The sequence below is a fragment of the Thalia democratica genome, chromosome 7 (genome assembly GCF_965202585.1).
Source record: "Thalia democratica chromosome 7, ktThaDemo2.hap1.1, whole genome shotgun sequence".
Lineage (NCBI taxonomy): Eukaryota > Metazoa > Chordata > Thaliacea > Salpida > Salpidae > Thalia > Thalia democratica.
In genome coordinates this window covers 57175247-57319425 of record NC_139171.1, presented here as the reverse complement: position 1 = coordinate 57319425, position 144179 = coordinate 57175247, and the positions used below count along the sequence as shown (strand labels likewise).

At 26.4% G+C, this 144179-nt stretch overlaps 7 protein-coding genes across 7 annotated transcripts; 5 read left to right on the top strand and 2 right to left on the bottom strand.

Annotated features, from left to right (window-relative positions):
• The first annotated feature begins 23208 nt into the window (after window positions 1-23208).
• On the top strand, window positions 23209-45580 carry LOC145840439 (uncharacterized). The gene is made up of 22 exons (XM_082947702.1): window positions 23209-23348; window positions 26533-26756; window positions 27079-27156; window positions 27922-28035; window positions 28329-28430; window positions 28678-28719; window positions 28784-28841; window positions 29220-29389; window positions 29742-29845; window positions 31123-31174; window positions 31614-31734; window positions 35116-35214; window positions 35735-35849; window positions 36266-36457; window positions 37602-37767; window positions 38254-38422; window positions 40380-40576; window positions 42445-42561; window positions 43086-43253; window positions 43886-44065; window positions 44555-44614; window positions 45043-45580. The coding sequence occupies exons 1-22, from the start codon at window positions 23234-23236 to the stop codon at window positions 45070-45072; spliced, it is 2673 nt and encodes an 890-aa protein (XP_082803828.1). The 5' UTR covers window positions 23209-23233; the 3' UTR covers window positions 45073-45580.
• An 8315-nt stretch (window positions 45581-53895) lies between these two features.
• Window positions 53896-55036, top strand: LOC145840443 (cytoplasmic tRNA 2-thiolation protein 1-like). The gene has a single exon (XM_082947705.1). It carries the CDS (start codon window positions 53900-53902, stop codon window positions 55019-55021), a length of 1122 nt encoding a protein of 373 aa, XP_082803831.1. The 5' UTR covers window positions 53896-53899; the 3' UTR covers window positions 55022-55036.
• Window positions 55037-55717: 681 nt separating this feature from the next.
• On the top strand, window positions 55718-56467 carry LOC145840445 (bifunctional glutamate/proline--tRNA ligase-like). The gene has a single exon (XM_082947708.1). It carries the CDS (start codon window positions 55724-55726, stop codon window positions 56129-56131), a length of 408 nt encoding a protein of 135 aa, XP_082803834.1. The 5' UTR covers window positions 55718-55723; the 3' UTR covers window positions 56132-56467.
• Window positions 56468-56531: 64 nt separating this feature from the next.
• Window positions 56532-61902, top strand: LOC145840444 (selenoprotein F-like). The gene is made up of 5 exons (XM_082947706.1): window positions 56532-56645; window positions 57602-57769; window positions 59910-59973; window positions 60232-60281; window positions 61004-61902. The coding sequence occupies exons 1-5, from the start codon at window positions 56565-56567 to the stop codon at window positions 61127-61129; spliced, it is 489 nt and encodes a 162-aa protein (XP_082803832.1). The 5' UTR covers window positions 56532-56564; the 3' UTR covers window positions 61130-61902.
• Window positions 61903-82558: 20656 nt separating this feature from the next.
• On the top strand, window positions 82559-90225 carry LOC145840215 (protein Wnt-4-like). Its single transcript, XM_082947384.1, has 6 exons — window positions 82559-82721; window positions 86286-86376; window positions 87866-88104; window positions 88521-88809; window positions 89159-89299; window positions 89547-90225. Exons 1-6 carry the CDS (start codon window positions 82684-82686, stop codon window positions 89862-89864), a joined length of 1116 nt encoding a protein of 371 aa, XP_082803510.1. The 5' UTR covers window positions 82559-82683; the 3' UTR covers window positions 89865-90225.
• Window positions 90226-91269: 1044 nt separating this feature from the next.
• LOC145841654 (major facilitator superfamily domain-containing protein 6-like) lies at window positions 91270-99560 on the bottom strand. The gene is made up of 8 exons (XM_082949006.1): window positions 99473-99560; window positions 98051-98311; window positions 97183-97596; window positions 95185-95339; window positions 92723-92971; window positions 92261-92444; window positions 91815-91981; window positions 91270-91474 (listed from the first exon to the last, which is right to left on the bottom strand). The coding sequence occupies exons 1-8, from the start codon at window positions 99558-99560 to the stop codon at window positions 91442-91444; spliced, it is 1551 nt and encodes a 516-aa protein (XP_082805132.1). The 3' UTR covers window positions 91270-91441.
• Window positions 99561-120609: 21049 nt separating this feature from the next.
• On the bottom strand, window positions 120610-121486 carry LOC145841738 (uncharacterized). Its single transcript, XM_082949092.1, has 2 exons — window positions 121349-121486; window positions 120610-121022 (listed from the first exon to the last, which is right to left on the bottom strand). The coding sequence occupies exons 1-2, from the start codon at window positions 121425-121427 to the stop codon at window positions 120619-120621; spliced, it is 483 nt and encodes a 160-aa protein (XP_082805218.1). The 5' UTR covers window positions 121428-121486; the 3' UTR covers window positions 120610-120618.
• Window positions 121487-144179: the final 22693 nt, after the last annotated feature.

Below are 144179 nucleotides of genomic sequence, written 5' to 3'. Positions count from 1 at the left end.
ACAGTGTTTTTAAGTTTAAAAGTTTAGTTTTAAAGATTATTTTTTTTTTAATCCAGGTTTTTCCAGGATTCCAGGTTAAATGGCAACCTATTATTATCTGGTATATTTAAAAGGTTGAAAAAAAGATATCATATACATAATTGTAAAGAAATTTTGTTGCATAATTATAAAATGTTATGCAGGGTGGCTACTGATTGAAAAATAATATCTAGGTTTTGAGATTTTGTACAACAGTTTTTAAATTACAGTTTTCTCTTACTCTTTTAGTAGTAAATCAAGTTGAGGTAACTTTTTTTTAATAATATTTAATTAGTGAAAAGTCACTATAATACCCACTATTAATGAGTTTTGTAATAAAACAAACTCTGAATAATAAAAATATATTCGTATATACATTATTTATTTCTTGTCTGATCAACTTTTATAACTTTAAATATTGAAAACTGATCAAATTCTAGGTTTAAAATGAAAAACCTAGGATTTTCAGACTAACTTTTCTAGCTCATTTTTTTCTGGGTAAAATGTTCCTCATGTTGATTTTACTGCATTTGCTATGAATTGATAAGATGAAGTTGTCTGGATGAGTTGATAAAAAATTTTTGTATGTGTAGGTTATGCACATACTGCTGCTGCAGATTTTTTACTAGATGCAGAAAAAAGCATACATTTTATTTTGTTTTAAGTTATACATACTTAACTTAATATTTGGTGTTTTTTTTGTATTTGTAGAAAATTATTTTATTATTTTTTTATTATTTTAGTATGTTTTTTAACAATAATAGTTATATAAAATTGATTGTATACATTGACAGCAACTTGTTATGGGTTTATTTTGGTGACAGTGATTAGATGGTTGAATAGTTGGTGTGTTCTGTAGCAATGTTGAACTTTAGCTGGAAATTTGAGCCTTAAAATTTTTCCTTTATCTTGTTCTCTATACTAAGGTTTAAACTTTATAAATTTTCTTTAAATGTCTTGAAAAAAAAAGTTTTTTGTTTAAAGATAAGATATTTTAAAGTTTTGGCTAAATGTTAAAGGAACAGGTAAAATTGCACAAGATGTAATTTCTTATATTTCAGCAAATATTTAGTTGACTTATTGATGTAACAGCATGTGTTATAGATTTTTTTTTGCAATTTTGCTGTTGTGGGTTCTATTATGTAAGAAGTGTTTTCTAACACTTTGTGGTCTTAAATATTAAGATTTTATGTTACTTGATGTTTTTCACATGACATGTCACCAAGGGTTTTTACTTAAAAACGGTTTTGGATAGTTAAGTGTATGTTTTATGTAAAGAAGGAATTGTTACCAACATGAAATAAAATCAATTTAACTATTTTTATAAAAATATTGCCTGGCTTACATAGTTACCCAATCATTTGAAATGTCTTGTGTGAAGTTTATCTTTTAGTACTTTCCCAGATAAGAAACTTGGCTTTGTAGTTTATTCTAAAAAGGATAACTTGAATATTTAACCTAAAACAACCAACTATAGTAATAACTTTTTAAATAAAAATAATAAGACGTTAAATAACTTTAGTAGCTTTATAAAGCTAACTAAGAAACTAAAAAATTGTTTATACATACTAATTTCATAAAAATTAAATAAGGTTTTTCTTTAATTTACATTAAGCTTTAAGCATTCTAGTTTTTCTATAATTTTAAGTATTTTGGTAGTTTTTCAACAATTTCGTTAAAAATGTTTGTTCTTTTTCAATTTAAATTATTTTGTAATACAAAACCAATAGTTTTTTTTGTTAAAGACTGTAATTGTTATGTCACTTAGTTTATCGAACGATGGGATAAAATCAAGTAAACCTTTCGTTTTTTGCTTAATTAAAACTGATTTAATTTATAAGGGTTTTTTTATTAAAGCAAATTAAAAACTCAATATAAAATGTTCTGACTCTTGTTTTTGTTTTAGTAGCAAAAATCGATTGTCAAACAGATTTAAGAATAGCATATGTAAACCTATTAAATTAACATATTAAAGACGATAAAATATCATAAAAAAAAAAAAAATTTATTGTTTTTCCAGTAGATAAAATTACAAAAAAGAAAAACCTTAGTTAAACATTGTAATAAACAATTTAGTTTTCTTACTACATTCACTAAATACTCTATATGCTTTTGATCAGCAGTATAAGGAAAATATAGTATAGTTTATTATATTAAAAGCAAAACAAATAAATTTAAAAATTAAGAATTCGTTTTTTTTTTGAATCAAACATTTAAAAGTAATAATTTTAGCTAAAATTTTTAAATGGTTTCTCTTATAGATTTCAAAATAACATTTGAAGACAGAAGTCAAAAGAAAAATATTCCTTTAAGTTTTTTATATTAAAAAAAATAACTTCGTTAATTCTCGACAGAATGTGCTTAAAAGCGTTATAAAATCAAAAAAAGGCAACTAAAGTGTTTAAACATGTTAAACAGCTAACGATAAACTTTTCAACTGCTTAACAACAAATACTTTATAGACTAAAATATTAAATATTTTTTTTATTTAAACTTTATAGAAGTTAGTTAATTTTCTGTAAATTGTTATTTTACCATCATTCGACTAAAACTTTATATCCAAATAAAATGTTGTTTTTAAACAAAAAACTGTCTTGTAGTTTTATTTTTTATATGAAACTTATAAAAGAGATCATTCAATTTAAAACTAAAGAAATATAACATTCAAAAAAACTTTATTATTGTTTGCCTTAGCTCGTAGCAATCTCGTCATTTAAAAATAAAATTTTATTTAATGTATTAACGAACATAAACACAAAGTTTTATTGCATTGAGCACTTCGTAAACTAAAAGTGAAAAATCACTAAGTTTAAGACTCTTTATTAAAAAAAGTACAGCTAACTATTAACTAAATCTAAACAATTCGTTGCTCAACTAGTCGTAATAACTACCGCTTGTGCTGGCAGCTCTGAACAATAAAAAAGTTGTAAAATTGTACACAGATTATTGTTTTTATATTTAAAAATATGTGAAGCTTTGTGTTGCGTTGTGACATCACAAAAAAACCTTTTAAATAACAATTCAGTTGACTAATTGGTAAAAAATAAATTGCTCTTAGAAAGATTTTTTTTTTTGCTTTTTAATTACTTAAACAGCTAATAAAAAACAAATAATTTTAAACTTTTACTTTAAAACTTCATATCAAATCGTAGTATTCATTATTAAATTAATTTAGGCCCTTTTAATGTTTTTCAGAATGACTTTTTTGCTTTAATATGACACTCTTCAAAACATAAAACAGTTCATTAATGTAATTAGGCAAAGGTTAATTCAGATAATCAGCTTTCTCAATATAAATAAAATCCAACTTTTATTTGATGGCACTAATACTGAAGTTTACGAGTTAATAAAATTTTAAACGCAACAATTTTTTTTTTCTATCCTAATAAAAATAACTTCTTTAAATTGCTGAGAGCATTTATTTAAACTGTTTGACTTAACTCTGACATTTTACTCTCTTGCACTATAACAATACGTTTACCAAACAGGCTTTCAGATTATTTGGTTTTCTATAATCACGAATATTTTATTTGGTTTTATCACAAACAGTTTCTAGAACTACTAACGCTTTGAATTAACGCCTTAGCACAAATATCATTAGTGGAGCTTTTGTAAACCTAACTGTTGCAAGTTTTATGGGTTTCAAATAAAAGTACGTCTTGTCATGATAATATATGTCTTCAGAGGAAAGTTTTAGAACCGCTATACTTAAGTAACGTTCATTTGTAGTAGTTTGATTAAATAAACTAAAAAAATTTTCCACAAAATGAAAGATGGCTTTGCTTGACCGCTGCTATTAATGGTGCACTTTTTCGTAGTGGTTGTAACTAATTCCATTAAAGAAAAACTCACTAATTAAGAATAATTAACCGCATAAAACGATAGTTTTACTGGTACCTAGTTTTAGATATACTCCTTATATAACAAGTAAAATTTTAAAAAGATTGAGTGAAAATAAGATGGTACTCAGTTTGATATTTTCTGCTAAAAATTGTTTGTTTCATAGTCATTTTGTTACTTTTTATACTACTTATTATAAGAAGTTATAGATATTTGACAGGACTATCTAAAAAAACAAATCGATAAGAAATAAAATATTTAAGAATAAGAAACGTGTAATTTTTTTCATGTATACGTCACCACAATATATACCACTAAAAGTCTTTGGGAATATAAATATATATATATATATATAATACTTTTAACAATCGAAAAGTAAAATATATTTTAACATTACTAGAACGATCGTAAAACATATGTAATAATAATCAAGTAAGTTTTATATTTTTTTCATCGAAAAACTATTCTTACAACTGTTTAATTTTTTGTTTTGATGTTTGTATAAAATGTTGTGACGCAGAATAACAATAACAATAAACTTTAGGTGAATCAAAATTTGCTTATATATCAAACTTTAGTAAGGAAATTTTTCTACATCTAAGTTTTCAGTGACATATCAATATTTATTTATCAAAATATTTATCCACCCGTTGTTATGTTCTGTTACATTTTTTTTAAATAAAAGTGTTGTACTTTGTGCAAAAGACTAAATGAATGATGTCTGATTCAGAGTTTTCCAAACTCATTTTTTTAATCGCCGCATGTAAAAAAATAGTAGCCCCTTTTTACTACAAACCCCAGAATATCTAGTGTTAGTTTCAAATTTCACATGAATTAAACCTTTTTGTTACTTATCATTACGAAATCTATAAAATTCAGCTACTGTGAGTCAGTTGCATCAGTCCTTACTCTTATAAATATTTTTCTGCGTTACTGTGTTTGTAAAAGTTTTTCGGATTAGTATCATGAGTTTGTTTGTAGCTGTCTTCTTTTTTCAGGTAAGTAGTTTAATTACTTAAACAAGTCTAAAATTAAGTTACCGTTTAAAAATCTTTTATCATAAATAATTTTAAATAAGTAAGTTTTATATTTTTTTCCATTAAACACTTACTGAAGTAGCAGCACAAATAAAAATTAACAAACAACCTTTAAAAACTTTTTTCAAACAGTTTAGCCAGTTTCAAACTTTTAGTATGATTTATTATTACCGCTTATGTTTGCGGCTTGAAAAATTTGCTTAAAATATTTAATTTTTACACTTGTTTACTTACTGAAGTTTCTGGATATTGTTAAATCTGTGAAGTGTTGTTTTGTGGTGTGACGTCAGCAAAAAAGATATTACTAAAACATGCTCGAGTGACTTGAGAGATAGTTTAACATTTTCAACATTTTTTATGTTACTTCTTAAATGACTTTATTTTTAGGCCTGTTTTAAAAAGACAAGCACATGAAACTTGTTAACGTAAAAAATATTTTATGAATTTTAAGTTTTTTTTTTGTAATATTTTATTTTCAGAAATGACTACTATATCAGCTACTACTATTTATTACTTCTCATTTTAATCATTAAGTTATAATACACAATAAAACCGAATTAAAAACATTTCTTAACTCAAAGGTTGTTTTAAAGTTATACAGTTTTTAAAATATACTAAATATCTTTTTATTTAGCACATAGCTAAATTAATAAAACTCAAAAACCTCTTTCAAATTAAACAGTTTATGCTACATATTTATGTATTTACTAACTGATATCAAGTCACATGCTTTTACTTTATGAAAAGGTTTAAAATTAGTTTATGAAAAAATAATACTACAAAAATGTAATTTTTTCATTACCAAAATACAAAATAATATAAAGTAACCACTTTGTATAACGTCATCAGTTATATTTAGTTAAATTAGATATTTAAAACTGTAAAAACAAAAACGAGCTCAGAATGTTTTGTCCGAGGATTTGGTGTACGAAAAAATCTTTCAGTTATCGAGTCATACACCAGTCACCACTATGGATACAATTTGTTGCCTCGTTCAGGACCAGTTACGTTTTTTAATGTGCTTATAATTAGTAGATCAAAATAAAAACCAGTTGAAAATATTTCAGTTTTAGTGTATCATAAAATTAAATAATATGTAGTTGTACTTTTCATGATAAAACCTTTTTTAAGTAGATTGACCAAATTAACAAGTTGTATTTGGGTTTTCAGAAACAAAAGCTTTTTTTATCCTAGACTTCTAAACCGATTTTTATAAGTAGTTTTAATGTAGAAATATAATACTTCTTATCAAAAATCTTGTTTATAAAACTATTTTTGGTCAAGTAATAAAAGCAATTGAAATATGTTATATATGTTTTCATCTTTATGCATTTACAAGCTAATAAGTTTTTTAACAGCGGTATGTTCTAATAATTTGCATTTGTAGGTGAAACTTTTTACTACATATTTTCAAAAATGTTAAAAAGCAAGTAGAAAATGTAACATTTAAACCTGTTTAAATAAATTAATAAAAGAAATCGTATTAAAACATGCTTTAGAATATTGTGCTCAAGTTATTTTCTTTAATATAGTTTCAATGAGTTTTACATTTAAATAAGTCAAAAAGAAATATCAAATTTTTTACCAATAGTACTGCATTAAATATATAGTCATATTTACTTATAGTAAGTATAATCAAAGTATTTATCAAAGCAAAACAATTAGCATAAATACACAAAACGGATTACGTAGTGAGTAAAAACCTCCGTAAACGTTAAACTGAAAAAATTTTCTAATTACCGATCACTGGAAATGTTCAAAAATTTGAGTTACTATACATAAAATCTATCATTTCAATTTTGTAGCTTGTTAGCATAGATGTCGTTTACTTCACAGCCGACTATAATTTTTACTGTATTACGGAGGCATTAAAAAAAAATTCTTGAGTATATATTGAGTTTTTTACACTTTGTAGGGATGAACAAATATTGCTGCAAATAATTAATACTAAAAAATTTACAAGGGCTAGATTTATTAAACTGAAAGTGTAAAAATTTTTTTTGCATAAGATTGTAAAAGCTTGTGTTTTTGAAAATAGTTTTGGTAAAACACATTTAACCTTTTTTTTGCATTGAAGTTTTGTAATTTAGCAGGTACAAATAAAAAATAAGCTTTGCAAGTATTAATCAGTCAAGTATCAAACTCAGACTGTGTTATGTTAACTTGCAACTAACAGTTGGTTCTTACTTGGAAATATGCAACGTTTTTACCGCATATGCTTGCGGCTTCAAATTGGAATCAACGAAAGTTTCGAACCATTTTTGTGACTTATGTAATCATCTTTTTACATATAATAATACGTGAAGCGTGTAGTTGTGATGTGACGTCATCAAAAACGATAGAACTTAAAGTGAAGATTCGGTTGGTTAGTTAGCGAGATAGACTAAGAGCGTAACTAGATTTATATGTGATTCAGTTTTTTGTTCAATTAATAGTCCAACTAAAATAAAATTCTAAATAATAATAATAAATTCTTTTCTGTAAAATTTCTTTAGTTATGTTTTTTTAATATGTTTTCGAGTTTTATGTATAAAACTAAGGTTTTAACTCAATAGATAAAAATTCAATTACAAACTGAAAGATCGTTAGTGAATTATTATAAAATACCAACATGTTTAACTGTCAATAAACAAAATGATTGCACAACTTTTTATATAATTTTAGTTTACTTTATTCTAAAAATGTCTTTTTCTAAATTGAATAAAACCTTCATAAGTTATATATGATTTAAAGTTTTATATTTAAATTTTTAATAAAACAAAAATTTGTTTTGTGAATAAAAACGTTTCGTTTATTTTGTTTCATCAAGGTCTAGTTTCATTTTTTCAGTTGCTGCGATTTTTTAGACTTTAAAAGTTTTTTTTCCATCAAAATATTATTACGTTTATTATAAACGAATTGATACCACAACAGATTTTAAATTGATATTGGATAGCTTTACATTACACATAATACTGAATAATATAATGCAGAGTTTGAAAAACAATACTCACTAAAGCACGCTTTAAACACCTAGAAATAATGTTCACAATTAAATATACACACAAACTATAAGAAACTCTGCTTATAAAAGTATATAGTTTAATACCTAAAAGCTTTATAATATAAAAAATTTTGATTAAACAGTACTTATAACAAAAAAAATCAAACAGACACACTTTTAAACAATAATGTAGCTTAAAAGGTTGTATTTGTTATACAGAACATCATATAAAATTAGGTACAATACGAAGCCATTTTACTGAAACACATGTCTGCAAACTGGACAAGTGTTATTTTCAGCAAACCAACTTGTAATACATTGCTTACAAAATTCATGCTGACCTTCGCAGTCGAGACTAAGCATATTCATTCCTACTTTAATATTTTCCAAGCAAATCGCACACCGCTTATTAACATGCGACTCATCAGCTGTGAATTTATCAAACTTTTCAATTCTTTCAGGCTGAAGTCCGTTGAAAAGCTCTAGACTTTTATCTTCTATCTGAAGTTGCAACATCTCAAACTCCTGGTGCAAATCTTGTTGGAGTTTCAAAACTTCCTTTTGTTTTTTATTACACAATAGTTTTTGTTTTTGTACGTCAGTGAGGATATCTTCGTTCTTTTTAATGTTGTCGCTCAACAAACGTATGTTTTGTTTGGCAAATATTTTCACCACACTGTTGTTTAAACGATTCTTTTTATTTTCAACTAATTTCATTGTCTTTTGAATTTCTTCTTTAATCATTTTTTCTAAACTTTCAATTTGAACGAGAAGAGTATTATTATTAACTTTTGTTGTTTCAAGCAAGTTGTACAAATTTTCCAATCTCTCTTGTGAGTGAATCTTGAATAGTTGCAATTCGTCGGTTTGTGTTATTCTCTGCAATTGGCTTTGCCAACCTTGAAAAACTCTTTGCATATATTGCTTTGTACTCAATGTAAATTCCTGTTTTTTTTTTATTAACACCAAAGAATAATTAATTTTTATAAAAATTTATTTTATAAGTAGTTAATTGTTGTTTTAACGATACAAAAACGCCAAAAAAAACATGGTCTAAGTGCATAAAATAGTGTTTAAAAAAACTTTTGGTAAACGAGTTATATATTACTGATACGGGTAGGTGTCAAACATGCACGAAGGTACACATTTGCACGAAGATTCACTTTTAAACTAAAATAAATTATTGCACGAAGAAGTTTTAACAGCGTCAATCTTGCACAAGTGGTCACTTTTGCCCGACGACAACTTTGCACGGTTTGATATTTTATTTTATATATCAATTTTTTTATTCTGTTTTTTTTTTTATTATCACTGTTACCCCTAACCTTTACCCTCGGTCAGTAACTTTTTTTTCTTCTTTTTGTTTTTTTATAATATTAGTTATTTTTGTTTATTTTTGTTTTGTTTTATATATGTTCTATTCTCGTGCAAAAAAAAAAGACCCTTCATGCAAAAGTGACCCTTTGTACATATTTGACCCTTCCCTACTGATACAATTTAATGTCTTGTCCAGAGCTTGAATAAATTAAAGAATATAAAGTTTAAGAAAGATCTAAGATAACTTTAAAACATGTTAGTTTAGTTTAAAAAACTTTTCTCGTTTATTAAAGTTTGTATAGTTTGTAATACTAGTGTATTAGTATGTTATTTATCTCAATTTACTTTGACCTAGTTATATTTCAAAATTATCAATGTAATTAAGTCAATTTATTATTACTAGAAATTTTTTTTTTCTTAAAATATACATATATGTAATAAAATTTAAAATAAACATACTCATATACAGTTAAATATATTTTTGTTTTAAAGTTAGTAAGACAAGTAGCTAAATGTAATAAAATTTTTAATGAAAAAAAAGTTCTGCATTATTGTTTATGTAAAAAGTCATAAAAAACTAAAACACTCAAAAAGTATTGATATTAAATTAACATATTTTAAATGTTAGTTTATTTTTGTTTTAGTTTTAAAATTCAAATATTAATTAAACTTCACGTGATTAACAATTTAACAATAGTTTTTTTCATCTAACGTTAGAATAATATGGCACAGTCAGAAAAAAGTTTCTGACAAAAAACGAAAAACACAAACAGTTTTCTAAACTTAGCTATAAAGAATCTCAGTAATTAAAACTCACATACCAAGTTAAAATGGCTTGATCTCATGGTCGACGTGTGTGAGTTTCCCATGTTTTCCTGTTGCTTAGAAACTAGATAAAGTACTTACAAGCAAATACAGCAAAGACCTTCTTGAGCACACTTCTTATATTCTCACTTTCTATTATTGCGTACACACTTTTTTGATCAAAAACAATATGTTAAAAACTTAAAACAAATACGTATCTTACGTTTGGTAGGTAAAATCTGTATTTGTAATTTTATACAAACACAATAGACTCTATAAAATAATTAACATAAATCTCTAATTAATATAAAAACAAACTGTAGTCTTTTTATTTAACTTTATGTTTTCATTATTGTTTTATTAATTTTCAGAATGATTTTAAAATAAAAGTTTAAGTTTCAAATTGAAAACATATTTTTTTTAAATAAAAGATCTTAGAAATATTTTTTGAATCCAGTATTTTTTAAAATTAATTTCTTAAACTATTAAATTAGTAAAAAGATAATTTTAGCTCTAGTAACTAAAACAAATAATAACGTTTGTAATAGTAATAAAAGTAAAACTAATTAAAAATTTAACTAATAAATTGATTATTAAGTTTTATAACATTATATTTTTGTTACTAAAAATACTTTAAATACTTATTTGTTGTTTAAATTTGCAAGTACTTTTCTTTTGCTTACTTTATTATTTTGTGTAAAGTACATGCAAATTTTACTGCGTTAATAGCTAAAGTTGATTTTTTTTAATAGTAGTATGAAAACTTATTTTAAAAAGATTAGCTTTTTAAAAACTATTGTTTAAGTTAATTTGTTGTGTTTTAAGCAAATCAAACATACTTGTAATGTATTTTTTTTTCATTAATGTTATTTAAAAATCTTACTTAAATTAAACTGTTAAATAAAGTTTTTGAAAATTAAAATAAAGAAAGTCTTCTTCCAAAAAAAGTATAATTAAAAATAAGTTAAAGATAGACTAAAAAATTTTAGGAAATAATTTTTTTTGTTACTTACATGTAACTTTTTATAGTTTTTATATCAGTCTTTGTGAAAGAAAGAAAACTAATATACTGAAGTAAATAAAATAATGACTATTTATATAGTAAATTAAACAAGTTAGTAATATGGATCTTATGACTTTTTTCTTTAAAGCAAATGGTACAGTTTTAACCACAACTACATACTAACTAAAAAGAAAGGTATTCTGTTTTACAACGATGCAATAGTATAATAAATAAAAACCAAAAATGATTATTTAGTCTTATTAACGAGTGTTTTATTTTTTTGTGCAGATGAGTTGTGAAGTTTTGACGGTGCTTCCAGAACACTCGCTGTTGTAAAAGTTTTGACAAGTTTCCAAAAATACATAAGCAATTGCTATTGGTGGAACAGTTAAACTTTTCACTTACCTTGGTAAAAACTATCAAACGTTGAGCCTTGCTTCAAAAGCTCCTCAAACTTAAAGAACAAACAGTGTGAACGTTTTTTGTTTCTAAAATTTCTTTTCTATTTTTTGTTGTACAGTATGTAAGTTATGTTGAAACGTTGATTTTTGTTTAAAATAAATTAAATTTTTATCAAAAAAAAACTGAAATAGATTTATTGATGATAAATTTTTATAAAGCAAGGTATGAAAAAAGGGGCTTAGTTACAAATCATTGCAGATATCTCATTATTTAGATTTTTACTTAACTCTTCTAGAAACTAAGTGTGTCTAAACTCTAAAGTATAATAAAAAGTATTGATATAATTATACCGAAACCTTAAGAGTTTATTTCAATTTTTAAACCCTGTTGTTTATGATAAATTTTACTAACCTACTAATAAGTCGATCATACATTACTGTTACTATTTTATTAAGTCGGAACTTTTTTGTATAGCTTTTTTATTGATCGCCACTTTAACTTTACTAAAACTTTTTCCTAATTTTTATCAAAAAACATTGCTATGTATAATAATTTTGAAATTTTGTTTTGTTGAAGGTTATAAAAAGTAATTTGCGTTTATAAACTAAAATAACAACACTGTCAGAAGTTTTTATTAAATGAGGTAAAACAGACAACAACGCTGTGAAATAAAATATTTTTTTAAAGTCTTTTTTTTCAAGACTAAATTCATAACTAGTATAATAGTAACGAAGTAAATTTTTTGAGGTTGTATTTGTAATTATATGGTTTTTTTTTACAATAACTCATGTCAATTATTTTACAAATAAAACTTAGAAACACGTTAATCAGTATTTTTAATCTTTAAGGTGTCGTTGTCTGCTTTTTATTTTCAACCTTGTTAAATTTTATTCCAAATTATATCGTAGCAAATTAAAATACTAGTCTACTATATGTACTAATTATTTAAGCCTTTTACTTTTGTGATTTAAACTTTTGTTTATTTGTAGAAATCAACAAAAATTAAATATGTAGCTGCTTTAAATTTTTTGTTTACGAAATATCTTTGATGAACAGCAAAATATACAAATCTTAATCGCAAAAGATTAACAAAGTTCGTATTTTTAAACAGTAAAAAAAAAATTTTTTATTCAAATTGTATATAAGATATGTGATTTTTAATCAACTAATACGGGTTTTACTAATTCATTTCTACTTTGTAATTATTATTATGTATAGTTACCTACATTCAAATAATTCAAAAATCGGTAAAATATTTTTTTAGAGGATTACAAGTTAAAAAACGTGACTGAAAACCTTATTGTACTTTGAATTTCTGTTAAAAACCTACCTTAGCTACTTCAGGCCTGAGTTAACAAGTACTTACTTATAGTCAATTAAACACAAATACAATCTGCTCGAAAAGTTCTTAAAAAAATCTTAACAATAGTTATTATAAATTGTACAGTTATTTAAGAAGAATTTATTCAATGTTGTCACACATACTTGTTATAAGTGTAAAATTATCTATAATTGTAATTATAAGAAAAAAAAAAACAAAAAAAAAATGACCAGAGTAAAGATTGAAAAAAACATTTAATACAGTTGTTATACGTTTTTCTTATAGAATAACGCTTAAAGTTTGCCATTACTTTTCATAATTTTAGTTAAAAAAAGTGAGTTAAAAATAGTTTTTTTTTCATCAAGTTGTTAATTGTTTTATTTGCTAGAATTGATAATGGATCTAGATACCAAAGCTAGCAATTTGATTGAGTTACTTATTTTAAAGCATTTTTATCGCTGAAAAATACAATTAAATATTTTAAAACAATTTGAAATATTCTGAAAAGGATATAATTACGCTACAAAATGTTTGTTCTATTATTTTGTATAACTACTTTGTTTGCTTAACCTCGCTAAAAGATAAAACATTATTGTAACAAAAATCTTTTTTCAGAAGAAATTTTATCGGAATTTTATCAGAAGAAAAGGTTTTTATCTTAAAAAAAATAATTTATTTTATTTCAAAAAAATACTTAAAAATTTTTATTTATATTTTGCTCTTGTTCAAAAATCAAACCTTATGTAAAAGAGAACGTCTGAAAACTATAAACTGTAGTTAAAGTAGTTGGTCACTTATCAGAAGCATATTTAAAATATGATTGTATTTTATGTTGTGTTATATATTAGCACAGTTTTGTATGTGTATCAGGAACAACTAGGTAATCGATATTCAATATTTTTTCAATCATAAAACATACATTAAAAACATAAGTTAACAATAAGATTTACTAGTTAACCATTATAACCTAAAAGGTACTAAATATTTTAGAATTTTGTTTCTGAAAGCTAAAATTAACAAACGTTTTTTAGAAGTGTACAAGTTTTAAAACACTTAGTTTTTAATTTATTCATCGTTTATTAGTGTTTTTAACCAGTTTGGGCTTATTTAAGGAAGATTAGAAGTTTAAAATTTGTTCTAGAAAGAGTACTACAAACACGAAGCAATTTTAGTTTTGTAAGAGTGACTATGCCTAATTTTAGCTAATGTTTAATTTCTTTACGTATTGGATTTTAAAAAACATTGAGTAAATGTATTTAAAAATACATTTACATTATACTTGTACAAAAATTACTTTGATTTTGTTGAAAAATTTTATCAAGAACTATTAGAAAATAGGTTACACTAACATAAAAATTATCTAAAAGTTATATATTTTGTTTATCACAACTGAGAGTGCTAAACAAAGCTGATATTCTTCACTGACTTCCATTCTACAGTCACCTCTCGCAGATCTACGCAAACTGTGTCTACTAAACTAAATTAGATGTTAGATATATTATACCTAATATAGTGACTGTTTTCTTATAATGCATTTAACTAATTTGGACTTTAGGGACATATGAAGATTTTCCTACTTATTTTGTTTACAAAAGTAGTTTTCATTCAAGTTGTACATGCATGTGAATTTTTTTTTTATAATATTTGCTTATTTGTATACCAAGCTGCTTGCCAAATGATTACTTTAGTAATAACTTATTAAACTATTGAAACAATTAGTTTAGATGATACCCTTTTAAATATAAAAAACTATAAATGAAGAAGGCTTGGCTATTTAAATGCAAAATCAAATATTTAACTATGATTGCCTGAAAATAAACCAATACAACTGTTGTTTTTCCAAAGCTCAAAATCCAACTCATTTAAGTTTTTTTTTTGTTATAAGGTTTTCATAGATTAATAAGAAATAGTATAGTTATATTCATCAAAAAATATACAAAACATTTAAACTTTATAAAATACTTTAAAGAAATGGCGTTATGTAGTTTAAATCTAATTTAAAGTGATGCTTTCATTTTAGAAAGTGAAATAAATTCAAAACTTGTTTTGCTGTTTTGTCTATTAATTGTCTGTTTTATTTACCAAGTTAACGTATTTAGAATTTCAATAGTTTGTATTCTTAAATTGAATAATAGTTTTATACTGTTTAAAAGCTTTTTTCGTGACTTAAATTTAATGACAACATTTATTTAATCTTGTTTAAAAAAAACAACTGTTTTGTAAAATAAACAAGTTTAAGCATCTTTTTAGTTTTTTCTTACATAATGATAATAAAATTTTATTTAAAGTTGGTCAATTGTTAACAATTGCGTTTAGTAGAACAAAAGGATTTATAAGCAGGTAATTTTTAGATAAAATTGAATTAGTTATTTTTTAATTTAACCAAGCATCTTTTAATTGGAAATGATAAGTTACCATAAAAACAAAATTATTTTTCTATTTCATAGATATAATTTGTTTACAATGCTTCAAATATTATCAAAAAACATTTTTATTATTAAAAATATTTAAATGTAATTCTAATAAAACTAATGACATATAGAAATAGAGAAATTTTTAGTACACGAAAAGTTATTCAAACGTTTTACACCGATAAAAAAAAAGGAAAAATATAGTTGAGAAATGCATAAAACTGCATTGCTAACTTCTTCTTAAGTTTGTTCTCTCACTTTTCAAACTTTTTTTTTGTTTTCTATAGCACATGCTTAAGAACTCTCTCGTTTTTACAGCTTTAACTAAGACAAGAATAAATTCTGGCAAGTGTGGTGTATACAAAGCAAATTCTCTATTTTGTTCCTTTCTCAACTAATATTAAACTTGTCCTTTAAAGTGTTAAAGGATTAGTCTCTAATACTTTGTAAGACAAATTTAATCTTAGATGGGCAAAGAACAAATTAACTGAAAGTAAGGGATTTATGAACTTGAAATGAAACTTTATGCCATAAGTATTATGAAAAATTAAACATTGCACATTGTTTAATTTAAATGTATAAAGGGTAATTAAAAACCTAAAATATAAAGAGAAAAGCCATAAAGTTAAATAGGTTCCTTATGGAAGGCACAAACTTTAAATGCAAAAAAAAATTTAACATTCTACCACCTATTATTTTCATCAAAATAATTATAGTAAACATACTTTAAATTTTCTTGAAATGTTCCTTTCGTTATTGTTGCTAAAAACCTGGAATCCTGTTCAAACCTAGAAACTTTTTGGACTTTTAGGAACTCTAAAATGCGTAACAAAACGAGAGTGCGTAATCAAACGAGTGCTTAGATTAGTGAGAGGTGACTGTATTTATATGCAACTCATCTAACTTAGATTTAGTTTTGTTATAAAATATCAAAGGATCAAATACAATACAGCTTTGTAAACAATAGTTCTATCTTAGATTAACTATATAAAACTAAACAAAGTTAATCTTTTTCGTAAGTATCTTTAACGATATTAGAAATTATAAATGATATAAATTAAAAAGCAAATAAAAAAACTAACTTTTACTTTGTGAGAGATTTTCGTTGACACGGCTTATAAGTTTTCAGTTAAAGTATTTATTACTTTTTATCAATTCTTTTAAAAACAACTATGAAATAGATTTAGACAGCTATTTTAAGAAAAGTTTTTGTATATTATTACATGTTTTATATGTTCTGATTTTTTGAAAATTAACACAAAGATCTCAACATCTATGAGAAATAATATAGAAGGAGAAACATAGAGGATATATATTATTACATGTATTATAAACTAGATAACTTTTGCTTCTAGTTAGTTTGCAGTTGTAACTAAAACAGTATAGATTTCATTTAAAATGTTATCATAAGAACAGTATTATAAATTGATTGGTTTGCATTATAAATAGTAATTGTTTTGTTTTTTTGAGTAAGTTAGTCTACTTTGTTTAAAAGTCTTCACGAAAAAACTAATGTTAAAGGTTTTAACAATTTAAATATAGTCTTAAATATATAAATGTTCTTTTAACATAAACTAACTAGAATTTTTAAGCTTACAAATTAATTTTATTTTATGAAAAAAAAATTATCGTTATAATTGTAAAGCTTAGTTAAAACAAAAACTTTAAGTAAATTAAGAAGAAAAAAAGTTACAAATATATTCGGTTTTTTTCAAACAAAACAAAATCTTTTTGTCAAACTTATAAAAAGCTAATCTTTTTATAGCCAGTTTTATACTTCTGTTTAAAACAACCAACTTTAGTCACTTTAATGCAGTAAAGTTTCCAAACAGTTTACATAAAGTAAAATGGTAAACATTTCAATATAGTAAATTGTGTATTTAAATAGTAAATAAGTACTGAAAGTACTTTTACAAACAAAAAAAAATCAAAACTAAATAATTAGTTGGTTAGTAAATGTTTATAACTTGTTGTGTTTTTAGTACTAGTTAAAACGTTATTACTACTTTTAGTTTTAGATCGGTAATTAACTTTTTCCTAATTTACAATTTCAACAAGTAAATAAAAAAATTATGATTTAAAAAGATTTTCCATAATCTTTAAAAAAATATCCTTATATTAGTTTTAGTTTTTAATTAATATTTCAAACATTTGTTTATAATATCGTTGCTAAAGTATAAACTAATGTTTTTTTAATGTTACAGCGAACAATTAAACTAAACAATTAACTATAAGAAAGAGTATAATTCTTCTTGATTAAACTTGTGCTTGTATCTAATTAAAAACATCAGTTTTATTGGCCAAACGTAGAGTATTTCCTTGTTTTAAATTTATAAATACATAGTGTTTAACAAATAGTTTCTGGCTAAAAAAGTGCGTACTCAGTAGGAAGTGAGAATAAAAAAAGTGTGTACTCAAGAAGTTCATCGCTGTTTTTGCTTGTTATAAGCTAAATAGTAAATAATTTATCTAGCTTCTAAAAAAGCAACAAAAAATTATGGGAAATTCACATTTTTCCACCATAAAAGCAAGTCAATCGACACTGGTTAGTGTGTTTTAATTACGATTTTATAATTACAAATTTTTTTATATGTTTATACCTTTCTTTTTTGTAAGAAATTGTTTTTCTAACTGTTTGGCTTATGAATTTCAAAATTTATATGATACAAATTTTTGCTAGTTTATTTATTTATAAAGAAATAAAAAAACCAAATGAGTAGTTATATAGTAAAAGTTTCGAGAAAAAATTTATTTGAAACACGCTTATTTTCTATTAAGACGTTTAGGTTGTTTGAATTCTTTATAGTTTTTACATAAACACTATTACAGTATTGTGTACTTTAATTTCGTTAAAGAAACTATTAAGAATATTTGTTAAACTAAGCTTATTGTCTAAATAAAAAAAATAGGACTGATTTATACCATTTGAAAATGTACATAAAAATAGTTCTTTTTAGTTTATTTTATGTTTGTATAAATTTAAAAAAAATTTAACATAAAATTTTTTTGTTTAAATAAAAACAAGTTTATATAATATTTAAATACCATACCACACATTAGTTTAACTGCTTCGTTAAATGATCAACATTTATTAAACTAAGCTAAACATAAAAGTTTTAAAGTTAATTAGGACTTGTATTTAGGTTTATATTATTAAAACTATTGACTATAATATAAATTATTTATCAGCCTGTCCTAGACATGACGTTAAACAGTTTTGGTTTAGGACCCGACGATAGAAAGATTCTTTCGTACACCATGTTTTTTGACCAATTACAAATTTTTTGAGCGTTTTTTTTTTATTGTCGTTCGATAAACGGTGTATTATGTCTTAATAAAATAAAAATTAGGAATTTGCACCGGAGGCAAGGCAAATGATGCAAGGTGTTTTTGGAGTTTGGCAAAACAGGTTACAGAGAATATCACACACCTATCAACTACAAATATTTAAGGTTCACTCTCAAGAAGGTTTGGAAAAATTATACAATTTGCTTGAGGCAATGAAAGTTAGAAACATTGTTGTTCTCGCAAATATTGAAAATTCAGAATTATTAACCAGAATAAGTCTTCGAAAAACTATGGATTCAGTTGAAAATAAGAAGGAACATTTGAATGATGCTGTAGTGAAAATAATCACAAAACAAAAAATACGTCTGTTGAACAACGACGTCCAAAAGCACCAGAAAAAACTCAACAAACTACAAGCAGAAAAACACCTGTGCCAAGAAGTGCAAAAGGAACTTTTGAAACTCCAACAAGACTTGTACCAGGAATTCCAGATGTTGCAACTTCAGATCGAAGAAAAAAGTCTAGAGCTGTTCAAAGGACTTAAGCCTGAAAGAATTGAAAAGTTTGATAAATTCACAGCTGATGAGTCGTATGTAAACAACCAATGTGCAATTTGCTTAGAAAACATTGAATTAGGAATGAATATGATTCGTCTCGACTGCGAAGGTCGACATGATTTTTGTAAGCAATGTATTACAAGCTGGTTTGCTGAAAATAACACTTGTCCAGTGTGCAGACATGTATTTCAGTAAAACAGTTTTGGCTCGTTTTTACTTTCATAAAAAGTCCTGTATCATAAATACTAACTTTTAAGTTACATTATTGTATAACAGTGTGTTTGATTGTAATAGTATTACTGCTATATTAGTATTGTTTAGTTAAATTAAAGTATATTTATATATATTGTAAACCGAAAGTATTTTACAAACAGAGTTTTTATTTTGTTGTGTAATTTAAATAGTGGACTATTTTTCGAGTTGTTAAAATATTTTTTTTTTTTAATGAATGTTTGTTAGCAAATTATGCATTAAGTTCAAAGTATACTTTGTAATGTAATGCTCTATGAATATCAGTAAAAAAGTTGTTATGAAATTTAACAAGTTGTTTCTAACTAATGTATTATTATAAAATTGGAAAATCTTTACAACTATATATTAAAATTTAGCACATAATTAAAAAACTAAGCTTTGATAAAACAAAAATTTAAACAGATTTAAGTTCTTTTTAAGAAACTAAATGTTTTTATTTTAGTTTTAGGATTTTATTATTTAAAACTTTTAAAGATTTTATCTCATAACGGAAATGCAATTTATTTGTAAGAAATGTTATTAAATGAAATTAAAGATCAAAATAAACAAAGTTGTACTTGAAAATGTGTACTTACTTTATTTATAGACAGTTAAAATATACAAGTATTTGACAATATTACAAAATCGACTTTCTAATTGTAAACAAATTAAGTGTTAATAGAATTTTTAGTTAGTTAAGAGTTTAGTTTTTAACTTTTAACTTGAAATCAATATTTATAAAAAAACGGAAATGAAGAAAGATTACAGATGTATTGACAAAAATTTATACACATTTGAAATTACCATTATTTTTAGTTAGGCAAAAAGCTGTTTATAAAGCTAAATAAAATGTAACACCTACTTTTGTTTTTAAACTGTCGCAAATTATTTAACTTACTCGTTTTAGTTAAAACTTTATTTCTCTAGCTGACGTCACGCCACAATACTATGCTTCATATTAATTTATTTATTCAAAAAACAAAGTTGCTTCATAGGCAATCACACCGCAGTTTCCTGAACTATTTAAAACTGCCAACATAAGCAGTAAATATAAACAATTTTCTTATTAAAAGCGTTATATTAGTATAAGTTTGAGTAAATTTATATGATAGTTTGGCTACATCTGTGTAATAATCTTGTGCCAGCTACTTCAAATAGTTTGAATGCAAATTTTGAACATTAAATATACTTAATAATTTTTTTTTTCATGTGCATACTTTTTCAAGCACTTCTATTAATCTATATCAAAAAAATTATTTTTTAGTTAAACACTACGGGTAGTAGAAGTAACTTATAGTGTATAAGCTTTTACTTTTTATTTAATTAAGCATTTTTATACAAACTTTTTTCAACAGGTATACAGTTTTCAAACTGACTTAGTGCATTTAATCATTAAATTATTGCTTTTGTACTATAATATTGTTTAGTTTAAATTTTGAGCATGTCTACAGACAGGCCCATTCTATAAACATAGTATTGAGTAAAACAGTTGTTGTAGATTAATTCCATAAACGCTTGGTTTTGTTGCTAATAAACTTTGATAAAAGTTAAAATATGCGTTTTTGTTAAAAAAGTTTAAATATCTTTTTTGTTTAAATCTTTTAATTACAACTCTTTATATTTTTTTAGTCTGTTAAATTATGAAAAAAGTTTTATATTTAAATATTTCTTTAGAAGTATTTGATTTTTTTTCGGATAAATAGTAAGAACATTTCTTAATTTATTCATACAATGCTAAAAATTTATTCTTTAACTAAAAAGTTTGTGATTTGTAAATTGACGTTCACAAATCGAATGGTCTTTTTGGAATGTTTTTTTTGAATATTTATGTGTTAAATGAATTGTGAAAACTTTAAATAAGTATTCTTATTTTTATATATTTTTTTTATTACAAATTTTAATAATATTTAATAATAATCTTGACTTTAAAACAAAACTAGTACATTATTTAATAACTCACTTTTTTTTTGAAAACATAAAACATTTTAAAATGCTCTTATAAACTGCATAAAAAGTACTACGACTACTAAACTGATTTGAGTAGTCCACCAATAAAATGAAAACTACGTGTTCTTAAGAATTTTGTATTCTTTAGTAACTTTTTGTATTTCTGTTTATATACAATCAAAAACTTTAACACCTCTCCAGTAACTTTAATTAATAAAGCTGAAACCTACTACTTGCATTTTAATGTGAATAACTTAAAAATTGCCAATGAAGGAGGGATTAGTTTTTACTCCTATATAAGATTCTGTTATGTTTAGTATGTATGGAGTATTATGAAATAATTATACTTTCAAAAAACATTATAGAACAAAATATTTTTATGAAAATTTTCAAACCTTAGCTTTATATCAAACTTAAAAACAAATGTGCAGTTTCATAGCTGGTGTTTGAAAAAAGTAAAATAATTTATTTTATAACTGAAAATTATTTCAATACAAAAAGTAAATATCAGGTTTCAAGCTAAAAAATAAAATTGAAGACATCAAAATAAGAAATTTGTTACAAAAATAATAAACTAGTAATACCATTATTATAAAAAAAAAGCTTTTGAAAAATAATTAACATTGAATAGTTTCGAAAATGCTGATCATGCCAACTAGGAGTAAAAGTTGACAAATTACAAAAACCAACAAAGTAAATGCAGCAACCCTGAGCTTGATAATTGTTTCTAAACTTAAAATAAAATGCAAGTCAATAAGTTTAATTCGTTCGTTTATCCACGGTATCCTGTCTTCAGCATGATATGAAGTATGAATAGCAGGATATCGTGTATCAACTTAAACGTTAGTCTTTCGACTTATTAATGTCACTTTTTAAGCTACTTAAACTGCGCCTGCAGTATTTTTTTCTAAAAATGTCTTGGTCGACTGTTGTTACACCTCCTAACAACTAACTAGTTAGCTTCAATGCGCTAGTCCATAATCTTCCAAGCTAATAAAAACTACTATAGGCGAGAGATTTACTGGTTACCACCTTGTTTTTGAAATACTACAAAATGAACCGTTAGTAGAAGGTTTTTCCTCTCGTACATATAGTAAAGCCCAGGTGTCGCTTCTGTACTAAATATTTTGCAAACGGAAGCACAAAAAGCATTTAATTTTGTTAACTTATGATTGACTTTATTTAATCCAAACCTGGGCTTAACTAACCAGGCAAAGCATTAACTAACTAGGGCTTTAGGGCTTTCTGTTTTTATTAAATATGAGACAAAAAAAGAGCTGGCTAAAACTGACTCCGTGTTGCTGGCAAATTTGTTACAATGTACAACTTTGGCGTCATCATCAAATAACAGTTTTAATTTTTACAAACTAGAAAGGCTCATTGATTGTCGATAAATTTTTCTTTGAATAGTTTTTAAACTGTAAACAAAAAAATATGTTTTGCTTTCATCTTGTTTTTTTTATTTAACTGAAAATATTAGTATTCCATTATTTAAACTTGATTGTTTAAAAATATATACTACAATTGTGCACATTTAGACTCATAGATGTCTAATTTGACACCAAATGTTCAATTTACACAAGTTAAAGCTGAGATGCTACGTATGAAATTATTTAATAAGCATTAGAGAGACTGCATTTGATGATGACATGGAAAGTTGTTGATGGTCGAGCATTGTAGTATTAGTGCTTATTTAATTCAAATAAATTAATTTCTTGATCAAAATTTTGTAATAGATGACTTTATTACTTTTAGTATTTTTCAGGCTATTTTAAAGCATTTTTACTAAAAAAAACACTTGTACTTTTTATTTTAAGCAATTTAAATCAATAATAATTTTTAGTTTGTTTCTAAAAAAAATTACAATGATATAAAAAAATAAAACCTTTGGTATTTGTATTTGTAAAATCAAAGATCACTACAAAAATTAGCTTAAGCAAGTTTTTTACAGCTGCTCTTCAGTTGAGTGTATGACTGCAATAGGGGAATTTAAAGTTTTCTCAATAAGTAAATTGTAAAACTTATTTACTTGCAAACAAAATCAAGTTAGTATTATTTTGAAATAGTGATTTAAATGGAAGAAAAAAACAGAAGTCACTCATTCAAGGAGAAAACAAGAAATGCTAGTGAAATTTTGGAAGATGCATTGCAAAATTTTGACAATATCTTAGAAAATGCACACAATCATGGTAAATATTTATTTCTATAATTGTGTTAAGTTTTTAAATTATAAAAAACAATTAAGTTTTTAATTTAATAGTTTTAGAGTTTGAAATTTTTTAGACAAACTTATTCTTACTTTTATTGTATTGAAACATGCCATAGGCATGTGATTGAAATTAATTAACAATTATTGTTTATCTTTTGTATATGTGTTATGTCAACCACTGGGTTTTAACTTTACACCGTTTAACTCAGAGAATTTTCAAACCCGTCACCCTTAAGCCATTTTACACATTCTAAAAAGTATTAGAAAAATCAATACCAAAAAATATAACAAAAAGTAAGTCATTTTTGGTGCTCCAATTAAAAACAAATTGTAAAAGTTTGAAGCAAAAGAATGGTTTTTAAATGCTATTAAAGTAACTTTTAGTAGAGTTTAAGTGTACTCTGATAAAACATGAGATATGATAAGTGGATTATTATAATTTCAAATCATTTCTTTATGGTCTAGTTCTTTAAGGCTAGCTGATTTTTCAATTGTTAATTAAAATATTATATTTTAACTTATTGCATTTTTACTATTTTTAGTATTAAGCTTAGTCAGGTTTCAGAGATGTATTGATCTATCAATTTTGTTATTAGATCTATTATTTTGTATGGGTTAACTTAAAATCTAACTATCAAACTAAAAAATATTAAAATAAAACTAAGAATGAGCAAGCTAAAAATTGACTTGTTTAAAGATAAGCTATAAAAAAACAGCTTGAAATTTTTATTAGAGTTAGGGGCTGGAAAAGTAAAATGATTGCCCACCAATGTTTAATAAAAGGGTAAATTTTCAGCCCGAAAGAATAAAAATAAACTTGGAAACTTACACTATATATAATGTGATTTTAAATGAAAGGAAAATAAATGTACAATTTACCATTTTACAAAAGATTTAAACCTTACACTAGATAAGTAAAAAAATAGTGACATATGATAACTATTCTGTCAAAATATTAATTGTGAATAACATAATATATAATAATATAGATTCCGGTCCTCCATGAACTAAATTTCTCCACATCTAACTAAAAACATTGCCCACCTCTACTTAAGGTCATTTTTTACAAGATTAATTTATTTTGGAGAGTTTTATCTTAGCTTTCAGACTTTTTTAACGCATTTCAAAGTTTTCAAAGTAATTTTAAAGGTATAAGGGATCTAAGAAAATGAGTTCAATAGAGTTCTTATGCAAGGTTCAAACTAATAAGATTTGAGAGCAGTGAAACGCCGTTAGTTGAAATAAAGTTTTAGCACAAGAACATCTGTGGTGATATATTTTTTCCTTCAATTTTTAACTAATAATCCTTTTTTTTTTTTGTTTTACTGCAAGTTCATTACTTATATTTAAGTTATTCTTTTTTCTTTGAAAATAGTTTTTATTATTTTTTATAACTTTCTTTAAATTTTTTCAATACTTTGAAATTCCGATTCTATAATTTTCAAACTGTAGTTGGGAAATAAATAAGGTACTTACATTGAACCCAGGGTAAAGTGCGTACAGTTTTGAGAAAAATTTTACTCAAAGTAATATTTAACATCCACTTATTTTTAGTGAAACTAAGACTATTTTAGAGGTAATAGTTGTTTAAAATTATTTGTATTATGTTTGCAAAATATTATAATGCATACATTCACATAATTTAATGTTTTGATAAAGTGTCATAAATTTTTATTGCAAGTTTTTATTGATTGCATTGATTTAAACATTGGTTGTGTAGCTTGTCCCTACTGTATATGAAAATAATTTTCTTAAAGTTTGTGATCTCTAGCTCCAAAAAGTAGAACATAGATTTTTAAAGAGTTTTAAGTTTTAGAGAAAAATTGAGGTCCACAAGTTTGTATCTTAAAATTATTTTGTCTAGTGTTTTTATTTTCTTCAAAAACTGACTAATATTTTTCAGATTTGTGTTTTAAGGCAATAAAAATTGTTTTTGGTAATAGTTATTCTATATTTAGTAAAAATTAGTTATAAAAAATATTGCCAGTTTCATATATAAGTTTTAATATCGAGTACTTAAAGAAACATTACTACATTCTTACTGTAATTCAATTCACAAAAATTTCATTCAAGTTATTGTTTTTTAAACTTTAGTTTTTTTGTAGGGAAGTTTTAAAATTTAATCAAAGTTTTATGATAAATTTTATTATGTATAAAATAAAATTTAAAGTAAAACGTTTTATAAGTTACCACGCAAAACGTTTTTAGGTATTAGTATAAAAACCCCTAAACAAAAATAAAACTTTCTATTAAAATGTTTTTTTTTATAAAGTCAATTTTATTTTCTGTCAAATTTAAAACTATTTCCTTAAAATTAAGGTAGTAAAAGAAATATAGTAAGTATAATGTATTTACACATTATGTATATACCTTAGTTACTTCTATTCTGAAGATTTTGAATAACTGTTAAATATTTTGGTCAATAGTAAATATGTAATTGTCTACAAGTTTAAATTTTGTATTTAGTGAACTTTTATTTCAATATTTTCTAAACTATAATACTCTTCTATTTGAACCTTACAATTTTAAAGAGGCATATGGAAACTACAGAACTTACATTCAATACTTGAATATTGTGAAAAGTAGCAACAAAAATATCTTATATACTGTTATCTCTCATATTTAAATGTTTCATTTTTATTTGGTTTTATGTTTCACCTAAACTGAATATTTTATTTACAATGCATTAACATTTAATTGTTTTTTAATCTTTCTGCACCCTCCCCCATAACAATTTATCATGTGTTGCCGTTGGTATTCACATACTTTTTACAATCTTATACTAGTTAATATATTTTCAATATTTTTCATAAGTTTCATATTAAATGTAAGCATTAAATATTGTTATGAGAGTTCTACAAGAAAATTAACATAATTTTGAAACTACAAATAACAGCTAGCTTTATAGTAAATTAGGTAATCACCTAAAAAATTGATAATAGTTTAATATTGGTAGGCAGCCTTGAAAATATCAATTAGTTTAGAAAATTTTGTAAATCACTAATAAAGGCTTTGTAATAATTTATTAAATGTAGTTTGAACATTTAAAATAGATTAACAGATACTCAAGATAATAATCAGCTTTAAAGACATCACCAAGTTTTAAATTATCTAGATATAGCCACTTATTAAGTGTTTATAATAATTTATCAAATATTTTCCAGATGAAATCATGTACAACGCGGCAATCAACCAGCAGAACAATGAGAAGGCAGATCACGCGGAGGAAGACCCGATGAAGGAGGTGGCCACCTTCCTGGACGACATCAAACCAGCTATCGAGGAGATCATGTACGAGAACAACATGAACAGCAAGCAGTTCGTGTACAGTTTGTCAGATCACGTTGAGATGAGCACTGTGGAGTTTTACCGCAATCTGTTTGAAAGTGTTGGTTTATTATTTATTGGTTAAACTGTTATTTTAAGCAATATCTGTTTGTGTATTTGGTTTAAACTAAAAAGTTTTAAACTTAAATTTCTTAACTTTAATTAAGTTTGTTGTTTTATCCATAATACAAAAGTAAAATATAAGTTTTGATGAAAAATTGTAAAACTTTTGTCATGCATTTTTGCAATATTTAAGCCACATACCGATCTACTTTGAATTTGTTAGTTTAGTTAATAATTTTATTCAAGTGTATGTTAAGTATCTGTTTTCAAAAAATTATGTGTGTTGTTTGATTTCATAATTCTATATAATACATTTTTAGGAACAAAACATTGATGAAAATGAGTACACATGGAAAATTAAAAAGCTGAATAAAGAAGTAACCAATCTACAAACAGATGTATGTTTTTAGATATTTTCAAAATAATTTGGTAGCATATTTACTTGCTTGTAGGTTAACTTTATCAGAAGCTATTTAATTTTACTTTTTAGTGTGTGTGAAAAATAAATGTTTTATTAAAGATGATAAGATTGTAATCCAAAGCCAAATTTATAAATATTATGTAACTAAAACGGTCTCTAATGTTATTTTCAGAAAAATATTATTTCTTTTCAAAAACTACATCTTGTATATTAATTGATGTTCTAACATAAGATATTCTGCTGAATATTTTTTAACATTACTTGCCGTGTTTTTAAAACAATGATAATTGAATATAAAAATTTTGAGATATTTGTTTCATGAATAATTTATTATTCAGTGTTGTAATATAGTTGATTTGATGATTTATTATTTTAGGATGCCACAAATTTTTTTATTAAAACTGTTAAGTAAATATACAAATGTAGGTAATATATATAAATGTGAACTTGAAGTATTTTGAAATATTTAACTTATTTGTGTTCTCAAAGACAATAATATAAATTGATATCTTGAGTTTAAAACAGAAAATCAACTTTTTGAAACTTCTATAAAGCATTTTTCTGAAATTATTAAGACATTTTGTTATTTGTATTTTTAAAAGAAGTTTATACTTTTTAAAATTAAGCTAGCTGTTTTCATTAAAAAAATTTACTAAAGTAAGATATTTTTTATTACTACTTGTTCTAAAGAACCCTGTAACACAATATACTTTTTTTGTAACTAGTTCAATTATAATTACAGAACAGTTTACTGAATGATCGAATTTATCTGCAAAATGGTAAAATAGAAGATCAGAATATTGAATTGAAGCAAATAAAGTTGAGAATGCTAGAAGCTGACAACAGACTGCAAATGGTAAGTTTTTTATTGAATAATTAATTAACAATTTGATAATTACAGTGTTAGAAAATAATGCAGATGGTAAATGTAATGATAGAACTTGCTTTCAAAAAGTTATATTTATTTAATTTTTTTTGTTTTCCAAAAAAGGTCCCTTTAAGTATTTAATTGTATATTTGTACAATACAAAAAGTATTCTGTTTTAATTATATAATAAAACATAAAACCTATTAGAAAAATACTTAAAAAACTAATTGATTGTTTGTTTATTGTGGCATTCGTTTTTTATGTTAATACAATTATTAAAGGAAGTAAAGGACAAAACGAATTTTGAAAATATCAATTTGAAGTTGAGAGAAGAAATGGTTGAATTGCGAAAACACATGTTCAAAACTCAACAGAATAGTCGGGTAAGTTGATAACTTAGATATTAATACATTTTTTTTGGTAATTAAACTTTTTTTTTTATTTGTACATTTTAAGTTGAGTTGAAGTTTTAGATATATTTCAGCCCTATCTTATCAAAGTTTTGAGAGTATACACTTGTTTTCAAGCTTAAATGCTTAAAAAAGTTTTAACATAGATTAATATTTCTTTTTGTAACATAATTTAGTAATATTTTTGTTTATTTATTAATTAATTTTAAATTGTTTAAAGGAGAAAGAAGTGGAACAGGAAAGCATCAATCAATTATTGAAGGTAAACTTTTTTATAAATTAAAACCTAATTAATTAATACTTATAAACTGAAATATATTTTTTAGGATGAACTTGATCAATTGAAATTAGAAAAGGAAAAACTTCAAAATCAATTAGATTCAGGTTCAAAACAGTTTCTATACTTTTTTGTTCAAAACTTATTTAAACGATAGCCTTGAAGATATATAATATTATTTTTGAAATTCAGCAAGTTTTATAAAATGTGTATTTTGTGTTTATCTAAAAAAATAGTCATTTTTATACAATTTTTATTTATAAAGTTGAACAAAAAAATTTACACAATGTTATACAGAATCTTTTATTAAAATACAAACTAGTCAAATAAAATTTTGACAGTTTTAGTTTTTCTTATGTATTTTTTTTTTCACGCAAGTATATTTTTCTACACATTCGTTCACCAATTTCTAAAAATTAATACTTCAGGTTTTAAACCAAGATCGCATGATAAATATTTTTAAACTTTTTACAAAACGCCTACAGCTGTGGAGTCTGCAAAACTGCAGATGGAGGGAAGAACAGTTTCTAGCAAGGGAAACCCCCAAATTGTTGTAAATAGTGATTCCCCAACATTGAAACTGAACAAATCGCCTTCTTTCAAAACTTCACCGTCGGACGAGGGCATCGACGTTTCGAATGAGAACAAAATGCAGGTTTCTGTTTGCAAGCTTATATTTTTTGTAAAACGAAATGAAACAAAGCTTGTTTTAATTTTTTTGAAGTTTTTGGTAGATGATATGCTTGGCAAAATTTTATATGTTAACTCAAAACCTGTTGGTTTTAATACTGAATTGTCTAGTTTAAAATAAACAAAGATAAAAGCGTTTAATAAAATAATTGTTATTAACTGTTTTCATATAAAAAGTTGCAAGTAGTTCTCAAAAAAAATTAAAAAATAATCAATAATTTATTTTACTATATAAATTTTAGCAGGTAAGTTTTTAATTTAAGAACTTGTATCTGACTATCTCTAAAAAGTTATTAATATATTTATGTTTCAAACAGTCGGAAGAAGTGAACAGGATTGTTGTCAGCAAACTGAAGATGCCTGCACCTTCAGCTACCAGTACTCCAACTCAACCCATACAAAATAAATCACCAACTCATCTGTTAGTTTGTTAATAAATATCCAGTATTCCAACACAACCCACACAAAATAAATCACCAACTCATTTGTTAGTTTGTTAATAAATATCCAGTATTCCAACACAACCCATGCAAAATAAATCACCAACTCATTTGTTAGTTTGTTAGTAAATATCCAGTATTCCAACACAACCCATGCAAAATAAATCACCAACTCATTTGTTAGTTTGTTAAGGCCATAGGGGGGTCCAACATTTTTTTTTTTTACAAAAATTAACTTTAGCTTTTATATGAAAACTCCATGCCAGTTTTTATAGAATTAAAAATTTTATTTAACTTTTGAGATATTTAATTTTTATTTTAATTTTCCTATATAAACGTATGGACCGCAAATTTTTTGGGGTCAATTTTCTCGGAAATTTAAAAATTCACTAAAAATCTATCTCCTCCTTCATTTTTCAAGCAATTTTCTTCAAATTTTCAGGAAACGTTCCTTATAGTAAAAGAAAAAAACGTTACTTTAGAATTTTAGTATTGAAAAGAAAATAAAAATTTTATCACAAAAATAAAATAAAAGTGTTTTTTTTGCAAAATAAAAAAAAATCATTTTTTTTTTAATTCCAAAACAACGTTTTTTTGTTATTGTATAAAGATTAGACTGTGAAAGTTTGAAGAAGATAGCTTGAAAAATGTAGGAGATAGATTTTAAATAAAATGGTCTTTTTTCGCTGTTTTAGTTTTACCTTCCCATAGGGAACATATTATGCGGCCCGACTTTGACCGGTCATATCTCAAAAAATAATTTGAACTTTTTAAAACAATAAAAAGCATCTTGAAGCTAAGAAAAAACTCTATAAAATAAGATCAACTTGTAAAAAACATGGTTTACCCCCCTATGGCCTTAATAAATTCTACTGCTCATTTGTTAGTGTCTTTGGATATATGACCCAATAGTTTGTAGTTTATTAACTAGACTTATTTCTAGTTTATTTCTTAGAGCATTTTTGAGACTCCGTAGATCTGTCCTTAGATTTTTTGAGAGCAGTGAAACGCCGTTAGTCGGAACAAAATTTTAACACAAAAACATCTTTAAATTGTTAACTACAAAACTTATTTTATGTAAAATAAATATTGCCGGCTTATTTTTAGGTTTCTAAAGATAGCCAAATATCTACCACTTATTCGTTTTGTTTTAACAAATAACAAATGGTAGATCAAATTTGAAATAAATCTATGCGTTTCACTAAGATGCATTTGTTTTTTTTTGCTTGGTTTAAATTAAACACCTTAATTTTAACAGAAAACTAACTGAAAAAGACTCGGCAAGTTTAAAAAGTTCAACATCTGAAGTTGTTAGTTTGAAAATTATAATATTATATATTGTTCAAAGTATGTACAATATATTTTTTTTATTATTTAAGTTAACATAGCAGTTTACAGTTATCTCAAGAGTATACGTTGTTTTTATGATTTTAAATTACTATGATGAAACAAACTTGAATTTTTTTAAATCCTTAGGGAGATATACAATTTGTTTTTTAGAAACTCTTCAGTTTTAAAACCGCCACAAATTGATAGTAAATATTTTAACAAGCTTTTTGAAATGCCTAACATTTAAACTGAACTATATTAATTATTTTTTTAAACTCACAAGTATAAAATACCACTGGTATTTCAATACTACTTGTCTTTCAGAAAACAATTGTAACATATTTTTAAAATCTATTCAAACAAGCTAATTAAAATAAACTTTTTGTTTATCTTACTTACAAAAATCTGTAATAATATTAGAGAGAGAAAGTAGTTCACAATAATGACAAAGCGGTATCTTCTAGTATGGACGAATTACTCGATAAAAAAGTTGATTTGTTGCCTACTTTCAAGCCAGTAACTACTACCAGTTCCTCACAAGGTTATTTGTTTGTTTTAATTTAACAACTCACAAGGTTTTTTGTTTTATTTCTACGTTTGTTGTACAATGAAGTTTTTTAGCTATGTTTAAAATAGTTTTTAACTTTTTTTTTGATAATGTATTTTCTCGTTAATTTATTTAGAAACTGCATAGTATCTTGTTAGTTATCAAACTAAAAACAATTGTATTAAAAATTTATTTCTACAAAAAGTATTTATATAATTGCTATAGAAAAATATCGCTTTATCGCGAGTTTGTACATTTCTTAATAACTTTATGTGTTTGAAAAGGTAAAAACTTGAAAATTTTCTTGAATTAAATAAAACCAGTATTAATACAAATAGTTACATTGTAAATCGTAATTTGTCAAAATTGTGGTTTCAATACAAAACAATACCACATTGTTTTCCACTTTGTTTGGTGAATAGATAGATTCATAGTATAGATTAAAGTATGGAAAGTTGTACTATTTATTACTAATTAGCTTACATAAATATTGGATGTAATTCCAGTTGTAAGCTAAATATTTATGTTAAGTTTGTTTGTTGAAACTTGTTTAATTCCATAAAATTACTTCTTTTTTTGATATTTTAGTAGAGATGTATAAAAAAATTCAGTTATAAGGTTTTCGAAAAACTGAATAAAAAAAAAACTGCTTTAATCATCTAAAGTGTTTTTACATCAGATATAATTTTTGATTAGTAGTAATTAGTTGTATTATGTAGGTAGTATGATGTGGTTTTAAAACATATCAAAAATTATAAGTGCAAACATTTTGATAATAAGATAAGCTTACCGCGCTCAATATATTAAAACAGAAGCTTTTTTTTTCAGTTTTAAATTAAGTTTAGGATACAAGCTTTCTAATAAATTTATTTTTATTTTTTCGCTACCAAATTTTATATCTGATTGATGTATAGATTATTAACTAGTTAATTCAATTTTTTTATTCCCATTTTCTTCCATCACTTAATATTTTACTCTTAACAAGTATACTTGAAATAAATATTTTGATTAACTTATCAAATGACTGCAAATTATAAAAATATTTAAATTAAATTTTTTTTGTCTCTTTAAAAACTTCACTTTAAAAAAAAAAATTCCGTAAAAAAATCATAGAACAGTTAAATCAAGAAATATTTTTAAACTCATAAAACACAGTAACGTATTTATTGTCTTGAAGCGACAAAACACCAAATAAAAATTACCGTGATAAATCACTTTCTCATAAAATACTGTTTTTCTTATCTAAAACAATGTAAAGCAGTTTTCTACAGAATTTCAAACTTTTTAAAACTTTTTTCTAATAAAATTTTAAAAAACGCTAATTTTATAGAAATTAAAATTCAAGTATTCGCACAAGGAGTCACTTTATTAGTTGTAACTTTTTTTACTGTGGTTTAAATACAACACAATAACAAATTTTTTTTCGCATTTTGTATAGTATAATAGATAAACTGTGTTGTATGGATTAAAGTAATAATGTTGTACTATTTTATTGCTAACTAACTTTTATAAATATTGGAGTTCCATCAATATATAGTTGTAAGATAAACTTTGAGTTTAGGTTTGTTTGTTGAAACTTGTTTAATTCTTTACAATCATTTTTTTTGATAATTTTATAGAGATGTATAAAAATATATTAAAAATAAACACGCAATGTTTCAAATGCTAATTAAAATATGTTAATGAAATGAAAATTATATTTACTGAAATAAAAAACGATGCTTTGATTTAAGTTTCAATTAATTTTTTTAAATAAATTAAGCTTTAATTTAGAAAATGTTTTTGCATTCAATACATTTACTGATAGTAGTAATTTATTTAAATATATTGCGGTTTTAAAACAAATCAATATTATCAGTGCAAACATTTTGATAAAAAGATAAACTTACTGTACTCACCTTATTGAAACAAAAGCATTGTTTTATTCAGTTTTATCTAAGTTTACAACACAAGTTTTAATTTACTTATAAACTTTTTAGTATTTGAATTAATTTATTTCTATTCCATTTATCAATTTCTATACTTGATTGAAAAAGTATTTAGATATTTTAATATTTGGTTTTTTCTTAGTCAATGTATTTCAAAAAAAAAGTTTTTTTAAAGAAAATAGTTTCCATAAATTTTCATTCCAAACAAATACAATTCAGATAATTGTTTTGACTAACTTAGTTTTTATCGAATAACTGTAAAATTCAGAAGTTTATTAAATTGTATTTTGTCTGTTTGTGAATTTAAATGTTTATACACAAAAAGTACTTCTGTAAAAACTTTCATTCAGATGTACAGTTAAACAAAGATTTTTGTACTCATTTCAATAAGGTTATATTGAAGCAATGAAACGGTGAAATAAGATTTACTTTGATAAATCACTTTCTCATAAAATACTGTTTTTGTCGTGTAAAACAGTGTAAAGCAGTTTTTTACACGATTTCATACAATATTACTTGTATGTTTTTGCTATTACGTTAAACTTGTTTGTCTTGCAACTGTAGTGTAATAATAAAATTTTATTTGAAAATTTAAAATAAAATAAATTATTACTTATATTTTTTTCTTTCAATAGTTTTTATCATTGATTATTGTACTGTATCTATCTTTATTTATTTTAAAATGACTAATATATTTGGCTTTATTGTCTTAATCTTATAATCATCAGCTAAACGATTATAAATGTTCCTTAAGATAGGTTATTGAAGTTATTTAAAACTTTTATATGCCAAGTTCTTTGTTCATCATATAATTAAATAAAATAGTCTTAGATTTTCCAATTTTTTTTTGTTTCTGTCTAAATAATATGTTTTTCAACAGCAATTTTAAAGCGGTTTTTGATTAAATGATGTCGTCATTTAATTAAATGTGCTCAAATCAAGTTCTCACAAACTTCACGCTTGAGTAACTTTTAGAAAAAACACAACTTAGCAATGTATGCAACACTAAGTGGTGTTATTATTTAATTTTTTTATTTCAAAAAAGAAGTAAACATCCTAAAAATGTTTGTCAAGCTTATTGTTAATTGTGTAAAGCAAATAGAAGTTCTCAAGTTAGGAGAAAGTTTAATCCAGACAAATTTTGTAAGTATTGATCGTTTAATTAAACTAAATCGTTCACAAAAACTTCAAGTGTCTGCGTCTGCAGTCATGTTGAAGTTTAACTTTTTTTTTTACATTATACAGTCGACTAAATGTTTTGAAAATTACAACACCTAAAATAACATCGTTTCGTGTAAAAACTATGCAGAACTCAATATTTTAAATGTATAAACTTGTACTTTCTGTTCAAGGCTTATGCGTTTAGGCCAATGAAAACAATACCAATATCAAAGTTGCTATATGTTTTTTTTTTAAATTTTTTTTTTAATACTTCAGTTATTTGCAGATGTTTCGTCTTCTAACACATCCAGATCGAATTTAGCTGAGGAAAATCAGCAAGAAAAAGATGAAAAGAAACCATCTAGTAACAGTGTCCCTAATCTAGGTATGAACATAATAAATAAATACATATTGTCTTATACTTAAGTGACAGTGTTCCTAATCTAAGTATAAAAATAATGAAAAATAATATTTTAATAAACTAAATAATCATTTAGTAACAGTGTTCCTAATTAGAGTATAAAAATAATTAATTGATTTAGTTGACGTTCTATATTATTTTGCAGTAACAAAGTCTTTTACTTAGGTATAATTACAACATTATTAACTCTAACTGAGATACATTATTCACATTTTACATCATTTAAAACATTTATACCCTTATAACAAGGGATGTATAATATATGTTTTTTAATTCACTAACAAAAGCCTCATTTAAATCATATGCCCTAATATTTTATTAAAATTTTAATTATATAAATTAACTATTAATTTTTACTAGTTTTATGTTTAAGCTTTACGTTGTTTACATCTTCTAAACTTTTTAGAAGAGCAATTTTTAAAAACACATTTGTTTCTGATACACACTTATTAGTTTATATTAAACAAATGAATTATTTTTTCAGCATTAAACAAGATCAAACCAGTTGCAGTAGAAAATGTTGAAAAACCTCCTAAAGTACCTACTGTAGTGCAACAAGATAAAAAGAAAAGCAAAATGAAAATTAAAAACTTGTTTTCGTTAGTTTTTATAGTATGTTTTTATACAAGTTATAATTCAAAACAAAAATGATTTTTTTAAACAACCTGTTTTAAGTTGTCAAGCTTTGATGTTTTGTAAATTAAATAAAACTCATTAAGAATTTGAATCAGTATTTTAAAATCTAATCTCGTTAGTGAGTTTTAAATGGTTTGCAAACTTTTATCCCTCAAATATTATAAAAGGTTATTTTAACTAAAACATTGATTATTGTGAGTAATTAAATCTAACAACAATTGAAACTAAAAATAGACCCAAAAACGTGTACTTTTAAATACCTGGACAAAATTTGCCAAAAACATTTGGCAACCCTGAAAACAGTTAAATTATTTATAAAAATTCATCAAGTTGTTTAAGAAAAAAATACCTAATTTTAAAGTAATTTTCAATCTTTCAGGTTCAGTCTGCGCCGGAGCAGGTCGACCTCACTGGAGGGACAGCAGGAGAACGAGCAACCTGTGATGTCGAGCGGTAGGAAGAGAAGCAGCATATCAGCAGGGAGCAACTTCAAGAGGGGAGGGGTGAGGGCGACCACTGGTGGTTCGCAGAAGACATGGAACAAGCTGAACTCCGTAAACAATATTAATAAGTTTGTTTTGTTATTTTATTTGTTAAGTGGAACAAGTTGAACTCCGTAAACAATATTAACAAGTTTGTTTGTTTTTGTTATTTGTAAGTTGAACTCCGTAAACAATATTAACAAGTTTGTTTGTTTTTGTTATTTAACTTCATATATATATATATATATATATATATGTATATTATACAAATACTTATAATATATATATATATATATTAGTGGAACAAATTGAACTCCGTCAATAATATTAACAAGTTTGTTTGTGTTACTAATGCACAATTATTTTAGTTTTATATATAAATATATATATATATATAATTTATTGAAATGACGATTTTAAAAATGCTGGAACATATGGTTCATAAAGACAAAAAAGATTGTCTCTAATCTTCAGCCAGTTCAAATTTAAAATCTGGCTTTTAGTTCAAATTAAAAATTTGAACTGGCTGAAGATTAGAGACAATTTTTTTTGTTTTTATGAAACATATGTTCCAGCATTTTTAAAATCGTCATTTCAATAAATTATTTAAAAGCCCTTCAAGTGGGCTCAGTAGAAGGTGTTCAAGTTTGAACATTAACCTTATTTTTTATATATATATATATTTGTTTATTAATGAAACAAGTTGGACTTCATCAATAATATTAATTAGTTTGTATATTTTAATTGTTTTTTGTTATTTTCTAGTGGAGAAAATTAAACTCCGTCAATAATATTAACAAGTTTGTTTGTTATTTTAGTTTTTTTAATTATTTTGTGTATTTATTTGTAGAACAAGTTGAACTCCATCAATTATATTAATATATTTGAGTATGTTTGTTTATTTTAGTGACGACATTTTTAAAGGGTAGTTGTTTTCCTAAAACGAATCTTTTTATAACTATTTATTTATAAAACAAACTTTACTTTTTATTCTCTATATTTTAAAGTTTATCATATGGAAATAGGATCCAATATTAATCCATATCTTTTAGCTAAACTCATTTTTACAATTATCTACTTAGATCAATTTATTATGCTTTATTTTGTTCTAGTTTTTTTAAAGAGTTATGCACTAACCTTATGATAAAAATTATCTGAAACCATTTGTTTTAAATCAGTTTTATTGCTTCATTTATGTCTTAATTTTAATGCTAATTTGTTCAATCAAAACAGTTCATCAAGCGGAAACAGGAACCAATCAAACGCTTCCAGTTGGTCACATGACGAGTACTTGTCATGGTTGAGCGACATCGGTCTTTCTGTTTACAAAATGAAAGTTTCTGATTGGCTGAAAAGCGGAAAAGACTTGTTACAAATCAGTAGCCACGAAATAGAAAAGGTTTTTATACTCATACATGTTTTATAGTTTTTTTTCACAGTTCTGACATTCAAGTTTTTATCTGGATTAGTATTATTTTCTCAAACTTATTAAATCAACTTTTTGCTTTTATTAACAAGTTTTATACTGTACAAAATTTAAGATAATGACTTAGTTATTAATAAAGTTTACTGTAAAAAAATCTCGTTTATATTTTGTAAACATTTTTATTTTGCTTAAGTATTCTCAAATCTTTGTAATCTATTTTCGATAAGTACTTTCCTGAATAAACATTTTTATTCATACCATCTTATTTTTATCAACGGCTTGGAAATTAAAATAAATGTTTTTAGTTAAAAAATATATTATTATTTCTTTGTAAAAGTATAGCAAACTCACTTACTAGTTTTATTATGTATTTAAATCTACTTTCTATAAACTTTAACATCTTTTGTATAAGCACTTGCCTGAATTAAATTTTTAAATATCGCTTTTCATTTAATGAAGGACTTGGGAATAAAGAATGTGTTGCATGCGAAGAAGTTGAAACTCCACATGCAGATAATATCGGATGATGTTGATAATATGGATAAGGAAATGCTAGATGGCTGCATCAATTTCAACAGTATTTGGGTGGCAAGATGGCTTGACGATATTGGTCTTGCTCAGTATAAAGGTTTTTTTGTTTATATTTTTTACCAAAAATAGTTTTTATTTCAGTAAAGTGATCAATAAGTGCGTTATTATAAAATGTATACATATATATATATATATATATATATATATATCTGAATCTCTAAACAAAAGAAACGAATTACAAACTGGCTGCATACACTATCGAAAACAATTTATCTAAAAACTCTGTAAATAATTTTGTCAAAAATTAACTATCTGTTCTATTATTACGTAATACCTAATTTTGTATAATTTTATTGCTGTACTTACAAGTTTGTTTTTCATTGAATAAAATTTGGCTGAAGACGCGTATTAAACGCAGAAACAGCTGTCCCAAGCAAAAGTTTATTTTGTGTATTTTAGTTCTATATATATATATATATATTTATTTATTTATTTATTGGAGATGCTCAGTATTAAGGTTTATTCTACTATATTATATATTTATCCGTTCGATATTTTTAATAGTAAGTTCAAATTGAATAAAAGTTAGTGCGCAAAATTTCAAACTCTCACGTTTCGGATTCTGATAATTAAAGTTAAATAATCTTCGAAGAAGTAATATTTAAATTTTTATGTTTTTAAAATTACAATAGGATCCTTAAACAAGTCATCAATGGACGGTTTTATACAGTATTAAAAATATTTTTAAACAACTATTAATTGCGGTTTATTTGCTTTAAAGAACTATTCAGTACCATGTTAATTGAGTATTATTTCAGTGAATTTCTATTAAAAATTAATTTAACATTTCAAAATACTACCAGAATCATCCAACAAGTCCTCGATAGACGGTGTTATGATATTTATTGTAGACTCAAATTTAATTATCTAACATTAACGTTATTTGTTGTTTCATTTATAATATATTGATTTTTTTATTTGATGTTTTCTATAACAACACAAATAAAATTCCACCAGAATCGTTCAACAAGTCGTCGATAGACGGAGTTATGATATTTATTGTAGACTCAAATTCAGTTATCTAACATTAACGTTATTTTTTTCATTTATAATATAATGATTTTTTTATGTGTGATATTTTCTACAACAACACAAATAAAATTCCACCAGAATCGTTCAACAAGTCCTCGATAGACGGAGTTATGATATATATTGTAGACTCAAATTGAGTTATCTAACACTAGTGTTATTTTTCAATTATAATATAATGATTTTCTAATGTGTGATATTTTCTATAACAACACAAATAAAATTCACCAGAATCGTTCAACAAGTCGTCGATAGACGGAGTTAAATAATAGTAAGTTCAAATTGATAAAAGTTAGTGCGCTAAAATTTCAAACTCTCACGTTTCGAGTTCTGATGATTAAAGTTAAATAATTTTTGAAAAAGTAATATTTAAATTTTTTATGTTTTTAAAATTACACCAGGATCCTTCAATCAGAACCATTTAGTAACTCTATTGTATTAATTGAGTTTTATTTCTGTGAATTTGTATTAAAAATAAAGTTAACAGTTTTTAAATTCCACCAGAATCGTTCAACAAGTCCTTGATAGACGGTGTTATGATATTTATTGTAGACTCAAATTTAATTATCTAACATTAACGTTATTTGTTGTTTCATTTATAATATATTGATTTTTTTATTTGATGTTTTCTATAACAACACAAATAAAATTCCACCAGAATCGTTCAACAAGTCGTCGATAGACGGAGTTATGATATTTATTGTAGACTCAAATTCAGTTATCTAACATTAACGTTATTTTTTTCATTTATAATATAATGATTTTTTTATGTGTGATATTTTCTACAACAACACAAATAAAATTCCACCAGAATCGTTCAACAAGTCCTCGATAGACGGTGTTATGATATTTATTGTAGACTCAAATTGAGTTATCTAACATTAATGTTATTTTTTCATTTTTAATAAAATGATTTTTTTTAATGTGTGATATTTTCTATAAAAACATAATTTAAATTCCACCAGAATCGTTCAACAAGTCGTCGATAGACGGAGTGATGCTGCACAACATGACGGTGTCAGACATCAGCAAACTCGGCATCAACAACCTGTTCCACCTAGTCAGCATCAGGAGGGCAATTGAGGTGCTGAGGGCAAACACGTTCGACCCCAAGAAGTACGAGAGGAGGCCTTCCAGCGACATGAAACCGCAGGATTATGTGGTTTGTTACAAAATTAAATATTTTGGCTAATTTAGTTTATTCAACTTAAGTTGGTTTGTTTATAGTTTATTTATACTTGTTTATTACTTTCAGTTTATTACTTCCAGTGACATGAAACCACATGATTACGTGGTTGGTTTGTTTTAATATAAATTATAGTTTTCGAATATAATAGATTGAAGATTAAACTTTAGTTAGTTAAACTCAGTTTTTTTCATTTTTAATGTACAATTTTGGTTTATTTTTGTCTTTTTGTTGTATGTCTTTCTGTATAAGTGGCCTAGGTTTTGATGCCTGGGTCCTTCGTATGACAATAAACTTACAATAATAAAAATAAATTACACAAATGTAAATTTGAGCTGTGTTTAGTTGTAATGAAACAAAAATAGTATTAGTTTTAAGCTTTTTAGTCGAGGTTAATTGCGTTATTACAAGGTTAGTTGTCTTAGATGTATAAAACCAATTTTAAAAAGGTGGAAATGAAAATTCAAAACTATGTGGTTGGTTTTCAGTAAAGTTAGAAAAAAATCATATAAATCATTCTATTAAAATTAAAGTTGTTTGCTAATAGTTTGAAAAAATAACACGCGATAAGGTTAAGTAGTTTAACATTTAAAAATGTATAGCTAAAATTTAAATGTAATGAAACCTCAAAAATATGTGGTTAGATTATTTAAAGTTTAAAAGAAATAAGTTAGTTTTAACATTGGAATTAAAGATTGGTTGCAATATTGAATAGGTGTTGAAATAAATGTTGACTTTAAACACCATGATTATGAGTGTGTTTCGTTGTCAATGTGTTTAAAGATAAAATAAGTTTGATAAATTCTTTTCAAAATCTATTTTTTTCGACTTAGTTTGGTTATTGAAAAGTAATCATATGATTGTAGGGTCAATTATAAAGATTTAAAAAAATAAACTGCAATGTTATGAAATTGTTTGGTTGAGTACCTTTAAAAATCACAATTTGTTAGATAAACAAATTTAAGTTAAATACTAATTTTTTAATATCAAAGTTCTAAACTATGTGTATAAAAACTTACTTAACATTAAAAAGATGAATTAGTTAAAAAAAAAACGAATTTAAAGTAATTATTGTCTTTTCTAAACTTGTATATGTTTCTGATTGTTTTTTTTTTAATTTTCTGAAACTATTTGTCTTCTTACCTTAAGCCAAGGTCAAACTAAATAGTATGTATATCCTTTTTTAAAGTAAGCAGTTTTAATTTGATTTAACTTGTTAACTAAGCTTTTATACATTAACTTTTATTGTAAACGAGTTATTTTCTGGAATTTTTCCGTTTTTAGCCTTTTGTCCTTCCCTAAAATATTTCATATTGATTTTTGGAAGGGCATTAGCTTTTAATATAATCAAATGTTTCACTGAATTAAAAAGACAATGTTTGTTTTCATTTTAAAGGCGCTTTTCTTATTGACTATCTGTCAGTTTCATGTTTTTAATACGAAATACCAAGATAATTAATTATCCCATATTATCTTGTAATGTTTAAAGAAAATAATGTTGTTCAAAATATTTTACCAACAAAATTTTATAAAAATGCGAATATAGTTTGCTATAAAAGGATTTTTCCTTTGCTAATGTCCTTTAAAAAATTTATGACCTTGTATCAAACAAAACTGAAATCAAATTTGTCATTTATTTTCTTTGTTATGATTTATGAATATAAAAACAAAAGTATTGAAAAAACTTAAGTTTTAGGTTCAATAAAATAATCAAAATTTTTAATTTTTTTTCCCCGAAATTTCTTGTAAAGTTTAACATTTAAGTGTATATATAAGCTGTCACCAATTTAACAAATATTTTAATACTTCACCAACTTATTAATATTTTATAATTATTACAACAGTCAGTAGAAGGAATTGAAATGTGGACATGCCAACGAATAATGGAGTGGTTGAGACAAATCGACCTGGCCGAATTCGCCACCAATTTGAGAGGTTCCGGTGTCCATGGAGCTGTTATGGTAAGATTTTTGTTATAACAAATATATGAAATTAAGTAATAAATAGATAAAGATAGATTAAGCGTAGACATAAATTGGAAATGTTAAGTAGTAAGCAATTAAATCTGCAATCAATAATTTGATATTGATTATTTTAGCGAGATCTTAATTTTGTTCTAATAAGAAATAGATAAGTTTGGATTTAACTATTAAGTATTCCTAAAATGTATTGAAAGTCAGTTCACTGGCGTCACTCAATAACTTGTATTTAAATAAAACTTTGAAGCAAAATAATACCATACAAAGATATCTCTTAGAATTGATAAAACAGGCATAGACTATTTGTATATTAATAAAAGAACAATAAGTTGAAAAAAAAGTTGTTTTTAAGATTGTCAATTTTCCCCACAGGTATTGGAAGGTCAGTCCACTGGCGATACAAATAAGCAATTAAATAAACAATTTTAAACATAAAAAGAACTGAAATAAAATATTGATAATTTTTTTTTACACCTATAAGTAATGTTTATTTTTCAATTCCACAGGTACTAGAACCTCAGTTCACAGGCGAGACACTAGCGTCGCTGTTGCACATACAGTCGGGGAAAACCCTGATCCGAAGACACGTGATAAGCAAGTTCGAACAACTCATACCCGACAAAGTGAAGGAGACCAAATTGAAGAAGAGCATCAACATCGAAGCTAAATATAAAGTTTGTTCGCAATTTTTTTTTTGAATGTGATCAAAATCTGAAAAAGATAAAAAGCGAATAATAAAAAAAAATTATTGAAAAGCAAATTATTCCTCTAAATTTTTTATATTTTTGTTTGTTGTCTTAAAAAAATTTTCAAGAAGATCATAAAAATTGAAGCCAAAAATAAAAATTGTTTACATAAAAAATATTGTTGTTTCCTGTTAATTTATAAGTGAGAAAAAGACACAGTGGGTATTGAATAAGTTATATTTTTACTGTATAACACTTATCAAAAGTAAGTAATTAAAATTAAAAAAAAAAACCTTAATTAGAAACTTACTCATACACTAAGTTGGTACATCTCTAGCTTTTTTAAGATTTAAAACAATAGCATATTCTATTCGAAATTTTGTGTATATATAATAAAAAGACAAACAAAACCCACAGATAATGAGGCTTTGTTAATTACACGACTGTAAATAAAGTTTTTTTTTTTATTCAAAATTTTTTATTTACTTAAGATGCCATTCATTTATTTTATCAATTAATAATTGTACATTTACAAAACCAAGTACAAAAAAACACCATTTAAGCAGCATTAAGTATATCTACTTTTCACCAACCAATAATTATAAAATCCCCCTAAACAGATAACGAAACGCTCGATATTCACGCGCCACCACTCGTCCATAAAGAAGCAGGGACACTACACTTCGCAGGAGTTCGTAGCCCCCATTAAGAACCTGAGCGTTAACAAGATGCAGCGAGCTAGATCGGATCTGCAGGTGAAGATTGAGATGAACAAGAACAATGAGGATCAACCTGACAGTGTGAGTTGATTTATAAAAGTATTTATTAGTTTTTGGAATATAAAATAAAACATAAAATTTGTTTTTAATCATTTTTTAAAAGAACAAAAACAATGAGGATCACCCTGACAGTGAAGGTTGATTTATAAAAATATTTATTAATTATTCGAATACAAAATAAAACATAAACTTATTATGTTTATTTTACATCTTGTGTTTTTTTTCAACCGTTTAATTTCTTAAAAGTACCACTAGATTTTTGTTTTTACTTTAAATTAGTGTCGTTGTTGTTACATATTTATTCTTTATATGAATTTGAAATGTTATTTAGCATGTATATCTAAACTGCCAGAGTCACTTGACGTTTTCAATTTTTAATGTAATTTTTGTAATGTAAAAGAATATTTGGTTCTAAACTACTAGAGCAACTTCACGTTATAAATTTAAAATGTAACATTTATACACTTTATAGAAATTAATAAAACATTTACAAGTAAATAAAAATTTCAGTTCAACGAATCAACAACCAGGGAGCTGGGAGATTTTTCGAAACAACTCCAAACTATGACGGTCAGTTTTTGTTCGATAGTAATACAAACTGAATGTATTGCCATGATATAGTTTAGTATTGATTTATCTGCCATTTAAATATCAGCGGTTTGTATTTTATAACAACAAATCTTTAAAACCATGCCCTATAAATGTTTTTATATATGTTTATTTTTTTTTTGGACAAAACATTTGTTCATGTTAAAATAACTGAAAATAGCTTTCAAGTAGTTGACTTTAAATATAAAACTTTATCTAAACTTCACACTTAAACTTCAAAATTGAAACATACGTTGCTGTTAACTTTAATATTAAAAAGACTTTCTTACTATACACTACTATTATATGCATTTTTTTCTATTTTCAATCAAATATAAAAGTTATACTTTTATAGCTAACTAAAGTTATTATCAACTGTGGTTCAAAATATAACTTATTTTTTTACACAGAATCAGCTTTCCACTTCGAACGAGAAATAATTTCACAAGTGACTACACTGAACATACAGCCTTATATTTATATCAAACTAGAATTAATGCCTTTCTCTAAAAATCATACATCTTGGTTTACACACATTTGTTTTGTCAAAATATTCTCCATGAATTTGAACTGTATAAGTTTCATAAATAGTGCTAAACTTTTTTGTTGTAAATCAATGTTTTTTTTTTGATAATGCTCTAATGTGATCGTTTTGGTATTTATATATTGGTGCCTGTTTTTGTTTATTTCTGATTAATATTTATTTTGTGTAAGAATATTGTGTAGAAAAGTCGAACTTTTTTACAGTATAAGTGAAATGTAAAAAATATCTTCATATAAACTAAAAATACAACAAAGCATATAAAAGTTATAGTACATATTACTATATTAAAAATATATATTTCTGTGTACATAAATTATTTTTGAAAATTAGTGATATATAATTTATTTCGGATAAATTACAAAGATTTAAATAAAAATTAAAACTTTCTTTTTATTATTTGTTTTACCCCGAGTTTAAGTTTTACTTTAATCTGAAAAACGGCCCAACAAAACTGAAAAACTAAATTATGTTTTTATAATGAAAATGTAGTCTTTAGATTTATTACCATTTGAACAGGATAATAAATCTTTATCTTAAAAGTTTGCAGTATATGGTTTATTGAACGATAAAATAAAAACGCTCAAAAGTTTGGTCTAAGGACCTGGTGTATTAAGCAACCTTTCGGTTATCGAGTCGTACATCAAATGATTCCACAATCTTTTACGACCTACTAAGAATTAACTTATAAAGTTTTTATCCTCAACAAGTAAAATAAACGATAAAAAATATAATAACACACTAGCTGAAAAGTAGTGGTTCAGTGTGTTTCATTAAAAAAAAAATTGAAATTCTGTCTTCAAAAATTATATTATCATTACTTATAAATCAGTAAAAACAATAATTATGCTTGTTGTATTGTATGTCTCTAATTGTTTGATAAACATTTAACTACAAAATATTTTTATGCACCACTGTTTAAATAAGGCCTTTTTTGTTAGAGGTGAAGCTTTCAGATTGATTAATTATTCATAGAATTTAGTTAAAATGATAAAAAGAGATCTTCCATGTTGTACAGCTATTTACGCGGGAATGAAAAATATTAAGATGCTTTTTTTGGGTGTCATAAACGATAGGATACCTTAACTAATACAAACTTTTGTTTAAACTAATTACTTAGAAGTAGAATTAAATCATAACAAGTTTTCTTTTTTTACTTTAAATTGTTTTATTTCAAAACCACGTGAGATTTCATACTTTTGATAACATACAGTTAAAAATTGTTGACTATGCTTAAAAAACTTTTTAACTTATTTAGACTTAAAGAAAGCGCCTAAAAACCAATTTTAAAAGTATAGCTTAGATTTTTGATACTTAAATAAATTAAATTTTGAAACTTTTATGAAGTTTTAGCCAAATCTTAATCTTCCAAAAGAAAATTCATGTTAAAAAAAAACAATAAATATTTTCTTTAATTAAGGAAAAAATAAGTTTTTTTTTAAATTCCAAAATTGTTAACCGTTATTTTTTCACTTTTACAAAAATTACGATTGCTATTTTCAATTTAATTGCATTTTAAAGTTAAGTGCAGTGGCACCAACTAAATGGAAAAGAGCTCTAATACTGTGGTTTGTGAACAAAGCAAGAATTATAGTATTACGCATAAAGTTTACAAACAAGAAATCACAAACTTAAAAGAAAAATTCTTTGAAATTGGTTATCCAAAGAAATTTGTCGATGACGTAATAAAAAGATCTATTAATATTAATAAAGAATGCACTAAGAAAAAACTAAGTAGTTCAGACTTCAAAAATATCTTAAAGGCACCTTATATTGCAAAACCTAGTAATGAGTATAAAAAGAAACTAGAAAAGCTTTTAACAACAACATCGAAGACTTTAAAGTAATTTTTACAACAAGAAAAGTAAGCAATTACTTCAGTAATAAAGATAAGACGCCCCATGAATTAAAATCCAACGTGGTCTATGAATATAAATGCTCTTATGATAAGAGTATTCAGTACATTGGATTCACTTCAAGACCATTAGTAGAGTTAAAGAACATTTAAAAGCCACAACAGCTGTATCTGACCACATCAGCAGTTGTAATGTTTGTAAAAGTGAAAAAACAAATTTTAATAATTTTGGAATTTGAAAGAGTGTAGAAATAAATTTGATACCGTGATAAATGAAGCTCTGCTAATTAAACGTAATAATCCAATTTTAAATAAACAATTAACTAAGCCGGGTATTATCCATACACTAAGAATTTTTGATTAGTTAGATATATATTAATATATATATGTTTAACAATGTATAAATATTTATGTAACATGTTATTTTATTATAGTTTATAATTTTAATTTATAACTGTTTATATATTGTATTACTTAAATTTTAAATACTTTGTTTAACTCTAATTTTTAGTTATTTTGCACAGAATTTTGTTGATAATGACTGATGAAAAGTCGAAACGTCGTCTGCGAATGAATTTTAAACTTAGAATGTGTTTCTCTTTAAATTGTTATTTAAAAACTCCAGTATCCCCTCCTATTTTTTAACTAGAAAACGCTGGAAATTTTATAGAAGATACCATTATTTCTGAATATACAAATTTACTCTTTCAAAATTTAACCAGCAAACAAAGTTTTGCTCAATGAGCTCATCAGTACTTAGATAAGATTTTTACTTAATTTGTTCTCCTCTAAAATTAAAAATCACTGTTTATTGTTTTTTATAGCATCAATACGTAAAATTAAATTGCTAAATATATTAGAAACAATACAATTATACGTAAAAAAAAGTTTAAGTTATAAAATAAAAAATGTTTAATTTAAAACCTTTTAATGTAAAACGTTTAAATTTTTTCTTGCAAAAACCAACATAAAGCACTTTACCTAAAAGTTTAAGTCGAAAACTAAAAATAAAATTGTATCAAGTTTATGGTATATAAAAAGATCAAAAAAACTTGCACTAAGTTCTTTGTTTATCTTAAATTTATAACTGATTAAACAAAAAAAAGTCTAAAAAAAAATTTAGAACTTTTAACTACATTAAGTATAAAAAATATGAAAATTTTATTAACTGTAGAAAGTAAAGAAAATGTTTGAAAAAACTTAAACACATACTTTGCATTCAAATTACATTTAAATGTCATGCTTAGTCAAACAAAACATATAAAAATTTAAATTATTAAAAGTTTAACAACTTAATTGTAACTTTAAACATCTTACTGCAAAGCTACTAAGTTAGGACTTTTACATGCTGTAAATGCAATTCTTTAGCTTGTATAAAACAAGATTTTTAATTTAAGTCATTTAATTAACGTATAGTGTTAAGCCGTAATGACAGCTCTTAAAAGAATACATAAACAAGCATTCTACTCGCTGAAATGCTATCATTACAGCGAGACGTTGTAAGTAAATAGTAAAAAAAGTAGCTAAAAACAATATTGTATGTCTTCCCTCTTATAATAAAGAACTAAGCACTTTTATCATTAAGTAAACTTTTCAAATTAAAAGTTTAATTTATACCAAACACAATGGCAAAAATTAAGTCGCTAAAACTATGCAACTTTTATTCTATGTGTCTTAATGATAATTACTATTTAAAAAATCTTAACAGGATATAAATATTAGGTTAGATATCCAATTTACCAGTATATTTTTAGTTTTTTCACATTTTAATTTTAAACAGTATCTGACCCGATGTCCTATGATCTCTATTAGTATTTTATTTTTTGTATTGGAGATTTCGTCGTAAGAAAATGTTTTTTCCTCGGGAAGGAAATTAAAACTTTTATTTTTAAGAATTGATATTTTTATTTTAATCCATACCATTTAGAAAGTTTAAAAGTTAGTCAGGTGTATTATTTTTTTGTTTTGTTACATAAAAACAAGTTTTAAATAAGTAGATAACAAAGCTTTTTATCAATAGTTTTTTTAAAGGGTTCAGTGTTCGGAACTCTTTAATTTTGGCATTACTTGGTTCAAGTAAAAGCTAAAAACACTTAAGTTTAGAAATTTAATCATCGAGAATTTTAATAATTATTAAGAGGTAATTACTTAGTTTTGTTAAGACTTAAGGTATAGAAATTGTACATAATAGTGTACAATGGTTTCGATTAACAATTTAGCTTATCAATTAAATAATAAAAATAAAATAATTTACTATTTTGAAATAAAAAATGATAAAAAAGTTATTAAACAAACCAAAAAATGTTCTTATGTTAATGTTTATAAAAGCAAGAGTTTACAATTTTATTTTAATATTTTTTTTTTATTGTACTTATTATTAAACCTTTGAAAACTTTGACAACCTAAGACTAAAGTTTAAAAAATTAACTTAAGGAGACATTTTTTGAAAGATGTATTTTAAAAAATTCAAAATAAACTAATAATCAAATAAATTTAACAGCGAATTTTCTACTTCTTTACCCCAATACTTGTTAAGCCAAATATAATACAGTTTTGAGATATTGTAAATACTCTAGTTACTCATATATTTTTTATACAAAAGCCATTTTTACTACTATATATGTGTAAGTTGGTTCAAGCTTATTTAATATGTACCATATGAATCATGTGAAATGTGGACACTTTGTCTGGTGAAATGCACAGTTGACAACTAAAAGATATATCTGTTTGCAATGAAACTATTAAATAAAAAAATGTTTATTGATTAACTTCTTAAAGAATTGCTTTGTTTATTTCTCAAATATTTTATCTAAGTCAGTGGTTTCCAAACCATTTAAGCTGTTATAGACACTATTAAAAAATACATGTTGCTGATTATACTAAATATTTTATGCATAGTAAAATTATCAAATCTCCCCTCTTATTTAAATTTGAGTTAGTTGTTGCATTTTTTGTGGTTGCTCTTGTAGAAAGGGCAACAAGAAAAAATTGAATGTAAATGATCATAAAATCAAAATCTAAGCAAGAAGATGGTATAGAACCCATGTCAGACTATAGTTTCCAATATTATATATAGTTAGGTCAATATTGGTATTAATGGGTAAAAAAGGGTGTTTACCATTTTTAAGTTTTTTTTAATTATATACAATTACTTTTAAAGTTTTCATTTATATTATTGTTTTAAAGTTACAAGCAAATGGTGTGAGGCTTGATGACCAAAAGGTCTTTCTCTACACCAATCCATTGACCTTAGTTGTGAGCGTTCACAATTTTATATCTTGTACATAAATTTCTACAACTTTTTATATTTGGTATAATTTAAGTCCTAAAAATGTTAAATTATGTGTTAAAAAACAAGGATAAATATGATAGTTAAATATTTTTTTGACAATATTTAGGAGTAAGGGCATGATCATTTTAATCAAAATTGTTTTAAACACTAACTTTTTAAGAATTAAAAACTAAAAATTGTACCTACCATTTAAGTATGACATTTTATACTAATTTTAAAACCCAACTTGGTTAATTTTTTTTAGCTCTAACCCATAAGTAAAATTTTACATCAAATACTATTAATCTTAACCCACTTGAAATTATTTCAAACATGATGAATTATAAAAGCTATTAATAAATCTTTTGTGTCACCCATAGGTTTCAATCTTGCAATGCAACATTCAACTAGTTTTCATAGCTGTAGACTTAGGACCCCTATGCTATCAGGCTACATATACTTAGGCATTATTTTGAAAAACTTTGAAAAAATAGTATTATTTCGTCAATCATCTTTGAAAAACTTGGTGATTAATAAAATAACCAAAATGTTAATTTTTTTTGCTTAACTTTGTAGTTCTTTTTTATTGTTATGCCACCACCTGTCTAAAAACCTTATAATTTTGGTTTTTTATTATTATCAAGTTTTTAAGAGAAAATTGATTAAATAATATTGATATTAAAAAAATCTTGTCAAATAGTTGTCTAAATATATGTATCCTGATAGCATAGGGGTCCTAATGACAGCTATAAAAACTTTTCTATTATATATATATAATTTTTAAAAACTACAGAATTCTAGCCTTTGCTATTTACTTTTGATTTTAAATTAAGGCAGTTGAAACTTCTGTAAATTATTTTTACTTGGCATTTTTTTGGAATAAAACTTTTCATGTCAATAAAAAAATGGTTGAACATGCCCTATAAAGAGTTTTTTATAATAACCTAATTTCCTATACATAAAGGGTTGCAAAAAAAACTGGAATTTTAGAAATTTTGAATAGAATTTTTAACAAAAATCACTTTGAAACCTTAAATTTTAAATGACTTATACATATTATTTAAGTAGTAAAACTTTGATTTATACACAAAAAATATATTGTACAGGTAAAATTTTTTGTCATCTTAGTTTTTTATTAAAAGACACATTTAAAGTAGCTTTAAAATATCTTCTTAATGTATTTCTACTATTTAACACCGCTTTTAACCTTAAACATAATTTTAAACTAGAAATAGACCATGAAACGTGTAGTTTTAAAAACCTGAAGAAAATTTGTCAAAATTTTCTGGGAACCATGTACATAAGGAAAACACTTAATTGAAAATATTATATGTAAAAAGTGTTAAATAGCTATCTAATTTTTACTATTACATTTTCTAGTACCCAAGAAAAACACAATTCATTAAAAAAAAAACAACAGCAGTTGACAAGACATGCAAAGCACATGTTTTTTTTTCATAGTGGTTTACAGGTTTTTGAAGGATATATACAAATGTTTTTGAGAAAAAGTTTGAAAATAAAGTCTCTGATTAACTCAATTTATACGGAACAAACATTTAAATTTTTTTTTTATTAATCACGTTCCAGTAATTTACATTAGTAATTATAATTCAGGGTTGACACACACTCAGGATAACTTAAGATGTTTTGGAACTCTTAGTATTACTCAGTTTAAAAACTAACTAGTTTTATTTTATATGAAAAACTCACGGTAGGGTTTTTTAAGGTTTTGAATTAGATTTAGTTGGTTTCATTTCAATTTTTTGTTTTTTATTTAGAATATTGTTAAAGAAGTTTATTTTATTAATGTTGAAAAGTAATTTTTTTTCTAATTAAAAAAACTAAGGATGACTCAGCTTAGTTTTTAGCCATTCAGGGCAGTTTTTTTGACCCAAAGAGTGGCAACCCTGATAATTACAATGACACTAAAACTGTTCAAAACTTGAATAGCTTTAAAAAATTGGCTTTATTGGTTTTGTTATAAAGTAGAAATAAAAGTTAGGCATTTGACCAAAAAAGTCATTGCTTATTTCTATAGCAATTATAGTGGATATTTATTTTTTGTACTTAAACTTAAGAAAAATAAAAAAACTATGGGCCCATCCAACAAGATTTCTTAAAAAACTGCTTTTATTTTTGCTCTTCATTATCAACTCCAGAATATTTAGTGAAAGTTTCAAATTATGGCCTTTTGGCTCCCCCTTTTACGCCTTGTGGCCCTTTAAATTTCTTATTTTGCTCCATAATATCTATATGAGTTTCAAAACTACCATTAAAAACACCTATAATCTAGTGCAGGGTTTCCCAAACTTATTTTCAAAAGGCCTTAAAAAGTTATGGGGCCCTCCAACAAGATTTCTTAAAAAACTTCTGAAGACTTTTTTTATTCATTATTAACTCTAGAACATCTAGAGTAAGTTTCAAAGTTTAGGATAATTTTTCAAATTATACACTAGTGTGCACTGGTGCACACTTTGAAGACTACTAATCTGTCTAGATAAATTAAAAAATCTTTTTGTTATATCAAATTTCTAGAAAGAAAGGTAATACAACACACATACTTTAGCAACATTTTGAACGTTGGTAGATATCAATTTTTACTCATTGTCTTTGTGTGTTTTAATCTTTAGTGTAAGTTTTAGTATTTTAACCTTTTGCATACATGATAAAAATTATTTCATTTGTTTCTTACTTGTTAAGCTTTTTTTTAATTCTATGTAATTGATTTTCTCTTTCTTATAAAAGTATAAAATTTAAGGTTTATTAGTTTGTTTTTAAAGAGAATAAACTTTGTTTAAGATGTTGTTGCCTTAACTCAGAGTTCCCTAAAAAATCGCTCCTTTGGGGAAAATCTTTGCCATCAGGGGATAATAACTAGTAAGGAAAGATAAAGTAAAGTAGGTTAATTCACAAGTAAAGTGGAAATATTATATAAGGGAGGGCAACTTTTTTAAAATAACTTTTGCTAAGTTGGTGGTTATAAAAACAAGTTTGGGGAACCCTGCCCTAACCAGTATTGAAGCTCAAGTTTATTTGACATTTATTGTTTTTAAAAGATTTTATTTTTAAAAATTGACTACTTTTTTACCTTAAATATAAAATTATTATACCTTAGTATTTGATTTAGCCACTGTAGCTTTTTAATTAAAACACTCTCTAAGGTTTTTTTTGACAGCTATATATTTCTCAACTTATCTTCAGAAACTAACATCATAACAGAACAGAAAATAAAACTATGAATATTTTTTTAATAAAAACAATAAAATTTAAAACTAACTAAGTAGTTTTAAGATAAGTAGATAAGTATATTTTCTTAGTTTTAACTTATGCTGTTTTTAGCGAAAAATTATTCCTAACTTAGTGTTCAGTTCTACTGTTAATTTTTGAAGATAAGTAGAGAAATATATATTTAACTGTCACACTAAGAGTGTTATTTACTTCTTATGTACCTAAAAAGCAAAGACTTTGTTTAAAGTTTAAAAAACACTAAAAGCATAATTAATTATATTTGTTGTTGTTATGTATATTAAAACATAGAAAAAAGTAATTCTACAAAAAACTAACTTTTTAACCTTAATATGAATATTTTCAGAAATAAAAATGCCACTTTGTGTTAAATGCAAAACAGCTAAAGCTTCACTGAAGCGCCCAAGAAACGGCGATCCGGTTTGCAAGGAATGCTTCTTTGTCCTCTTTGAAACTGAAATACACAAGACCATAACCAGGTACAACCTTTTCAAAAGGGGAGAAGTTGTTGCAATTGGAGTATCCGGAGGCAAGGACTCTACGGTACTTGCCCACGTAATGGACACTCTGAACAGACAGTATGATTATGGGCTTGATTTGAGGTTATTGTCAATAGATGAAGGAATCACTGGTTACAGGGACGATTCACTGGAAACTGTCAAGCAAAACAAAGTAGATTATGGCTTACCATTAGAGATTCTCTCCTACAAAGACCTGTACGGGTGGACCATGGACGAGATAGTCAAGCAAATAGGCAAGAAGAACAACTGCACCTTCTGTGGGGTCTTCCGCCGTCAAGCCCTGGACAGGGGCGCCAAGATGATCAAGGCGGACAAAGTAGTCACTGGTCACAACGCTGACGACATTGCGGAGACGGTCATCATGAACATTATGAGGGGGGACGTTGCTAGGCTGCAGAGGTGCACCTCCATCATCACCGGGGATGATCCAACTGGAATACCCAGGGTGAAGCCCCTGAAGTACGCCTATGAGAAGGAAATTGTTGCCTACGCCTACCACAAGAAGCTGGTGTATTTCTCCACCGAGTGCATATACTCTCCAGAGGCATACAGGGGCAATGCCAGGGTCTACATCAAGGACCTGGAAGCCATCAGGCCCAGGGCTATTTTGGACATTATCCACTCTGGGGAGTCCATGGTCATCAAGAAGACAGTGAAGATGCCAAAGCTTATGAGGTGCGTCAGATGTGATTACATTTCATCAAATTCTGTATGCAAGGCTTGCATCCTGCTGGAAGGTTTGAACAAGGGTAAGGCGAAGTTGTGTGTTGGGAAGACCAGCAAGATCAACAAGGAGTTCCTGAATGAGAGTGAGACAGAGTTGAACAACAAGACCAGCAGGTTGAACATTAAGGATGAGCAGACCAATGGTTGCAACGGTGGCGGAAAGAAAACAAATGGGTGTTGCGGAGGAAATAAGAACTGCATGAGTTCAATAAGCAATAACCTATTGTAGAAAAAAAAAAAAGAACTTTTTTTCTTTTGTATTTTTTTTGTCGTGAATAAATATTTTAAGAAGTCACACAAAATTTTTATTTGTTTTATAATATATTAAAAATTAAAAATTAATTTAATGGTTTTTACTAATTAAAGTTTACTTTGAAGTTTTCATTGCATTTTTTGTTTGAATATAAGATTATAAGTGTTTAAATAAACAAAATGGTAATAACTGCATTTAAAAAAAGGTTTGTTCCTAAATAATTGATGTTTAAAATCCTGGTTTCAGTGTTTTAAAATTTTTATTAAGCACAAAGTTTTAAAAGTTACTATTTTTTTTTACTAAGATTAAAACCTAAACACTTTAAATATATTTCTAGAAATTTAACCTTGATTTTTATTTAAAATTTAAAGGCTAATGAATTTTATTGAACGCTTGAACTATTTTTTTGAATTGAAAATTTTTATGAAAATACTTTTTTTGATGTTTCTTGTGCTTTTATGAATAAATAATTGAGTTTATTTTACTTACTGTTTTAAATTAGCGATTTATGGTTTGAAATTTAAAGACAACCTTCAAAAACATCAAGTTTTTTTTTATTGCAGTTTTTGATAGGTTTAGTAAAAAAACATTTTAGGCAATTCAAAAGTTTACTTAAAAAAAAGTTATAGGCATGCTTACAAATACGTAACAAACAATTATTTTCCAGAAAACTTTAAAATGAACAGAAGCACATCGAACAACTTGGAGAAACTCGGATCATTAGTAGGTCTGCCTTCAAGCAAGTTTGTCAAAGACGGAGACTGCTACTCCTACTCACTCCTCCGCTTCCTCGAACACTTTCCCAACCTCGACGCTTCAGACAGCATCAGCAAGTGCCTTGTGCACCAGTGGATGGAAGACGTAACGCTGTGGTGCCACGAGTGCCAGGATGAAAGCGATGTGCTACATAAGCTCAACAGGCACCTTGCAAGCAGGACCTACCTGGTTGGACAAGAGAAGACGGTGGCCGATTTGATCGTGTTTGTGTTAGTTGAGGATTATTTCAAGCACGTGGCTGGGAGTGACAAGCACAACAAGTGGTGCCACGTGTACAGGTGGATCAAGTTCATTTCGTCTCAGTATTAGGGATGTTGTCGGTTTGGTGTGGATTGTTGGAAGAATGACTTGATGGCTGTTTAAAAGCTACAAATATTGATTTTTTGTTTACAATAACTTTATTAAAGTTATATAAGTTAATTAAACTAAAATCTGTTAAATTCTATTTAAATTTATTTAACTAAAATATTTGAACTGTTTACATAAAATACAATTTTGCTTATTTCATTATCATATATTTTTATTTAAAATAGTATTATATCAATCTAATTGTACTAGAATTAAAAGCTGACTATATGGTAGACTCTTCAAGAGCTTAGTTTAGTTAATAAGTTTGTATTTATTTAGTTTATGTTTTTAGTCAATTTTAAATGTGTACATGTAGTTTAGACATTTAGCTAACTTATTACTAGTTTCAATGAAATTTACTGTTTTATTTTCAGTTTAAATAAAACAACTTTCCATGAGAAGTCGTTTGAAATCAGACAGGTCGAACTTGTTCCAAGTTTCAATCCTGTCTATTGTGTACCTGCTTTCGATATCGGTTAGTTGTTTATTTATTATAATTGTTCTAAATACATTCAAAATTGTTTAAATCTTGTTTTAAATTGTAAAATAATGATTAAGTTTGACACTTTTTTTACAATCTTGTTAAAGAATATTGTTTATTTTAGAATTTTTAACTTAACTTCTATTGATGGTTTGTAATTTATAACATTTATTTAAAAGCTAGCATTACTTATACTATCCATTGTTTAATGTTTTAAATTTTATTCAAGTTTAATTTTTATTTATTTAGTAATATTTTATGAAAGTAATATTCTAAAATAATATTATTTACATTCCTAATAAGTGTGACATTTTACTTCAATTGTGTTAAGGAGTTGTGTTACTAAAAAAGCAGAGTACTTTGTGAATAAATTGAAGTAGCATTTTTTCCGTTTATATTAAAAATAGCTTATATTTAAAGCATTTTGTTATAACATAGATTTTGTTATAACATAGGCTTTTTTATCGCTTATACTAAAGTATATGCCATAAATCTTTTTGATAATTTCTGTTTGAACTTTTTCTTTTGACAACAGACCATCATTGAAAAACAAAATGATCAAACTTGCTAAATGTGATAAAAATCTATGACAATTTTCAAATTTGATCGATAAGAAAAAAGTTTAGTATCACAATGTTTCTGCTATTTTAAATGAAATGTTATTTGCAACAAACCATTCACAACTAAAATTTTCATACTATAAAAACCAAGCAGACAAAAAAAGTTAGGGTGTTTGTGAATGATAAGATACACATGGCCAAATTTTATAATCAAACATTTTTAACATTATCAAGCCTCCTTTGAGAATACATGTAAAATATGGCATAATAAGGTTCACTTAACAGAATAGTTGCCATAACTGCCCAGGCGTTCAGCCAAATATTACTACTCATGACTGTTATAAGTTAAATATGAGAATTTTTAATTTGTTTAAACAAACAACTTACCAGGTATCAAGTTGCCACGGCAAATTATCACCTGATGAGTGCAGCAAGCTGGGGTTCACTGATGGTTTGGTGTGCTCATCGTGCACCAAACTGAAACAGTTCGACCTGACAGAGATGCAAGATTCGTGTGATGAGTGCTGCGAGAAAGATGAAGACGACTCCGGCGTCAAAGTTTGTTGATTTTTGTTTGACTTCAGTGATTTATAATGGCTTATTATGGAAAATTGTTGTCAAAAAGTTTATAAATTTTTGTAAACACAATATTTGTATTCCTTAAAGTAAATTTTATAGTCATATCATTCTGGTTTTTAAATCTGGTGTGAAGTATTGTAAAAGGTTGTTTTTTTGATATTGAAATAGTTGTTAAATAGTTTTTTTTTAAATACACTTTAAAATTATTTTTAAAACTCGTTTTTTCTTACTATTAGGAGGACAGATATACAAATTAAAGGTATTTATAATAATTTTCGTCATATTAATGTTTTCAAGATTAAGTTTTCCTGAGGCTAAAAGTTTAAACTCTAATATTGTATAAATTAATAATTGATTTTGAGCAAGTATATTAAATTTGTTTTAATATTATTTTAAGAAGTAGGAAAAAATAGAACATACAACTTTCTTGTAAGGGCTAATTTTTATACTTAAAAAATAAAATGTTACACCCCTTTAGCTTTGATGCATCAAACTTATTCAGAATTTACTCAAAATCTTAAACTTTTTTTGTTTTTAAGTTAATGTTTACAATGTAGTGGTTATGATAAATTTGAAGACTAATTGTAACAAGTATTGAATAAATTAATAACAAATATGTTCAGTATCCATACGGAATATTAGAAATGTGCGACTGACAGTTTCGTAAATACCCCCAAGTTGCAGGTTGTATATTAGTGTGGTATTTATTTTGGTTAATTTTTTAGTAGCATAAATATCAGTGTGGTATTTGCTTCTGTTATATTAGTAGCATAAATATCAGTGTGGTATTTGCTTCTGTTATATTAGTAGCATAAATATCAGTGTGGTATTTATTTGGGTTGTATTAGCAGCATAAATATCAGTGTGGTATTTATTTGGGTTGTATTAGCAGCATAAATATCAGTGTGGTATTTAGTTGGGTTTATTAGTTGCATAAATATCAGTGTGGTATTTAGTTGGGTTTATTAGTTGCATAAATATCAGTGTGGTATTTATTTTGTCTATATATTAGTAAAATAAATATCACTATGGTATTTATTTGTTTATTAGTAGCACAAATATCAAAATGGTATTTATTTGGGTTTTATTAGTAGCATAGCAAAATTCTAAATGTGGTATTTATTTGTGTTTGATAATACTGAACAAACAGGGTAACTGCATATTCGCTTTTTCTATGAGCTCCAGTAGTTGTGTTTAAGGTGCACTGCTCATATTTCTTGTTGTTTCTACTTTAGAAGTGATAGTTTTTCTTTTCTTATAATAAAAACAACTTAAATTAAATAGAAAAAAAAACATTTGTAAGCACATGCTGTTTTGATTTTAACTTGGGTAATAAAATTACGCGTAGGTAGTTGTTTGAAAACTTATGTTTTATTTCAGCTAACAAGTTTTTCATATTAATAGTTTGTTTTACTGCTACTTGAATGTTATATGCATAATTTAAAAACTTTAAGCTTGTAAAATATGATTAAGAAGTTTAACACTTTTAAAATTCAATTTTTTAAAGCTAAAAGTAATTGGTCTAAATTTAGCAAAATAACTTTAATACAGTAGTTAAGAAATTAACTTTTAAATCGTTGTTTATAATATGATGGGTAAATTATAGTTATAGTTACATTTGTTTGAAAATTGGTTTTAAGTAAAATGTTAAAAGTTTTTAAAACTTCCATCGTCATTTCATAACTAAAAGTAATTAAATATTAATTTATATTTTAATAAAAAACTTTTACACACAAACTAGGTTTAGCCTGAAAAAACTCTTATGTAAATAAATTAGTTTATAACTAGTATGATGAACTTAGTTTTGATACTGATTAATAAATCTATTTTAGACTAATTTTGAATATTTAAAAGCATTATTTTTAAAAGATATTGAAGCAATTTTGAATAGACTTTTAAATTGTTAATTTTAAAAATTGTTACTTTTAAGTATTGAGTAACTTTAAATGTTAGAAGTATAATTTATGTCAAGTTAAATAAAACTTTTTTTTTCTTTTTGTAAAACAATGCTTTCATCTTTTTAAAACTTTTTAAGTTTTTAAAATATTTTATTTACTTTTAGTTAGTATAACTGGTTAGTTTTGGTGTTTTTTGGTGACGGTTATTTAATTTTATGTAGAAATTTTTCGGAGCGATTTTAGAAGTGTGTCAATGAAAATTAGGACGTTACCCCCAAGTCCAAGGTTGTTTTTTATATAATTACTAGAATAAAATAGTAATACAAAGTTTTTGAATTATTCAAAAATTTCATTGTAGTAAATTAGAAGCTTTAAGACTCAATAGAATTTAAAATGTAGATTAAATTTATCTACTACTTAAAGTTGACTAATATTTTTCATATGAACAAATTCGAAGCTCGGAAGCTTTTTTAAATATTTGTTTATAAAACTTCAATTTAAAACAAGTGTTTTTATTTGAACTAATTCAGTTTTTTTTTTCAGCTTTCATTAAGAGTGATAAAGCAAAAGCTTTCTCAAACTTAAAAATTCAAGTAAGTTATTTTATTTATTTGTTTGTATAAACATCGTATGCTTTTAACTTCTTTCAAAAACTTTTAAAATACTAGTTGAAATTTTGAAAAATAATGATACATATAATAACCAATATATAAGCTTATTTGAATAAAAAAGTCTAAGTTTCCAAAAAAAAAGTTTTTTACTTAATTTTGTGATAGTTTTTAGATTTTTGTTTTAACTATTTATTGAGAGTTTGCTTAAATAAGGACATAACACTATGATTTTTCTTGTAACTAAACTTATTTATATATAATAACTAATATCTGTTGATAAACATTTTAAAACTAATAACTGATAAAAAACAAATTATTCAAAAACAAAACCTTGTCTGGCTTATATAATAAACGGTTTAACAAACAACTTTAGTTCTGTGTTAATGAAAACAAATCTTTTTACCATTTTTTTAAATTTAGTGAAAAAAAGTGTCTTAATCTTGAAATAAAAATTAAATTTCCTCTAAATAAGCTGACTTTCTGATTAAAACATAAAAACATTCTACTGATGGTTTACCAAATATTTTTGATCAGCGTTCATTTTCTCAAAGTTAGAAAATCACACTCTCTGAAATCCACCTTTTAAAGCTTTTTCTTTAATAGTTAAATATCCTTATATCATCTTTTCAAGTTTTATTATCTGTAATGAAAATCTAAAATTAGATATTTCAACAATTTCTTTATCTCAACTAATTATTTATCAGTACAAACGTGGTATGGATCCCACTGTGAAATTGCTGGATGAAAACAAATCAGTTCAGGAAACTTTATCAGTTGAAAAGTGGGACACTGATAACATTGAGGAGTTCTTCAGAGAAAAACTTTTGTAATCATCTATTTATTATTACTTATAACTTATCAATTCTCAAAATACTATATTTCAAACATAAACTTGTTTCTTCATTCTACTTTATAACTTAGAGAGTTTTTTGTTTCAAGACTAATAATAGTAAATTTTTTTTTAATGTTTTTAAAGGTAAGGTTTTTATAACAAAAAGCTTTTACAATTTTTTTATATCAAAAAGTATCTGCAATTTGTTATTTTACATCATATTTATTGTGTATTTCCGTCTATTATTTAAAATATTATTTACTTGAACACAAACGGCCTATTTGTTCGCCACTGATAAGATTACCAGGAAAGTCGTTACAATATTAGATGTGTCTTCTCGGGGGTGAAGACCTTCTATCTTGATTGTGACGTCACAAAACTTTCGTAGTATATATATACATACTTGTTTGTCTTTAGCGTATGATGACGTCAGGCTAAACCTTACGTAGGTGCCTGGCGTTGGATGTTTTAATTAAATGCAAAATAGAAAGTTTTTCCTGGCAAGTTTTTGTTTTGGTTGCAATAAAATGCTGTTTCGTGCTCAACAAAAGATTAACTTATTTTTTTTTCAATTTAAGTAAAAAAAATTCGTTACATTTTAAATAAATATGTTTGTTATTATCGTTATATGTTCTTTTATCTTGAGGAAAACTTATGTACAATTAGTTTTTTTTTTTAATTTTTCACTTTTATTGGTAAGATTTCCACACAGAACTTTTATTTTGTACTCGTTTCGTTTCTGATCATAAAATATACTTTAGTTAATTAAAACTTGATTGGTTTGCTATTAAATTACCTCTTTTTATCAGAAAAACTAATGTAATTAGTGTTGATATCTTAACTCTAATAGAATAGAGTATTATGTTTTTGTTTAGTATTAAAAATCATCTTTTTAGTATTGCTTATTAAAGCTTTTAGCTTGTCTTAAGAACAAAATACAAATTTTGAAGAAAAAATTCTAACATGTTACAAACAATTTTCTGGGCTTTTGATTAATTTGTAATGATAGTAGAATAAAAGAAAAAATGTAAATTTATTACTATTTTCAGTCAGAGTTCTAATATTTAAAAAATTTTCCTTGATAATATTACATAATACTAATGTTTAATCATTAAGTTATAGCTACATCTTGAGTTGTTATCAACCTAATGAAAATATTTAAAACATATGTTTGATGGAAAGAATAAGAAAAGTTAGATTTAAATTATAAGAATAATCAACTAAAATTAGTATATTTTTTATAAATAAGTTTGAATGTTTAAGTTGGTAATTCTAGAACCTGTGTTGTTGTAGCTGCTTAGTACACAAAAAAAAACATTTTTTCCTTCGTTCGGTAAAAATGTGGAACGAACTTCTAAATAACTAGTGTTTTTGCAAAAAACTTGAACATTTTCGATTAAAGTTAAAAAAATATGTAAAATAGTTTAAGTAATTAGTTTTTTTCATCTCTTTAACCATTAATTTAGGCTGTGGTATCTAGTTTATTAGTAGTTTGATTTGTAAGCAACACCTTCCCCTTATAGATCTTAAGTACTTTTTGATTTTTTGGTCGGTCTATTGTTAATGTGCTTGGGGCTTTAGATTCTAAAATTATTGGATGCTCAGTTGATTTGTAAGCTAGGTTTAAATAGGTTTATGAAGATTATATATTCTATTTGTGACCGGTTTCGTCAACCGGTTCAATTCGAAACCGGTCGAGAATAAAGTATGTAATTTGCATAAATCTATTTAAATAAGCTCTTTACATCCCAGTAAATTGAGCATTCTTTTTTAGTTAAGGCAAATAACTATATATGCTAAAATTGTAAATTTTTGCTACCACATATTTGAAGTAATTTTTAACTAAATTTGCCGTGGTAGAACTTTGAAAAGGAAACGAATAATTGTTGAGATCAATGTTCTACAAGATGAAAATTTCTATCTTAAGTTAGAAATAAATTCCGTTTTCAAATTTATTGTTTTATGAAGAATGGTTGACTTATATCTTCAAGATAGTTCCTATAATTTCGAGCCAGGTTCTGAAAAATTCCGAAAAGATGTGCTTATTTCAAACTATTGTTTTGGAATATATAATTCGAATATAATAGCTTTGGAATCGTTTGAATATTTGAGTTATAAAAGTTTGAGTTTTTTCAGTTTGTACCTTGTATAAGTTTTATGTTTATTTTAACACTTCAACTTGTTTTTTTCTTTTTATGTAAGTGTCTTTCAGTTTAAGTGGCTTAGGTTTTAATGCCTAGGTCCTTCGTTTGACAATAAACTTCAATAATAATACAAAGTTCAACTGAAGATTTATTTTCAAACTATAAAAATTTTCATTGAATCCTTGAAATTTCACCCAGACGTTTGGTTAATTCAAAACATATTAATCAGGTGAAGGAAAGTCAAATGTGATTTTCTTCAGTGGTTACATAAAAGCAAGGCTCATACGAGTCAAGCCAAATCACTATTTTGGAAAAGTAAATATATATAAGTACTTATCAGTTAAATTGCTTGAAAATTTGTAAAATATGTCATTCTAGAGTAGATCCAAATAAGCATTTGGTTTATAATATTACTATAATTTGGAAACAGCAGTTTTAAAACTTAAAAAGATCTGAAAACAAGCTTGAGAACATGTTCTTTTACATGACTTGTAATTGTGAATTTTTTACTTGATAAGCATTCGGTCTTTCAGGCAATATTCCAAGTTTAGGTGTTTGAAAACTCTGAATTACAGAGAAACTTAAGTTTTTGGTAAATATTTTAAATCCCTCCTCACTATTGAACTGTTTGATTGATGCATTTAAGGATTTTTGAAAAGAAGAAAGTATAATTTTTGATTAAAATCTTAAAAGTGAGTGTAACAGCGTTATTGTGGTTAGAGTTATTTAAAGTTGAGTGAGTTAGCACTCTGAAAATTAATAAAAATGTTTTTTACAGTTTCATAAAAATCAAAGTTCATTATAGTAGTTTCTTAGGCCAGATGTAATAAATAACTTGTAACTTTGAAAATAAAAATTCAAAAAAACCCTATTATTAACATGAAAAACAGTATTAACTTTTTTAAAGTTCATGTCCTTTCATCTTGTTATAAACTAAACGGGGCGCCGACCAATAATTTTAGGGAAAGTCAATTCAAAGTTTTGTGTTGGAACCCTGACAAAAAGTAACTTTCAAATTTATATAAAAAACGGAATATTGATTTAACAAAAATATCAATAAATCCAAGTATTGGCAATAAGCACTTAATTAACGTAGTAGTTTGAACACAAAATGATCGTGTCCCTATTATTACAGATAAAGTTAATCTGTATAGTTTAGATTTACTTTTAGGTTGTATAAATTATTTAGAACTGAAAGAAGTAACATTCTGTTTTAATTATTACAATATTTAATGAGCTTTATTTTTCTCAAAACCTGCACATTTAGATATTGTGGTATGCGTCTGTTTTATTATTAAAAATTACTCAAGCGTATTCCTTTTAAACATAAATTGTTGTACTTAAAACTTTTTTAATTTTTCTATTTATGTATCTCCTTTATTTTTTTGTGATTCTACCACTGTAAGTTGGAAATAAAAACTTTTATTAATTGGTTTTAAATTTGATTAGAGTTTCAAACGAAAAGTTGGTAATTTTTAGACAAGATTTGAATTCTTCGAAGAACGGAAGTAATAAGCTTGTTCATAACAATTAAAAATTAGGTGAATGAGTAGTTATTTAAATACCAACAGCAACAGGTAACAAATGGTACAATTCGTCATAAAGTATGTAATATAATCTATAATAATTAAGTTTATGATATGTTCATTTTTCACTAATTTAAGCGTATATTAGTAATTACAGTCAAACCTGATTAATAAACCAAAGCAAGCTACAGTTGTTATGGCTAATCTTTATTAGTTTTAGACTAGTTTTTTTTGTGTTTAGGCATTTAGTATGAGCAGAGTTGTTAGTGTTTATAAAATTTTCACATAACTCGATTATTCTAGTGAAGAATAGATCTACGTTTTTTTGACATGTATGATTCTGCAACATTGAAAACATATCAGCATTTTATTTTGACACTTTTACGTTACGTTGTAAGAAATAACGAACTAGATTAGAATTTTAAAATTGATATAAATGATAAAATAGTTACAACTATTATTTTTGTTTTTTTTAACACGTTTATCTTTTTTCAACTGTAGTTTTAAAAGTTTCTTTAAGTTTTGCAGACATTCTTAAAAAAATAAATTACTTTATACTTATTTACATTTGAAATATAGTGTCTGAAAGTATTTAATGTTTTGCAATTTTAAAGCACAAGCTATTCTAAAAATACTTCGAACTAGCTCAAAATAATTTTTAGCTATAAAAATAGTTAATTAAAAACATAACTAGTTTCATAAACAGTATTAGTTTTCTAAGCTAAGCCGTTATTTTAAAACTATGAAGTGGAAAAAATGATATAAACTCAATATTATATTCTTTTTTTTATTATATAGCTTGATGATGTTTTTTCTACTAAAAGTTTGGGTTCTGTGAATTTTTGATATTGTTTTGATTTTATATATTGTACTACATCATAGATAAAAGTTTTTTTAATGCAGTTTTTAGCAGTTAAAACTATTAAGTTCATTTTTCCTTTAACTTCGTTGTTCTTTGGAATTTATTTCAATTTGAAACAAAGAAAACGTTAAATAACTTGTTATACAAACAAAAGCTTTCTAAATTGCAATTGAAAAATTTAATTAAGTAAAGTTTTGACATTTTCACAAACGTATTCAAAACTTTCTACGGTTTAAACCATTTAGTTTGGGTAGATTTTATTGTGAAGTTTTTTTTTTATTAGTCTACAAACCATTTATGAGGTTTCGTTTATATTGGTTTAAATAAAGAGTTTAAAAGTTTAGTTTAGTGATGATAACTAACTTAAAGTTTTATACTTGTGTTAAAAATTTTAAGATAATTTGTAAAAAACCTAACAAAATACTTTTTACTTAAGTTCAAAGTTTAAACTATGTTTCATAAATAAGCAGACTTAATTTATTGTTATTTATTTTCAATTCGTTGACTTCAAATGAAAGTGGTTTACTCAAAAATGTACATATTGAATATTTGAAAGAAAGTATGGTTTATAAAACTAAAAAAAGTCAGTCAAAATAAAAAAATACATTTTATCATCCAAAAGCTTTAAAGTACGTATTTTATAAAGATCAGATGAAAGTGGTTTTACGTAGTTTTTATGCAATTATTGCATTTGTCAGCAATGCAAAAGCATTAGAGTGTTACACAGAGACTGTATATTACCGCAAGGTGGAGGAAGACGGCGTGACTGTCCAGACAACAAACGTTACTGTGTCAAAACTTCAGGATCATTTAAGTCCAGAGGAGTAGAGTGTTAGTTTCAATAAACAGTTAATTTTACAAGTAAAATGTACACGATAAAACTGCTGTTACAACTAAACATCTTTTCTTAATACAATGTTCTAAATTTAAAACAAAAAAATAACAACAGCTTATTTGTTTTGATAAGTTTTAATCTAGTTTGAGAAAACCTTATGTTTGATAGTATGAATAACTTAATTTTAACAATTTTTTTTAAATTTTTTAGATCAAATAAAAAAATTAGGCATGTGCACCTCTCAAGCTTATTGTAGCTTGAATGCAAGCAAAATTGCTTTTTTGTTGTTTCAGTTCGATCACAGTGTTCAAACGTCTGGTATCACAGAAGGGTAAGTTATTTTTATTTTAACAAAACAATAAATTTAACATAAAAACGGAATATTTATACTAGAAATTAATTGAATGTATAGTACATATCAGTTTTTTAAATGATAAAACATACCATCAAGAGTTAAGGAATAATAATATAAATAAAAGTAAACTGCATTAAAACTGTTCATTACAAAAGTAATCAGCAAAAGAAATATTTCTGTCCTAACCATGATTTATACTTACTAATAATTGTTACGAAATAAATTATAAAAGCTACATTATTTTAACTTTGAAAGTAGTATGTACTATTAAACGTATTAGGTTTACACTTTGAATATGTTGTTGATAGTATTATAAGTAATAACAAAAATAGTTTGAAAACAATTTTCTATATGGTAATAATATTTTTTATTATTTTTCTAGGAGTATACCCATTACTACCAAATGTTGCCAAGAAAATTTATGCAATGTTCCAAACTAACGTATTATAGTTCTTATAGATCCTCTTACTATTCACATTTGCTCTTTTTGAATGCAATAATTTTATTGCCGAGAGAGAATTACTATAATGCTCAATAAAAATAGGTTTTTCTAATTCATTAATAGCTTAGTAAATTTATATACATTTCTTTAAATGTTTAAAAACTTAATGTTAATTTAAGCTGATTTATAGTAATTTGTTTAGTTATATAATTAATTCACTGTTTATAAACTTCGGTATGAACTTTATTTTAAACAGGGTTACCGAACAAACAGGCTAGTAATTTTTTTTTTATTCAGACTAGGTTAAAGCTGTTTAAGATCTTGTTATAAAACTCAGGCGTATCTGAAACTTTTACTTCAAAAACTTTGATGAAATCTTCAAATTTTCAAAATAGTTTTTATGACTGCAATGAAGTTTACTAATTGTATTTTTTTGTCTACTTAAATATTGTGCTTTTTTATAATAATGATATTTTAGTTATGTATGTAAGCTTGATTAACAGAAAGTTTTTAACTAGTTTAATTTTCAATAAACTTAAACTATAATTCAAAATTTTTTTCTTTTAAAGTGGCAACCGTAAAAAAGACTAATTACTTAGTAATAAGGTATTTTATTAAAGTATTCCAGCATTAAAACAATAATGTTTTATACCCTTTACGAACACAGCCACCAACAAATGAAAAATACAAAACATTATTACCGACAACTACAAAATCTACAACATTACTAACAACTACAAAATCAACAACATTACCAACAACTACAAAATATACAACAATACCAACAACTAAAAAATCAACAACATTACCAACAACTACAAAATCAACAACATTACCAACAACTACAAAATATACAACATTACCAACAACTACAAAATCTACAACATTACCGACAACTACAAAATATACAACGTTACCGACAACTACAAAATCTACAACATTACTAACAACTACAAAATCTTCAACATTACCAACAACTACAAAATCTACAACATTACCAAAAACTACAAAATATACAACGTTACCGACAACTACAAAATCTTCAACATTACTAACAACTACAAAATCTACAACATTACCAACAACTACAAAATCTACAACATTACCAACAACTACAAAATATACAACGTTACCGACAACTACAAAATTAACAACATTACCAACAACTACAAAATCTACAGCATTACTAACAACTACAAAATCAACAACATTACCAACAAATACAAAATCTACAACATTACCAACAACTACAAAATCTTCAACATTACAAACAACTACGAAATCTACAACATTACCGACAACTACAAAATATACAACGTTACCGACAACTACAAAATCTACAGCATTACTAACAACTACAAAATCAACAACATTACCAACAAATACAAAATCTACAACATTACCAACAACTACAAAATCTTCAACATTACAAACAACTACGAAATCTACAACATTACCGACAACTACAAAATATACAACATTACCAACAACTACAAAATATACAACGTTACCGACAACTACAAAATTAACAACATTACCAACAACTACAAAATCTACAACATTACCAACAACTACAAAATCTACAACATTACCAACAACTACAAAATCTACAAGATTACTAACAACTACAAAATCTACAGCATTACCAACAAATACAAAATCAACAACATTACCAACAACTACAAAATCTACAAGATTACCAACAACTACAAAATCTACAACATTACCAACAACTACAAAATCTACAACATTACCAACAAATACAAAATCAACAACATTACCAACAACTACAAAATCTACAAGATTACTAACAACTACAAAATCTACAGCATTACCAACAAATACAAAATCAACAACATTACCAAAAACTACAAAATCAATTACATTACCAAGAACTACAAAATCTTCAACATTACAAACAACTACGAAATCTACAACATTACCGACAACTACAAAATATACAACGTTACCGACAACTACAAAATTAACAACATTACCAACAACTACAAAATCTACAACATTACCAACAACTACAAAATCTACAACATTACCAACAACTACAAAATCTACAAGATTACTAACAACTACAAAATCTACAGCATTACCAACAAATACAAAATCAACAACATTACCAACAACTACAAAATCTACAAGATTACCAACAACTACAAAATCTACAACATTACCAACAACTACAAAATCTACAACATTACCAACAAATACAAAATCAACAACATTACCAACAACTACAAAATCTACAAGATTACTAACAACTACAAAATCTACAGCATTACCAACAAATACAAAATCAACAACATTACCAAAAACTACAAAATCAATTACATTACCGACAACTACAAAATCTACAATATTACCAACAACTACAAAATATACAACATTACCAACAACAACAAAATATACAACATTACCAACAACTACAAAATCAACAACATTACCAACAACTACAAAATCAACAACATTACCAACAACTACAAAATCTACAACATTACCAACAACTACAAAATCTACAACATTACCAACAAATACAAAATCAACAACATTACCAACAACTACAAAATCAACAACATTACCAACAACTACAAAATCTACAACATTACCAACAACTACAAAATCTACAACATTACCAACAAATACAAAATCAACAACATTACCAACAACTGCAAAATCTACAACATTACCAACAACTACAAAATCTACAAGATTACTAACAACTACAAAATCAACAACATTACCGACAACTACAAAATCAACAAAATTACCAACAACTACAAAATATACAACATTACCAACAACTAAAAAATCTACAACATTACTAACAACTACAAAATTAACAACATTACCAACAACTACAAAATCTACAACATTACCAACAACTACAAAATCTACAACATTACCAACAACTACAAAATCTACAGCATTACCAACAAATACAAAATCAACAACATTACCAACAACTACAAAATCTACAAGATTACCAACAACTACAAAATCTACAACATTACCAACAACTACAAAATCTACAACATTACCAACAAATACAAAATCAACAACATTACCAACAACTAAAAAATCTACAAGATCACCGACAACTACAAAATCTACAACATTACCAACAACTACAAAATCTACAAGATTACTAACAACTACAAAATCTACAGCATTACCAACAAATACAAAATCAACAACATTACCAACAACTACAAAATCTACAAGATTACCAACAACTACAAAATCTACAACATTACCAACAACTACAAAATCTACAACATTACCAACAACTACAAAATCTACAACATTACCAACAACTACAAAATCTACAACATTACCGACAACTACAAAATCAACAACATTACCAACAACTACAAAATCTACAACATTACCAACAAATACAAAATCAACAACATTACCAACAACTACAAAATCTACAAGATTACTAACAACTACAAAATCTACAGCATTACCAACAAATACAAAATCAACAACATTACCAAAAACTACAAAATCAATTACATTACCGACAACTACAAAATCAATTACATTACCGACAACTACAAAATCAACAACATTACCGACAACTACAAAATCTACAATATTACCAACAACTACAAAATCTACAACATTACCAACAACTACAAAATCTACAACATTACCAACAACTACAAAATCTACAACATTACCAACAAATACAAAATCAACAACATTACCAACAACTACAAAATCTACAAGATTACTAACAACTACAAAATCTACAGCATTACCAACAAATACAAAATCAACAACATTACCAAAAAATACAAAATCAATTACATTACCGACAACTTCAAAATCAACAACATTACCAACAACTACAAAATATACAACATTACCAACAACTACAAAAACTACAACATCACCGACAACTTCAAAATCAACAACATTACCAACAACTACAAAATATACAACATTACCAACAACTACAAAAACTACAACATCACCGACAACTACAAAATCTACAACATTAACGACAACTATAAAATCAACAACATTACCAACAATTACAAAATCAACAACATTACCAACAACTACAAAATCTACAAGATAACTAACAACTACAAAATCTACAACATTACCAAAAACTACAAAATCAACAACATTACCAACAACTGCAAAATCTACAAGATTACTAACAACTACAAAACCTACAACAATACCAACAACTACAAAATCTACAATATTACCAACAACTACAAAACATACAACATTACCAACAACTACAAAAGCTACAACATCACCGAAAACTACAAAATCAACAACATTACTAACAACTACAAAATCTACAACATTACCAACAACTACAAAATCTACAACATTACCGACAACTACAAAAACTACAACATTACCAACAACTACAAAACCTACAACAATACCAACAACTACAAAATCTACAATATTACCAACAACTACAAAACATACAACATTACCAACAACTACAAAAGCTACAACATCACCGAAAACTACAAAATCAACAACATTACTAACAACTACAAAATCTACAACATTACCAACAACTAAAAAATCAACAACGTTTCCAACAACTACAAAATCTACAACATTACCAACAACTAGAAAAACAACAACATCACCAACAACTACATATATACAACATTACCAACAACTACAAAATTAACAACATTACCGACGACTACAAAATCAACAATATTACCGACAACTACAAAATCTACAACAATACCAAAAACTACAAAATCTACAAATTATCAACAACTACAAAAGCTACAACATTCTGACAACTACAAAATATACTACATTTTCGACAACTACAAAATCTACAAAATTACCAATAAATACAAAATCTACAACAATTCCGACAACTAAAAAATCTACAAAATTACCAACAAATACAAAATTTACAACATTTCTGACAACTACAAAATCTACAAAATTACCGACAACTACAAAATATACAACATTACCGACAACTACAAAATCTACAACATTACCGACAACTACAAAATCTACAACATTACCCACAACTACAAAATCTACAACATTACCAACAAATACAAAATCAACAATATTACCAACAACTGCAAAATCTACAATATTACCTACAACTACAAAATCTACAACATTACCGACAACTACAAAATCTAAAACATTGCCAACAACTACAAATTCTACAACATTACCAACAACTACAAAACCTACAACGTTACCGACAACTACAAAATCTACAACATTACCAACAACTACAAAATCTACTATATTACCGACAACTACAAAATCTAAAACATTGCCAACAACTACAAATTCTACAATATTACGAATAACTACAAAATCTACTATATTACCGACAACTACAAAATCAACAACATTACCAACAACTACAAAATATACAACATTACCAACAACTACAAAATCTACAACATTACCAACAACTACAAAATCTACAACATTACCAACAACTACAAAATCTACAACATTACTAACAACTACAAAATCTACAATATTACCGACAACTACAAAATCAACAACATTACCTACAACTACAAAATCTACAACATTACCGACAACTACAAACTCTACAATATACCAGCAACTACAAAATCTACAATATTACCAACAACTACAAAACCTACAACATTACCAACAACTACAAAAGCTACAACATCACCGACAACTACAAAATCAACAACATTACCAACAACTACAAAATCTACAACATTACCAACAACTACAAAACCTACAATGTTACCGACAACTACAAAATCTACAACATTACCGACAACTACAAAATCTACAACAATACCAACAGCTACAAAATCTACAATATTACCAACAACTACAAAATCTACAACATTACCAACAACTACAAAAGCTACAACATCACCGACAACTACAAAATCAACAACATTACTAACAACTACAAAATCTTCAACATTACGAACAACTAAAAAATCAACAACATTACCAACAACTACAAAATCTACAACATTACCAACAACTACAAAATCAACAACATTACCAACAACTACATAATATACAACATTACCAACAACTACAAAATTAACAACATTACCGACAACTACAAAATCAATAATATTACCGACAACTACAAAATCTACAACAATACCAACAACTACAAAATCTACAAAATTATCAACAACTACAAAAGCTTCAACATTCTAACAACTACAAAATCTACTACATTTCCGACAACTAAAAATTCTACAAAATTACCAACAAATACAAAATTAACAACATTTCCGTCAACTACAAAATCTACAAAATTACCAACAACTACAAAATATACAACATTACCGACAACTACAAAATCTACAACATTACTGACAACTACAAAACCTTTATCATTACCAACAACTACAAAATCTACAACATTACCAAGAATTACAAAATCTACAACATTACCAATAACTACAAAATCTACAACATTACCAACAACTACAAAACCTACAGCATTACCAACAACTACAAAATCTACAACATTACTAACAACTACAAAATCAACAACATGACTAACAATTATAAAAATCTACAACATTAAAAACAACTACAAAATCTACAAAATTACCAACAACTACAAAATCAACAACATTACCGACAACTACAAAAACTTCAACATTACCAACAACTACAAAATCAACAACATTACCGACAACTACAAAATTTATAACATTACTAACAACTACAAAAACTACAACATTACCAACAACTACAATATCTACGACATTATCGACAACTACAAAATCAACAACATTACAGACAACTACAAAACCTACGACATTACAAACAACTACAAAATCTACAACATTACCAACAACTGCAAAACCTACAACATAACCAACAAATACAAAATCTACAACATTATCAAAAACTATAAAAATATACAACATTACCGACAACTAAAAAAATCTACAACAATAACGTCAACTAAAAAACTACAACTTTACCAACAACTACAAAATCTACAACATTACCGACAACTACAAAATCAACAACATTACCAACAACTACAAAATCAACAACATTTCTGACAACTACAAAATCTACAAAATTACCAACAACTACAAAATCAACAACATTACCGACAACTACAAAATCTACAACATTACCGACAACTACAAAATCTACAACATTACTAACAACTACAAAATCTACAACATTACCAACAACTACAAAATCTACAACATTACCAACAACTACAAAATCTACAACATTACTAACAACTACAAAATCTACAATATTACCAACAACTACAAAATCTACAACATTACCAACAACTACAAAATCAACAACATTACCAACAACTGCAAAATTTACAACATTACTAACAACTACAAATTCTACAACTTTACCAACAACTACAAAATCTACAACATTACCAACAACTACAAAATATACAACATCACCGACAACTACAAAATCAACAACATTACCGACAACTACAAAATCACCAATGACACAAGAAAAAAGTTCCACAATGGCGCCATACAGCGGTTGTTTTATTCAAAGCTCAAACTCAACAGTTTTGCTTCTTTTACTCATTTTTATCGTTCTGTTTTAGTTTTTCGCCTAACATAATACGTTTAAAATACTTTACTAAAAACAGTTATTTAATATTAAATCTTTTTTTGTTTATAATTTTGTTTTCTTATGCAAAGTTTTGTTTGTTATAAAGTCTTATATAAAAAAAAAGTTATAAATTTATAAATTATTTGAAACGGCTTTTTATAAAGCTTTATAACAAGTTCTGTGCTCTTAACTTATCTTGATTTTTTTTATGTAACATGTCTAAAATTTTAATTTACTTACGTTTTTCACTTATTCTATTTATTAATGTGTGTTTAGTTTTTTTTACTGTAAATAGGTAAAGTAATTAACAAAATATATTGTATTTAATCTTCAAAAAATTATAACTGTAATAACTCAAAGCTAAAACTATAGAAAAAGAAAGTCTAGCCTAATTTCTATAGTATTTTTTATAATTTAAAATATTCTAAAAAATTAGAAGATCAAAGAATAAAACTTTTAAAATATTAAGAATTAAATTGTCAAAACAAAATAACTGCTCAGTTACTTGAGTACTTATATATTATTATATTTTATTAACTTGAAGCTTACAAAAAGATTAAGCTTAAATAATTTCTTTACAAGTACAGTTATAGAAGATACAATGCTTTTAAACTAAAGTTAGTTACAAAATAATAATGCAACTAGCTTATATAAACTAAAACTGTTCATCTAAGACACTTTTTCTAATAGACTATATAAAGTATTTTTTTACAAAAGTTGCCTAGTTTTTAGAAGTTAACATTCGATTATACTCGTTATTTCTTAGTGTTACTATTTTTCTACGTGATCTAAAACCTATATCTTTAAATATAAAAACATTCAGAGATTTTTACTTTTAAACGCTTAAATTTCAAAACCAGGTGTAATATAAAACTCTGCAGTAACAAATAAACACTAATAAGGGAAGTTAAAATCTAAAGTGCTATCAAAAAATAAATAGTTAGCAATGAGAACACTCAAACTAAAAAACAAACTTTTATGCAGTATTGGATTAAAACACTACAGACATTTTATTTTGAACAAAATTTTGTCATGAAGTAAATTAAATTTTAATATAGTTGCTTAAAAATATGTTCAAATATATTTATAATCGTCTAAAATATATTGATTACCTTTTATTTAAGTATATCTAAAAACTCTGCCAGAAAATTTTGATAGCACAATAGATAAGAGTACTAATTCATAACTATTAAAAGATATAACTTAACTTTCGATTTGCCGTATTTTTAAGGTATAAATACGAACAAATAAAAAGTTGAGTTTTAAAATTTAGTATAGGTTCGTAACTAAAGTTTGATTTAACACTTACTTTTTTCATTTAAAGTAGTTTTTGTTTCTTTAGTAAAGTTTTTTAGACTCATGTCAAATCATAACTAAAAATTATCACATCAAAAAGAAAGCTGTAATATACAAAAATAAGTTTTATCTAAATTTTTACCGACAATTATAAATTTCACTAAGCCACCTAACAAAACTTTGTTGGATAATAATGAACACTTATCAATAAACTTTTTAGAATAATTAAGTTAAACTAGAAATTTTTTGTACATACTAAGTTTAAATAAAAAATAATTTACTTTTTGATGTTGATAAATCTGAAAAAAAAAATTTCTAAAATTTTATGAATTGATCAAGCTCAGTCAAAAACAAGGCTAATAGAATGTTGTGAAAGTCTTTACAAAATTTTATTAATTAGAAAAGAAAATTGAAATGTTAATACAAAAAAAAATTAATGGTGTTGTTTGATATCCGGCATTCGTGTAAAAAATACTTAAAAAGTTTAGTTTTCGTCTAGAATTTAATCAAAGACGAAACTCAACACCCGAAGTAAAACAAAAGTTTATTACCATGTCATAAAGTTAATACTTTAAACTGTCTTATAAATGATAATAAAAATATGTAGTTGTTTTTATTGTCTGAATACAAGCGAAATTAATGGCTATGAAAATATAATCTATCAATTCTAGTTAATACGTGTAAATATGTAGTAATTGAAGCATTTTGACTACTTTTTGTCCTGAAGTATTTTTTTCGTGTTTCAGTTTTTAATTTTAGATATTAGAGTTAGAGTTAGACAGTCTTTATTATATAATTAACAAACTTAAAACATCTCAAAATAGTTTTAGTTATATTAATTAAATTTCTTCATTCTAAAAAGTGTTTGTTAATAAGGAAAACTTACTTTATACACTTTGCAATAGCCACTTTTTAATGTAAAGTTTTGAAAAAAAAAATTATAGCCAACATATAAAATTAGGTAGAAAAACATTATTTAAATACTTCATAAAATATTTTAATGTAGCTCATAGAATAAAATCATGAAGCTATTATAAAACAAAATCACAGCTAATACTAAATTAAACTTTAAAATTGATTTCAAATCATAGTATTTATAGTAGAAAACGTTTTACAAAATTTTAGTAGTTTAAAAAATCTTTAGTGTGTTAAATAAACACTGCCGATCAAAAAAAAAAACATGCAACAAATAAAAGTTATTGAATAAAAACTGCTTAAAATTTTATTTTAGATAAGTGTTAAGGAAGTATTGATTATGCACATTTATTGTAAATCTATTTAAAGTAAATCATGAGAAAAAGACAGTTTTTTATTGTTTGAGTATAGTTTATGACTTTAAGATTTTTAAATAAAAAGTTATAGATATTAATGAAAAATTACAAAGACTTTTATGGCAAGGTCAATGATTTAATCTACAAAATCTTAAAAAATATTTAAATCGCACTTGCGTATGAGAATAAACGACTGATCAAGTTAAATTAAAAACTTATTTATACATTCTCAACACACACACAACTTAACAGTGACCTTTGAAATGAAAGTTCAAAGCGCAAATAAACGCATTCAGAGCGTCGAAACAGAAGTCGCTCGCATATTCATAGAGAGACACAACAAAAAGGTGCAACGAACAAATGGAAACCGACCGACAGCTATGCACACACAACCAACACAAATTAAAAAAGTTCAACACAAAATGATTGCCATGGAAAATATTTGTGAAAAGTGAAAGTACTTTTGAGGGCATGAATATATCCATAAATACATAAGTTGACAATGGCGAGTTGTGGGGATGGGTCACTCAAGGACCCTTCACTTTCACGCATATCGCCACTGGCGGGCGCTGTTCACAAGTCATAATTCATAACTCTTTTCGTTTTTTTTTGGATTTCTTGGTGAAAAAATATTTTTTCCGAATTTTTGACGTTTGATTTTCTTTTCTACAGACGCATACGCTAGCTAAAAAAGTTAGAAAGTTGAAGTTGAATGTAATTAAATATGAAAAAATAACTTGCATTGGCTGGTTTAGTATTAGGTTTAATAGTGATACTATGTATGATTTCTTGTAAAGCATTTTGTTTTTGTATTTTTTACGATAAATACTTAAGTTTTTATTTTTTGAAATTTGTTTCATTTTTATGTAAGGTTTTATTGTTTGTTAGTTTTATACAAAAGCTTGAGACACCATTCATTCAGAAAAGTTTTATTTAGCAAGCACGTGCAATTTCGGCTAGCCTTTTTCAATTATTACTGTTAGTTGTACTAATTTAAAGACTTTTTTATACTTTAAGGGTGTTTTAGATTTTCTACCAGATAAAAATTCTGTTCGATATTCTATTTGCTATGAGTTACAAAAGTTATAGGGTTGTATGTTTAAAATGGTAACAAAAGGTTTTTTTTTTGTACATAAATATCAATACTGAATTATAAAATTCTATCAATAACTTTTAGACATTCTTTAAATAGAAATGAAGTTTTACAGCTAGTTAGTTAGTAGTTATGTAAAAAAGTATCGTTTGCGTAACTTAAAAAATAAAGAGTAACATAGAGTAAAATTAAAAGTACACGAATTAATTTCTCCGTTGTAAAAGGTTTTAGCTTTTGCTTCTTAACTATTACTCGGTTTGTCTATTATTTAACTAAAGTTAACTTATGTTAACTTTGTTAACTAAGTTTAAATTTTTTGTCAATTACTTTTATGTCGAAAATTATGGAATCTTAAAAAGTAATCAATTACGAAAACATTTCCCGAGTTACACTCTCAAGTGACATAATTTAAATTTTTTCGTCCAAAGTTCACCACAAAATTCTAAGTTCACTCAAAATTTTTCCTTAACTCACCACTAAGTTATTGCTAAATATGGCCGCTATAAATACATACATATAATCGCAGCTTCTCGAAGGAATTTAAAGTGCCTTCAGGTTGCTCTCAAAACAGAAACAAAAGGAACGAAAGGCCTCGTAAAACAGCGGCGAAAATTATCGCTTTTAATAACCACCTCTTAAAAGTTTGATTAAGTCAACGCATTAGCAATATCGGCAATTTTATTTGTACGGTTGCTGCTCATAAAATTTGGTTTTTGTTTAAAAGACGCTTCAATTAAGTTGTAGCAAGTCGTGTAAGCGAGTTAATAATATTTTATGCACTTTTTCAATATATTTTAAAGCCGTTTCCTTCTTTAACTATTTAAATAAAAAAAAAATTTAATTAGATATTTAGAAGTATTCATTAATCTTCTAGGCTTTACTCATACCAAGAACAAACAAAAAGTTTATAAAAAGCATTTCCAAGTAACACCCATAAGATATTTTAACACAACACTAAGATAAACAAGCTCCGAAAAGAAAAGATAAAAAATTCTCCGTTTGTCACTTAGACAAAGCCACCACCGCCAGACATGCGTAATCTCGTGTGGGGAGATAAGAAGGACAAATTAACACGCGCAAATTTGTCATTTGTGGGGGCCGCAAATGGACTGCTCTTGATCCCGGGGGATCAACTTCCATTTGTTAAAACGTCACGGTCGAGCAGTCGCGCGGGTTTTAGCTGCGCGAGGCTATTTTGGTCGGTTTAGAAAAAGTTTTCTGCAGACTTTCGGGCAAGTCCAAGGTCGGTGTGTTGAGATAGTTGAGGTGTCAGATGTGCTGAGAGCTTTTTTTAGTTTTGAGTTTAGTTTGAGGTGCTTTTGTTGTTGTAGATTAAACCTGCTTGCGTCAAATATAAACGTGTTTTTTTCACAGGTTGTTTATTTACAAAGCACGAAAAGCATGTCTGACATATCTAAGTAATTTTGTGATTGACCAAACAACTGTAGTTCTATTATTATTGATTAGTTAAACAGATATTAGATACTAGATTACTTAGTTGTATATTTTTTCAGATAACTTTATCTTCTTCAGTTTAGATTTTCGGTTTTGTTATAGGTTTATGCAAACTTATAATTATATTAAAATTTTTAAAAGTTTTATTTCAAATTTTTTCTGTAAATTTATTCTTGTTTGTTAGTCTGAAACATATATGATTTATTATCAGCTTTTCAGATTTCGAAAAAAAAAACATTAAACTACGTAAATTGTTTAAGTAAATACTTACACTAGTAGTTTTGTTTATGAGTTTTAGTTATTCAAAACAATATACTTTGATCTTTCAAAGAATTCGATACGTATTACAAAATACAGTGCAAGGTTTCACAATTTCAAATAAACAATTCACGCATTTTTGCTTCCTTAATAGCTAAAGTATCAATTTTAAACAATATCATGTTGTGTAACTTAGGTCATAATAATTTTTTTTGTCATTTTTAATAAATTATTAAAAGGTTTTTCTTGTAAATTTTTCATGATTAGCTGCCTAAATTATTTTAAATAAACAGTTTTAAGTGTTTTGTTTTAGTTCATTAATTAGAGATTATTCAACTATCTACTTTTGTTTAGTATTATACTTCTTTTTTTAAACAATTTCTTGTAAACAAAACTAAAACTAAAGGTGTATGTATATTTAATATCTTAAAGTTTTTGACAAAATATTTTTGTAAGAGTAAAACAAATTTTTATAAACAGAATAAGTTACACTTGTTTGATAATAGTTAACTTTAAATTAAAGATCAATTAAATTCTATATGTAATAAATTTAAACATATTTTGTGAGAAAATAAATTATAAAATTCTACATAAATGATTTTTTCAACCGTATAATTAATTGAATAATTTTTTTATTAAGTTACGTTTAGTTGAAATTACTCACTAATGAATTGCGAAAAACAAAAATAAGCTTTTTAAAGTATATTAATATATTTTGGTATGTATAACTTTCATTTTTTTAGTTTAAAATAAATTATGCAGTGTTTAAAAGTTTCGTGCATTTTATAAGCGTTTTAAAAGCATCTTTTTTACTTTTCAAGTTCACTATTTTTTTAGATTTCAGTTAATGTGTGACTAAAATTGATTTAATTAAGTTGTGATACGAGTTTAGTTTTTTTGATACAGTTATAGCTAACTAATTTTATTGTTTCTGACTTGAAAAACATGTATATTAGCTAAACCATGAAAGTTAAATAAGTTTTTATCAAAACAGTTTGAACTAGATGAGATTTATTAGAACATGTACAACACACAAAGTTTTATGATCTTTTTTTGTGTTTACGTTTAAAAGTTGTTTATTTACAACTGTTCGTTAAACAGAAACAACTTTTAACATAATTGCAAAGCTATGTCAGCTAAAGGTATTAATAATTTTATTCAATTAAATTAAGAACTAATTTTATTCATTGATAGTAACTAAAAACTTTCTTTAAAAGCTCAGTTTAAAGTAATTTAAAGAAAAGTCTTAAACGCTAAAGTCTACGTAAATATAAAATTTTATTCATAAAGCACGACTTATTACTCGCAATAACTCAAAACTACTTCCATTCGTTCGCGGATTGCTTACAAACAGAAAGCGTTAAAACAACCAACATTGCCACGCATGAGTCACTTCGCGTTCGGAGCGTTTTGCAACTAGCGAGGTTATGAACTCAATTACCAGGTAATAACCAGATCTCTTTAAAACATCACCGATATTTCCCATGCTAACATGTTCGTTTACGAGTTTATTATTCAATTTTGAAGGTTCGCGCCGCAGATTTGGCCCAATTTTCTTGTTAGAGCCCGGAGCGAAACTTTCTGGGTGAAATCCGCGCATGAAAAACAGCAAATTGGCTATTTAAAAATGAGTAAAACAAAATATATTTCATAAAAGTCCGGTAAAAAATAACAGATTTAATTATAAAAGGGCTTTAAATCAGGTAAGCGTTAGACGGTATCTCAAAATTTTTTAAAAGATTATAATTCAACAAAATACATTTCTGGTAAAAAGTAACGAATTATGAGCTATAAAAAGGCTTCACGCAAATTTTCGAAGCCAAGCAAGCGTAATACTGCAACAAAAGTGTTTAAAAGATTATAATTGAACCGGCAAATTCTTCACAATCAAAATTTTTAAGTGTTTCAATTGATCTTTTTATTTACGAGACAGGCGTCAAAAGATGTATGGCTGTTGCTTTATTTTATTGCACTTTTTTTAAACTTTTTAATGTTTTGCTCATTTGCAGTCAATGTTGAAGTTCGTTTCAAGTCAAAAGGTAGAATAAATATAAGTTTTTGAAGCTTTGTTTTATGAGATATTTACTTTTAAGTCGACAATATTCCGTTTTAGTAAACTATTGAAAAGTTGATTAAGCGCTTTCTTAATTTTTCTAACCATTACTTTTTATTTTTGACGTTAACTTTAGTCTAAGTATTTAGCTGGCTGAAAACTTTTAGATTTTTTGTAGACAAATATTTAATAATGTGTTTATACTGTACTTGCGGAAAGAGTGTAATAATCGAGCCCTCCAAATGGAAACCTCAAAAAAAGTCCTGCAAAACTACCAAGTGGAAGAGTTCACAGAGGTTCTTCGGAAGGAAAGTTCCGAGGACAATCTTGATAGCAATTTTCATCTTGAACATGTGTTTGTGCACCATCGCTAGTGGGCTGCAGTGGCTGTGAGTTTATGTTTTTTACGAGAAAAAAAAATATTGAAATATTTAGTTGTAGGTGTTTAAGGTTTTTTGTGGAAACTTTGAGTAATAAAGTCGATTAACAAACAAAACACTTTATTTTAGTTGATTTCTTGTAGCTTAACTTTTGACCATAAAATAAAAACAGCTTTACAACGTCGGTTTAAAAAAAAGGCTTGAAAAAACACTTAAAGTAATGTTTTAAAAATATTTTTATTTACATTGTTTATTATTAAGTGGAAATAGTCTTTTTAAATTCTAAGTGATTACTTTCTAAATAATATTTTTCAAACAAGTATTTTATAATATGTTTTTTTTCTTTTTTATGTTCTTAAATAATCTAATTAAAACTGACAAACACATTTAATCTTTAGTCAAAGAGGTATCTTCAAGAAATAAATATTAGGTAACTTAGTATACAGAAGTGCTTCATTTTGGTACTTAAGATTAGCACTGTTGTTTTAGACAACTACTTATAAAAGTAAACTTCCTAAATATTTCAAGTACAAACTTAAAAGGTTTTGTTAATATAATATGTTAATACTTTAAAAGTTTTTCAAATTTGTAAAATTTAGCGCTTTAACAATGAAAGCAAGTTAAAAGACTATTTTGTCCAATTAAAACTTTTTATTTAATAGTCATAAAAAAAAATAGTCTGCTACAATATGATACTATGATTAAGAGTAAACTTAAATCATTAGAATTTTTTTTGTATATTTTTTTAAACATTTCGAGCTTACTCTTCTCTACATAAAGCACTATTTTGATGGATCTTTTCAAAAAACACAACTACAGTACTTTTTGTGATTATTTTAAATAAAATTACAGATTAAATGTATTTGATTAGCCATTATTGTTTTAAACTACTTAAGCTTTAAATTTATATTGCGTTGAATTACTCAAAAGTACTTATTTAGGAGAGTGTAATCAAAGCTTAAAGCACAACATTAAAGCTATCAAACAGAAGAAAATTACACTTTTTAAAACTACGATGAATTTAAGTTTGTAAAAAAACATGGTTCATTTTTTAAGTAACTGTTTATGCCACCATATTTAAAATTTTAAAAGGGTTTTGAAAAACTTCAATAAGTCGTAGCTTATATAATATATAACTAAGTTAATTTTCGTTTAATTTTACTTTTCTATTCTTTTATTTTATTGATGGTTTTATTTCTCAAGGTTATAAATTCCAGATAAAAAACTTTTTAGTTTTAAGAAGTTGCTATGCATGTTGTGTAAAAGTCGGTAACCGAAAGGTTTTTTCACCAGGTCCTTAGACTAAACTTTTTGAGCGCTTTTTTTATCATTCAATAAAAAATATATAAATAAGCTTTTAAATCTACTTTCGAATGCCTTTAAATAAAGTGACCATGTCTTTTTTATGTTAGACTATAATGTATCCTCATCTAAAACAACCACCGAAATAACCATGTTACGTAACAATGGAAGCTCCAACTTTTTCATTTCCACAACTCAAACAGCTCGAGAGGCTTTTCGGCCGCGTTTCCGAACTTTTTTTTAAGTGCTCAAACTTTTCAATAACCCATCACTCCGCCACTCTCAGCCGAAACATCCTCTCTCCCTGCGGGGCCGAAAACCGCCGAATGATAACAAAAAGGCAGAAAAGTCATCCGGTCACGCTTGACTGCGCGCAAGGGTGTGGCGGCCAAATCGCGGCGCAAACAATGACAATTTTGTTTGTAATCAATGGCTTAGCCGGATTAAGCTTTCTTTTGTCGCCCTAATGCGCTGGTGTGGTGCTCGTTCGGGGCCGAATACTTGGGGTGTCTCGTGTGATAGGGGTTAGTGGTGCTGCTTCCAAGAATTATTTGTGTTATTGATTAAACTTTAATGATTAAATAGTTCGGCTTCGGGTTGAAAGGCTTAATGCTGAACGATTTATTGAGTGATGGCTGGATAAATAAAATCATCATGTATAAAAACACAAATTTATCAGAAAATTTGTAGTCAAACAATCTGGATAAGTTCATATAAGCTGAAGATATAGATGCATGTTTTTAAAAATACTAAGTTTATCAACAATTTAAAAGTTTCATAACTACAAAGTTATACTTAAGTTTCAAGTTAAAATATCAAAGTACTTGAATTTCGAATACTTTTGTTAAAATCCGATCTCTGTCAAGTATTTTTATGTTTTTACTGACTAAGAAGTAGCAAAAGCGTATGATCAACATGTAATAAATATATCCATCAAGTTTAAACAATGTTTGAATGATTCACTCACTTGAGAATACCGAATAAAGCTTTCCGTTTACCAGAAAAAGCATCTTAATAGCCTGTTGAGACGTGAGATTATGTTATCGTGTTTGTTTTTTTAGTCATATTTCAATTTTGTGTACTTTAAAGTGTTCAAGAATTTACATAACATTTAGATTAGGAAGTATGGTTAAGAAGTAAACATATAGTATTTTTTTGTTATATAAAGTCTGTTTAAGTATTATCTTTTATTATCCTTTAAAGCTTATATACCGACTAAAAATAATAAAAGAAAAACAGGAAGTTTAAGACTGAAAACATTGTATGTGTATTTAAAATTAATCATCGACTTTTAAGCGTTTAGAGAAAAATACATACAAAACATGTTTTGTTAATTAATGAAAAGTTGAAGGCTTAAATACCGACTTACATTACAAAACATTAACTTTAAAGATTAAAAAAGTTTTAAGCGTACATGAATCTAAAATCAGTCATTATTTTGGATAAACAATTTTCGACTGAGAGTTTGGTTTCTAGATTAAACAAAATAAACATTTCATATTCCGAAAGATTACGCGTTTTTACTTATAAATATCAGAAATTTCTATTTTAAATCTAACATATAAACAAAATGCTAAAATTTTAGTTTTAGCCACGATTTCAAATAAAAGGCGTTGTGTTAAGGGTTTAAAATAGGAATATACTTTATTTATAAAAGCATTATATTGGACGTTCACTTAACTTTTATATATAAAAATGAATGAGATGATATTAACTTATTATTTTTTTTTAAACTTAACAGCACAAAAACACCCTATAAAAATAGTATAACCAAACCATATCTAGTATAATCTGTGATTTATTTCAATTTGTTACAACACAGTAAAGTTTAATAACAAACCAACACCATCTTACAAATATAAACTTTATTGAAGACGAATAAATTTTATTTAAAGTAACTTTATTTTCTAATCATAGTTATCACACGTTAACCTAATTTCATTATTGTAGGTTTTTATAGCTACTTTTTATTTATCAGTTTTTCCTTCTTAGACGACTAAAATCCTTTGGGTATCAATAGCAAAAATTTTTTTATTTATATAACTTATAGTATAACTTTTATGCTTTATGACGTAACAATTTTTAACTAGGTATTTCAAAATTACTATTTATAACTAAATTTACACTATAATATTATCAGTTTTAAGCAAGTTTATTGTGATGATGAGCTAAACGAAATTAATTAATAAACTTTTTCAAAATGAGTGATTTATGTTTAAACTTTTAAGTTATATAACTTAAACATTTGTAAAACATAATTATTTCAAACAGGCACATTCATCACAGCAACCTCGATAACTGGAATGTAAATGAAACGGAAAATTGTGAAAAGTACAAATTTTTCACTGTGCACCAACGACAAGTGAGTAAAATTTGTAAATTTTTAAAATTTGTTATAAATAGTTTTTACTAAAACTTTTAAAACTTAAAAACTGTTAATGTTTTTTAAAGAACTCATCAAACTTTCTGATGGTTTTGTTGGCTAGTCAGTGAAAAATCTTTTTAATTTTAAGATTTCATAAGTTTTAGACTTGTTAACGTTAACTCACCGTATTTTAGATTAAAGTTTTTTTATACAGAAAATCTATCAATATAAATGGTACACCTGTTTGTTTTTGATAGTGAGACTTTTTTTTTCAAATACTTTAATTTAAAATACATATTTTCTATTTACAACAGTATCTAAAATGTTTAAAGTTTGTATTGTGAATTAAGTCTAAGTTTATTTGTAAAACTTTAACTTCAGCTTATTTTAAATTAAAAAAGAAACTCCTTGTTTATTATTGACAACAAAATTTTTCGTCTGTACCAAATAAATGTTATTGTAAAACTAATTTATAATTCACAATATTCTTACAATATGCTTTTGTTTAAAGATATTTTTGTAACAGTTTACTAAAAAAAATGTAAAATAGTTTTCAAAAACTCATACGATCAACTTTTTTAATTTAATAATTTTTACAAAATAAAAACAAATGACAACTATGGTGACAAAAATATCAAAATACTTTAAGCACACACGCATTTAAAGTTAACAAAAACAAAAGGCTTTTAAAAATTAAAACTTAAAATAAAATTGTTATTTATCAGCTGTGCAGAAAATACCGATTTTATATAAGAGATAATGTAACCTTTGAAAAATAATTAAACAATTATAAACACTTAAAAGTCAAATACCCAACTAACAGTAAAACATTAAAAAAGCCTTGAAAATTAAGTCTTTTTTTCTTATTGTTCTAGCTGTGCAAACTTTAGTCTTGAATTCATAATTGTTTTGTTTGCTTTAAGTTGAATTTATTTAAAATATGTTGCCCTTAAAGAACTGTTTCTCAGTAAACTTGGCTGTGTTCCTCACAAAACGCAGTCGACCCTTGATTTTAAAGCATGTAAACGTTAGAAATCAAATAAAATACTAATAGTAATGAAAACTTAAGTATCTACTCAAAACTACTAACTGCCAGCTTTGCAGAAAATACCTTTTCTTTTAAAAACTTATACAGTCAGTTTAACTACAAATGATTATTTTCTTTTCAAACTAACTGTTTATTTGTTCGCAGTTGCATAAGAAACACCGATATATTTATGAAGTTTAAAATATTTGTTACAGTAAAAGTATAAAATATCAATCAGCTTTTTAAAATTAAGCTCTAATTTATATGTCCTTTTTAGCTGGGCAGGAAGTACCGACCTTTTTACTCAAATAAAAATGTTTAAAAAAGTTAACTAGGCTTAACTTGAAATATTTTTTTCTCAGTTAAAAATATACATATAATACTTTTAAATTAATTTTTTTTTTCAGCTAAAAACTTACAAATTAAAGTTATAAATTAAACTATTATTTTTTTTCTCAGTTGTGCAGGAAGTACAGGCACCTGATGCCTTCCATCACCGACGGCATCAAGTCGGGACTTCAGGAGTGCCAGCGCCAGTTGAAGGACCACCTGTGGAACTGCTCCATATCGGCAGTTAATCCAACCGCACGAGGGCGCAACAGGAGGTCGGTGTTCCTCGATAAACCGTACAGCGGAACGAGGGAGGCGGCGTTTGTGCACGCGATAATATCCGCTGGAGTGGTCAATTCCATCACAAGGTTGTTCTGGTATTTATTATATTATACTATTTATTATGTATAATTAACAGTTATTTTAGTTTATTAAACAGTAGTATTTGTAGTAGAAATTTTTTTTAATTAAACGTGCTGTCTTGAAACAATTTATGAAGCAAAGTATGTCCTATTTATAAATTGTTTTTACGAGTTTTAGTTTGGATAGCTTTGAAGGCTCGCACGATGTAATAGATTTAACAAAGTTTAAAACTAAAAAACGAGTGTGACTAAGGTTACAGCAGAGTTGTGAATTACACAACATGCAAAATGTAAACTAAGAATTTTGCTTTGAACTTTTTAAAATGCAAAACACAGATTCATGTAGATGTGATCAATAATTTATTATTAGTATTTATAAATTTTAATCAAAAAAATATTGATTGTTTAATAAACCATTCCAGGGACTGTTTCCAGGAGAAGCTGGGAAGCTGCGGGTGCGACCGCACGTGGGCCAAGCGTTACCACGGCAACCGCAACCGCCAGGTGGAGTGGGGCGAGTGCAGCGCGAACGTGGGGTACGGCACCGCCATCTCGCGGATGTTCGTCGACGCGGCGGAGCGGGCGAGGCGGAGGGAGATGAGGGAGCGGAGGAAGATCAGGAGAAAAGGGAGGAGGGGGAGCGTGAGGTCAAGGAGGCGGGCGAGGAACGAGATGTTCGTGAACCTGAGGAACAACGACGTTGGGAGAAAGGTTATTTGATGTTTTTGTTTTTGTAAAGTAAAGAACAGGATAGTTTGTTTTTGAGATTTAGTTAAACAAATTTTGTCTACAAGTTTACTTGTTCAATAAGTAGTCTTTTTTAAACTGACTAGTAGTTATTTCGGCTATCCTAAGCAAAGCCGAGGTGTTAGGCCATCATAAAAAAGCACTGGACACTGATCGAGATTTGTACTATAATGATTTTTCAATCAAAAATTTGCAGTCAAACAAAAGAGAACTTTTAAAAAATAAAACAACTTAAAATGCATATCATCTTTAGCTTTCACGCTCTAATTAAAAGTATAAGTAATTACAAAGATTATTTTCAATTATGAAACAGGTGATAGCGGACAACATGGACCACAAGTGCAAGTGTCACGGTCTTTCTGGCTCCTGCACTTCCAAGAGCTGCTGGAGGAACCTGCCCAGCTTCTACTCGGTTTCCCAACTCTTGAAGAAGAACTTCCTCAACGCCGTGCAGGTATGTTTTTGTACTTAAAGTTCTGAACTAATCTGCAGCTAAATATAATATTTAACTGGCAAGTTTAAACTTTTAATACACTTAAAGTACCAAGGTTGCTAAAATTCAAGAACTCTAACATGTACAACTTTGTTTAACGCTCGTTTTTATAGCTCTCAAAATTTAATGCAATAGTGATTTTGCTACACGCTCATCGCCACACTCCCAGCCTGATAGCTTTAAAAAATAAATTAAATGAAACTTTCAGGTGCACGTGCTGAGGAAGGACGGAAGGACAGTGCCGAAGGGGAAAGGGAAGCGGAAGCTCAGGGGCGACACCGACCTGATATACCTGCGCGCCACCCGGCCCACCTGCAACAACCAGGGCAGGGTGTGCCATAGCAACCATCGGGTTGCCAGGGGCGACCGCCAGGCGGCGACGGGGTGCGACACGCTGTGCTGCGGGAAGGGGCACAGGACGGTTTCGAAAGTGGTGGAGTCCCCGTGCAACTGCACGTTCTCGTGGTGCTGCCAGGTCAACTGCCAGCTGTGCAACTCGACCGTGACGCAAAACGTGTGCAATTGAAGTTGAAATGTTGCCTTTTAAAGCGTCGGATTTTGATTTTAAGTTGAAGGTTTTTAAAGCTTTCTGTTTTATAGAATGAACAGTTTAAATTTATATAAAAGTTAAAGTTGCAGACTTGTTTAATAATTCTTAAACTTGTACTTCTACTAAAAAGTGATAATGTGGCTTTAAATCTAAAACTTTCTTTTGTTTACCGATACAAACTGAATTATTCAAAGCACTTTTGCAACTTCGAATTTTAGATTTATATAAATGAAAAGTTTGAGTTTTTCAATTTGATTTGACTGAATTTGATTTTTACATTTACTTTTGTCACTAAACATTAAATAAAAACTAAACAAAACAATATTTTTAGCTTGCAGCTCCAACTTTTTTCTTTTAATTTCTATATTGCTAGTTTTATCTAAAAAATTAAACCTTTAGTAATAACAACAAAGATCTTTATTTAAATACAACTTTATAAACAATAAAATAATAATAAATTACCAACTGTTCAAACAAAGTTTCAATTAAAACGGTCGGTTTGATAAAAGAAAACAAAAAGTAATTAAAGTTTATATTTTTCGTTTTGATTTTAAACTTTTTCTATTTTTGCTTTGAGAATCAATTTCTTCTGCTAGCAAAATTTTTGAAAGCTTAACCATATTTACAGCTTTTATTTATCAATACTTTTTCTTCTTTTTCTGTTTATCACACGATGTTTTTTTTTTTTCAAATCAAGTTAAGTATTTGTAGGAACAAATTAGAAAAAAATTATAAGTTTTATTTGGCTCATCTGCTTCTAATAAATTACAAACATGCTTACACCTTTTTTAAACTCCATAAAACTTTGTCTAGGTTTTTTTAAATAACTTTTATTTTCATCATATACTTTTATATCGATTTTATTTTTTTGCAAAAACATTTTTTTTAATATTACAAAGTTATTACGTATACAAAGTTTTCAAGTAACTCTATTGAAAAAGCTTTCTAAGATATAAAAAATCAAGTAGTATTTTAATAGATATAACTATTTGCTTAACTTTTTATAACAGAAACATTTTTCTAAAGTCCACAAGCATTTCATTTTAAACTTTTGTTTTTTTTTTCTAATCATTAATTTTGTTTATTATTCTCGTTTAGCTGCATTGTGATGCAGTTAAACTCGTAAAACTTTTTCAGATTTTTTACGTTTATTCAGTTTTCTTGTTTGCTTTATTTTAGAATAAAACGCGTAAAACAAACAAAGATTATTGCGAATTGCACGAGTGTGTAGAAGAACATTAAAAAGTTTTATAAAAAGCAATGCAGATATAAAAAAGTAGTATTTAAATTAAATTTTAAAAAAATTAGGTCTATTAACTGTTCAATAATGGCTTTTTTTTCGAAAATTACTTCCGTATGTAAATATAAAATATGCTGCATTTAATTTTTGATAAAAAATAAAGAAATTTTTAAATTTTTTAAAAACGTCGTAATTCTTAATTTAATTATTTTCCATGTACATTTATAATAGAAATTAAAACAGATCGTACATACAGAACAACTGTGTTATTAATGGATATGATTGTTGTAATAAAAACAAAAGTTCTTTCGTTTTATATCAGTGGTTTTGTGTTTTTCTCTTCGACCTGTTAATTAAAATAATATTAGTTAGTTATTTTTTTATTTTAATGAGTTAAAAACACCGTCAACTAAAACAATATAAGTGCAGTAATGAAATTTATACACTTTGAAAAATTTAAAACTAAAACAATTATAAGTAGCTTTATTGAAACTTATTATAAAATTTAGTGTTTGAAAAGAAGCCACTTTATACAACAGAAATTACCTATAAAAACAAACAAAATTAAATCTAAACTAAAGTGCATTGCGTCGATTTCATAAAAACTTTTGAGAAATGAAACACTCATTTTGTAAGCAACTCATATTTCTTCAACTTCAAAAATAGAAACAAAATGTAAAACTCACCGGGTCGTTATTGTTCACATTTTTCTTTTTAGTTTTGTTTGCAACCAGTATGAAGCACTGGTAGGAAATCCCCGCCACCAAGCTCATCAGCGCCATCGAGTGGAAAAGAAAATCCCCGCCGTAGTCCAGAAATATTTTGCCGCTTATCGCTGCACCAGTTCCTGAACCTGAAACAAAATTTTCATTTTTTAAATAAAGGAAGCTTTCTTCGCACTTTTTTATTTAAGGAAGATTGATCTATAAAATAACTATTTTCTATTTTCTGTTTAATTTTTCTAAAGTTTAACGATTATTTCTTTATTGATTTACGAAAAAGTAACAGCTAACGACATAATCATTAACTTTTATCTATATAAAAATATTTAAACTTGACTTATTTATATAAAAGTTGCTATTTCGTTAGTATTGTTAGTAATTTATTTTTCTTTAGATAGTAATTAATTTACCGATAACTTTCGTCGTCGTGTACACGATGGCCATGGTGGTGGCTTCGAGACCTTTGGGCGAAATGTTGGAAGCTTTTATGCAAATCGTGGTCCAAGCCAGGGCGTAGCTGATTGGACGAAATATTATTTCCATCGGAATGAGCATCCACGATTGGCTTATGATCGTGTACAGGAAAAACCTTACCTGAAATATTAAAGATTTTTTTTGTTTACTTTAAAAACTTTGGAAGGAAACAGTATAGTTTTTATAGAAAATAAAATAAACTTGAAAAAAGTGCTAAATTAATGCAAGTTTATAAAAAATAACATAATAACACATACTTCAATAGCAGACTAAACGGCTTAAAAATGTCAGAAGTTTTTTAGACGTAAATTATTTTTATAAATTGTAACAAATTTGAAAATTTTTGTATTTATTATGTACTTTCGTAAACGAAAAAATAAGTCAATTCTCAAACTCACTGCAAAGCTGACCATGGTGAGGCTTATTATGACGTCACAGCCCAGCTTCCTGATCACCCTGCTGTTGAACGCGAACACGGGCAGGGCGACCACCGTTCCCGCGAGGACGCTGACGCCCAGGACGGTCCCCGACGCCCGCAGCTTGCTCTCCGCGTACCAGAACAGGTAGTTGGCCAGCATGGCCTGGTCCACGCCGTACGCCCACAGCACTATGAGCAGGGCGGCACTTCGCGCGTTCCACATGACTTGCTGCGCGAGAAGTTTATATAGAAATTTTATTGATTGTAGGTTAGGGTGCATCTTTATAAGGAAAAATTTAAACTTCAAGCCTTCTTAAAGCTAATCGAAAATACTAAACTACAACGAGTAATACTGATAGAACGTTGCAACTCTGATGATTAAAGCTTCGAGGTTTTATGAATTGGCGTCAAATGAAGCTAAGGCATCTATATTCAATAAAATGTTTAAAGAACTTTTTAAATAAAAAATGTCTTCAAACTCATTGCATTGTTTTATTAAGTAGAAAACAATTTTAAAAACACACTAATCAACAACAAAATATAATGTTAACGTCTATAAAAGCTAGATATTCCATTATTACCGTACGCCCACATGACTTTCTGCGAGAAGTTGAGGTTTTACAAATATTTTATTGATTATAATTTTTTATTAAACGACAAAAAAAAAGCGCTCAAAATATTTCATCCTAGGACCTGGTGCACGAAGAATGTCCACATCACTTTCTACGCGAGAAGTTGAGGTTTTACAAAAAGTTTTGTTTAAAAATATCGACAAATTCATTGCGTTGTTTTATTAAGTAGAGAATATTTTACAAAACACACTTATTGACTACTGCTGTGTTGAACTCACCCTTTAAATATAATGTTAACATGTATAAGCGTGTGTAGTTGTCTAGCTTTTGTATATGTTGATATTACATTTTATAGGTTAGCTCAACACAGCAGTAGTTGATAAGTGTGTTTTGAAAAATAATTTTTAATTAATAAAACGATGCAATGTATTTGTCGATAATTTATTTAAGTTTGTGCCCCGAAAAAATTATTTAAAAATTTTATTGATTATAGGTGCTTTAGCTTCATTAAAAGTCAATTTATAAGCCTTAAAGCTTTAATTATCAAAGTTGCAACGTTCTATCAGTGTTACTCGATACAATTTAGTATAGTATTTTCGATTTGCTTAAAGAAAGCTTAAAGTCTAAGTTTTTGCTTGTAAACTAAACACTAGCTTCTGTTTGAAACTTAAAATAAACTAAAAAAAAACTTAATTGATGTGGAAAGTTGTAATTGAGCTTTGCTTAAACGTTGATTTCGATAAAGTGGAAGTTTTAATCAATAGAGTTGCAAAGTTGTATTAGTATTTCTCAAATAAGCACAACAGCTACTTATTGTGTTAACTTAAATTTTCACGATTAATACAGCTTAGTAGTTGAATATATTTACACCCATATAAAATTCTGTTATAGATAGCTGTTTTTTGAGTTTTAGGTTTTTATAAAAAACATAACCTTAAAGCATGGTGTGAAATAATGGATTTTTTTTACTTAGATTTAAAAACAAATACTTAATAAATAGTTTTTCTTATATTTCAAAGTTAATAAAAATTTGATTTAACTTTCAAGCAAAGTTTACTTAAATTTGTTTGCGACCCATTTTTTGCAATAGTATAATGAATTTGGTAATATTTAACTTGAAAACGAACAATAAGAAAGCTTTTGTGTGTTAAAGTTCGAAGTATTTTTTTTTCTTTTGAAGAATTTTATTTTTTTAAATGTTATTTTGTAGAAAAACTTTTTAATGTGTTTAAAGTATTTTTTTAAACATAAGATTCTGAATTTTTGATTTAATGTTGATAAAAAACTATTATTTAATGTCATACAAAAATGTTTTATATCAAATTATAATTTTTTTTCTTATCTTTTTAGTTTTGTTAATTAATATCATAATTAGTAATAACACTGGTATTTAAAAAAAAATAATTAATTTTGCATTAACTATCGGTTTATAGTATTAAAACTACAATAAATAAGTATCATAAAATTCTAATAGTTGCTTCAAAAAAAAAATACTGAAACTTTGACGAATATCTAACAAACGAGCAAACTCTAACACCATTTTTTGGTAGATGACACTGGTATTTATATAATTTCATGTTTTACACTAACTAGTTGCTTTTAGTAGTAAAAGTACCAGAAAGCAGTATATATAATAATATAATAAATTATTTACAATTGTTTTTAAAGTTAATTTTAAAAAATTTTTACTCAAATCAAACAATCGAACAAACTTTGATATCAGACAGAAGTATGCTGCTTGTTTTTCAATGCTTAAATCAATTAACATGTTTTTTCATTTTGACTAGTTTTTAATAGTAGTAAAACTAGAAAAAGTAAGTATCATACAATTACTTTCAATAAAAAGTTTTAAAAATACAACCGAACAAACTTTGATATCGGACAGAAGTATGCTGGTTGTTTTTCCGTGCTTGAAAGGGATGTGCAGCACCGTAGCAACAGCCAGAACCCAGAAGAACCCGTTGCACAGGAACATGGGGAGGAACATCAGCTTGTCGGATTGTTCCCGCATCCTTTCCACGAAGTCTGAGGAAAAAAACTTTAGCTAATAATTTCTAGAATCATGTAAAACCTTTTGAGTTTATAAAGTGTACAGTTGTGTTTTAACACATATCAGTAATAAATTTCGTTATAAAATACTTTAAGATTTGTTTAAGTTGTTTTTTAAACTTTTCTGAAAAGGTTTGTTTTCAACATTGGTTAACAAACAATAAGGTAAAGTCATTGCATTAGTTTGCTTACATATACAGACATATTTTTAGTCATACTTTAGTAATCTATACTGTTCTAATAATAATTATGTTCAAAAATTTTTTTTTTTTGGTTTTAAATCGAAACATTGTAGCTAAACGATCGTACTAGTATTTACACCTGGTTGATAAAAAAAAAATTAAAACAAACGGAAAGAAAAAATTAAAGCGCAATATCTGTAGGATTAGATTAAATTCGTTACTTAATGAAAAACCACAGCGAAGTCTTTAAGCTTGTGCATTCTACGTTTTTTAGAATATAAAATATTAGTTATTATTTATTGATAAACGTACTGTTAAGTTCGATTTTGCTTAGTTTGCGTTTGACATTGATTGAAAAGAATGTTCGTAAGAAGACATAAAAAAGAAACAAGCAATATTTTTTTTTTCTAGGATTAGTAGCAATTACAGTCAAGTATGTATTTTTGATAAGCTAATCAATTATTCAAAAGCTGACGCATGTAAGAAATATTATGAATTTATTTTGTAGGAAACGTAATTTTATTCTTGTATTTTTAGTAGTTTTATGCTAAGATAAATTGTGATTTATTTAAAAGCATACAAATAAAAGCAAACAAAAATTCAATAACTTGGTAGACACAAAATTTGCAATGACTGTTGCAACATTGATGTAAATTTCATTTTATGGTTTGTATAAAAACCACAGAAACCAAATAAACAACAGTTGAAACTTTGCTCTCGCTAGCTGCCTGCTTGTTTGACTTTTGTCATAATTTAATCACTTTACAAGTTAATTACTCACTATGTTGCAACAAAAAAACAACTTATGTGAATTGTAAATTGTGTTCCAAGCAACATATAATCTCCTCAAAAAAAAGTACTATAGTTGGACATCCAACGATGGCAATTTTAGCCGCCAAACCAAAGATAAATCGTAAAAAGCGTTTTAACGAAAACAGTAAAAGTTATGAGTTTTGTCGAAGCTAAACGCAATTTTTTAATATTAATCCAAAACCACAAAAACCACCAAACGTTAGTTTTACATAAGCTATGTGCTTAACAAACACGATTTTATATAATTGTTTCATTTTTTGTATAGAAAAGTTACTTATGGTATTGCAACATTAAACATACATTACTATATACTACCATTTCATTTATCGTATAAAAAAGTTATTTAAATTATTGTAATACAAAAAATTAAAACTTTTGAACAAAAATATTTTGCTTTTAAAAATGAAAACATCTTATTCAGAAATATTACCTTTCACACATCCAACACAACAAAGCTTCCAACCATTTTAAAATAATTACAAATTAACTATCTACACAGAAGTTATAATGTCGCAACGCAAAGTAAATGAGCTTAATGCAACAAAACGCTTTTGTTACTTTAAAACTCTATAAAACTTTTTGGCCGCCCCTCCCAACGCGGCCCACACCATAAGAAATAAATTCCCCCAACAAGAAACTCTCACCTTTCAAGCAACCGACACTGCCTACAATGGCCGCTCCTCCTAACGCGGCCCACATCATAAAAATAAATTCCCCTAACAAGAAACTCTCACCTTTAAGGCAACCGACGCTCCTTATCATGGCCGCCCCTCCCAACGCTGCCAACACCATAAAAATAAATTCCCCTAACAAGAAACTCTCACCTTTCAAGCAACCGACGCTTCCTATCATGGCGGCTCCTCCCAGCGCCGCCCACATCATCTGCCGGCCGAACTTCTTCTTCTGCTCTGCCCCTCCCAGGTGCTGCAGCACGGAGGAGTTGATGGTGCTCTCCCCGCCGCGGTGCCCCAGCGAGGAAACGACCACCATGAGCGTGGCCAGCCAGAAGGTCGAGGAGAAAGAGACTTTGTTGCTGGTGACGTCACAGGTCGCGGCGACGCACGACGCGTTGGTGACGTCATGTGTTTGTTCTAGCGTGAAGGAAGAGTCGGTGACGGTTTTTATCTCTGAATATATTTGGATTGTGTTCGCATGTGAGGAGTTTGCGGTGAAGCAGGTGAATGTTTCGTTGAATTTGAGAGCGAAACCGCTTGTGGTGTTGTCAAGTCCTTCGGCACCTAAGAAGTATTAAATAAAACTATTATATGTAAGAAAATTGTAAAAAAAATTTTAAAATCAATGAAAACAATGCAAAAAAAAATTACTATTTAGAACGTTTTCAAGTCTAATTAGATTTATAAATAATTCGCAAGTCTAATTAGTTGATATTTTGACGCTTTTATAGTTTTGAGTTTTATATAACTAAAAAAACAACAATCATATATGTTATAAGGTGTTTAGTTTTTATAAGCTAACTTAATTTATAATTTCCTCAAAAATTTTAACTCTTTCCACAGATGTGTTTGAAAACAGCCTTTAGTAAAAATAAATGTGAGCTATACAAGTTAAGTTAAAACATCTTAAAAGTTTTACCATTTAAGTTTTAGATTTTTCATTGTGATCAAAACATTCCAAGAAGTTCTTACGTTTAGCACCATTTACACTTAAGACTAACTTTAAAAAAAAACTAACATATTTCGTACGGACGATACTTGTCTCCGGAAACGCTCGCGTACGGTATGAAAAACTGGGCCAGGACCGAAACGATGCCGATCGTGATTATGGTGGATATGACCAGCCTGGGCTTCCTGATCTTGTCCGCCAGCATGCCGACCACGGGCACCATCAGCGAGGAGAACACGCACTCCACCAGGAATATGATCCCAACCTCGTACGATGTCAGGCCCAGGTGCTTGTAATAGATGGACCTGTACACCAGCATTCCGTGCGAACCTATATGGTGGTAATTTAAAATTTGGTTCAAATAAGTTGATTATTACGGTATGCCATCAAAATCCATCCGCGTTCAAAATCTACCTGATTTTTTTATACTTTCTTTATTGATTTATTTCAATATTTTTTGCACTTTTTACTAATTCTTTACTTATTTTTCACTATCAATGTTACCCCTAACCCTTACCCTCGATCGGTAAGCGGTTCTCGAACTTGACTGGGTGGATTTTGATCGGGTGGATTTTGAACGTGTTCCGGATATTATGTTCAAAGTATTGCATTGATAACAGGTACCAATTTTTACCATAGTGTGTTTTTTTTTTGTTGTCTTTACAAAGCTTACTAAAAAAGAACTTAACTCACTTTTTAAATCTGTTTTTGTTTTGGTGAAATAGGCTTTCTTAAATATTGATAATATGATTTAATTAATTAACGTTATTCTAACCTGTTTTACTTTTTTTTTTAACCTACTCTGTTAAAGTTAAGTTTTATTTTGATTTAATTTAAAGAGTAACATTTAAAGAGCTTTTAATACTTAAGAACCATTTTTCAGAACTGAAAAAGCAACCTTTTTCTACGTAAAAAAAATTGTAGTACTTTTAAATTTCAATGGTAAAACAGTGTTTTCAATTTTATAAAAACATGGTTTAGACACTTAACAAGTCTAAACTTGTTTAAACATAACAAAAATTATTGTTGAATATTCTCATTGTTACCATGTATACATAAAACAAAGCTAAAATAAGATAGTTGTTAGACTTATATTAATACAATTTATTTTGTCTTTGTTGATGGCTATGATTTTTTTAAGCTAATTCAAAAGTTATTATTTTAAGTAAAACAAAATTCGTTTAGTAAATGTATAGAACATTATTTTAGTAAAACATTACGGCTACAAATAATTTTGAATATTATAAATTACGTTAGAAACTTTTATGTTTGTTCTTACTTCAGTTTATAACATAAATTCTAATTTAAAAACAAACAGTAATTTACAAGCAGTTGTATTTCTATTTTTTAAGATGCTACTTTAAACGTTTTAAAAAATTTGAGTTTACAACTTTGTTTAAAGTGAAGAGTAAAAAACTGTTAAAGTTGTTAAGTTTAAATGATAACTAAAATAAGAAAGTTAGTGTTTATAAATAATTTAGCTTAACAAACCTGCGTCAAAAGCAAAGTATAAAAACTTGATAGGTAGAAGCTTTTTGTCTATTTTTTTAACATCTTTCTTTTTATTTGTCATTTCCATCTTTTCAAGTTTACTACAAACAAATATCTAAAACTTCTATAATAAAAAACAAACAAGTTTAGTACAAGTTAAACTAAATTAAGCCCTTTATGGTACTGAAAATCTATTTTATATTTAATTTTTTAAACTGTGTACTTTTGTAGTAAAAATTCCAACAATATATACTTTACTTAAATTGGTGTAAAAATGAAAATAAAATTTTACTTAACCACTACTTTTTAAAATAAATCAAAATAAACTAATAAAAAAAAAGCTTTAACAAAGAAGCACGATATACCTGTAAACTTCAACTTAACTTATAAATAACTTGAAACGAATTCCTTACCACTTTAACAATGAAAACAAAATAGCTCAACTGCAAATAACAGCTAGCAATGCCAGCATGCGGCATATACGAGCACTTGAACTTGTTTGGCACTATTACTACTAAGAGATCGCACACAAAGCTTATAACAGCATTCTACTGCTCTGTCTACGACGCCTAATGTTTTATACGCTTTTTTTTCTGGAATTTTTTACGGTTAGTTATCATTTTAAACACTAAAACTTTTCAGTTTCAATAGCTGTGGAAATAGATTGCACAACATTCTGCATAAGCTGTTAACGTGTGTTTATTATTTACTTGTTTATTTTCACGAAAATCAGTACAATAAAGCATAGGATTTGTTTGGTTAACATAAAAAATGCAAACAAAGTATAAAGCGATTTACATGCAACCTGTATAGCAAAGTTTTTTATTGCATCTGTGAACGTAAAAATATATGTAAACAAATAGCCGAAACATTACAAGTACTATGATAAAAAAACAAAATTGCATGCTACCATGCATGCAGCAAAACTTTTTTGAATGTGCGAAAATGAACATACCATAAACAAAATCTAAACAGTGCAATGTGACGTCATTACACGTCATTTACATCACGTATGAGTACACTTTATGTAATTATGAGTCATAAGAAAATAATTAAAAAAACAGCTTAACCATTGTAGATTAATTCTTTCTGAATTGAGCTTAAAAATAAAATAATTGTTACTTTTTAAACTGTTTAAGTAATCACAAAAATAGTAAAAACAATCGTTTGAGATTAAATAGTTTGAAAATTTTTTAAACACACATTTGTGCTAGTGATAAAAAATTTGAAAAAGTAGCTCAGTTTACGATTATAACTTTCTTACTTTATACAAAACTGATGGTTTATATTTACTTATTAACCTTGACTTTAACATAAAATAGTAACTTAGTACAAATATACACTAATTTTAATAAAGAAGCAATATAACATTAATAACTTTATGACTTTAAATACGTAAAGTAAAGAAATTATGAAGATTATTAACTAAAAAATATTAAAGTAAAAACAACCCTAATTAAAGTTTAAGCATAAGTCCACAAGCAAAAACTTTTTTTTTAGTAAAACACAAAGTAAACTTTGGTTTTTTATAATTAAATTGATATAATATCTACTAATTTGAAATAAACAGCTTGAAATCTTAATTGATAAAAAGAAAAGATTTGAAACGTATACAAAACACTATAAAAAGTATTTTCAACAATACATTTAAACATGGATTATTGAAACTATTTAATTTACTGTGTTTATTGTAAGGTTGTTTATTTAAAATTCATAAATAACTTTTTAATAATTATTTGCTTGTTTTTGTAAAGTTTTAGTGAAAATTACTTTAAGTATCCAGAAACTTTTGACAAAATTAAAGCACAAAGTTTTTATACTTAGAATATAAGAAGTAGACATGATAGTACTTAACAACAAATTCAAATACAAAAAATAGTGAAATTTTATATTTGTTTCAAACTTTGTTGTTGAAATCATTAATAAGTTACATTTTTCTTATAACTTAAAAAGTTTTTTCAACTAAATATGCTTGATGAAATAGACAAGTTTTTTACATTTTTATTTTCAATGTTTGTTTGAATTTCATTCAAAGATTAATTACTGTTTTATTTCCAACCAAAATAAGCGGAGAATTACTTTATTCATAGTGCAAGACTTATCTTTTATACATTAAAAACCTACAAATTTTCAATAAAATATACATTATTTCGGTTAAAACAAGTCAACTATTTTTTTTCGTTACACAAACGTGAAACTGTAATTTTAAGCTACTGCTGCAGTTGAAAGGTGGCTTTTGATTGGGTAACATTATACTTGTTTTTGTTTTAAATTAAATTTTTTTTATTGATATATTTTTATGTATTTGGGTAACTTGGGTAAAGGGTAAGGGCATTTTACTATAGATGTTCTTAATATTCTGCTGTAATATCACTTTACCTCTGTTGCATAAAGTTGTGAATATAAACGATACCAAAACCTTACAACTGCAGCCGACCCTAAATTTAGTTGTGAATTGCTAAGTAACTACTAAAATAAATTTTCATTAAAAAAACAAATTTTAAAAATTACTTGAGAAGGCTTTTAAATCAAAGGTTTTCGATAAAATATTTTTTTAAAGCTTCATAAGTTTATATAGATTATAAACAGAAAAACAAAATTTTAACTTTATAACAAGCGTAAAGTTAGCAAGTCTTCTGAAGTTAACGCGTAATAATAAAAAAATGATATTCGCAGTAAAGAATCAAGTTTCATAGGAACTTTTGTCAATCACCAGATTCAAACACTTCTATAACTGGTTTAATAAAAATATACCTTTTCCTTCTTTGCAGACTATGATAGCAGTGTTTTATTTTTTTGTTGACTCATGACTATTTATGTTATAATGAAAACAAAACATTGTTAAAAACTAGTAGAAACTACTAATTGATAATTATTTTATTCACAGCTCTATTGAAAGTACTACAAAAACTTTTTTATTATTTTAAAGTGTATGTTTTTAGCTAAAAAGTACATCGCAGACTGTAAATTTCTTCTTTGTTTAATTAACAAAATAAGACAATATTTCTTACGTGCTTAAGTATAAAAAAAATCTTTAATAATAATTCAAAATAAACTTTGATAATTAAATTAAATATAAAAAAACTGAATTCAAAATTTCCCTTGGAAGACATTTGAATCAAAAGTTTTTTTAATCAAAAGTTAAATTCATCGGCTGCAGTTTTAAGGTCGCTTCTGATTGGCTAAAACCTTACTTGTTTTAACTTTAAGTTTTAGAGTAATAAACTTTTAAGTGATAAAACTCTTTCGGTTTTTGAAACTACTTAACTCATATGGTTTATAAACAGAAAAAAGCTTAACCGTATCCTATAACAAGCGTGAAGTTTGCAAATCTTCTGATATCACGTAATAATGAAAGAAATTAAATTTGCAGTAGAGAATCAAGTTTCATAGAAACTTTTTGTCAATCATCAGATTCAAACACTTCTAAAAATTTAAAGAAAATATATTTTCGTTTTATGCTATTCATATTTCTTGAATAAGGCTAACTCCACAGATTCGTCGACTAACATATACAAAAGAAGATCTAAAAAATTATTTTATTAAACTTCGTAAAACATCACGGTCACATAATCAATAATTGCGGGACATACTCAGTTCTCGATGTAGCATTTGTCATGGTTTTTATTCAAGCTCTTGACAATAGCAGTTTTATATTGCAAATAAGTAGAAGAAATAAGTATAAAGTATAGTGCGAAAGACTGCATGGTTTTATTAGAACTTGAACTAGTCGAGTTTAGTGGTTTGGCTTAGTGAATGTGTTTTTAGCTTGTATAAGATGTTTTAAAACTTTTTTTGAAAATATTTTCATGGAAAGAAAATTCATTCTGACGCATGTTCGATTAGAGTTTTTTCATAACAAAATAACATGTTTTTGTTTGTTTTATGTAGCCGTTTTTAATAAACTACAAACTGAGTTTAAATAAACTCAACTGAGCAGAGTTAACGTGTATTTGAAGCTACTTTATACATTTAAATATTTTATGAAGTGCTTTCGTAATAAAATAACATGATTTATGGCAGAAATTTTATCTAGCCCTCTTTAATTAAACTATAAACTGAGTTTGAAATAAACTCAACTTAGAAGAGTTACCATGTATTTGAAGCTGCTTTATAAATCTGTTTATTTTGCGAAAATAATTTTAAACAGTTACCTTACGTTTAGGTGTCTCTTTTTAGCTTTGTACAAAAGTTTTATTTATATGCTAGTTTTTTTATGAATTTTACATAAACAGAACAAGACTCTAATCTAATATTGATTTTCGAGTTTGAAGTTTGAAGAACAAAACAAAAAAAAAAATTAAAGATATTTTTATTGAAACTCATTTCATACGTTTTTAAGATGTCAAAGTTGATGATATCATCTTATATACTTCAAGATAATTGTACATGTACGCACATAAAGAAAGAAGTAGTAAAAAACCAACAACTGTTTTAATAAGTAATTTTAATCTATTGTTATAAAATAAACAAACAACAACAACTATTGTCTCAGCTAAAAAACTTTAAAAAGAAAATATCAGCAAATAATTTTTGTGTTAAATATTAGCTATACGCACATATGTTTATTAATATATCGGTAAACTACAGTTACTCTAAAAATGTTGATCTCTAACTTTTTCGACTAAGCAACTTAGATTGACTGAAAATATTTTTATAAAATATTGAACATAAAAAGGAAACTGATTAGAACGAAGTAGTAGCAAGCTTTATTAGGTTAAAGAATTATAAGAATTGCTTTATATGATAAACTGAATAACTGGTAAAAGTAATTGTTTAATATTTTAATCTACTTTAAGTTTTTAAATATTTTTATGAGTATTAACGGGTATTTATGTTTAGTGAAGCATAAGTTTTTAAATTTTCATTAATTAGAAAATGTAAAGGACTTTAATTAACTTAGTAAATCAACAACTAAAATGTTATACTCATTACTTCAATAAGTTCTAATCTAAAGAAAGTGTTAAATTAGTATATTTCTTGTTGTATGAAAAACGTATAAGATATTAACATTCATTTATATAAAGCAGCTGTATTTAAAGTTGGTATAAAATTGTTAAACTGTTTTATTTTACTTAATTTATAAAGATTACTTAAGGTTAAAAACTAGCAAATATGAAAAACTTTATTACTTTGTTTTAATACTTTTGTAAAAGTTAAATTGATTGAAAAACTTCAAAAAACAACCAAGGCTTTCTTAAGTACTGAATCCTGAATTCAGTTCGTTGTTATATAATTATCCTGAAAATTAAGAAGCATATGACTATTTTTTTGGTGTATCTTGTTATATAACTAACTAAAATAAACTATTTAAGTTGTATAGAACTTTTTTATTTTCATTTAAAGAGTGCTAAAATATGCTCTTCAATTTTGATGTTCAAAACAGTAAGGTCAAATTAAAATGTTCTCTTGGTAATACTTCTTCCACTTTTGATGGTTTAGTATTTTGTTAAGTAATTTGAATAAAGTTATCTGTTTTTGTACCTCTGCTAACGTCACATATTTTATTAAAAAACAAACAAACATTATTGACTATTAAGTAGACCGTGAACTTAGTTTATCCTCGAAAAGTATTTCCAAAAGTTTTACAGTCTTTGTTTAAATATTTTTTCATCTTCAAAAAAAAGTAAATACTTTAAAACATAAAAAACTTTATGCATTTCTTTCAACACTTAGTTGGTTTAGTAAAAAATCAAATCTGTTCTAAACCTACTTGCTAAACCATAACCAAAAAAAAAAAACAGGTCATATGTAAATAAATGCTCATATAAAATTAGTTTAATATTTTTGATTTAAATATACTCAAAATTTTAAATCAAAAACTTGTATTTTATTTTAATATTATTTTATGTCAATTAAACAAGTTTATTATTATTAAATCTTAAAAAAAAAGCTTGACTTTATTAAACAAAAATTAATAACATTGACATAATCAAAGTTTAACAAAATTATACTTTTCATACAAAATTATACTAACAATAAAATAGACACTTTATACATTGCTATAGAAACATGGAAATTGTAATTTCAAAAACACTAGTATAACATGTTCGTAAAAAATAGTTTAAAAAATAATTAGTTGTTGAAACAGTTATCGATTTAAGTATATAAAAAAGGAAGCAGTCTAAAAGTTTTACAGTTTATTGAATTTTACAGCAATTTTAGTTCACACACAGCTAATAATAGTGTAATAAGCTTTTCTCATAAGCGCATAGTAATAAATTATTATCACGTTAATGAAACAGAAATATCAAGTGTGTTAGTTTTTGATTTTAGAAAGCAATTAAGTGTTTGTTTTATTAAAACTAGTATAAAGTTATTAGTTTCATGTTTTTAAGTCGTTTTACATTTAGTTATTTAAAACTTTAATGAACTGTATAAACTTTAATGTCAATGTAAGTAAATTGAAAGTTTTTGGTTTGTTAATTTTTTTTCAACAGATGTTTTTGTTTGATAAAACTTTTAGAGTAGCCTTTACTTTGTAACACAAGCTTAGCAATAATCTTTTGCAACTTATGTTTACTAATTAGAAATAATAAAACAATGAATAAAAGATTTGCTTTACTGTTTTTGATTGTTATTTAAATGTAAACGTTTTGTCAAGGATTAAACAGTTGGAGTTCTGTTTAAAACATGTTATTTAATTACTCCTAACAGAATTTAACAACACAAACAACACTAAAGAACAGTGGTAAAAAGTCTTTTAGTAGCTTTGTTTATTCTAACGAACTTAAAAAAATCGCTGCTTAAACTTAGAGAGTCAACTTTTGCTTTAAAATTTCACTAGCAGCATTTCATTCGTATCGCTGCATCCCAAACCCATTATTGTCTCAACGCATAAAGTTTAGGGCTGCAAATCAATACTCTTTTAAAAATCATCAGTCAGAAACGCGTTCGCGCGCTAAAATGTTTCAACCAAGCTGTTGGGCGCTCATACAGATTTTCAGCAAAAGCAATTTAAATCTTTTGCGAGAGAGAAGAGCTGTTTTAATTATTCATACCGAGAAACATCTTATACCAAACAAAATGCATTTGGCCTCAGTTGATATTACGTTTTGCTTTTTTCTTCTATATCGCGTTTTGTAGTTCTTCTAGCATACTTTGCTAGGTTTACCATCAAAGTAAGCAAAAGAAAATCAAAGGTGCACTGAAAGAAGTTTGAAAACTTCTTTTGTTTTTATATTTCCAGTAAGAATGTCTATGAAGATAAACTAAAAGTTTTAGTCTATAGTACTCGAAACAGATATTTTATTTTTAGTTTAAAGATTTTTTTTGTAAAAAGTGCATGTTAAAACTTTTTAAAATATTAGATTTTTTCTGCAGTGTCAGGTTTCTTAATAAATATGTTTCAACATTTTCGTGTTCGCTAAAAGTATCTTAGAGATTATAATACTTGTATATTTGTTTATTGTAAGCAATTAGAGCCCTATGTAAAAAAGTTATTTAACAATTAACTTTTAAATATTTGTTTTAATAAAAGCTTATTTTCTAAATTCTGTCAATTTTAAATACTTTAACAAAAGCCTCGAACATATTAAGTAGGTAAGATTAGTCGTTGTATCTTTTTGTACTCATAAGCTAGAAAAGATTATAAAAAGCTAACAACAGTTAGGTTGTTGTACAAAAAATAAACATTGTAGTTAAATCTGAAGTTGTTTGAAAAACAGTTTATTATTTAGAAAAAAAATACTGTTTTCTAAAAGTTTCATATATATTAGCATAATTTCTGTAATGAATAAGTAGACCAGAAAAAAAAAAGCTTTAAAATAGAGAAAACTTTAATCTTTTTATTAAAGTTAAAAATAAAATGTACGTATTTTCATACTTTTCTCATTAAGGTAATGTATTAAGGATAATTAAAATATAGTTAAGAAAATAGTTTTAGATTCAAAAATAGAAAAGTATCTTTCTTTTTCATCTTTAAGTTTAATTTTTTGAGATAATTTTAAAATTTTATTTCATTTTGTCAGGTATTTATCTTGAAACCTAATCTATTTTATATCGAATAATCTAATCTGAGCATATGATTCATGTAATCAACTTACATAAAAAAGCAATTACATAAAAAGTAAGATATTAGTTTAAAGAAAAACTGGAGAAAAAGTTATTAATAACTATGATGATTTATAGCAGGTCTAGTGATTACGTAGAGTAAATTGTTTTTGCATGTTTATTAAAGTTATTTTTGAAAGTGTTGTTTTTGATCAATCGACAAAGAAAGTGCACAAGCTGAATAGAATTTTAAATAAGAATTAATAAGAAAATAAAAACATGGATCAATTCAAGTACAAAAAACCTCTGGTGCAAATTACAAATCAGATAGATATAATTTACCCAGCTTCGTTCAAAAGTAAGTGAAAATTAAACTTTTTAAAGAACAATTACTGTTTAACAAATTATTAAAAAAAAAAATCAATTTCAACAAAGGCAGATAGATTTTGATAAATTTTTTAAGTAGAAGACAAAAATCATAAAATAATTTTATTTAAATACTAAAAACAAACTTCCACAAAAAACCAATGTTTTGAAATTAGCATTTTTTTTAATCTGATATTTTTATCTTAAAATAAAAATTTCAATTTATATACTGTTTATCTAAAAAAGTTTAAATAATGAAAAAAGCGGAAGTCAAAACTTAAGTTTTACTTTTAGTTTTTAAGTTTTGCAAATAAACTTTTCTTAAACTCACAAAGTGCTCTTACTTAACGTGCAAAATTTATAAAATTGTATAAACTATTGAGTGTAGTTAAACATCAGATTAAAATAATACATAACAGAGTTTTCTACAAATTATTAGCACTAATGTGAGAATACTAGTACACTTCTGTTTAGTCTACAGTGAAAAAATAGATTTTTCTACTACTGTTTTATTTGTATTTAAATTAAAAACAAACTGTATGTTTTAGCAATTTAATGCAAATAAAAAAACAAAATGTTGTTCTTGGTATGTTATTATTTATGCTTAGAGTTTAAAAAACTATTTACATAAAAAAAAGTTTCTATCTTTAAATATTTTCTTGAGTTTTTTCAATAAATTTTTAGTAGATAAAATTAAAAGCTGGCTTAAACAGTTTTATAAAAGATAAAAGTATAAGTTCTAGTACTTTATATTTTTAAAGTTTCAACTTAAACGTGAATATATAAATGTTTATAAAGTAAAATTACTTTTAGCTTAAAACAATTTTGTTTACACAAGGTATTAATTTAGAACAAAAATAGCTTTTAACATTTAACTTTTTAAAAACCAAGCAAAAGGTTAGAAAAGATTTATTATTTTATGATGGCATTTTACTATCACTGAACTTTATTAAATATTTCAAAAATAAACTGGTTTGCAAATACATTTTGGGTACTTTTAGTTTGATTTATATTTGCTTCAAACTAACTGAAGATTGATTCTAATGAAAAACGTTAAAAATTATTCAAGCTAATGATGTAATTTAAAGACCAAGAGTGTACATTTAATTGTCATTTAATTAAAACAGCTATTTAACTGATAGAATACGTCAAAATGTAAAACATCGATGCAGGTTGTTAATTCTAAATATTAATAAATAAATAATAATATTAATATTTTAAAGTAACAGGATACTTTCAAACATGGACTTTTACATAGCTTAACTTTTTATAAATATGTTTATTAAACTTTATAAAGCAGTTTCAAATAAACTTAAATGACGCACATATTTTAAAATTAATTAAAAAATAAATATGCATACAGCACAGCTTAAATTATTTGATATTTCGCTGCGAAAAAATCGATGCCAGCGCTGACTGTATTGATTTTTCGACTCATGTTCAACATTCAAACTTTTCAGCATCGTCGCAGGCGGGCAGGGTCGGACTGTTCAAAGTGAACGACAACTTACGTGAGTATTTTTTATTTTTGCATCTTGATTTATGCCATTGTGATTTCACAGTCTCGTGTTATTGATGTTGCTCGTGATTTTCAACATCAAGCAAAATTCAAAAGCGATTGCGCAAGAAAAAATAAAAAGCGCTGTTTAATATTTAATTTCAGCAAGATTTATCCTTTTCTTCTGTGAAGCGTTTCGTGTTATAAAAAATAAAATCAAAGCAGCTGAAATATTTTATGTTTTTATTGAACTGGTGTTGAATTGCTTTATTGCACCTTGAAATCAATTATACCTATAAAACAAACGACATTTTGCTTTTCAACCACAAACCTCGTATTTTTGAATTTTATTTCGAGAAATTTATATTTTTCATAAATTTTATACATATATTTATTCTTTCAAAAATTTATTTTACAAACTAAGTTTCGGTCAAAGACCTCTTCAGTGCTTAAATAAATCTTATTCAAATAGAATCTTAATCTTAAATTTTATACTTTAAAAAATTTAATATTTTACTAAACTAATATGTTTTAGTAGTACTTAACAAAATTTAAATAAGTTAAAGAGTTTTTATTTATAAGCAACAGGTTACCAGTTTTTAAATTGTTCTTTATAAACTAACATTTTTTGCACCTTTTTTTTGTAAATTACGACGAAAAAGTTACATAGATTTTGACAAGTATGATTTAAATGTACTTTCAAAGCAATACTTGTAGTAAAAACAAATGGAGAAACTAGTTTTTTTTGATAATAACAGTATTAGCTTATTATAATCTTTGAAAGTATTTTGAAGTTTTAAGGTGTTAAAAGTAGACTTTTTTATTTAATGTTGTTTAAAAACGAATATTACCTCTCAAGTATTTTTTATTGCTAATACGACTTTATCACAGCTTCTGACACATTTTAAGTCGTTATATTTTTATATTTTGTTTTGCCGCTATAGTTTTATAGCTTCAAGCTTTTGTATAATTATTATTTCATCTTTAAAATTTTACTGCAAGTTTTGTTTATAAATGTTAGTGATGTTGAATGATAATTAACATAAATTAGATAACAAAATTTTATTGTGTATATTTTTATGATAACATATAAAAATCACGTCGCAATATTTTAAAACATAAAGCGCTCAAAAATATAAAAACTTACAAATGATATTTTCAGCAGCCTTTTTCATATTTTATACCTTGAATTTTAATTTCCTTTTAAAAATCGCAACCTATCTAAAAACCTCTTAATTTTTAGCTTAAAAACCGAAATCTACGATTTAAACTTTTTACTATAAAAAAAAACATTTTCATGTTAAAATTCTATAAATAGTATGCGAGCTAAAAACAAAAAAAAAGCAACACTCATAAACAAAAGTTTTTTCAATGATAAACATTACATTAAGCTTTTTATCATGTGTAATTTTTTTTTTTTAATATTCTGTAAAAATATACGCAAACTAAAAATACTAAAACAATTTGTGAAAAGTAATAAAAGTTTTTTTTCTAATACAAAGAGGTTTAACTCAAAAATAACAATTTACGATTTGAACTTTTTACTATAAGAAAAATAACTTTGATACTAAAATTTTATAAATGGTATGCGAGCTAAAAGAAAAAAAACTTTTTTTTTCACAAAGAGGTATTCCCCGGGGGCACGTGCATGGTGGGGAGGTGCACGCAGCCCCAATGCTGCGGGGCCCCGCAGGACGCCTCCTCCTACCTCGACCCGAAAATGCTGGAGGCCAGGATGGGCGAGCCCCGTTTCCACAACGACGAGCACGCGGTGACGTCATCGGCCAACCCCGACGACCAGTACTTTCTGGAGGCGTTGAGGAAGAAGTCCCTGGCGACGTTCTGCAGGAACCAGGACTTCAAGGTGGCCGCCATGAGCACCTTCCACGTCCCGAAGAACCTTTCGAGTGAGTTTTTTTTTTAAAGGTTTTTTTTTGAATAAAAGATTTGAAGTAATTGTTTTGCTATTTCTCTCTGTTCTTATTGTGGTTTAGGTTTGTTGAAAATCTCTAAACTGTTATTGTGTTTGGTTTTATAAGTGTTTTTTAAATAAAACTTTTGAACTTTTCAAGTGAGTGTTTTATTGTTTTTAAAAGTTTTATCTTAAATAAAAATTTGAAAATTGTTTTGCTATTTTATAAGCTGTTCTTGTTGTGGTTTTTTCAGAGCCTCTAAAACTGTTATTGTGTTTAGGTAACCAAAAATAAAATGTTTGTTTGGTGAGTACCTTTGTGAGTTTTTTTTACTGTTTTATGAGTGTTTTTACAAAGAAATAGAGAGATTTGAAATTGAAGTATACTCTCTCTTGAGAAGTCTTTATAAACTTGTTTGAAAAAAAGTATTGACTTTTTGCAAATAAACACTTTTCTGATAGAAAAGCATTTTTAAACAATACCAATTGACAAAAAAAAACAATTTGTGTTTTGTGTTTTATCGAGTTTATTTATTTTACCAGTCGCCACAGCGGTTACTGTTTTATAAATAAAAGTTTTACCATTTGAAGTGTTCATACTAAAAAAACAAAAGTTAAACATTTTTTTGTTTATTTGAAGTTTTTCAACAGAAAGTTCTAATAAAAACCTTCTAGGTTCCAAAGAACTTTTTAAGTGAAAATATATTTTTTTTAAACAAAAAAAAATGTTTGTGAATAAACACTTTTTTGATAGATAAACAATTAAAACGTTCTTATTTAAAAGCAAGCCGAGTTGCTTAATTGTATCTATTGAGTCTTATTGTTTTCTCTGCTGACACAGTAGCCTCTGATCTATCCGCCAAGTTCGCCAAAGTTGATGGCAACATGCCACGCACATGTCGCCAGAAGAAAACAAAAGACTTGATATGAAAATACAACGGAAGTAGAATTTTTCAGAAACATGTGTGCAATATTCACACTTAGGCAACACCAAATGCCTTATGAATCTTTAAAATAATCGATATCAATTTAAATATGTCGTCAGGTGTGTTGTTGCCAACAAAACATCGATTTAGCCTTATTTCAGGTCTTCGAACAATACTTGAGTTTTTAGGCTGTTTCTCGTAATTTCGAGCCTAAAATTCTAAACCACCTTTTAATGACATTGCTGAAATAATTTAGCTTTAAATTTAGATGTAAGCATCAAATAATTTATACAAGACAACATATGGCCGATTATTAATCATGCTATTTAAAGATCTCAAATTAAAATGAATTCTAACAGGCGTACATAAGTATTGAATGTAAGTTTACTTATTTTTAATATTGTTTACTTCCTTAAAAAAAGAAGTTGTGTTATAACTTTAAAAGTGCAACACAAAAGTTATAATTTTAAAAACTTTAATTTAACAACTCACAAAAAGAAAAGACACTTTGATATGAAATTTATAAAATCGTTTAAAATTTGTCATAAAATTTATGAAACATAACAGTAAATTATAAAGTTTAAAAGTTATATTTAATAACTATAAGAAGGTGATAAATTTTAGTATACAATTCAAACACTTGAGTATAGTTGATTAAACATGCAAAAACAAAATATTAAAATAAACAAACTCCACAGAAACATTGCACAAAATTAGACATTTATACAGTTTATACTGTTTAATTAAATTTATTATCTTAAACATAATTTATATGAGTTTTCAGTATTCTAAAATAATTACAAAAACTTTTTCTCCAACAATTGGACGGTTCCAAATAAAGTTAAATTCTAAAAAATTAAAAACGAAATTTGGTTTGTAAAACACGTTTGATACAGTAATAAAAGAATATATTTTAAAATAACAACGTATATATCAATAATAAAAGCAAACTGTTAATCCTGTTTTATTTTGTTTTAAAACCGCATAAGGAGTCAACAAATCAAAAAAAATTTTGCACAAAATCTATTAGATATTTTTAATTTTTAGATACTGTTTATTTAAGTTTACACAGGAACTGCTTAATTGTAGCAACGCATTATGATCAACATTCATTTATCTTTAACTTGATTGTTCACAAATGCAAAAACTAACTAAATCTCCAACACTCCAACGCTGTGCAATAAAAACTTCTTTTGAAACACTCAGGACCAGGCTTGGTAAACATGCAGTGTCATGCTTACTCAAGCGTGAAATCACTAACAAAAAACGCTTCATCAATTGGCGCGAAAACTTTTAGACTTTTCTGTTCAGGACGCTTCCAGTCGTTCCACGGGTTCAAGCGCAAGAAATCGCAGGAGGAGCTCAAGTACCAGCCGCTGGTCGACGACAACAGGAGCAAGGCGGACACCGGCAGCAGCAACAGGAGCAGCTCGCTGAAGGAGAAGGAGGGCGGGAGGGGGAAGAAGATGAACAGAATGCACGACTTCGACCTGCTGGAGAGGTACGGGGAGCGGTCGCAGCTGATGCAGCCCACGCTGCACGAGAAGATGCGCCCCAACTTCAAGTTCTTCCTCTCCCACGGACAGGTGCGTTGTGTGCTCAAGCGTGACAACTTTTTACAGATCTTTTAAACTTAAAAATTTTTGCAGCACTTTAAACTTTTGTAATGTTTTTATCTTTAAGCACTACAATAATGTTATGGCTTCAAAAAGATACTGCTTGTAGGTTGTTAAAAAAAAATAATTTTTACAAAGCAAAGTGAGACATGTTTTGTTCGAGTCGCGTAAAAATTATCGAGTTGAAAATTTTGCGCTCAGCAAAATCAGGTTGTTTTGAGAACACGTGTTTTGTAAACACCTCAAAATTTTCAGTACGTCTCGAAACACTCAAATTTTATCCAACTTTTTATTTAAGGAAGCCGAATAGATTTAACATTATTAAAAAAAAGTAACTCCAATAACTACAATGAAAAGTAAAGCTTAAAACTAACTTTTCAAAAAGTTTTTCCAGCTGAAAATGTTTCACTGCACAGTAGAGATTTAATATAGTAAAAAATCTTATCTACTTTTCAGTACGTGGCAGTGTTCAACCTGACGAAGGAAATCAAAGCCGGCTGCGCCAACCACACCTTCCCGCCCAAGTTCTGGGTGGTCAGGAACGAGCTGAAGCAGAAGGTGGTGCTGGTCGCCCTCACACCCCTGTACCGAGTGAAGGACAAGTTGCTGGTGCCGTGCTGGGCGTCGACGAACTTCAGGCAGGCGGAAATACTGCAGCACAAGAACAAGGTGGTTTCCGTGTTCCAGTCTTCCGTCGTCAACATCGATCGCAGAGAGTGGAAGGTTTGAATTTTGTCATTTTTTTCTTAATTTCTGTCGTTTCTTTTGTTGGTTTTAATTTAGTTTATTTATTTTGATCCTTTTTTTTTGTGTCTATATGTAAAAGTGTTTTGTTTGTTGTTTATATATATTAAATCCATTCATGATATTATAGAAGGTTTCGTTTTACTTTTGTCATTTTAATTGTTCATATGGTACTTTTTACTCGGAACAATAACTTCAATTCAATTTAATTTTTTTTAACGTGTAAAGTTTCGGCATGACATTTCTCATTTCAAATCCACTTACTTTTATCCATTATTACTCACTTTTTACCTAGTTTTATCTGTTATTTTTGTAATAAAACTTGTTCACTTAATTTATTTTATTCTTCATTCGTCACAGGTCATTTATTTTATTCTTCATTCTTCACAGGTCACTCAGAACGTGCTGTTGTTCCTGCCAAACACGCACAAGCTGCGCAAGTCCTGCTACGCTTCGGTGGCGGACAGCACCCTCCACACGAGGGCGTACATCGACAACCACGAGCTGCGGTTGGTCAAGTGCTACCCCTTCAGCCCCGCCCAGGAAACCTCCGACACCCTCACCTGCTTCATTTGAACATTTCGAATGTTGAACTCTCACCTGCTTCATTTGAGCATTTCGAATGTTGAACTCTAACTTGCTTCATTTGAACATTTCGAATGTTTCGAATGTTGAACTCTAACTTGCTTCATTTGAACATTTCGAATGTTGAACTCTCACCTGCTTCATTTGAACATTTCGAACGTTTCGAATGTTGAACTCTCACCTGCTTCATTTGAACATTTGATTGTTTCGAATGTTGAACCCTCACTTGCTTCATTTGAACATTTCGAACGTTTTGAATATTGAACTCTCACCTGCTTCGTTTGAACATTTCGAATGTTGAACTTTAACTTGCTTCATTTGAGCGGTTTTTGAACGTTGAATTTTAGTTTGGTTGATTTGAACATTTTGAATGTTGAATTTTCATAATTACCTTCAGTCATGTAGAGATTACGACTCCCTGACCTGCTTCATTTGAACAACTTCGAGTTTGGAAAATTTTGAACCGTTATGTATTATGCACATATATTAGTATGCGTTACACACATCCGACACCTCAACCTGCTTCCTTTGGACATTTTCGAATGTTGAACTTTTAGCTAAACACTATTACTTACAGTGTGCGTTATATACGCACGACCAAGTGAATATTTTGTCACCAGCGGATTTTTCACTTGAAGTTTTTGAACGTTGCACTTCAAATCTTTTCAAAAAAACCTCAACCTGCTTCCTTTAAGCGTTTTGAAGGTTTCGAATGTTGAACTTTCAGCTTGCTTGATTTGAAATTTCGAAAGTTGAATTTTTAGTAAACTCACAAACATTGCGCATAGTACGTGTAGTAGTATAGTGCAGTCATGTGGATATTTCGAAGCCAGCAGTTGTTTCATTCGTATGTGAACTTTTTGAGTTTTGAACTTTATAAATTGCAGTCATGCGAATTTTTTGAAGCCAATTTTTAAGTTTTTCAACTGTCTTGCTCGCTTTAGTAGGTTTTATAAATCTTTTTTGATTAGTGCTGAAAACAAATTCTTTAACTTAGTTTTTGTTTTCTGTCGTATAGTTTAATGTATATCACTTTTTAAAAAGTAAAATAAGTTTTAGTTACTTTAACATTTTGTTGTTTTTTAAGCTTTTAAAACTCTTAAACTTTACTTATACACATCCAATTATTTCCCAAGAACAATCTTAATTTATGAGCCTTTTTTAGATTCAAATATCACTGGTTAAAAATTATTAAACTGTTTTTTTGTACTAAATGTAATTTAGTAACCATTAAAAACCAAGTTAAAACTCTAGATCAGTTTTTAATTCTTTTATGTTTGATTAAAAGTAAGTAAAAACTCAAAACAAAATATTACTTTACTTTCAACAAAAAAAACTACTGTTTTAATTTCGTAATTTAAGCGGTTTGGCTTTTTGTTGAGATTACATATTAAAAACAAACTAAAACGATTAACAAACAATCTTTTTTTTATGAACTAGTTTCTTATATTTTATTAACATGAACTAGCCAAAAACACTAAATAACTAAGAATAAAGATGTTTTTTGTATTAGAATGTACTAGTTTGTAATAGATTTTACTACAAGTTTAATCTTCTAAAAATAGTACATTTTTTTGTTAAGTTGTTAACAAAATACTTTTAATTATCAGTTTTTCTCAATATTTTTGCACAGTTTTGTAAATAGAGAGAGTAAAAAGACTTTACTCAAAGTTTTAAAATTGAAGTTGGATAAAAATAAGTTTAGAAATATTTAAAAGCGAAAAATATTCAAACTAAACAATTTTGTTGCTAGTATGTTTTTTTTACGTACGATTTTTTCATCGTAAACTTTGGTTTTAATAAATTTAAGCTAATGTAATTAAAAAGAAGACTATAAGTACAAACACGCCTTTTTTAGATACTTAGGTATTGGAAGCAAAAACTAAACTATATTTCAAAACACTGTACAAAGTTGTTTATCGTAGAAAGATTTAGCAGATGATTTTTTTTGTAAAGCTACAATGTAAAACTTTCAACATGTTTGTTTAGAGTATTTAATAAAAGTATTTTATTTTTTTTTTTTGTAACTCAACAATTAAAAGTTTTAATTTGAGTTAATGTTAATACAAACAAGGTTTTATAAATAAAAAATGACCATAGTTTAGTATGTTGTTCTAATTTTACTTAACTGTTTCGAGGTCAGTTAAAATATTTCAAATTAATTCTCAAACAGAAATAAAAGACTCAAAGCATTATAAATAGAGAAAATGTTACATGGTTAAATTTAAACATTCAGTTATTAATAGTAACATGAGTGATTAAACCCTCAGTCTTATCGATTTAAACAACATTACAATCGATGTAAATGATGTCTTTATGCGGCTATTCTTAGTAATTTTCATTCTTTTTAAAGCAAGACAGAATGTAGAATGAAAACTTTGAAACAAGAAACTTATATTTAAAAGAATTTAAAATCGATAATAAACTAATAAAAATTTATAGCGCTCTACTGTAAAAGCAAGACAAAAAAAATATATTTTATAAAAACCGATCAAGTTTTAAGTTTTTTGTTATATTATTTATTCTCGTCAAAAAATGTATAATTTTTATTGATTTTTTAAGTAACATTTTTAATCTGATTAGTAGGGTTGTACAAAAATATCTTAAATTTTTAAAACAAGCTTTTAGAACCCGTGATGGTTCTTAGATGACTCACATTTGCTATGGCCTGAAATAGCCAAAGTAAAAATCCATGTCTAGACGGATTGAAATTTTATTTGAGTTACAACAACAAAAAGAAAACTTGTCAAATTTACACTCTGCCATGTTCTTTATAAAACTTTAATAAGTACAAAACAAACTGCTAACTATTTTTCTTTTATACAAATAATTATTGAAAAACTAAAAGCATGTGTTTACTTTTATATGGTATCTCAAAAGTTGCTTAAACTACCAATTTATTTAAAGACTGTTATTACTTCACATTATCATCTAGACTCAACTTGTTGTTAGGCTGAAAAAAAAGTTTTGAATTTTATCACACGCCTGTAATATACATTAAATTTCAAACCAGTATGAAACTGAAATTTAATCAGATAAACACTGAGGTTGCAATATTTCGCATTAATAATTTATTTTCTTACTAATATGTCATAACATGCCATCTTACCTTTTCAGAAAAGTGAAACATGTTTCTTTTATTTTTCTTAAAGGTCATTTCTATGTAAGGTAGTAAATGGAAACGAACGAATTTTTATATAACACAGTAAAAAATAAATTTTTGAAAATGTTAAAACAAACTTATGTGAAATAAAAAACAAGCTTAATGTAAATTCGGTAAAAGGTGAAATTGTTTTAAATTCTGGAGGTTAAAATAAAGCTAAATTTGAGTATAATTATTGCAAGCAGTCAATATATGATAATAAATGAGTCATTTATGGTAATTTGATTCCATTGTAAAATTAAGCTTCTTCGAAGAAATCTAATTTTATCTCTACATAATTCTACCAACTGCAATTAAACTTATTGCATAAGTAATTTATAGTTATTACGCGATAGAGTGAAATAAGTTTAGTATACCAGATATTTCTTTTTTATCATGCACAATTTACCAGAAATAATAATATTTACTTTTATTTTACAACGAGTTAGTTATAAAAAATTGATCGAGTTGTATAACTAAAACTGAGCTTATTAAAAGAAATATAGTTCTAGTTCGTAGAATATTATATCGATTTTAGACATTTTATATTAGAAGACACCGAATTCTTCCAATAAGTTAAAATCAAGTTTTAATTTTGAATGTAAAAGTATTACTTGTAAGTACTACTGATTTAGCATTACTAAAGCTATAAAAAAACATATAAAAATGTACGAATTGTATAACATTTATGAACAGCTAAAAAATTGTAATTAAAACTTTAATATTATGTTAATGACCTAACTACACAAAAAGATAAATAGAAAAAGTTAAACAACTAAATACTTATTTTTTTTAATAATTAGAGGTTTCTAGCTTTTTTATTTTGACCAATAGAACTTTATCTAACTAAAAGCTTTATTTATCCTAGCTTATTTACGTTCTATTGGTAAGATAATTCGAATGTTGAAGTAATAGTTGTTTATACCGTTATATGTTTAATTAACTTTAGTCGGAAAAGTATCACTATTTTATAAACATGAACAAAATAATTCGCTTTTTTGAAAACTTATCCAAACAGAACTTTTTTAATAAAATAAGCTAAATACAACAATTGAGTATCATAATTTTTTTTTTAACGCCACTTACTTTAATTTCAACAGCTAAGTAGATTAATCAAAGGAGGTTAATCATGGTAAACAGTAAGTAGTTTAATAAAAAGTAAACTTATCAAGCTTTAAAATGCGATAGATCAACAATCTTATTTCTACAACTGCATTTGATGGTTTTGAATATTAGATTACAAATATTATACACAAAACTTTAAACACAGATTTGCTAACAAGCTTAGTGATGTATTATACTGATTATAAGTTTAAATTTATTCTTTCATTGAATAGTTGCTTTGTTTAAAACAAAGTTTTTAGATAACTCAAGTTAAAAAATCTGAGAATTTTCCTTTGAATAGAATCAAAATTCTATTTTGTTGAAACCAAAGCAAAGAATACTCGTTCAAAACACGTCTGGTATTAAATTAGTATGCAAATAGTTGAGAACATTTGTTTCAACTTATTTACTCAAATTCTAAATACTTTTCTTAGATAAATTTTACATTTAATCTATGTTTTTTTACAAGCTAAAGAATTCATTTAGAAAAAATAAATGAGATTAAATTAAACTAAAAATTAGTTGCCTTAAAATTAATTTTGATTTGTGTAAAATGCTGAACTAAAACCAGCCGCATAAAGATTAAACGTTAAAAAGTAAATACAAAAATTAAAAATGATTTATTGTATTGATAAAATAACTTTTAAGAAATTTAGGTATCAAAAAACCAATATTGCTTCTTAAAAACAGTTTATAAATCAAAAAAATAAAAAACAATAAGTCAACAAATACAAAAACAAATTTATTTTGCTGTACTTTTTGTTATCATAAAAGATTTAACTTTTTTTATGCAAGGTACATAAAAATTTCAAAAAAAAAAAACTGTAGCATACCTTTATAGTTGTATGTAAATTATATCAATATAAATAAGATAAATCAGTTTTGGCTTTTCTCCTTGAAAGTAAGATAAAAAATCTAATAACGGTTCTAAAAGTAAATACGACAGTCTTTATTAATTTTGTAGTTATTTATACAAGGTCGACTTTAAAGTAAGTAAAAAAGATTTCAGATATTTATCAACTATTTATTCTTTTACCAAAAGAATTTTGCATATATTAGTAATTTATATGTTTTAAAATTCAAAGAAATTTCGTTAAAGAAAAAATCTACATGAGTTTAAAACAACATCTTTACATCAAAACTAGTTTTTTCTTAAATTTACAGTCATAACATCTCATTTTTCAAAACAAAAAGTTATTTTTAAATAAAATAAACTCAAAAATTTTTTATAAAGTATTTTTTAATCCCACAGCTCACCAACTCAATACAAGTTCGACAAATCAGTTCTGGCGTTCTTCCTCGTAAAATAAACGACCAGCCCTATGATCGCCCTGAACACAAACAGACTGAAGTTGATGATGATGGCGAACAGGAGAACCAACCCGGCACTCTCATCACCCGTCTGATTCAACGAAGCGATGAATATCGCCACCATGTAGGCAATTGCGAACAGGAAAGCGATTATGGTGGAAAACAGTTTCAAGCAGGTGACCCGGTCGTGCCAGCTGTAGCCGTAGGACACGAGGAATAGGAGGCATGTTACGAAGCTAGCCAGGTTTATGTACAGCGCGGCGTCCACTTTGTGGCCCTGCTCGTTCACGTAGAAGGGTATCGTGGTGAAAATCCCCACCATTGAAACCAGCATGGTGCACGTGTTGATTATACCTGGTTGAAAATAAGTATATAATTTTGTAGATGTTAGTTTAAATTTATTTTGTAAAGCATGTGGTATTCATCAGTTCTTTAATTAATCTATGTTATATAAAAAAGACAAACCATGCATAAAATTTTTGATAATTTAAGAAAATCTAATGGAGACTGTACATAATTTATTAAAAGTTTGCGAAATAGTAAACATCATAATCAAAACTACCAAAAAAACGCATACGTTTATTAAACTTTTGGTAAATAACCTATAAAATTATATAGTAGTTTAAGACTTGCATGTTTTTAATACTTAACAAAGTTATTCATAAAAATTTTAAACTTACTAGGACACATACATGTTGACCTACACTGAAACCCTCGTGGTATTTGTTTAGGAACAGGTTGAATCGGGGCAGGTCTCATACTCGTTATATCAAAAAAACTTAAAAAAAAGTTTTTACAGTTTTAATTTTTAATTTTCTTTTAGACGTTAGAAAATTTAAATCACTAACTTCTAGCTCATTTTACTAAATAAAACAATTTTCAACATATCTTTATTGTTTCTAGACTATATCGTTTTTAAATAAACAGACCTATTTGAAATAAGTAAACAAACATTAATGAACTGTTTTTAATTCGTAAAGAAATTTTCGTATAAAGCACTTAAATTTTTTTCTTTGCAAATAGAATGAGCTTTAAAATTCTTAACAAAACTTAAAGAGGTTTGAAGTGTTTTTTAAAATAAATTAAAATGCGCATAATCTTATTTTAAAATTTATATAGTTAAATGCTTATTACACATTGAACATTTGGTTTTGTTTGTAAATGCAATAAATTCATAAGTTGTATACTATTGTTCAAACTTTTTAACACTACTTAAAAAATAAATTTGCATAGACTATCTGTTTTATGTTAATACTTTTAACACAACTTTTTGAGCACATAAACAATTGACTAAAACAAGTCTTGTTCTAACAACGCTATTGAAAAAATTATTGAGTTTAAAACATTTAATGCAATAATACAAGTTTTTATATACATCTTATAAAAGCATAAATTAAACATATACTGTATTCAAATTGATTTGCTTCCTTATTATATTTTATTTTCATTTTTGCCTTATAGTTTGTTACTTTACTAAAAATTAAAATTATTTTTTTTCAAATACTCAAATTGCTTTGGATTTTTCAGTATAACCTAAACTAAGCAACGTGCTTTCTATTGTGCTAAAAAATGTTAAAAAATTTAGAATAAACACCAATGCTGCAAACTACAAAATTTTATTAGTAAAAATTTTACGTACTAAAAATGAGTAAATTTATCATAATGACACATTAAAACGTGACTAACAAATTACTACTAATTTATGTATTTTTCATGAAAAAACTGCTTTTAATAAAGTGTTTTAAAACAGTTTTCAAAGTCACTGCACGTATCTAAGTTAGTTTGACTAAGTTTAATTTCATTACTTTACTAAAAAGTAAATAATGTTAAGTTTTACTTTTATTTTTAAACAAGAGATATTACTACATTTAAGATAAAAGCTAAAAATTGTTTACAAAAACATTATAAATAAACTAAGGGTTTTATTTCTTTTAATTTCTGCTTTTTTTTTTCAAACTTCCTAATGCGTTATGAAAAAAATTACTACAATGCTTATTCACTTATCCGGACATGTTGGGCAAGATTTTTCTATAAACATTTCCGGATAAGTACAAAAATTTTTTTTTTAATATAATATAAATGCTGTATATTATGCAAAGCATAGTAAATAATAAAAGCTCGGCTCCTTTTTTTTCTACTTTAAACTTTTAAAGTTTTTCTTCACGTTTCAAAATGTTGTACAAAGTCGACCTGCCTATGCTAAACTGCTCCACTAAAAAAATTTTAGCACATTTTTTATAATTTTAGAAACTTTTAATTTATTTTCAATTACTAGTACAATCGTTTTCTTCTTTTTTTTTATGTCATATCAATTTCTAAAACCTGGTATGTTGAGTGTGTCAAACTTATATAACTTATATACAAAAACAAATAAAGTTGTCAAGCACCTCATCATAAACAAAAAGTGTTTCAATTAACAACTTTTATAGTACAGTTTGAAAATAAATTCAAACGTAAAAGAACTGTTATACATTCGTTTTCTAAAATGAACTGGAGTTTAATTTAAAAAAAAACTTTAAAAATTTAGATGAAAAACTTTACGTCATATTTCAAATAACATATAAAAAACTAACTTACTTTACATACAAAAAATTTTGATAACTAAACAATTTTTGAACAAAATTTGAACGTAAGCTTTAATAGTATTACAACGTCATAATAATGGACTTAGTTGCTGAAGTTATGATAAACCTAAAATTTTCTTACAGTATGAAAGCTTAAATATTTGTACCATACAATTAAATTTGTGTTAAAGACCAGAATATTTCTCGATTGAAACTGTCCGGATAAGTGAAGTCCGGATAAATGAATAAGCACTACATGTATCATCAAAATACTTTTATTTTAGTAGGAAATACTATATGTAAAAGTCATTTTCTCACTTTGTTATTTGTTAAATTTTTAAAAATATTATATTATAACTATTAAAAGAAAATTTAAATCTAAATGAAACAAAAAAGTTTTTAACATACTTAAGAAAAACTTACTGTCTAGAAACATTAAATAAACTAAACACAGTCAATACTAAACTATATTATAAAAACCATATAAAACTGCTATCAAATACAAACAACATTGGATAACTTTAAATCTTCATAAATTTTATTAAAATTTGGTTTATATTATTTTCTTTCTGCTTCAATAAAAAAACGCCTACGTTATTATACTGAGTAGTGTTGAGCGTACTTTAAACTTTTTCGATTCTCTTATTTGTTATTTTATTGGTAAATATTTTTTTGTTTTAAAGTTTAAAAACTATTCATTTTAAATTGTTTACTCTTACTTTGTTCTTAATTTATCTTTTAAAATTTATTTAAACTAATAGATATACTTACGTTTACTTTTTTATTGATTGTTATTCGGTTGTTTCTAAAAAGCATGTGTGTATTGAGAGTTCAAGTCATGAAAATAAGTGAAACAAATTTTAAAAAGATTATTACTATTTTTAGTTATATAAAAAAGATAAAATTTAGATACTTGAATAAGTTACATGCAAAAATACCTACATCGTATACAACTTAAAAGCGTTCGGCTACAAAACTTCAAAATAATTATAAATATAAATTAGTCTTTCAATAAGTTACTTCGACTTTAAATATAATTTTTCTAATATTTTTAAATATTTTTCTGTAGTTTTTTCTCACGAAATTACTTTAATATACTAATAGCGTAAAAAACGAGTAAGTAAACGTTATTATATAAACAAACATTTTTTCTTTACCTTAATAATTAATTAAGTATATAAACTTTTTACAATGAGATTATACGAACACAATTGAATGTTTCCTAAAGTTTATTTTTACTAATGAAAACAAATATTAGAAAATATTTGAAAACGAGCAGCAAATAGAAAATAAGTTTAGGAATTGTTTTGAAAAATATATATCTAAAGTTTCGGATTAGTTGTAGCAGAAAATGGTTTGTGCTTCAACTTCTTTTGTTGTCAACGACAACGGATTTCAATCTTCTGACGTCATCATGATGATTCATATCACGTGACCTGCTTATATGACGTTGTGAGTGTTTTATTTCGTCACGATGATCCCGACTTCTTCTCCTTCGCCTTCGCTCCTGTGTTCCGGTGTTTTTCTCTTTTACCACTCTTTTCACTACTCGACTGATTTGATCTTTTGACTCTCTGCTGTTTCTTTTAAAGGTTATTTCAATATTTTTATCGTTTTTGATCTGACCATACGTTGGGTAATTTTCTTTTTCATCAAACTTATTCGTTGTCGACACGAGCCTTTGTCTTTTGGGGGCAGGCATTCGGCTTCTCGATTGGCTTCTTCTTTTGTTTCGATAAAAATCTCTTCTGTCATTTCTTTTAGTACTGCCGTCAATGTTTTCATCGTTCATATAAAAACGTTCGCGTTTAATTTGTTTTTCGTGCTCAAAGTACCTCGCGTCGTCATGTTTGTCTCTCATGTTATAAGAGTCACGCCTGTTGCGTCTATATATTTCTTTATTAAACGACCGTTTTTCTGTGTACTCATCAAGCTTTTGAACATGGCTTCTTTTTGCGTGATAGTCCAACCTGTATTTGTGTTCAGCTCTAGACCTGCTAAGACTTCTAGATCTCTTACGGTTGTGCATGTTCGATTGACTGTGGTGTTTGTGATAAGGGTGCTTTCTTAGACCACTTCTCTCTGAACGAACATTGTACCTGACTTCATATTCAATTCTAGACCTGCTGCGATTTGTTAAACCATTACGGTTTCCGTCCGTTCGAGACATATTTTCTTTAGTTGTGTTGCACCTGCCTTTGTATTCGACTTTAGATCTACTACGGTTTCTTGAACCATCACGACTAAAAGCCCTATTTTTGTTTGTATGAGATTGGCTGTAGTCTCTGCTCGTCTTTCTACCTCTTTTCTCGTGCAGATTTTCTTTACTGGTGTGGCCGTACTTGTAGGAGTTTGACTTATCGCAGTAAGAAGTTTTTCTGAAACAGTTGTAATTTCTGTTCTCAGGAGAATGGCGACGTCTTTTAACGCATCTTTCGTCCCTGTTATACGGTCTGTTGAAATTCTCACGATTTCTGTGAAAATTGACACGACTTTGATGATGGTTTTGCCTGTTTTGACGTTGCGGGGCGAGTTGGGTTTTCCCCACAAATTGTGCACCCATGTTAGGAGGCGGAACACTGGTGTTGACCACTATCCCGTTATCGAACATTTTGTAAACCGGAGGGGCCTGAAAGCTTGGTTGGAGCCCCATGTACGCTTGGTTGGCGTAGTAGGCGTTCCATTGTTTGATGTAGTTGTCGAATGGTGTCTGGTTGGCGGGTGAAGGAGTATTTTGTTGCAGGGCTACAGTGGAGTCGGTTTGAACTTTTTCCAAGTCTGAAACCTTGACAGTTTTTTCGGCAGTGCTTGTTGGACCTTCTTCTTGTTTGTCGTTTCCATGGTTGCTTGTATCTTCGAATATGTCCACATACGAAGATGGGTCGGTTTTGTACTTTTGTACACTCTAAAAAACATTAAAATGCAGAACTTTATTTATAAAAAAAAACTACAAGGAAAAGAAAATATTTATAGTTGTTATAAAACTTTACGTTAATTCAATTTTTTTTGTTGTTAAAAAAGTTATGAAACCTTTTAAAATAGTGACTTTTATAAGTAAAATAAAAGTTAAGGAGCTTCAAAAAATAGTATTTTAAAACCAACATAGTTTATATGGAAGCAACAGTAAACTATAAAGATTTTTTAAATACCTAAATTAGATATTAGTTTGTAATGCATAGTTGATAAAAACTTTAAAATCTACTCGTAAACAACTAAATAGCTTTTTAAGTTTAAATTCCTATTCAACATCGTCAATTTTGGTATAAAAACAATAATGAGAGCTATACTTTTTTATACTTCTTTTTAAACTAAGTTGTGTAGTGTTAAATAAATAATAACAATATCAGCTTAAGTTGCAAAAACAAAAGCTAAACTTTATTTTATAAGTTCTGCAAACTGTTGTCTAGCTAACTATATAAAACTATTACATTTTATCAAATACTTTTGTTGCATTTGTTGCCTACGAACTAAGTTACAAATAATAAAAGTTTAATAAACAAACAACACCAAGTAGATGATGAAACTAAATTTAATATTTTTTCACGTTCGAAAAAGAAATCAACAAAAGTTTCCGCGACTTCAAAACAAACCTTTCTTATATCCCAAGTAGGTACAACATTTATGTTCTTACACAAAACTGCCGCACAGTTTCGTATCGGGCATCTATCACTTTCTGTCAAGTGCTTGTCTACGCATGCCTCGCAATAAGGGTAGCCACAGCAGGTTATAACCGCGTTTTCCAACAATCCGAGACACAAACAACATGTTAAAGTTTGGGGTATTTTTTCAAATTTAGAAATTGGTGGTATTTCTGTTGTTTTATCTTTGGTTGGTAATTCACTTGAACTTTCACTGGTTGGTATTTTTTTACTGCTTTTTGCAGGTATTTCTTTACTGGTTTTCGCAGGTATTTCTTTACTAGTTTTCGCGGGTTTTTCCACTTTTACTGCAGATTTATCGGTTGAAATCTCCACACTTTCCTTATTTATTGTTATTGACGTTGTTCTTTTTTCATCATTTTTTGTCCTAACATATAAATTAAATTAATATTTCATACAAGATTAGCTAATTTCAGTCAATATATAAAAAAAATCGAGTCAAATCAGTCAAACTATTTTGTAATTTTGTTTTGAATACATCCTTACTAAAAGTATTAGGTAAAACAGGCATGTACTGTTACAGTAAAAACCACTGATTTAAAATAAGCTGTATACGAAACCAATTTCATTGGGCAAAGAATTTTGTACCGTTGTTGTTATTTTAAATACGTTTCTTAAAATATAAAAAAGCTTTGAAAATCATCAGTTTTTTAAAAAAAGTATATCTTTTGAAGTTGACCGTTTGGAAAATTAGGTAGCTTGATAAACGTGCAAATAACTTGCGTTTTTGCTGAATCAGCAAAATCTTTTTAGCTTTTTAAAAATTAGTTTTGTATTTCAACTATTGAAATTAAATTTTTACTTAACCATTTATATGTTTGGGTAGAAAGCGGGTCACTTTTGCACAAACGATACTTTAGCCCAGGGGATACTTTATCACACGGGGATACTTTTGCACGCAAAATCACCAGTGCACGGCGTCACTTTTGCACAAAGTACGCACTTAAAGAGGTAAGCAACCGCGTTAAGTACGCACCCGCGTTAGTTACGCGTTAAGTACGCGTAAACTACACATTAAATCTCGAAATAAACAATTCAGAAAAGTTTTATGATACACTTAACGCGGGTATGTACTTTACGTGGGTGCGTACCTCTTTGATTGCGTACTTTGTGCAAAAGTGGTCCTCCATACAAAAATGACCCTCTGTGCAATAGTGACACCGTGCAAAAGTTTCCCATCGTGCTAAAGTGACTCTTCGTGCAAAAGTGACACCCAACCGTTTCGGGATGGTGAGTTAGGGATAAGGGTAAAAATGAACAATAAAGCTTTAAAAATTTTGCTGACTCAGCAAATGCATGTTTGCATGGTTTCAAGCTAACTTCGAAAATTTTATTTAATTCTAGGTTATGTTTTTAACAACATTCATTTATACTGTTAAGCAACAAAAAGTAAACCTCGTTTGTGAAGTGTCTAGAAAATTTAACAGAATTATTAATAGTTCTTTGAAAAACATTTAGAACGTTTTCTTTAAACAAAAAACTTTTCTATAATTTATTATTAAGACATCTAAATTTCTTTTACTGCGTATATAATACTTACAATCTTACTATGAAAAGTTTTGTAAGTAAAATTTTTTATCAACTAGTGAGCAAAATAAACAGTTATATTTAAACAAAAACATAACTTACACTCTATATATTTTAGATACGACAGTTCTTCTTCGTCTAGGTATCCTTTCAACTTTTAGACTGGAATGCTTTTTTACAAGTTCCGACTCATCAGTGAGTTCTAGAAATATTTTATAAATTGTTAGCTGTATAACAGGTTAGTTACTTTCAGTAGATGTTTTTTATTCAAAGTGTAAAAAGAACTTATAAACTTTTACAATAAAATACATTATTATAGGTTATAAATTATCAACCAAATTCTTACAAGTACAAAAACAGTTAGATTTTTGAAATAATTATGATACCTTGGTTAGTTCTAGTGTTGGTTAAAACTAGATCATCATCTTTTGATCTTAGCTTTAATTTCTCCATGATTTTTCCCTTGATATTTTTTACTGACATTACACTTTCTTCAAACGCTATGGAGTACTTTTCGCCCAAAAACTTGTAGTGAATTCTTGAACTCATTTTTTTAAAACTTATAATTTATTTGCTAAAAAACAACAGTTGTTAAATTAGAAATAATACAAGTTTTTAGTTCAATTTTTATTGCATTAAACCGTTTTACTGCAGAGCAGTTAATCAGACACAAAAAAAGCTGTAAAGCAAAATACAGAACAATGAACTAAAATAAAAATATAAATAAAGTTAAAATATGACTAACCATTAGCATTTTGTTTACAAAATTTAAATTAAAAATAGATAAGTACTAATATTAGTATTTGTTAACTTGATTAGTTTTTAAGTGCTGTAATATAGATTATCTATAATAATAAAGAAAAACAAAATAAAATTAGTCTGTTCAAAACTGAACCGTTATATTTTTATACAAAGAAAAAAAAAGTAAGTATTTAGGTTTTATGGGGTGTTTAATAATTTTTTTTTTAAGTCAAGGCAAAAAAATATATACAATACAAAAACAGACATTACAAAATAATAAACAAAATAAACTAAGTACATGTGATAAAATTAAAAAAAAATTGAAATAACACAAAAAAAAAGATTGTTTTGCAAAAAATAAATAGTAACAATTTTTTTACACAGACTATAACTAATCAATTTTACTTATAAACTTTTTCAACAAAAATATCAGGGTGAGTTACTAGTTAGGTTAGGGATGGGCAACGTACGGCCCGCGGGCCGGATCCAGCCCGTAGAGTGAAAGTGACCGGCTCGCTAAGCATTTTCAAAATTTATACGAAGCCAGGCAAGACATTGTGAAAATTACAAAACTTTTACAAATCCTCTTTTTCATAATTTTCTAAAAACAAAACTGTAAGAGTTTGACCCTAAACGAATTGCAAGTTGTTTGCGGGAAGCTTTTCCTCCAGTTCAGTTGATTTGCGGGCGGTTTGTTTTCTGTGAGCTGTTCTTGACTCTTCTGCAGTTTCACTTAAAACTGTTACTTATATACTCCAAATGCGTTACGGACGTTGACCAGTTTTTGACTTTTTCGATTCAAAATTCAAAAACATTGATTAATAAGTTTTTAACAAAGGCTGAGAAAAGTAGGAGTTAGTTTTCAAAATATATGATTTTATTTTTTCTGTGTTTATTTAAATAAAATGTTCATCATATTTTATAAAAACTTTTTACTTACTTTTTAAAGAAAAAAAAAATTGGCCTTATATTATACAGTTTTATATAGTTTGTTACTAAAGTTTAACTGCTTTTTAAATAAAAAATATATTATAAAAATTTAATAAACATATGAATTTCGTTGCTTTTTGTAGACTGTTAGATAGACTTCATGAATTAATAAAGAAACCTAATTTTAAAAACTTCAAAAAGACGACTATAAAGCTATTTGTCCTGTTCATGAATTTATACGTCTGCAAACAAACATTTTTGACCATATTCAAACACTTCAAACCTAATCTTATTCCTGTGAACATGCAGATTATTCAAAATTGTGATGCAACTAGATTTAAAGAACTCTAATACCTGATCAACCACAAGTGTTTCATCGACTTCTTTTATTTATTTTGTTTTTTATGGTAAGACTGTTTATTAAATCAGAATTGTTTGTTGTTTTATTTCTTTTATACATACAAAAATATTTAATAAATCTTAATTAGTTTATTTTTATTAAAAGGTAGCAGTTTAAAATTTTAATGTTAGTTAACTGTTAGAAATAATATTAAAAATGTAAAATTAAGCCACGGGTTGCCAAAATTAGGTAAGTCCACATAATTAATAATTTTATAATTTTCGTCTTAAAATGTAACGCTCGAGTAATATTAAGTATATAAATTATTGTATTTCTAAGACTAACTAGTATATAGCATTTATTTGGTCCAGAGTTTTAATAAATATAGACTTATGAATACTTAATAAACATTAACATAAAATATTATAATTGTGAAAATTATTAATTAATAAACGGATCAAAATCTCTAAAATAACCGAACCAGTAGCATCCAGCCGGATCCAAATCTTTTTTGAAATCAGTTTTCAGTAGGATCCTGATCTTTATCTAAAATAAGTACTTAGCCGAATCAGGATAACACTTTCAAATAAGGATACGGACCTAAACAATGACCAAGCTGGATTCGGTCCACCAAAATGCTTCGGCCCGCCAACGACTAAATTTACAGGATCCGGCCCGTCGATTTTTTACGTTGCCCACCCCTACTTTAAATTGTATCCAAGTGATGTAACTGAAAGTTTTTTTTTTGTGCACCAAGTCCTTTGAGCGATTTTTATTGTCGTTCAATAAACCATAATACTGTTTCTAAAATTCTAAACTGTATATTACATCTTCTGGCCAAAAATAAATAAAATTGCATCTAAAACATAGAAATATTTAAAAAAATTCTTGATTTTCTTGCTTAAAAGAACTTATAATGGTAAACTTACTTATTTTAGTAGACAAAACTTTGACAATATTTGAATAAAAAGCTATTAATTTTATAATATATATATTTTTAGTAGTTTTTTTACTATTATTTCTTAGTAAACAAACATTATCTAATTAAACAAGGATAATGAAGATCAAACGCAATTTAGGACAAGACAAAACAATTTACTCCATATAAATTATTTTTAAAAGTGCAAAAACTTATCAAATCATACAATGTTTTTACCTGTTTTTTAACACTTAAACTCTATTCAGTTCATAATGTTTTTGTAACACTAACATGTTTTATGCTGTATAAACACTATAGTAAAACAAATACAAAAAAATAAAATAAAAGATCTTTATCTCTACAGTTTATATCTTATGAATTAACTTTATTTTTAAATTAAAAATCAATTTTAACGTTTTATCTTAAAACTAAGTTGTAGTTAACTTATATATAAGTATACAAAGAACCTATAAAAAAATTTAAACTTTAATATGATTAAATGTTTAAAACAGTATTTTATATATAAACATAAAATTTAATCTATTATAAAAAGCATTACCAAAAACAAACAAAATACTTTTAAACAAATTTCAAACTTTTATCTTTAACTAAAAAATTAGAAAGTTCAAAGCAGTAGCCATGTATTTAAAGCTAGTTGGAAGCTAAGATTCTTTAAAGATGCAAAAATTAACAAAAAAAAAAATATATTTTTATCAAAAATGTTAAGTTGAAATAAAAATAGCTTAAATTTAGAAAAAGTAGTTTAACATCACTTTTCTTATAAAAAGTTCACATTTAAAGTTATGGCTGTAGTAACTTTAAGTTTAAATTTCTATGATTTTTAAAACATTTTTAAAGGCTTTTTATAGTAAAAAAAGCATCATTTGATAACATAATAAGTGGTTTAAGGTATTAAACTTAAAATAAAACAAAAACAAAGCATTATTTAAATTTGAGTTTATTAAAAACTTTAAAGCATGTTTTAACCTTATCTTTGACTAAAGACAACTTTATAGTTTTCGAACAAGAAACTAGACAAAAAACTATTTTTAAAGACAAGAAACCATTTTGAAGGAATATAAGTAATCAGGTCTTTTGGTATATATAGTCTTTAAAAGTAATTTAGGCTAAGTATTCTAAGAACAAACATTTTAAAAACAAGCAGCCTAAGCAAAACAAATCTTACTAAAAACAGAATAAAAAAGCTTACTAACTCGTGTAAGAGATAAAAATCTTCCAGCATTAACATTTTTACATGTAAAGTATTTAATTATTTTAAATAAAATAAGACTTGTATTTAATGCTCTCAAAAACAAAAAAACAATATTTAAATAAACCTGTTTAAAATATTAATTAAAAATAAGCAAAAGATTTTGTTATTCTAGATTAAACTTAAAGTTTTTACTAAATAAATTATAAGCTGTATAAACTATATGCACGTGGTTTTTACAATTAAAAAATATTTGTTTTTAGTTCAAAGACTAATAAACGAACTTTAAACGAAATATCATAGGCATTTGAAACAACAAGAAAAAACAAAAGTTTGCTTTAAATAAAACTTAAACTCATACATTGGTCAAATATTAAAATAAATTTAAAGCTGTTTAAATAAACTACTTCTTTACCTTAAAAATAGTTTTATGAAATAGCTTGATCTCGCAAATTAATATATTCTATCATTTAAATTTAAACTTCTTTAACATTTTTAGTATTAAGTAAATTTCTTATCAAACACAAGAAAATCATTATTATTTAAATAAAAATTCTGAAATCATACAATATAACCATAACATTGTCTTTTTCATCTACTGAGGCTTATTTCAATAGGTACTTGGCTCAAATTAATTTTCTTTAACTTATCTGTAACTTAAAAAAACTTATTTAAAAAGATTAAATTATATATTGTTTGAACTTCATTTGGATCAAATCTGTTTAAATAAAAGTTAGAATTTAATCGTTAAATTTGCTGATTAATGAATAAATATGTTTAGTAGAGTTATAGACGTTATCAATTAAATAGTTTTAGCAACTAAAAATTTCTTAAGTTTCTTTTTTTCTGGTTAAAACTAACCGTTTTCTTATCATTGAAAAAAAACTAAGGGGTAATTTTTGTTTAGTACCTCAAACATGTAAAACATGTAGAATAGAAGTAATGTTTTAAAACAAATACAAGTTATAGTTTCAAAAAATATTAGCATCAAACTAATTTTCAATCAGTAGAGCATAAATTTTTTTTTCAAACTAATAGAAAGCTTTTGTTTTTCAGAAATAACTGTTTAATTTTGTTGTTTGTATATAGAAAGGATATTTTAATTTTACAATAAAAACAAACAAAACATACTTGATGTAAAAAAGTTTTTGGTGAGCGCAAAATTTATTAAAAAAAAAATAATTTTTAATTTACTCATATTTTTCTAAAAGGTTTAAAAGCAATTTAATTTAAAAAGAATTTATCTACATTAAACTTTTAATCATAAAACATATATTAGTGACTACTTTTTTAGAGCTTAGTTTCCAAAAAAACTTTTTAATCTAAAACAACCACTTAAAATTTAATAACTGAAAACTTTATAAATGATAAAGAGTTGTTATAAAGTAAAAGCAATAAAGCAGTATTGTAAAAATATTACCTTTGTTGTTCTATAAACAGTTTTAAGTTCAAATCATTCATAGTAGTCTTTATAAAATATTTGTAAGTTTCTAAGGATAGTTTTTTGAAAACAGTACTTTTTAAAGTGAGCTCTAGTAAAATTATAAAATTTTATTTTCAAACTCTAAATAAGCAAGATTTTAATTGTCTAACTTTTCAAATTATAAAATTTAGCTAACTGAAATGTCAAACAAAGTTATAAACTGTTAATATTATGTTATTACTTCTTTAAACTGTTGTAATTATACTACTCCAACAAAATTGAAAAACGAGTAAATAAACTTTTAATTTATTTTGCTAATTAAACAGATTTCTGAAAAACTAAAATAAAAAAAACTAACTTTTCAAAGTGTTACTAGAAAGTTAACATCTTAAATAATAATTTTTTTTTTAATATAAGTGACGGTAAGTAAATATTGTAAATAAGCAAAGCTTATTTTTAGCTTGCTTTAATAGTATAATCTATTTTCTTAAAAGGATTTACTGGAATTTTAAAATATTTTGTAATAATTCTAGCTTGACAGAAATTAATATAAAGCTGTTTTTAAGCAAATTCGTCCGCCTTATATTTTTAGCTTAATTATAGTTTATTAAAAATACTGCTTAATCTTTTGTTTTGTAATATTTCGAATAGGTTTTTAGAATTGAAAAAAGCATATTAAACATTAAACCACAATTAATTTATTTTATCATTCACAACTGTTCATTCTATTAAAACAGAGACCAGCAAACTACGACCCGCGGGCCAAACGCAGCCCTCAAAGCCAAAATCTGCGGTCCGCGAGGTACTGTTTAGCTAAAAGCATACTTTTCAAAAGCATAAAGATAAAATATTTTGCTATAAAAGCTTACAACTAGTCTTCTAGTTTAATGAATACACTTTAAAAGTGCTATTTTACTGTTTATTTTGTTATACTTTATTATTATAAATATTTTTAAATAACTGCGGCCCTCGAAGATTTTTTTTTAATAGTGCGGCCCGTGAGAATTTTTTTTTTCTGAAAAATTGACCCGCGAGTAACAAAAGGCTGCCGACTTCTGTATTAAAACACTACCACCTTAGCTTGAATTAAATATTAAAGTTTTTATTATTGAAAAAAAAACAGCATTCTTTTCGTAATAATGCTTTTATAAAAGGGAAGCTACTTAAAGTTACTCTGTTAACTGAACAAAAAAAATAATGTTATCATTTATATCTCAAAACTTTAATAATTCCGTTGTAAAAGAAAGCTTATTCAAAGACAACATTATATTCATAAACTTTGTTAAAAGTTAGTAGCTTATATTTATCAAAAATTTACAAAATATACTTAAATGACCTCGTGTCCTTTGGTTATAAATCAAATTAAAAAAAAACTGAGTGTCAAACTTAATTTAATTAATTTATGTTAAGTCAAATTAAGTAAATTAAGTCATAGTTAATTTAAATAAGTTTTAACGTTTTAAAGCAGATAAAAGTTATAAATTTGAATTAAGTTGTTCTCACATTACAAAAGCATAAACACTGTTTTAAATTTTTTACGATGTTAGTATTAATTCTTTTAAAAATCAAAATGTAATGTTACGAGTTTATACAATAAATAACACCTCGCTTGTTATCCAATGACATTTTTGCATGTTAACTAACTTCTGCAAAAATCTAAATACTTTAAAAGTGGACATTTTTTTGCACGGACTGTAGCTATCAAAAAAAATAACTAAAATAGTGGTTAGAATTTAAGAATTATAGATCATAGTTTACAGTTTAGAATTTCAGGGGTTTTTAATATAAATTGAGTATTTTTGGCTTAAAGCGGGGTTTAAAAAGAAGAGTAACCTTGCGAAATATTATTAGTTAGGATTAGGAGTGACAACTTTTCCTATAAAAGTTATAAGGTATGGATTTAGGTACGCTTAATATATTGGTAAGACTTATCATAACTAAATCTTACCTTATTCAACTAATATATTATAAGTACTAGAATCTATTTTAGTATACATTATACAATTTAGACATACAGTTGCAGTAATATATTTATCATTAAAAAAAAACACTTTTATATCAACAATACAAAAGGTATGGATATAGGTACACTTAACAAGGTTACCAAATGTTTTTGGAAAGTTTTCTCCAGGTTTTTTAAAATTCCTCGAGGTTTTTAAACGTACACATTTTTGGGTCTTTTTTAGTTTAAAGTTAAGTATAAAAACTGTGTTAAATAGTATAAAAAAATTAAAAAGATACTGTAAAGCTACTTCAAATGAATTTTTAGTAAAAATATTTTTGATAATGACTATTTTTCTATCTATATGGTGGATTTTTTGTGTCAGGTTAATTTTTTTCTATTTAATATGTTAAGTTTGTTTAAAACTCCAGATTTTCTGGGTTTTACAGGTTTTTTGGTATTCCTGACCTAATTTATTGGTAATACTCATCATAACTAAATCCTGCATTATCTAATTAATATCTTATAAACACTAGATTTTATTTTAGTCTACTTTATACAAATCAGACAGAAAGTTATATTAATGCATTTATTATATAAAAGAATCACTAAACACTGTTATAATAACAATATTTCTAAAACATAAGTTACTTTTATAAATAACTTAAACTAAATGAAACTTTGAAAAAGTTTAAGTTTATATGAAAAATAATTTAAAACTTCAACTAATTTGAACTATAAAATATTCAAAAAGCTGTACAGCAATTATATACCGGTCAACTATAGTATACTACTTAGTTTATTAATTTTTGTAGACGGTAAAGGCTAAAAACTTTTTTGTCTTGTTTCGGTATAAGTTTTCATTTAGCAGTTAAGATATTAAAAAAATATTCAGATATATAATAAAGTGAGAAATAACTTTTACAAATAGTATTTCCTGCTGATATAAGTAGTTATCAACATGTTTCTAGGAAAGTTTTGCAATTTTAGTCTAGATTTATAGAACACTTTCTTATTTAATTTCTTACCATTTTATGGCTTTAAAAATTAAGGAATTTTGTAAATTAGAACTGACGAACTCTGACAATATACCATTTGACCTTATAAAACTGACTTTTTGCCATTTTAACCTAAAAAACTGACTATTAGTCATTTTTACCTTAAAAATCTGACTTAGTCTGACCCTGTGGGCCGTGGCATCCCTGATCATTAGATTCCAATCTTAGAATGGGAAAAAAAACTCAATTCGAACTAAATTTATTTCTTTGAACTGTAAGTAAGTTAACCTTTAATGTTTTAATTTTTTACTGTCAGAGAAAAAATAAACTATTTAATTTATTTTTAGGTAGCTACTGATTTTTTAAAACTTCCTTAAGGTGTTCTGCTTTCCTTCAGATTTTTGAAAATACAAAACTCTTTTTTGTAAATTAATTAGAAAGTTATATTTTAGCAGAGGATTAAATACAATTTTATTGTTTTTATGAAATATATGTACTATATTGTTCTTTTCAAGTTCTAATATTCGCAATAGACTATTTAAAAGCCCTTCAAGTGGGCTTTGTGAAAGTGATTTAGTTACCGGACTCACTATCCGGACCCGGATAGTGAGTCCGGTACATCACTACTTTTAATTTAAATAAACTAATTAAGATTCATTAAATATTTTTGTATGTATAAAAGAAATAAAACAACAAATAATTAAGATATAATAAACAGTTTTACCATAAAAATCAAAAAAAATAAATAAAAGAAGTCGATGAAACACTTGTGGTTAATCAGATATTAGAGTTCTTTAAATCTAGTTGCATCACGATTTTGAAAGTTCTGCAAGTTCACTTCACAGGAATAAGATTAGGTTTGAAATGTTTGAATATGGTTATAAATGTTTGTTTGAAAACGTATAAAGTCACGAACAGGACAAATAGCTTCATGTCCGTCTTTTTCAAGTTGATAAATTTTGGCTTCTTTGTTAATTCATGAAGTCTATCTAAAAAACTACTAAAGGCAACGAAATTCATATTTTTATTAAATTTTTTATATTAAGTTATTTGAAAAGCAGTTAAACTTTAGTAAAAAACTATATAAAACTGTATAATATAAGGCCGATCTTTTTTTTCTTTAAAAAGTAAGTAAAAAGCTTTTATAAAATATGATGAACATTTTATCTAAATAAACACAAAAAATTGAAAATCATATATTTTGAAAACTAACTCTTACTTTTCTCAGCCTTTGTTAAAACCTTATTAATCAAAGTTTTGAATTTTGAATTGAAAAAGTCCGAAATTGGTCACAATTCGTCCACGTCTGTAACGCATTTGGAGTATATAAGTAACAGTTTTATTTGAAACTGCAGAAGAATCAAGAACAGCTCACAGAAAACAAACCGCCCGCAAATCAACTGGAAGAAAAGCTTCCCGCAAGCAACTTGCAATTCGTTTTTCAGGGTCAAAGTCTTACAGTTTTGTTTTTAGAAAATTAAGAAAAATAGGAATTGTAAAAGTTTTGTAATTTTCACATTGTCTTGCCGGGCTTCGTATAAATTTTTGAAATGCTTCGCGGGCCGTACGTTGCCCACCCCTAACCTAACTAGTAACTCACCCTGATATTTTTGTTGAAAAAGTTTATAAGTAAAATTGATTAGTTATAGTCTGTATAAAAAAATTTTGACTATTTGTTTTTTGCAAAACAATCTTTTTTTTTGTGTTATTTCAATTTTTTTTCTTTGTCACATGTACTTAGTTTAATTTGTTTATTATTTTGTAATGTCTGTTTTTGTATTGTATATATTTTTTGCCTTGACTTAAAAAAAAATTTAATAAATACCCCATAAAACCTTAATACTTACATTTTTTATTCTTTGTATAAAAATATAACGGTTCAGTTATGAACAGACTAATTTTATTTATTTTTTCTTTATTATTATAGGTAATCTTTATTACACCACTTAAAAATAACTCAAGTTAACAAATACTAATATTAGTACTAACCTAGTTTTAATTTAATTTTTGTAAACAAAATGCTAATGGTTAGTCATACTTTAACTTTATTTATATTTTTATTTTAGTCCATTGTTCTGTATTTTGCTTTACAGCTTTTTTTGTATCTAATTAACTGCTCTGCAGTAAAACGGTTTAATGCAATAAAAATTGAACTAAAAACTTGTGTTATTTTTAATTTAACTAACAGTTGTTTTATAGCATATGAATTGTAAACTTAATAAAATTGAGTTCAATAATTCACTACAAGTTTTTGGGCGAAAAGTACTCATTAGCGTTTGAAGAAAATGTAATGTCAGTAAAACATATCAAAGAAAAAATCATTGAGAAATTGAAGCTAAGATCAAAAGATGATGATCTAGTTTTAACCAACACTGGAACTAACCAAGGTATCATAGTTATTTTAAAAATCTAACTGTTTTTGCACTTGTAAGAATTTGGTTGATAATTTATAACCTATAATAATGTATTTTAGTGTAAAAGTTTATAAGTTCTTTTTACTTTTTTAATAAAAAAAAATCTATTGAAAGTAACTAACCTGTTATACAGCTAGAAATTTATAAAATATTTTTAGAACTCACTGATGAGTCGGAACTTGTAAAAAAGCATTCCAGTCTAAAAGTTGAAAGAATACCTAGACCAGGGGTCGGCAGGCAGTTGGTGGTCGCGGGCCATATTTCAAGTTTCCAAAGTCTTCGCGAGCCGCAGTTTTAGTTTTAGTGACATTTGAATAATCTTATGGTTTTAGTTTTAGTCACACTAGAGAAAAGTCTTACTTTTATTAACCTTATTATTTAAAATGACTTTTAGCTATACATAGAATGCCTATTCAAATTAACATTCATTAGATTATGATTTACATTGAATAATGTACTTTAATAAATATGTACTAATATTGTTAATAAAATATGTACTTCCATAAGCACTTAATAAGTTAAACTTAATAATTTTTTAATTTTACTTACAACCTAACTCTCTATAAAAACCTAACTTGAAAGACAACTTATGGGTTACTTCTATACATTTGTTATATCATCAACACGTTTTCATATTTCTAAGAATATTTACTTCGAAAAAATTTTTTACGAGTTAAGTATTTTACACTCATTAAGAAATTTAGTAATTAGTTAACATAAAAAAATTAATACATGTTTGTATTCCAGAAAGCTAAAACAAATGATATAACATAATTAATTCTGAAATACTTTAATAAATTATTTTTTTAGTAATTAGACTTTTACATGGTTGCCACTAAAAAGCAAAAGTGTCTGAGATGTATCAAACCAGCTTAAATTTATTAAAACTTGAAAAAGCTAATAAATAGTTGTTAATCAAGCTTAAATACCTAGTTAAAAGATCATCATTATCAAAAAGTACACAAAGTGTAAGAAAACAAGAAAAAAAATGCAATAAGTAAACTACACAACAGTCATAAAAACTATTCTGAGAATTGGAAGATTTCTTAAAAATATTTGAAATAAAAGCTTCACACATACCTGAGTTTTCAAGCTTTTAAAATAGCTTGTTTGTGTAGCAATTCAGTTAGTATAAAGTTCACTAATTAAAAAATAACAAAGGTTATTAACAGTAAATAAACTACATGCCAAAAATATATAAGTCAGCTGGAATGGACAATTGAGTTTCTTAAACGAGTTCAACAAAAGTATAAAATTTTATTGAGTCATTAGCGAAGTAGATTTTTTTTTTTATTAAGCATGATAGCAATTCTTTATTTGCAATAAGAATATTGCATTTAAAAATATTTATTTTAAAATATAAGACGAGCTACAAGAATAAAAAAAGCGTTAGTTAGGAGTTATTGCGAGAAAAAAAAATCATCAAAGTCATTTCCGACAAAGCTTATTATTATCTTCAGTAACTACAGAATAATCAGAAAAAATTGTTAAGGCAAGTAATAAAGTAGCAAAACTTATTACCTAAAACGAGTTATCGTTTACAATTCAAAATCTTTATAATGAATTGATGTTGGCGGTAATGAAAAACTTTTGTTTATTTCTTCAATGACAACATGAAGTCGTGTTTAGGAAATGCATTAAGGTTATAAAGTCGCATAAATCAAATTAGGACTTTAATCAAACTGTTAACATGAGAGCACTGATAGAAAAACTATTGCTCATTTGAGAATTTTTATTAGAGATGTTTTTACTAACTTTGACAATTTAGTAGAATTTCTTTGTTTAGTTCCAATGCGAAACACAACAATCGTTGAAATTTTTCAAGTAAAAGTGCAATGTACCAATACGGAGTTTTTGGAAGTACAATACCTTCTTTTATTTTTAGTATAAAGTTTAATTAAAATTTAAAAAAATGTCTTAAAACATTTATCAATGTTAAAAAATACTGTTAAGATACTATAATTAATTTTTTTATAAAAAAAAACATTTATTTGATCATTTTTTTTCAGTTATATCGAAATTTCATTACTTTAAATGTAAAAATTGTTTGAAATTCTCAAATTCAAGTTTTTTTATAGAATTTTTAACCGTAAACTCACAAATTCAAAGCTTTTCCGGGATTCAACATTTTTGGCAACACTGATTGTTCATTCTTTAATGTACACAATAATTTTAATTATATCAGCTGCAAGACTTAAAACTTAACATATATTAAAACTTAAACTAACACTGTGGTTGAGCAAAACATACATCATAAGTTTAATTTGCCACTTTTTCAAGCAAAAAAGCCAGCCTGAGTCAACAAACACATTCCTGATATTTTTGTATACAAAAAACAATTCTAGCCAAAAACTTAAAAATGGCTTAGTTGGCCTGAGATTTAAAGTCTTTAAATAGTGATAGTCTGAGTGTGTGGCAATGTTTAGTTGTTTATTTGCTTGAATTTGAACTATTTTTATTAACAATGTACAAACTTTATAAATTTACCATCCCTATATCTAGTTTATATTAAATAGGTAGCTCGAAAAAACAGCAATTGTGTGTATTGATATGCAAGGCATAAAAATTAACTTAGCTTGAAAAAACAATGTTTGAAAAATGGACTGTATACCTAACAAAAACTATATTAACTTATGTTATATATATTATTTTAAATGTGTCTGTACAATTTAAGATATGACATGTATAAATAACAATGTTAGAAAAGTATGCATAAACTAAACTTAAACTAACTAAAGTATTAAATAAAAAGTGGTTTAAAATATGAGCATTTTTTTAAGTTGGTGTGCATAGAAAACTTATAAAAAATTAATATGTGTTAAACCAAAAATCAAATGAACCTTGATTCTTATTACTATGTTATTTTAAATGTATTCGAACTAAAATATAACATTTACAAATAAAAAATTATAAAAGAAACTGAGGTATAAAAAATATTAAAAAAGCATATCTAAGCTATAAAGAAATGACACTTAAGATAATTACTGTGCACTACTTTTCTACAAAATGGAAAATATTTGCATTTAGTTTATTTAATAAATAGGTATTATATAACCAGCTTATTAAATCCAAGCACTCTTGACACTCTTTTTTCAGATAATTACTTACTGTTGTAAATAAGAAGTAATTATGAAACTGAGAAACATATCCTGTTAGAACGCTAATCTGTCTTTTTCACATTTTTAAACTAAAGCAGTAATTACTTGAAATTATTTTAAAATGTTATAGAGAGACTTAAAATCAAACTAATCAAATTAAGTCGAATTACCAGAAAAATTTAACTAGAAATATAATTTTGCTCAGCGGGCCACATTTACATGCTCGAGGGCCACAAAATTTTCTTTTGCGGCCCGCATTCCATTCAAAAAAATAACATGCTCGCGGGCCGCAGATTTACCCTTTGCGGGCCGCAATTGGCCCGCGGGCCGCAGTTTGCCGACCCCTGACCTAGACGAAGAATACCTGTCGTATCTAAAATATATAGAGTGTAAGTTATGTTTTTGTTTAAAAATTACTGTTTATTTTGCTTACTAGTTGATAAAAAAATGTTACTTACAAAATTTCTCATAGTAAGATTGTAAGTATTATATACGCAGTAAAAGATATTTAGATGTCTTAACAATAGACTTATAGAAATGTTTTATGTTTAAAGAAAATGTTCTAAATGTTTTTTAAAGAACTATTATAATTTTGTTAAATTTTTTAGACTTTTCACAAACGAGGTTTACTTTTTGTTGCTTAACAGTATGAATGAATGTTGTTAAAAACATAACCTAGAATTAAATTAAATTTTCGAAGTTAGCTTGAAACCCCCCTGCAAACACGCATTTACTGAGTCAGTAAAAGTTTTTGAGCTTTTTTGTTCATTTTAACGCTTATCTCCGATTCTCGAAAGGAATGGGTGTCATTTTTGCACAGAGTCAATTTTTCACGAAGACATTTTTGCAAAAAGTGCATTTTTGCACGAAGAGTCACTTTTACACGAAGTGTCACTTTTGCACGAAAGGACCTTTTTAGACGGCGTCACTTTTGTACGGAGGGTCAATTTTGCACAAAGTGTGCACTTAAAAAGGTACGCACCCACGTCATAAAATTTTGCTGTTTTTTTATTTCGAGATTTAGTGTATTGTTTACGCGTACTTAACGCGTAACTTTTGTGCGTACTTAACGCGTGAGCGTACCTCATTAAGTTCGTACTTTGTGCCAAAGTGACGCCGTGCAAAAGTGACCTTGCAAGCAAAATCGACGCACAAAAGAATCCCCGTGTGCAAAAGTGACCCTCCGCACAAAAGTGTTCTCTCAGACTAAAGTGACGCTTCGTACACAATTGTCCCGTTTCCTACCCAAATATATAAAAAATAAATAAATAAAAAAGTTTTAATAGTAAAAAAATAATAATTTCATAAGGTTAAAATGATTTAGCTGATTCGGCAAAACCGCAAGCTATTTGCAGGTTTTTAAGCTACCTAATTTTCCTTATGGTCAACTTTAAAATGCATAATTTTCTAAGGAAGTGATGGTTTTTAAAGCTTTTTATAATTAAAGAAATGTATTTAAAACCACAGCAACTGTACAAAACTATTTGCCCAATGAAATTGGTTCCGTATACAGTTTATTTAAAATCAATGGTTTTTACTGTAATAGTACATGCCCACTTTACGTAATACTTTGAGTAAGCATGTATTTAAAACTAAATTACAAAATAACTTGACTGGTTTGACTCTAATGTTTTTATTGTTTGACCGAAACTATCTACACTTGTATGAAATTTTTATTTAATTTATATGATAGGACAAAAATGATGGTAACAGAACAACGGCAATAACAATAAAAAATGAAAGTGC

Coding starts and splice junctions, on each gene's coding strand:
- LOC145840443 (XM_082947705.1), top strand. CDS start 53,900: ATGCCACTTTGTGTTAAATGCAAAACAGCTAAAGCTTCACTGAAGCGC.
- LOC145840215 (XM_082947384.1), top strand. CDS start 82,684: ATGTGTTTGTGCACCATCGCTAGTGGGCTGCAGTGGCT. Junction 82,722..86,285: donor GCTAGTGGGCTGCAGTGGCT/GTGAGTTTATGT, acceptor TATTTCAAACAG/GCACATTCATCACAGCAACC. Junction 89,300..89,546: donor ACTTCCTCAACGCCGTGCAG/GTATGTTTTTGT, acceptor TGAAACTTTCAG/GTGCACGTGCTGAGGAAGGA.
- LOC145841738 (XM_082949092.1), bottom strand. CDS start 121,427: ATGAGACCTGCCCCGATTCAACCTGTTCCTAAACAAATACCACGAGGG. Junction 121,023..121,348: donor GTCAACATGTATGTGTCCTA/GTAAGTTTAAAA, acceptor ATTTTCAACCAG/GTATAATCAACACGTGCACC.
- LOC145841654 (XM_082949006.1), bottom strand. CDS start 99,560: ATGGAAATGACAAATAAAAAGAAAGATGTTAAAAAAATAGACAAAAAG. Junction 95,340..97,182: donor AAGCGTCGGTTGCTTGAAAG/GTGAGAGTTTCT, acceptor TTTTTTCCTCAG/ACTTCGTGGAAAGGATGCGG. Junction 91,982..92,260: donor CACGACGACGAAAGTTATCG/GTAAATTAATTA, acceptor ATTTTGTTTCAG/GTTCAGGAACTGGTGCAGCG.
- LOC145840445 (XM_082947708.1), top strand. CDS start 55,724: ATGAACAGAAGCACATCGAACAACTTGGAGAAACTCGGATCATTAGTA.
- LOC145840439 (XM_082947702.1), top strand. CDS start 23,234: ATGGAAGAAAAAAACAGAAGTCACTCATTCAAGGAGAAAACAAGAAAT. Junction 27,157..27,921: donor TAACCAATCTACAAACAGAT/GTATGTTTTTAG, acceptor TTATAATTACAG/AACAGTTTACTGAATGATCG. Junction 29,390..29,741: donor CGAATGAGAACAAAATGCAG/GTTTCTGTTTGC, acceptor TGTTTCAAACAG/TCGGAAGAAGTGAACAGGAT.